Source organism: Oryctolagus cuniculus, chromosome X (assembly GCF_051225735.1).
Source record: "Oryctolagus cuniculus isolate XC-2025 breed Fujian yellow rabbit chromosome X, ASM5122573v1, whole genome shotgun sequence".
NCBI classification, from domain to species: domain Eukaryota; kingdom Metazoa; phylum Chordata; class Mammalia; order Lagomorpha; family Leporidae; genus Oryctolagus; species Oryctolagus cuniculus.
In genome coordinates this window covers 29,460,475-29,576,876 of record NC_142888.1, presented here as the reverse complement: position 1 = coordinate 29,576,876, position 116,402 = coordinate 29,460,475, and the positions used below count along the sequence as shown (strand labels likewise).

Here is a 116,402-nt window from a genome sequence, read left to right as displayed (position 1 = left end):
GCAGCAGTGATTGCTCAAGTAACTATATTCCTACTGCCTATGTGGGACACCCTGGCCCTACCCCAACTGTGCAGATATTTGGAGAGTGAGCCAGTGATTGGGAGCTCTCTTTCCCTCTCAAATAAAAAAAAAATTAAATGAATACATAGATATACTGAATAAAAAAAAAAACAGAAATAAAAGCCTATATACCACATGATTCCATTTCCACAAATTTCCGAAGAATGCTAACATTTTATACTGGCAGAAAGTAGATTATAAGTAGTGTTGTTTATTGTGTATCAATGAGACTTCAATAAAGCTGTAAAAATCCTTATAAAATTTATGGAATATGAATAAAGGTGTATTGAGAAATAAATTCATATTCTTAGAAGAGTATAAAGCATTTGTTTTGAAACAGACCAAAGGGTGCCAGCGCTGTGGTGTAGCGGGTAAAGCTGCTGCCTGCAGTGCCAGCTTCTCATATGGGCGCCGGTTTGAGACCCAGCTGCTCCACTTCCGATCCAGCTCTCTGCTTCAGTGTGGGAAAGCAATGGAAGATGGCCCAATTCCTTGGGCCCCTGCACCTGCATGGGAGACCCAGAAGAAGCTCCTGGCTCTTGGCTTCAGATCAGTCCAGCTTCTGCCATTGGGGCCATTTGGGGAGTGAACTAGTGGATGGAAGACCTCTCTCTCTCTCTCTCTGCCTCTCCTTCTCTCTCTGTGTAACTCTGACTTTCAAGTAATAAATAAATAAATCTTTAAAAAAAGAGAGACCAAAACCTGTCAAAAGCTGGAGAAATTAAAACATGATCTAAAATAAAAAATAAATCAGAAATAGCAATCAGTAGAACTTTGTAATAAAATTCATGAATCAATTCTAAAAATATTATTATATGTGAGCATCATTACACATAATAAAATGGAGACTCATTGTTGTAATAGAAGATAGAAGCAGGAACTCTATTAAATTATTAGAGAATATTAGGTCAAGTGTATGGTAAAACATTGGACAAATTTTTCTTTACATTTTTACTTATTTGACAAAAAGAGAGTAAGAGAGAGACAGAGAGAGATCTCCCATCCATTGGGTCAATCACCAAATGCCCACAAGGGCCAAGGCAGAGCCTTGAGAAGCCAAGAGCTAGGAACTCTATCCAAATCTCCCACATGGGTGGCAAGAACCTAACTACTTGAGCCATCACCACCGCATCCCAGGCTCTGTATTAACAGGAAGTTGGAGTCAGGAGCCACTGCCAAGAGTTGAACCCAGGGTACGCCAGTGTGGGGTGTGGGCATCTTAACTACTAGGCTAAATGCCTGCTGTCAGAAAAATCTTCTTTTTTTTAATGAAGAAATTCAGTGGGTCATATTTAAGGAGGAAAATGTAAAAGTTATTAAAATATTAAATAATATAGGCATCTACAGACAAGAATCCTTTTTAAAGATTTGTTTCTTTGAAAGGCAGAGAGAGAGAGAGAGAGAGAGAGAGAGAGAGAGAGAGAGAGAGTCTTCCATCCACTGGTTTATTCCCCAAATACCTGCAACAGCCAAATCTGGGCCAGGTTGAAGCCAGATGCCAGGGGCTCCATCAGGCCTCTCACATGGGTGACAGGGGCATAAGCACTGGGGCCATCTTCCACTGCCTTCCCAGGTGAATTAGCAGGGAGATAGATGAGAAGCAGAGCAGCTGGAACTCAAACTGGCATTCCAGTATGGAATGTGAGTGTCCTGAATGGTAGCTTAACCCATTGTTTCATAAGGCCTGCCCCCATGCAAACTTTCAAGAGAGATAATTTTATATCATTTTTTAAAGTTTCAGAACACAATAGATTTAAAAAAAAAAACCTAAGCAAAAACATAATCTTCTAGGTACTCTGCATCAGACAAGCATCATTCTAAACTTTTGCATATATTCACTCATTCAATCTTCAAAAACCCTTTTCATGTATGAAATGTATTACAGTTGAGACAACTAAGGCCTGGGAAGATTGAATAACTTGCCTGGCATCACCCAGCTTATAAAGTGGTGAATCTTGGATTCAAACACAGGCAATCTGGCTCTATAGCCTTTCCCCCTAACCACCACACCAAAAATGGAAAGCTGCTTTAGTTATTTTTGTAAAAGTCACATAACATTCATTTTAGAGTTGATAGAAATTATGTGAAAAGTAGAATGATATTCAATACCACTTATAAATATGCATGTAAATATCTTAAGATATAATTAATTTAAATTCAACAGTCTATTAAAAGAGAACTTGCTGTAACCCAATAGGTTACATCACAGCAATAAAAATAGTTAAATATTTAGAATCAATTAAGATGCCAGGGTACTTTTACAAGTTTGTGGAAATAGAATTAAAAGATAAGTTTATTTTGGTACAAAAAACTTTGAAGTTCAAGCACAGTGTTTTCATAATATGCATTTCATGTACTTTTTGAGGACCCCTCATATGCATAGATTTCAAAAATTTTTACACCAAAATGAACGCACCTTTTTTTTTTTTTTTTGACAGGCAGAGTGGACAGTGAGAGAGAGAGAGACAGAGAGAAAGGTCTTCCTTTGCCATTGCTTCACCCTCCAATGGCCGCCACGGCTGGTGCAGCCAGCGCACCGCGCTGATCCAAAGGCAGGAGCCAGGTGCTTCTCCTGGTCTCCCATGGGGTGCAGGGCCCAAACACTTGGGCCATCCTCCACTGCACTCCCGGGCCACAGCAGAGAGCTGGCCTGGAAGAGGGGCAACCGAGACAAAATCCGGCACCCCGACCGGGACTAGAACCCGGTGTGCCGACGCCACAAGGCGGAGGATTAGCCTATTGAGCCACGGCGCCGACCCGTGAATGCACCTTTTAAATCCATTTTCCATGAAGTTTTTTTGACGTACCCTTATATTGCATCCTTAGGTATGTGATCTTCACATTAGAAGTCAACAATACATTAGATAAACTCTACTCATTTCTTATGAAAGTACTTCAAAGGTTAGAAACATATGAACAGTTTCTTAGCAAGATAAAGAGGATTTATTTCAAATTAACAGTGGTCATTCTTAACAGTGAAAACTGAAAGGTATTCATGTTATATTTTAAATGAAGCAATGATTCTTAAGTGAAACCAGTGTACCCGTAGTTACTTGATATTATTTAGGGTGATTTATGGCAAAAATCACAAAACACATAAGAGAAATAAGAATTAGTACCAACAGGACCTGCAGTGTGGCCCAGCAGATTAAACTGCTGCTTGGGATGCCCCCATCCTATATTGGAACACTAGTTCAATTCCCAGCTGCTGCTTTTCTGATCCAACTCCCATTAATGCACCTAGGAGGCAGCCAATGATGGCCCAAGTGCTTGGGCCCCTGACACCCACATGGGAGATGTAGATGGCGCTCCTGGCTCCCAGCTCTCGCCTGCCCCAGCCCTGGTTGTTCCAGCCATTTGGAGAGTGAACCAGTGGATGGAGAATCATTCTCTGGCTTTCTTACCCTTTCTGTCACTCTGCCTTTCAAGTAAATAAATCTTAAAAAAAGAAAAGAGAAAAAGAATGAGTGTCATCAGATAGGATAAGATTACTGGATAGAATAATTCTTATTTTCAGATAATAATAGTCTACCTACAAAATCTAAGGGAATTCATGATTCCATTCAAAAAAGTTATGGGTGTAGGATAAGTATAGAGAAACTGATAAATCAGCAATGACTACTTGGGAAACATAATAGAAAAAATCACTTTCATAATAACAGTAAAATCTCTTGAAGGATGTTGGAATAACCTTAAATTGAAACATAGAGGGGCCGGTGCTGTGGCATAGTGGGTAAAGCCATCACCTGCAGTGTTGGCATCCCATATGGGCGCCAGTTCGAGTCCCAGCTGTTCCACTTCTGATACAGCTCTCTGCTGTAGCCTGGAAAGGCAGTAGAAGATGGCCCAAGTCCTTGGGCCCCTGCACCTGCATGGGAGACCCGGAAGAAGCTCCTAGCACCTGGCTTCGAATCAGCCCAGCTCTGGCCGTTGCAGCCATTTGGGGAGTGAACCAGTGGATGGAAGATGGAAGACCTCTTTCTCTCTGCCTCTCCTCTCTGTCTAACTCTGACTTTCAAATAAATAAATAAATAAATCTTTAAAAATAAGAAAGAGACATAGAGCAGCTACTTATAGAACATTACAGGGGCCCAGCATTGTGGTACAATGGGTTAAGGCACTGCTTGTGATGCCCGCGCCTTATGGGAGCACCAATTCAAGTCCCAGCTGTTCCAATTCTGATTCAGCTCCCTGCTAATACACTTGGGGAAGCAGTAGCAGATGGTCCAAGTGCTTGGGCCCCTGTCTCACATGTGGGAGACCCAGATGGAGTTCCAGGCTCCTGGCTTCCACCTGGCCCAGCCCTACCTGTTGCAGCCGTTCAAGGAGTGAACCAGTGGGTGAAAATTAACTTTCTCTCTCTCACTCTGCTTTTCAAACAAGTGAAAATAATTTTTTAAAAAGTCTTACAAAGTTAACAAGAAAGAAAAATGAAGATATGTGGAGAAAAATACTATGCTTTGGGGTAGGAAATTTGAATATGGTTAAGCTATCACTTCCTCCCCAAATCAAATTGCAGGCTTAACATAATATGAATAAAAGCCCAATTTTTATTCATATTTTTATTCAATTTGAAAGGAGAACTTAACAAAATGATTTTGAAGCATCTGGAAATGTAAAATGTAAAAATAGTTTTAAAATATTAAAAAAGTTAATGAGCAAACTCACCTTCCCCATATTTTAAAGTTATAATAATTGTAGCAGTGTGGTAATAACATAAAAAGAAATTGCAGATCCATGAAAGAAAGAACAGACTCGAGTGTGTATGGTTTGTGTGTGTGTGTGTGTGTGTGTGTATGTGTCTATAAAGGCAGCGTTAAAAGCTGGTTACGAGGACTGCAGATTTTTTTGATGATTATGGAGTAACAAGGTGCAGAATTACCCTCTTACCTTAAACAACTGAAAAACGAGAAAACAAACTGATGAAACAATAGCAATCAATTTTAGTATATGTGCTGCCGAAGTGAACACAATACAATAGCATTCAGATACTGATCAATAAACAAGCAGGACTATGATTCCTGTGGAAAAGGAAGAGAGAGCTGAGCGCCATGATTGTCCCAGATTACTGACTAGTAGTAGTTTCGATGCTTGAGAAGAGAGGGACTCTAAAGACAGTCTGATGGTCTCACAGTTGAAAAGACCAAGATTGAAGTTCAAGGAGGCTAACGAGTGTGGAGCAGCATCTTGAAGATAAGGGGATGCGCAAAGAGGGAGCTCTGATTTCCTGCAGAGGGGTCAACTTTAGTGTTTGGTTGAGTACTGATCTTCTAATGAGTGAGAAAAAATTAGTCAAATTTGGGGGAAGAATCATTGGAAATCAGAAGGCCAAATAATTCCCAGATATTATCAAGGACTGGAAATAATTTGTATTTCTTCCAGCCAGAGTGAAAAGCCCTTGTGACAGGAGGAGCGCATTGGGTAGAGACCTTAGGAGGGTATCGCTTTAGTAGTAAGGCTAAATTAACCCTAGACTAAACATTGTTCTAGATCTGCACTAACAAACTTAAAAACAGCTTCAAAAAGCTACAGATGACTCCAAGGAACTTAATGGTATGCCAGAACAAAATCTAATACTATTTAAAGGAATGCCAAACAAACCAAAAAATCCACCACTCAACAAAGTAAAATTCAAACTGTACAACATCCAATCAACACTTCTCAGGCATACATGGAAGCAAGAAAATAAGACCCATAACTAGGAGAAAAGTCACTCATTAGAAATGAAACCAGAAATGAGCAAAGATGATGGAATTAGGAAATAGTAATATTCTGTTTTTAAAGATATTTATTTATTTATTTGTAAGTCAGAGTTACAGAGAGAGACAGAAACATACACACACACACAGACAGAGAAAGAGAGAGAGAGAGAATCTTCTATTTGCTGGTTCACTCCCCAAATGGCCACAACCGCTGGAGCTAAGCTGATCCGAAGCCAGAAGCCAGGAGCTTCTTCTGGGTCTCCTACACGGGTGCAGGGGCCCAAGCATTTGGACTATCTTCCTCTGATTTCTCAGGGACATTGGCAGGGAGCTGGATCAGGAATGGGGCAGCCTGGACTTGAACTGCGGCACGCATATGGAATGCCAGCACCACAGACTGTGGCTTTACCAGCTACGCCACAAGACTGGCCCTGAAACAGTAATATTAAAACCACTAATATAAATATATCCATATGTTTAAGAAGGAAGAGGAAAACATTAACATGATAAGGAAAGAGGAAGATATTAAAAAGGCCAAAAAACATATTGAATAGAATTAATAAATTAGACATTGCAGAAGAAAACTTCAGTGAACACGAAACACATAAAAAATAGTTGAGTTCGCCGTGGCTCAATAGGCTAATCCTCCACCTGTGGCGCCGGCACACCAGGTTCTAGTCCCGGTCGGGGCGCCAGATTCTGTCCCGGTTTCCCCTCTTCCAGGCCAGCTCTCTGCTGTGGCCCAAGTGCTTGGGCCCTGCACCCTCGTGGGAGACCAGGAGAAGCACCTGGCTCCTGGCTTCAGATCAGCGTGGTGCACCGGCCACAGCGGCCATTGGAGGGTGAACCAACGGTAAATGAAGACCTTTCTCTCTGTCTCTCTCACTGTCCACTCTGCCTGTAAAAAAAAATAATAATTGATCTAATCAAAAGTTACAATTTTGTCCTTCAAAAAAGGTGGTTAAGAAAATTAAAAGACAGGGGTGAGTGTTTGGCAAAATTGTTACATAACAATATGTTTAACAATATTCATTCAATTACACCCTTAACATTATACTCTGTAAATTATACCTCAATTAAGCTAATTTTTTAAAAAATGAGGGACAGGTATTTAGCTTAGCAATTAATATGCCAGTTGGCACATCTGCATCCCACATCAGTACCTGGGTTTCAGTCACAGTTCCATTCCCAAGCCCAGCTTCCTGCTAACGCAGACCCTGGGAAGCAACAGATAATGTCTCCAGTGGTTGAGTCTCTGCCACCCACATGGAAAACCTAGAGTGGTTCCAGGCTCTCAGCTTCCACTTGGCCCAGCCCGTTATTGTGAGCATCTGGGGAGTCAACTAGTGGATGGGAGCTCTCTCTGCCTCTGAAATAAATAAATAAATAAATAAAATTTTAAATATATATTTAAAATTTAATGACAATCTATTCTTGAATAAACTCTCAAAGTAACCAAACTGCAGGGCATTCTATAAGACACTGATCTAAAATATTAAAAAACTGGGGTTGGCACTGTGGCATAGTGGGTGAAGCTGCTGCCTGCAGTGCCGGCATCCCGTATGGGTGCTGGTTTGAGTCCCAGCTGCTCCCCTTCTGATCCAGCACTCTGTTGTGGCCTGGGAAAGCAGTAGAAGATGTCCCAGGTCCTTGGGACCCTGCACCTGCATGGGAGACCCAGAAGAAATTCCTGGCTTCTGACTTCGGCTTGGCTCAGCTCTGGCTGTTGCAGCGATTTGGGGAGTAAACCAGCAGATGGAAGACTTCTCTCTCTCTCTGCCTCTGCCTCTACCTCTCTGTAACTCTGCCTTTCAGATAAATAGATAAATCTTAAATAAGTAAATAAATAAAATACTAAAAAACTGTCAGCATCATTAAAGACAAAAGAAAAGGTGACTAAAGGGCCATGATATCTAAATACAGTGTGTAATCCTTGATTTCATTCTATCTTGGGAAAAATAAAGCTACAGAAGACATAATGGGAACAATTGGGGAAATTTGAATATGGACTGGTTATTACATAACAGTGTTGTAGGAAGACAAGTATTTTGTTCACTCACAAAGAATGCCCTTGTTTTGGGGGGACACGATGTACAATTTTGGGTAATTTTTTTTTGATCCTTAACATTTGAGTCTTTAATTAAGCACATAAAACTGTACTACTTAATATATTTCTCCATAAACTTCTTGTGAAATTCAGATCGCAGTGTATCATTTACAAATCTTTTTGTCTTTCTTTTGATCATCTACACCTTTTGCACAGTTCTTGAAGACAACATCATCATCCCACCTTCTTTTAACTTTGAAGTTGGCCCGAGGCTGGGATGGGCCAGTGAGATTAAGCAGAGGATTTCCACTCAGAATGTTTTCCATTCGGATCCTCTCTTCTTCAGCTTTTTGTTCTTGTTCCTTCCTGGCCTGCTCTTCAGCTCGCTCTTTTTTAATTTTTTCCAGTTCTGCAAGAAGAGCTGCAGTGTCATCATCATCACTCTCCTCTTCAAAATCTTCATCTTCCTCGTCTGTTAGAGGATCATCTGCGTCAAGGTTGGCAGCAGGAATCTGGTCTAACCGAGGCTTCTTGGATACTGAAGAGGAAGTTGTATGTTCCCGGGTTGGACGATCCCTATTTTTCTCTCTGGCAGCAGCTCTCTCTCTCTCTTCCAGCTCTCTCCTGAAGTCCCGGTTACGAACCTCTTCAGGGGCATCCTGAGTAGTTTGCCTATATTTTATCTTTGTATGGGAAGGTAAGTCTCGGCTGGAATACTGCTTTGAGAGTTGGCTCAGATCACCTTCCCCTTTTCCTCTTCCACCTCTTGCAGGTTCAAAAGTTGGTCTGGCTGCTGTCATCATCTTTGACGCTAGGAAGACGTCTGATACTACACTCACGGAAAATCATACAGACGCCATTGTGCTTGATAGCTCCCAGAAACCTCCCAATTTTGGGTAATATTAAAAGTATCAAAATGAGGCCGGTGCCGTGGCTCAATAGGCTAATCCTCCACCTTGCGGCGCCGGCACACCGGGTTCTAGTCCCGGTCAGGGGGCCGGATTCTGTCCCGGTTGCCCCTCTTCCAGGCCAGCTCTCTGCTATGGCCAGGGAGTGCAGTGGAGGATGGCCCAGGTGCTTGGGCCCTGCACCCCATGGGAGACCAGGAAAAGCACCTGGCTCCTGGCTCCTGCCATCGGATCAGCGCGGTGTGCCGGCTGCAGCGGCGGCCATTGGAGGGTGAACCAACGGCAAAGGAAGACCTTTCTCTCTGTCTCTCTCTCTCACTGTCCACTCTGCCTGTCAAAAATAAAAAAAATAAAAAAATTAAAAAAAAAAATAAAAAAATAAAAATAAAAGTATCAAAATGACTATATCTATGATGTGGTTCAGGAAAACAAAACAAAGAAACATATAAATACACAGAGAATAAAATGTTAGAAGAAATATGCCAAAATATTAACAATTCATGAAGGGTAAATGGTGTGTTAAATCAAAACTCTTTTTTAAAGATTTTTTTTTAATTTTTAAAATTATATTGGAAAGGCAGAGAGACACAGAGAGACAGATGGTCAGACAGAGATCTTCCATCTGCTAGTTTACTTCCCACATGCCTGCACAACAGCTGGGTCCATCCAGGTACCCCCAGGTGGCTGGCAGGGACCCAAGTACTAGAACCATCACCTGCTGCTTCCCAGGATCTGTCAGGAGCCAGAGCTGGGAATCAAACCCAGGTACTCTGATATGAGTGCAGGCATCCCAAGTGGCATCTTAACCATGACAGCAAAAACCCACTCCCTAAACCAAAATTTTTGAGACAAAGAATCTCTGAAATGCAAGGGTTAATTGAGCCCTTACAGATGCTAACCAGGGAAAAAGAAAGGAACTGCAAGCTCAAGCAGTTACCAGTAGCAGGGCTAGGCAGAAGTTTGGAAGTGTGTGCCAGATCTAAAATGCCAGAAAGTTTGGGGGAAAGAATGCATAAATTAGATACATCCAACCTATATTGGCTATGGATAAGAGGGAGGAATTACATACAGTGGGGAAGGCTTAGGGTTAAGAGGGAAGTCTATAAGGAGAAGTAATTGTTGCCTCTGAGTTGATTGAAGCTGCAAGCAAATGCATGGCACCTTGACCTTGAATGTAACATATTCTTTTGTTCTCTTTAGCTCCTAGCTTGTTACTGATTAGCCTCCCCTCCAGCTCTTCTCCATTCTGTACCTCTGACTTTTTAAATCAAATTTAGGATAGCTCAGAATATTTTTCTTCTCAATGGGTGTTGTTTGTGTTATTCTTTTAATTGTTCTGTAATTTTGAATTTTTTTAAATGAAATATGGGAAGACAAGTATTAACATAAAGCAATCTTGGTTTAAGACTATAAGATGGCTTACTGTAAATTTCAAATGAGACATTTTAAAGAATAATGATGCATATTCAGTGATATTGCTTGTTATTTTTATTAGAAATATTAATCAACTTCTAGGGAGCAAAAATGTTTTTGTACCATTATCAAACAAATAAACAAAAAAAGAATTTTAGGGCCAGGCATTTGGTGCAGCTGTTAAGACAATGCTTAGGACACTTATATCCCATGTCCCAGTGCCTGGGTTCAATTCCCAGCTCCAGCTCCCAATTCCAGCTTCCTGCCAATGCAGATCCTGTGAGCCAGTAGGTGACAGCTCAAGTACATGGGTCTCTGCCACCCACGTGAGAGATTTGCTTTGAGTTCCAGGCTCCTGGCTTTAACCTGGCCCAACCCTGGTTGTTGTAAGCATTTAGAAGGAGTGGACCAGCAGATGGAAGATATTCTCTCTCTCTCTCTTTCTTTCTTTCTTTTTTTTTTTTTTTTTTTTGACGGGCAGAGTGGACAGTGAGAGAGAGAGAAACAGAGAGAAAGGTCTTCCTTTGCCGCTGGTTTACCCTCCAATGGCCGCCGCGGCCGGTGCACTGCGGCCAGCGCATCGCGCTGCCAGCACACCACGCTGATCCGATGGCAGGAGCCAGGTACTTATCCTGGTCTCCCATGGGGTGCAGGGCCCAAGCACTTGGGCCATCCTCCACTGCACTCCCTGGCCACAGCAGAGAGCTGGCCTGGAAGGGGGGCAACCGGGACAGAATCCAGCGCCCTGACCGGGACTAGAACCCGGTGTGCTGGCGCCGCAAGGCGGAGGATTAGCCTAGTGAGCCGCGGTGCCGGCCTCTCTCTCTCTCTCTCTCAAATGAATAAAATAAATTTTTAAATGTTTTAAATTTTAAATATGAAAAATTCAATGGAAGAAGACATGCATTATTCAATGTATTGAATAGGAAAACCACTAAACCTACACATCCTACCTGAATATTAATTATAAAAGCTCACCGTGAAAATTTAAACCATAAAAATGGAATATCAGTTGACCAAATATACTCTAAGTGGAGAACTTTCAAAGTATAAAGGAAATTGAAGACAGAAGAAAAAGATGAATAAATCTGATGAAGAAATTGAGAGTATTAAAGCCATAAAATTAGACAGCAACTATTTTTAAACAAATGTGACAAATGATGACTTGTCATATTCATCTCCAATATGTAAAAATGACATGTTTTATATGAAATATTCTATGATTAATGGAAAATAAGTTAAGAACACAGTTATAAAACAAGAATAAAAATTAACAACAAACATAAAACATAAGATTATATTTAACCTTGAATGTAATCAAAGAAATGTGAACAAAATACTATAATTCCTAGTTCCATGGAATCAACGTCATCAACTTTAAAAAGTAGGTAATTCCATTATTGCTGAGAAAAATGGGGAATCTGTACCTTCTATTTTGGTGGGAATGTAAATTGGTACAATCTTTCTGAATAACAACTGGGGAACATTTATTTAGAACCTTAAAACATCCATATTCTAGTATGGCAGTCTAAGGGATAATTAGAGAGGCTGACCAAGAATTTTGTGCTAAGTAAATCTTTGTTAATATCATGTAAAATAATGAATATATGGAAATAGCAAAAATGTTCTAAAATTAGGGACTGGTTAAATACATTCAAGGAAATAATATGATACAGCCATTAAAAATTACAATATGGTGCTTTTTTTAAAGACTGAGAATATATATATATTAGAGGAAAGAGATTGGAGTTAAAAATTCTATATCCAGAAAAAATTCAACTATTTAAAAGTATGTGTTTAGAGGCCGGCGCCGCGGCTCACTAGGCTAATCTTCCGCCTAGCGGCGCCGGCACACCGGGTTCTAGTCCCGGTCGGGGCACCGGATTCTGTCCCGGTTGCCCCTCTTCCAGGCCAGCTCTCTGCTGTGGCCAGGGAGTGCAGTGGAGGATGGCCCAGGTGCTTGGGCCCTGCACCCCATGGGAGACCAGGAAAAGCACCTGGCTCCTGGCTCCTGCCATCGGATCAGCGCGGTGCGCCGGCCGCAGCGCGCCGGCCGCGGCGGCCATTGGAGGGTGAACCAACGGCAAAGGAAGACCTTTCTCTCTGTCTCTCTCTCACTGTCCACTCTGCCTGTCAAAAAAAAAAATAAATAAATAAATAAATAAATAAATAAATAAATAAATAAAAGTATGTGTTTAGAAAAGGGCTTGGAACCACCACTTGGAATGCCTGTACCCCATATTACAGTGCCAGTCAAGTCTGATCCAGCTTCCTGCTAATGCACACGGCAAGCAATGGATAATGGCCCAAGTGCTTGAGTTCCTGCAATCACGTCCATGGATGGAACTCCAGGCTCCTGGCTTTGATTTTTCCCTGGCCTGGCTGTTGCAGCCATTTGGGAAGTGGACCAGCTGATGGAAAATTTTCTCTGTCTCTGTCTCTGTCTCTCTCTCTCTCTCTGTGTGTGTGTGTCTCCCTGTCACTTTGCCTTTTAAATAAATACATAAATAGACCTTTAAGAAATATGAAGAAAAGGGCTTAAAGGAAATCATTCACAGAGGTTATCTCTGGGTGAGCGCATTTTAATTGATACTCATTTTCCCCTTCCATCTTTATAAATTGATATTTCCTTCAGAATCCATATCTTACTTGACATCAGACTGCTCCTTTACCAGGTTTCCTCTTCTTGCTCCCAAATTCAAAAGCCTCTTGTTTTGTTTCCCCATTCCTTCTCTGAAAATTCCCCGCCTTATGCTTTAACAATGAGTGTGGTCATATATTTCAAGTTCCTGTTTTCTTAATAGAGGTGCTTAAAACTCAGTTGTGCAGGCACAGGGGGATCACAGAACAGAAAACTGCAAGTCATGCAACTTGGGCATGCGCAGAAGAAAATAAAAACCTAACCTGCAGAATCAAGGAAACAGGAACGCGACTAGAACTTAAATGCTGGAAAACTTTCAGAAGAGAGGGCTCCATCGACCCAGGGAGATATATGGGTGCTGGAACCCATCTTACTAAACTTTAATCATAAATGGCCTGGTTCAAAGCCCTTCCATCCACATCTTGTCTCAACAGTGGCTCCTGCATACCAGTTTCTCCCACTTAACTCACAGAAACCTGTCCCAGACCCCCAGTCAGAGAGACAGATTTGAACTCTGCCTCCTGTCTGCTTTGCTGGTCAGCCTCTCAGATAAAACCTATGTCTCACCCCCGCCAACAGACTGATGTCACAAATTGCTCTTAGTGTACATTGGCAGCAAACCTGCCTTGTTGCTTATATTTGGAACACTGACAACAAACATTACAGTAGTCACCCTACAGCCACAATTATATTGTTCTAATTCTTGTATCTTATTATCTGTAGTTAATCTCTTTGCCCAATTTATAGGTTGAACTTTATCATAGGCATGTCTGTATAGGAAAAGAAAATATATAGGGTTCAGTAGTATCTGTGGTTTCTGACTTCCACTGGGAGTCTTGGAATATATCCCCACCCCACCCCCCGCCCCCCGCAGATAAGGGAGCATTACTGCATTAATAAGGACGAAGGGTGGTCTCAGGTGGAGGAGGGAAGACCCGTTCTTAAATCGTGATTCTGGATTGACTCTAGGACCATCTTACCCAATTTGTCCCATTTAGGATTCCCTCCTGCAGTACCTGTGTCCAAGAGTCCCTCACCTACAGAACACTGCTAGGGCTGGGGGAACGGAGGCAGAGGATATATACAGATATTTTGAGGTAACCCATGCAATGTAGAGACAACTGTGATTATCTGAACTTCTTTCCTATTGAACTGAAATTGAAGTCTTCTAAATGCAATATTGCTTTCCCTCACCACTGTCAGGCCAGCTAAGAGTGGTTGTGTTCCTCGCCTACAAATACCTGAAGATAGCCGCATAGGTTCTCTCCCTCCTCCCTGTGTCTTCTCACCCCAACCATTCTTCCTGTGTCACAGTTTTCAGATCCTTCAAGATCATGGTCATCCTCGCTGTGCTACTCAAAACGTGGTCTGTGGACCGGCAGTATCGGTATCACCTGATACTTACAGCAATCTAGAATTTCAAACTCCACTCCATTTTCACATGCTCTTCAGACGGCTTGTTGAATGTTAAACATTAATGTTTAAGAAGTAACTGGATTCCAAGAAGATACATTTTTGTTTGTTAGCCTTTTATTTAACAAGTTCTCCCTAGATTGAAGGATAGTCCGATATTCTTGTGATACACTAAATGATTATTGGAGCTTCTGATATAGTCCCTCACCATGGAAACTAATATTTATGGAGTTGGTTGCTTTATGCAAGCCTCTGTTGTCAGTTACTGTTAAGCGGAAAACACATGTAATCACTGCAAAGGTCTAGGAGCTTCAGACTCCAGTGGAAGAGTTGTCATAAGATGTAAATGATAAACTGACAAAAGGACTATATAGGCAATGACATCTATTGAGGCTTAGAGGACAAAGAAATCATCTGAGAACAGGATGGCTTCTGAGGAGTGGGCTTGCATCTGGACTTGTAAGGATTAAGTGCTCAAAGTAGGAGCCAACTCATCTCTGCCTGGATATGATCATGGCAGGTTTGAGAGGCAATGTGCTCTGGGACAAGGGTTCTCAAACTGTAAGGAGTGTTAATGGGCCTAAGTATCTTAATCTTTATTCCAGGTTCTTGCCCCTATAAAGCCAAGAATTCAAAGCAGACGCATACATATAGTGCCCAAGTGAGGGCAAGGTTTATTTAAAAGTGAGAGAGTGAACATACATTCACAGATGAGTGTGGGCAACCCCATGTAGAGAGATACCAGTCATGAGTGGGCCAGAGAGCTGCCTATGGCAGGGGCAGGGGGGCAAGGAGGATCCCCAGGCAAGACCAAGGGCAAAAGGAAGGGCCTCTCCCATGTTACCAGTCTTTTTTGAGATAGGGCATGGAGTCTGGTTGCAGTTTCATGTGAGTGAGGCTTTCTGGGATTTTCAGGGCACCTCCACAGGGAGGTTAACTTCCATGTGGCCATACATACCATGGTGTCTCCTCCTTCTTGGTCTTGGATGAAACACAGGTGCATCATGGGAAAGTGGGAGTCTTAGATTGACAGGTAAGGGGATGGAGTTATGATGCAGAGCGGGTAGAAATTCCAGCTCATCTATCCCTCCCTATCCAACTCTGCCTGGTTTCCCCAGGAGAAGGAGCAGCAGCATCTCTGAGGTTTGTTAAAACACAAATCTGAGATTTCTGAGATTTCCTGAATTTCTCATCCAGTAGGTCTGACGCGTACCTGAGACTGCATTTCTAATAAGTTCCCTGGTTACGCTGATACTGCTGATCTGGGGACCACATTTTGAAGAAGCATTGCTTTTGAGGAAATGATACAGGTCTTGGAGCCAGTTTGGGTTGTATCACTTATTCAGACGGTTAGGAAATCTTTCTTCTTGAGATTTCTCTTTGAAAAATGGATGATTATATGAGGTTACTTAGAAAAGTTGGGGAAATGGGATTCAAAGATGAGCTTATTTTGGTACAATAATTATTTTGAAACCCATGCATATGAGAGGTCTTCAGAAAGTACATGGAAAATGCATATTAGGAAAAAGTTATGCATGGATTTCAAAATTTCTTGTCAACAAAATAACCTTATTTTTAAATTCCATTTTCAAGAACTTCTTGAAGTACCATTGTAATAGCTATCTTACATATTTTCTAGACTAATGAAATTAAGATCAATGAAAACCCCTTAGGGCATGGCCTGGTGCACTGATTGCTAGAGCTCCAAAGCTTAATTTAGCTTCCATTCTCTCTCTTAAAGTAATTCTACTTGACAACATGAATCGCAACATATTTGGGAGCAGTCTTTTGGTGTGAAGATCACATTGAAGTGGACACAGGGCCATTCTGGAGAACCTGGAGTGAACCTTCCACATACTGGCACATACTGCAAAGTGTCTTTTGTGTGACTGTGCTGGCCTGTCTTTGACTCTGATGACTATTCACGTTGCCTGGCAATGGGTCAAAACAAAGACATCTGAAGGCTTAGAGAGCCCAGTGCCATTCCAGGTACACTGCCTAAAGGAATGATTTGAGAAATGTAAACTAGAACTGACATTCTACCAAGGAAAGATAAAAATATATTTCTAATTTATTAGAACGGAAAATTCCAAGTTAACTCCTTCAAGCTTTTCATTTTTGAAGAAATTCAAGAAAATTTGTGTGAGAAAACTTCAAAGACTTTATGGAAAAATTGAATTAAAAGATAAGCACAGTTTGGTGCAAAAAGTTTTGAAATCTATGCATACTTTTCTTCATAATACATATTTTGTCCCAACTTATTTATTTATTTATTGACAGGCAGAGTTAGACAGTGAGAGAGAGAAAGAGGCAGAGAGAAAGGTCTTCCTTCCATTGGTTCACCCCCCAAGTGGCCGCTACGGCTGGTGTGCTGTGCCGATCCAAAGCCAGGAGCCAGGGGCTTCCTCCTGGTCTCCCATGCAGGTGCAGGGCCCAAGCACTTGGGTCATCCTCCACTGCACTCCCGGGCCACAGCAGAGAGCTGGACTGGAAGAGGAGCAACCGGGACAGAACCTGGCACCCCAACTGGGACTAGAACCCGGTGTGCCGGCGCCGCAGGCGGAGGATTAGCCTAGTGAGTCATGGTGCCGGCCCCTAACTTATTTTTTAAATATTTATTTATTTTATTTGAAAGGCAGAATTTCAGAGAGAGAGAGGGAGAGACATGGAGAGAGAAAGAGAGGTTTTCCATCCGCTGGTTCACTCCCCAGATGGCCGCAATGGCTGGAGCTGGGCTGATCCGAAGCCAGGAGCCAGGAGCTTCTTCTGGATCTCCCACGCAGGTGCAGGGGCCCAAGTGCTTGGATCATCTGCTGCTGCTTTCCCAGGCCATAGCAGAGAACTGGATCAGAAGGGGAGAAGACGAGCCTTGAACCAGCACCCATATGGGATAGCAGTACTGCAGGCAGTGGCTTTAGCTGCTATGCCACAGTGCCAGCTCCATGGCCAACTTATTGAAGATCCCCTCTATATTTGGAAGACTACAAATGCAGACTTTCCCCTTTCTCTAATAGGGGTTCTATAATTTAAACACAAAGTCCATCATATCTTCCTTTGTGATATCCAGATGAATAAAGGAAATTGATGGACTTACTTTATGCCACCATTAGGCCTTGACTCCACCATGGGAATGTGTTTATTAGATTCTAGCTGGTAGCTAATTGATCACACAGTAAACTTCTGATGGTTAAGGCACAGAGCAGGTGTGTTTTGGTTGATGTGGGGGAAAGAAAGGATCATTCTGGAACAGCCTGCATTGCCCAGTTGAGTTTGGGGTATTTAGGGACCATCTGCTGCATGGTGGGGATCTGGGGGAAGGACATCAAGCAGGAAAATGAGCTAGAAAAGGAGACAAATTTCTCCTACTCTGCAATTTGACTTGAGGTTTGTAAAGTAGACTTAGGGTCTGTCCGTGTTGTTTCTTTACCCTCAAAAAGTGAACTTTAACCGAGAAAACATGTCACCTCCCAGATTATGTGTCTTTACTGGCTCCACTGGTTGCCTGCTGGATCGAATTTAAACTGCCTGTTTCAAGAGCAGCCAGCATCCCTTCACTCCAGTGGTGCATTGTATAAATAGCCATCATGGGCAATTAGTGTCTCTGATTCTCTTCTTTCTAAATAATGTGGTTGAGGGTTGTTTAATATATTTCAGTTTTTCTCTCCCCAAATCATGTCAAGTAAATTATGTTTTCTTATGCCTTGCAAAGTTCATGCATATATCACTTCTCCCATGATTAAAAAGGATAAGATGATTAAAAAAAGGGGATATGAACTAACTACTCAGTAACATTTTATGAGCGTAAGACTGTTTGGGTCAGAAATTTCCTTTGGAAAATTTTTTCTATTTTTCTTTAAGAGAAGACATTTTCTTTTTATATGGTGAATTGTAAGTTACCATGTAACAGTAAATGGGAGTTTGGGTTGCTTATTATTCCTGCCTTTGTTGCCCACCCACACAACCAATGTCACACACATTTGCTGCTCTGAGTCCCTTGAAGATTCATAAACCCGCACTTGTATAAGTATAATAGCATAGCAAGAAGTCTGTCTGAAAATCAAGGGAGAGAACACACGCAACTTGTTGACGGGCCTAGCGCTCCAGCGCCATGGGTTCTCAAGGACTTTGCAATTTCTGAGGCTCAATGTCAGAGGCAAGGCTGACTGAGGAGGAAGAGGGCTCTATCAGCGTTCAGGGTGGGCGCACTTCACCTAAGTCCCAGGGTACCGTGGCAGTGACCGCCTCCCGGAGCTTGGCAGGGCACCTAGGAACCAGCTGTGCAGGCATGTGCAGGGTAGTTCACCACCACTGGTGGAAAGAAGGCAAAATGGCTCAAATGTTGCACCACATCAATGGTCTCAAAAGGCTGTGCTTGGAGACCCCTCAGTTGCTTAGTCAGCACGCCAAGCCACCACACACACTGCAGCTTCTTTCCCTAATGCCCATGGCCCTCTTGGGGCTGCTGTTTCAGCGCATCAGCTTCCCCCTGGACTCCTTGACTTGATCTGGTCACGTAAACATGGGTAGACCTCAACCAGTGCCTGGCAGGAACCGGCGGAGAACCCTCCTGGTCCCTTTCCCACTCCCTGAGGCGGAACACCTCTGAGATACACTCTCTGCAGTCTCCAGAGGCTTCCAAGAAGACTGGCCCTCCTTTGCCCGCATTCGCCATCTCATCAAACCCTGTACTGGTTTCTTCTCCTCCCCTGTCTCGCTTACTACTTTCTGTGCTGTTGCTTCCTGCCATTTCTCATCAAATCTTTGTCTCAGTGCTTGCTGCCGAGGGACTGCAATCTAAGTGCTAGAACGCGGGATGAACAGTGTTGTGGCTGCGCCCATCAGCTGAGACCCAAAATGCCATGTTGAGCTGAGGCTTTATTTCATGCTGGCTGATGGTGAGCATTTGATCAGAATCCTGTACTAGAGGAATACTCTGGAAACCGAGGAGAATGCATTAGCGCAGTGGTTCTCAAAGCGTGGCCTCCAGACCATGACTGTAAGAATTATCTGGGGCCGGCACCGCGGCTCACTAGGCTAATCCTCCGCCTTGCGGCGCCGGCACACCGGGTTCTAGTCCCGGTCAGGGCGCCGGATTCTGTCCCGGTTGCCCCTCTTCCAGTCCAGTTCTCTGCTGTGGCCCGGGAGTGCAGTGGAGGATGGCCCAAGTGCTTGGGCCCTGCACCCCATGGGAGACCAGGAGAAGCACCTGACTCCTGGCTTCGGATCAGTGCGGCGCACCGGCCGCATCGCACCGGCCATAGCGGCCACTTGAGGGGTGAACCAATAGAAGGAAGACCTTTCTCTCTGTCTCGCTCTCTCACTGTCTAAACTCTGCCTGTCAAAAAAAAAAAAAAAAAAAAAAAAAGAATTATCTGGGAACATTTTAGTAATGATAATTCTTCTCTTTACCCCAGACCTACTAAATCAAATAATGTGGGAGTGGAGCCCAGAAACCTGTGTTGTAACAAACATTCCAGGTGATTCTGATGCCCCCTCTAAAGTTTGAGAGCCACTGGATTAGAGGGTGCAGAAGAGCTGGCAGCATGGAGATGAGGTTATAAGAGGGGTCTTACAAAAGTTCATGGAGGCAGCAGGCATTTGGTGCAGTAGATAAGACGCCACTTGAAATACCCGCATCTTACATCAGAGTACCTGGATTCAAGGCCCAGCTGTGCTTCTGATTCCAGCTTCCTGCTGTATACGCTCTGGGAGCAGCGGGTGATGGCTCAAGCACCTGGGTCCCTGTCACACTGAAGAGTCCAGAATTGAGTTCAGGGCTCTTGGCTTTGGCCTGGTCCAGCCTTGGCCAGTGTGGGCATTTGGGAAGTGAATCAACAGATGAAAGATTGTTCTCTCTCTCTCTTCTCTCTCTCTCTCTGCCTCTCTATAGCTCTGCCTTTCAAATAAATAAAATAAATATTTTTTAAAGTTCGTGGAAAGTGTGTATTATGAAAAAGTTATGCACGCATTTCAAAACATTTCTGTACTCAAATAAACTTATCTTTTCATTCTATTTTCTATGACCTTTAAAAAAAGATTTATTTACTTACTTGAAAGGCAGAGTTACAGAGAGGCAGAGGCAGAAAATGGGGGGGGGGTGGTCTTCCATCTGCTGGTTCACTCCCCCAATGGACTCAATGGCTGGAGCTGCACCTATCCAAAGCCAGGAGCCAAGAGCCTCTTCCAAGAGCACTTGGGCCATCTCTACCATTTTCCCAGGCCATAGCAGAGAGTTGGATTGGAAGTGGAGCAGCGGGACTCGAACCAGCGCCCATAGGGGATGCTGTCACTGCAGGTGGCTTTACCGGCTATGCCATGGCGCTGGCTCCTCTATAAAATTTTATACGAGGAGCTGTGGTGAGAAACTGCAAAGTCCTGAGCTATCACTGCACATTTCCATTTTCTTCATTCTCTTAGCCTTGAGCTGTGCTCTGCAAGCGAAGTATACTTAATAAATATTCTGGCTTGTGGTCTTCCATCTCATTGTGAAGCAAGTGGAAGCAGTAGCTAGAGCGACAGGGATGGGGAGGAGTGGGGTGAGGAGGAACCCGCATGCTGAGATGATTTCATCCACAGGAAGTTCGGCCACCACTGACCACATCGTATTTCGAGCACTGTCCCTTTCCCCACACCAGGGACAAAGCCTCCTCCTAAGAAAGCAGAGCACGGACCCACTCTGATGCCTTCTTTTGAACAAACAACAGCTTACTCCTCTTTAGAAATCCAGATCTCGTGGCTTATGCCTAGAGAGCCTGAGAAACATTGTAAATCTGAGAATGAAATCTCCATAAAGCGGGCAATAAAAGTTTTTTGAGCAGAAATTACTTCCTGGGAAAAGGGAACATTTTGTGTGTGGACAGGGGACGGGGTAGAATATGGGAAGAGAGATAAGAGATCTCCTAAGAAGTGGCCTGCCATCCCAAATTAGTTTGAGAACTAATCCGTAGTATTATTATTTGCTGTTGTTTGACAACCTTTACTTTTTCTTTTTCTTTTTGCAGTCGGCTTGACCAGGGTCTTTCTAAATCATGAGTTTCAGAATCCCATAATTATGCCCCTCAATCTTGTCCAATAGCATCCCAGACTCTCAGCGCCTGCTTGTGGGACTGTGAGAACTCAAAGTCCCCCAAGAGTCCCCAGGGCTGGGGTGGGTGAGGGAGACGTGGTTGGCAGCAGTCTATCCCACTGGGGCACCAGCTCCAGGAACAACAAGGCCTTTGACTGAGGCCTTCACAGGAAACTGGATGACATTCTCTGGGCCAAAAGGAGCAATTGGAAAGGTAGTTTTGTGGGTTGCTTTCTGAGCCAGAGTTGAAACTAGGCTGCAGAAAATCTGAAAGAAACCTGGCAGAGGAGGAAAAGGCTCTCCCTGCGCCAGGAACTGCTCAAACCCACGACCAATCACACAGAGCTGGAGTGGTGAGGAAATATTCCTGACTGGCAAAGATGGTTCTGCCGTCTAGTGATTTACCATAAGTGATGGCAGCCAGCTCCCTGCTTGGTGGAATGTGGCCTGTTGGAGGAGAGCGTGGCTGGAATGATTGCTGTATTATTTACTTTTGAGCAGAAAAAAAAAAAAGTATGCCTTTTCAAGAGGAATTGCAGAAAAAAAAAATCTTTTATGATGGCAAAACCTTCAAAGGGCACTGAGTTATTTCTATGCCATAGAAGATTAATATGAAAATAAAGATGTACATGTACAAGAATTTCCTAGGCATATGGATAGTTTTCATCAACAAAGAAATAATTAGATAGAAGAGCAGGTTATGGTTGCCTACACCAAGGGACTTCTCAAGTCAACCAGTGTTGCTTTGTAGATTACATACAAAGCTGTAATAAAATGAGTAAGCGCAAAACCTCATGTCACACAGAAAGACTAATGGGAGCAGTGTGGGCCCTGGACTGGAGAGAACAATTCCATGGGGCCCGCTCGGTCCCTTGAAAGCTCCCTTAGCAGAGGAGCCTCTGGTCGTGTCCATTTGTCTCCACTGAATCCTTGGCTTTTGCAGCAATGTTTCTGGTTGTCATGACGACCAGCTGTGGGATGATAAATCTGGATACTGAGCAGCTTCTCCAGTTCAGTCATTAAAAGCTAACATATATTTTAGTGATTTTGATGAGTTTCCTGATTGATGTGGACAAATCTGGCAGTAATTAACTTGACCGCTTAGTTATCAACCTGAGGGTGATCAAAGAATCAGGAAAAAAGGTGCTAGAGGTGGGTTTGTCCAACTTCTTCTTTCTCCCAATCTCAGCCCCGAAGGGGAACGTGATGCACTAGCCACCTGGCTAGAATGTGATGAAACTGGGATGAGCCTCCCAAGCCACAGTTTGCCCCCTTTCTCTGCCACCTAGTCAACCCATTGCCTCAACTCTATTCACACAAATAAAACAAAGCCATTTAAAAAAGAAAAACTCTGGGTTTTTTTTTCCAACAGAAGTTAATTCCCCAAAGACATATCTTAATTAAGCTAGCATAAGAAAAATAGCAGCAATAACTATAAAAATGATGCAAGATAAATACGGGCATTCTTTGTAGCTTAATTTATTATGACTTTAAAAGGGTTGCTAAAGCTTGCCTTGCTTCTGTGAAACATAGTGCATTTTTGCAATTCCCCTCAGTTATAAATTAATATAGGCCATTAGGGATGAGGCTAATGGTGGATGAAGACTTTCTCATGGGGAATACTAGCACCTGAGAAAATGAACGGCTGTGGTCTACCGACCCCCAACCAGTCCTACGAATGACACACTTGTCACAAAACTGGTCCCCTAAGAGGTATATTCATTTCTAATAAATTAACCTGACCGTGGTTTTTTTTTTTCCTTTTCTCAGTAAGCATGTTCCTCGGGTTGCTTTACCCAGAGGAGTTTTGGTGTAGATATCAAGGAGTTGCGGTAGATCAAGCTTAAGCCAGTCTGTGGGAATTCCTTATACTGACACGTGGTCCTTCCTTTTTGGAAAGTCCAAGCTCATAGTCAAGAGATTATGTGTTAACAAGAAGAGAAGCAAACATATTTGCAGACTGGTAAGCTATTATCAGCATATCTGAAAGTTTTCCCTTCAGAAATGTAAGAACGCCTAAGAATCTTTTGAATTCTCAGTGTAGCAAAGTAAAATCTAGAGAGTTTTAGGAAAAGCAGGCATTCGATGGAACAATATATCAGAGCTCCCCCCCCACCCCCCAATAATCGAGGTTGCCCAGTGAAGCTTGAGGGAGCTCAGAGCTTAGTAACTCATTGGAGGAAGCCTTGGATAAAAGACAAACCATGTGCCCCTATAAATATCTGGTTAGAAATACAACCACTTTGAAAAACCAAGTCCAAGTCTCATATTTGTGATGACTTTGTGAACTCAGAAAAGCAAGACAGGATGCCTGAGGACTGAAGGCATGTGCTGTCTCCCTGCGTCGTCTCCAGCCAAGCCACACCTGTGTGAGCTGCTGGTTTCCAATCCCCCTTCTCACCCCCGCTCTTCCTCCCAAGTTGGGCGTCACTGTCCTTAGGACTTTTTGTTCAGGAGACTTAAATGTTTAATTTTGCCTTTCCTCACCTAGGAAAATAAACACGGCCTCTCCTCGTGTGAACGCTAGTACTCAATGCCTGCAATAAATTCACGTAGAAGGACGAGCGTGCATCTGGCATTAGGGAATGTGATTTATTGCAGCAGGCCTGGGCGCCCAAACACGCCTGCACACCCGCATGGGCGGAAGAGAAACCATAAATGATTGGAAGTGGAGTGGGTCCTTGGAGAACAGCGTGGTGACAGACAGGCAGCTGTGGGCAGCGTGTCACATGGAGTGATCATCTGGGCTGCCCAGAGTGATCCTGTGAGCACGAAGGAGCTGCCATTTGGAATATTTGCCAGCGACTGCAAGGTCAGTTGGATTTTTCTCACTTTGCTTCAGGGAAGGAGTAATGAGCACTAAGCAATGAACTTGGAAATCTCAGTAATGGCTCAGTGGACCCAAGCTCAGTCCACTCCAGAGGTGAGGCTGACGAAGACTGGAAAGAAAGCAGAAAATTGGTTTACCATAAATTTGATTTTTCCCCTAGAAAAGGACAATGGTTTCCCCGAAGGAATCTCCCTTTTACCAGAACAACTGATACAGCTTTCAGAAAGTGGCATTGGGGCATAAGGAAGCCGGCAGGTCACCGTTCATGACCCCGAGGAACACAGGCCTGGTATCTTTCAGGGGGAACTCAGTATGATTATTCCCAGGTGGGGCAGAGAACAGGTACAACGGTGCCCGTTCCTTCAAATTCATTGCAGCTTTTGTATTTGGTCATGCTGGAAGTTGGTTATTGCAGGAACAATGATTAAATAGGAAACAGCTTCAATATTACCTGAGAAGATATAAAGTGTGAAATTTAGTATATCTAGAATCATGACTACTAAGGTTAATACTTTTCTCCTCTGTATTCACAGTGTCTTTGAATGGATTCTTATATAGAAAAGAAGCTCAGGGGCAGCACTGTGGCACAGCAGGTAAAGCCAGCGCCTGTGGCACCAGCTTCCCATATGGGTGCCAGTTTGAGACCCGGCTGCTCCACTTCTGATCCAGCTCTCTGCTATGGCCTGGGAAAGCAGTAGAAGATGACCCAAGTCCTTGGGCCCCTGCACCCGCATGGGAGACCTGGAGGAAGCTCCTGGCTTCAGATTAGTCCAGCTGCAGCCATTGTGACCATCTGGGGAGTGAACCAGAGAGAGGAAGACCTCTCTCTCTCTCTCTCTCTCTCTCTCTCCCTTTTCCTCTACCTCTACCTCTCTTCGTAACTCTGCCTTTGAAATAAATAAAAATAAATCTTTTTTTTAAAGAAGAAAAACTAGAGCCTTGGAGGTAACTTCCTAAGTTAACTGCCCAAGTTCACCAAAAGTGGTAGAGCTGGACTTCAAGTGCAGGCAGTCTCACACTGAGGTCTAGGCAAGCTTAGCAGCAGAGACCACACAAGTTAGGGGACCCCAGAGGGCCCTGAGGTTTTTTTTAAGATTTAGTTAATTTTTTGAAAGGCAGAGAGAGAGAGTGTGTGTGTGTTACAGAGAGAGTGAGAAAATCTATCTTCCTATCTGCTGGTTCACTCCTCAAATGGTTGCAACAGCCAGGACTAGGCCAGGCTAAAGCCAGGAGCCTGGAACTGCATCCAGATCGCCCATGTGGGTGGCAGGGGCCCAAGCACTTGGGCCATCTTCCACTGCTTTCCGAGGTGCATTAGCAGGCAGCTGGATCAGAAGTGGAGTAGCCAGGACTTGAACCAGTGCCCCAAAATGGGATGCCCACATCACAAGTGGCAGCTTAATCTGCTGCAGCGCAACACCAGCCCTGTCCCTGAGGTTTAGAGTACTCAGAAAATGTCTTAAACAGCAAGTGGGATCCCAGTTGGTTCACAACATAGAAAAGCAGGGGGAAAGATACCACAGAAAGAAACCAAATGGGCTGAGGTAGGGCTGAGGGCCACTCAGGCACTATGCTTTCCCCCCTTGTCAGGTGCACGCTGGGCTGTTCTACGCACCATCTCTCTTAATCCCTCTCAGGAGCATGGGGATCATCTAGAGGTAAATTCTCAGCCTCCTTATTACTCGCTGGGCAGCATTTTCCCCAGAGGAGCCCTCGCTCCCTCTTGCAGCACTCTTCTTTCCAGTCAGAACCCTTGCCTTCTGGAGTTGCTTTCCCAGATCTGACCATTCCTTCTCACTCCTCCTTCTCAGCGCCGTGACTCCCAATTATTGGAGTATCACAGGCCTCAGTTCTTGGACTGTTTCTCTTCCTTCTAATTTTTTTAAAGATCCATTTATGTCTTTGAAAGGGAGAGAGAGAGAGAGAGAGAGAGAGAGAGAGAGAGAGAGAGGTCTTCTATCTGCTGGTTCACTCCCCCAAACGGCTGCAACGAAGTCAGGAGCCTGGGACTCCATCTGGGTCTCCCACACGGGTGCAGGGACCAAGAATTTGGACCATCTTCCACCACTTTCCCAGGGCTATCAACAGGGAGCTGGATCAGCAGCAGAGCATCCAGAACTCGAACCAGCGCTCTGTTAGAGGATGCTGGGGTCGCAGGGGCAGGCTTAACCTGCTGCACCAGAATGCCGGCCCCTCTCTTCTGTTTTCTATCTAAACCCTTCTTTGGTGATGATCTTATTCACACACACACACACACACACACACCTCTGAGCACTATCATGACCAGCCAGGATGTAGTAAGCGTGCTTAGTCTCTCTCTGCCACCAATTACATCTGAAAGCACAAGACAGAATATTCAAAGTGGGGCTGGCCCTGTGGCACATTAGGTTAAAGCCCTGGCCTACAGTGCTGGCATCCCAGATGGGCACCACTTCAAGTCCCAGCTGCTCCACTTCCGATCAAGCTCTCTGCTACGGCCTGGGAAAGCAGTAGAAGATGGCCCAAGTCCTTGGGCCCCTGTACTTGCTTGGGAGACCTGGAAGAAACTCCTGGCTTTGGATCAGCTCAGCTCTGGCTGTTGCGGTCATGTGGGGAGTGAACAAGCGCATGGAAGACCTCTGTCTCTCTCTTTCTCTGTCTCTCTTTCTCTCTGCCTCTACCTTTCTCTGTAACTTTTTCAAATAAATTTTTAAAAAATCTTTAAAAAAAAGAATACCCGAAGTAACTACCTAAGGATTCCAAGAAGTAAAAACTAGACGGGAAGCCACAACTTGAAGAAGGACCAGTCCCAATGGGACTGCTGTTTCTTTTATTCATCTTGTACCTCCTGCCTTGATGTGAATGTGGCCTGGTGGCCTGAGTCACAGAACTTTGACATAGGGACGGGCACCCAAAACTCCACTAGAAATCCCCACTTGTTCTGATAAGAGGACAGAGAGACACAGAGTTCAGGTGTATTCCCCTTTTTTTTCCTTTCTTCTTCTTTTTCTCTCCTGGTTTAGTCCTGAGGCCATTCTCAGTTGCAGATACACACTGCTGTGATGACCATGTCGGTGGTGGTTCTGGTGCATAAAACTTGTCTCTATGACTAGTCCAACTGGGAAAAGGAGTCCTGTGTGTGAAGAGTGTGGAGGAAAGCTCTATCATTTTATCTGTCTTTTCTATCCCCGATTTACCCTAAGGATGGCTCCAGTGATGCAGAACTATCTGATAGAACAGTCAAGGGGAAGGATTAAAACTGTGAGCAAAACCCATCTTTCTGGCCAAATGAATTGGAAGAGGGGGACCTTGGGAGCCAGAGTATGGAGAAAAATGTCAGAGAGGAAGGAGCTGGAAAGGGAATCCTCCTAATTCTGTGTATGCCCTGACACAAGTCCTGTGCTCACCACAAGTCAGATGTGTGGACCAGAGGAAGCACAGTGAAGTCTTAGAGAACTGAGCTATGACAGGAGTGGTTTACCCCAAGTCCCATACAAACTCTTGAGTACCATGTAGACTGGGACAATACAAACAATGGCATTCAATCCTGAAATGACATTTGAACCACTGCCCACAGCAAGTGAGACAAAATTTGTGGTCTTAACCTAACCATACTGATTTCCTGCTAAAACAAATAAATCTTCTGACTTTCTCAAGAGGATTTTACAGGACCTCATCTCACCACATAATAGTCAATACATCCAGAATGCAATCTAAAATGACTGACTAGCACAGCAAAGAAAATGATCAACAGAGGGAAGAGACAACCTACAGAGTGGGAGAAAATATTGCAAGCCATACATCCGACAAAGGGTTAATATCCAGACTATAAAAATGACTGAGTTCAATAGCATGCATGCATGCACACACACACACACACACACCAGGTAATCCAATTAAAAAAGGGGACATTTCTCAAAGGAAGACATACAGGTACATGAAAAACTGCTCAATATCACTAATCATCACAGAAGCACAAATCAAAACTACAATGAGCTACCACGTCACCCCAGTTAGATTGTCTACTATGGAAAAGACAAAAGAACAACTGTTGGTGAGGATGGGGGAAAAAAAGGAATACTTGCATATGACTGGTGATCCAACAATCCCACTACTGGATATAAATCTAAGGAAAATGAAATCAATCTGTCAAAGAGACATGTACACTCCCATGTCCAACTACACTCCCATGTCTACTGTAGCACTACTCACAACAGGCAGGAAGTGGAAATAACCCAATGATCCACTGATGAATGAGTAAAGAAAATGGGGTACATATGCACAATGGAATACTATTTAGTCATAAACATGAATGAAAACTTGTCATTCACAACAATGTGCATGGAACTAGAGAACGTTATGTTACATGAAAGAAGCCAAGCACAGAAAGACAAGCACTGCATGATCTCACTCATACATGCAGTCTGACAAAAAGGTGAACTCATAGAAATTAAAAGTATAATGGTGGTTACCAGTTGCTAGAAAGTGAAGGAGGAAGAGAGGGAGGGGAAATGTTAATGGGTGCTAAATTATAGATAGGAATAAGAAGTTCTACAGTTCTATTTTTTTTTAAATTATTTATTTATTTGAAAGTCAGAGTTACACAGAGAGAGAAGGAGAAGCAGAGAGAGAAGTCTTCCATCCACTGGTTTACTCCCCAATTGGCCACAATGGCTGGAGCTGCAACAATCCAAAGCCAGGAGCCAGGAGCTTCTTCCAGGTCTCCCACATGGGTGCAGGGGCCCAAGGACTTGGGCCATCTTCTACTGCTTTCGCAGGCCATAGCAGAGAGCTGGATCAAAAGTGGACAGCCAGAACTTGAACTTGTGCCCATATGGGATGCCAGTACCGCAGGTGGTGGCTTTATCTGCTACGCCACAGCACCAGCCCCTCTAGGGTTCTATTGTAAGTAAGGTGTCTATAATGTAAATATACTGTATGTTTCTCCATTTAAAAAAACCTAGAAGATAAAATCTTGAATGTTTTCACCATACAGAAATGTTAAAAGTTAAAGGAGATAGATATATTTAAGTATTAGTAGATGGATATGTTAACCTTGATTGGACGTTACACAATGTATATGTGTACCAAAACATCACATGGGGCAATCTTTAAATAAAAAAAGAAACATCACATAGTATCCCATAAATATTCATAATTATTACATATCTGTTAAAGTTTCTAAAGATGCATTTATTTATTTGAAAGGCAGAGAGAGAGAGAGAGAGAGAGAGAGAGAGAAGAATCTTCCATCTGTTGGTTCACTCCCCAAATGACTACAATGGCTAGAGCTGGGCCAAGCCAAATCCAGGAGCCAGAACTCCATCCAGGTCTCCCACATGGGCGCAGGGGCCCAAGCACTTCGGCTATCTTCCATTGCTTTCTCAGACACATTATTAGCAGGGATCTGGATAGGAAGTGGAACATCCAGGACTCAAACAAGTGCTCATATGGAATTCCTGCTTTATAGGTGGTGGGGTTAACCTGCTGTGCCACAATGCTGGCCCTCAAATTTTCAAAATTATTTATTTGAAAGTCAGAGAGAGAAAAATAGTGAGAGAGAGGGAGAGAAAGACTCACACACACACACACACACACACACCTTCCATCTGCTGTTTCATTCTCAAATACCTGCAACAGCCAGAGTTGGGCCAGGTTGAAGTCAGGAGCTCGTAACTCAATCCAGATCTCCCATAGGAGTGACAAGGACCCAACTACTTGAATCATCACATGTTGCCTGCCAGGATATGCATTTGCAAGAAGCTGGATGGCTGGCACCGCAGCTCAATAGGCTAATCCTCTGCTTGCGGCGCCGGCACACCGGGTTCTAGTCTCGGTCGGGGCGCCGGTTCTGTCCCGGTTGCCCCTCTTCCAGGCCAGCTCTCTGCTGGGCTCGGGAGTGCAGTGGAGGATGGCCCAAGTGCTTGGGCCCTGCACCCCATGGGAGACCAGGAGAAGCACCTGGCTCCTGGCTTCGGATCAGCGCGGTGCGCCGGCCACAGCGGCCACTGGGGGGTGAACCAACGGAAGGAAGACCTTTCTCTCTGTCTCTCTCTATCACTGTCCACTCTGCCTGTCAAAAAGAAGAAGAAGAAGAAGAAGAAGAAGAAGAAGAAGAAGAAGAAGAAGAAGAAGAAGAAGCAGTAGCAGCAGCAGCAGCTGGAATTAGGAGCAGAGCTGAGACTTGAACCCAGGTCTGCTGATGTGGAGTGCGGGCATCTCAAGTGACATCTTAACTACTGCACCACTCACTCTTGTAAGAAATTATTTTAAATGAAAACCAAAATAACCACACTAATAAAATTATCCACCAAATGGTGTACTAGGAAAATTGGGTCAGTTCTCAAAAGACAATAAATAGATGTAAACACTGTGATGATCGAGATGTTGGAATTAGCAAAAACTTTAAAACAGGTATCACAACCATGTTCCATGAGCTAAGGGTGAACTTTCTTGATTTTTTTTTTCGGTTTATGTATTTATTTGAAAGGCAGAATGACAGACAGAGAGAAATCTTGCATCTGCTGGTTCACTCCCCAAATACCTAAAACAGCCAGGGCTGGGCCAGGCCGAAGCCAGGAGCCAGGAATTCTTTCTGGGTCTCCCTCATGGGCAGCAGGCACTCAAGTACTTGGGCCATCATCTGCTTCTTTCCAGGCACATTTGCAGGGAGCTAGATTGGAAACATTGTAGCCAGTACTTGAACCAGCATTCCAATATGGGATGCAGATGTCTCACACAGTTACTTAACCTGCTGTGAACCAACGGTGGCCCACGAGTGAACATTTTTTAAATTAAAATTTCAAAATTGAAATTTAAAGCTTTAACTATAGTAATAGAAACTATCAAAAGAGCCAAATGGAATTTTCAGGGCTGAAAAGTAGAAATTAAAAAATGAAAACAACACAAAATGGGATCCGCAGCAGGATGGAGAGGATAGATAAAAAAGCACTTGAAAATAGATCAATAGAAATTTTCCAATTTGAAGAACTAAGAGAAAAGAAGTTTTTTAACAAAGAGAAAGAAAGCAGAGACTGAAAAAGGATAACTGAGCTTTAACAAGTGGTGCTGGAATAATTGGATACCCACTGTGACCTCAATGCCTGTGTCTCCCTGAAATTCCTATGCAGAAATGTAACCCTCAAGATGACAGCATCAGAAGATGGGGCCTTTGGGAGGTGGTGACTAGGTCATGAGGAGATCTGAAGAATGGGATTAGTGTCCTTATTAAAGATGCCAGCATCCCATATTGGAGTGCTGGTTTGAGTCCCAGCTGCTCTGCATCTGATCCAGCTCCCCGCTAACACATCTGGAAAGGCAGCAGAAGATGGCCCAAGTCCCTGGGCCCCTGCACCTGCGTGGGAGACCTAGAAGAAGCTCATGGCTCCTGGCTTTGGCCTGGCCCAGCCCTGATCATTTGGGGAGTGAACCAGGGGTGGAAGAATCTCTCTCTGTCTCTCTCTCTCTTCCTCTCTCTCTCTCTCTCTCTGTCTCTGTCTCTCTCTCTTGCACTCTCTCTGCCTTTCAAGTAAAAATAAAATAAATGCTTTTTTTAAAAAAATAAAAAGGTCTCAGAATGCTACTCGGTGTCCCTTCCACCATGTGGGGACACAGTAAGCAGGTGCTGCCTTTGAAGAACAAGGCCTCACCAGACACTGAATCAAGGCTAGCACCTTGATCTTGGACTTTCCAGCCTCCGGAGGGGTATTTTGTCATAGCAGCCTGAATGGACTAAGACAACACCTGTCGCTCCCCCTTTTCACGGAGGAACGACACTAAACCCTGCCTAGGCTTCATATCCGAGTCACGGCACCATTATGTCGCTCCCCCTCTTCGTGGAGGAATGACACAGGACCCTGCGCTGTTCTTTTGTCTGCTTGGCCCTTCCCGGGTTTGCTGCTGGTTCTTCCCGGGTTGGCTACCATCCCTTCCACCTCCGTGGAAGGGCGGTTCCCCCTGCCACTTTCCCCACTTCCGCGGGGGAGCGGCACACCGCCAGCCGGCTCTCTCGGGGGCTGCTCAGGTGTTCCTCTTAGATGTTCCTGGTGCATGTTGTCTCTCTCCTCCTTTATAGTCCTCTTCCACCAATCCCAACTCTGCTACCCACACGCCGAGTACGCTGCTCTCCTCCAATCAGGAGCAGGTCCTGCTGTTTATTGGTTGAACTGGAGGCAGCTGTGTAGAAGCTGTTTCCTCCTCTCCCAGCGCCATATTGTGGGAGAGCAGATGCATAGAATAAGTCTTAATTCCAGTAACTTAGTCTAGTCCGAGTTGCTCCCAGTTGCTCCCCACAAACACCCACATACAAAAAATTGTACCTAGATTATACCTTGTCTTACACAAAAATTAGCTCAAAATGGCTCACTGACCTAAGTGTAAAACCTAAATCTATAGACTTTTAAAATAAAATAAAGAAGATATTCGTGACCTTGAATTAAGCAACAATTTCTTGGCTACAATACCAAAAACATGATTTGTTAAAGAAAAAGAAAAACAAAACAAAGAGATAAACTGGGATTCATCAAAATTTAAAACACTGGCTCTGCCAAAAACACTTTTAAAAGAATAAAAAGGCAAGCTACAGGCTTGGAGAATGTATTTACAAATCACATATCTGACAAAGGACATTTAAGCAGACTCTATAAAGAATTTTCCATCATCAACAGAATAATAAAAGCAAATAACCCAATATAAAATGGGTAAGGATTTGAATGGGTACTTCACAAAAGAAGCTATTTGGATGGAAAATAAGCATATGAAAAGATGCTCAACATCATTAGTCATTAGGGCTAGACAAATGAAAACTACAGTCAGATACTCCTGTAAGTCTACAAGGGCAATTCACTAAGTTTATGGAAGAATGAAATGAAAAGCTAAATTTCGAGGCAGAACATTTTTAAACCCATGTTTACTTTTTCATCATATGCATTTCCATGCACTTTTTGAAGGCCCCTCATATAAAATAAATAAATATTTGACCTTGCTGGTGTAAACACAAAACCGTATGGCTACTTTGAAAGAGTATGGCATGGGGCCGGTGCTGTGGCATAGCTGGTAAAACCACCGCCTGCAGTGCCGGCATCCCATATGGATGCCGGCTCGAGTCTCGGCTGCTCTTCTTCCAATCCAACTCTCTGCTATGGGAAAGATGACCCAAGTTTTTGGGCCCCTGCACCTGCCTGGGAGACCCAATAGAAGCTCCTGGTTTCGGATCGGCGCAGCTCTGGCCACTGTGGTCATTTGGGGAGTGAACCAGTGGATGGAAGACCTCTCTCTCTCTCTCTCTCTGCCTCTGCCTCTGTAATTCTGCCTTTCAAATAAATAAATAAATAAATCTTTTTAAATAAAAAGAGTATGGCACACACTTATCAGCTGATTCAGCCCTCCCACTCTGAGATAGATAACCAAGAAAATTGAAAACTTTTGTTCACACAAGAACCTGCACATGGATGTTTATATCAGCTTTATCATAATTGCTAACGAGTGGAGACAACCCAGATGTTCTTCAGTGAGTGAATAGGCGAGCAGAGTGTGATACAGCCTTACAGTGGAATAGGACTCAGCCAAAAGAGTAATGAACTATTGATAAGCACAAGAAGATGATTTCATGTCAGATCTTTTATGCTGACTGAAAGAAGCCAGATTCCAAATGCTACAGACTATATGCTTTTATTTATATGACATTCTGGGAAAAGACAAAAACTTATGGACTGAAAATAGATTAGTGATTGCCAAGGGCTGGAGACGTGGAGACAGATGGATTACAAGAGGGAGTTTTTTCAGATGATGGAACAATTCTGTGTCATGATCGTTGTGGTTGTTACATGACTCTATGCATCTTCCAAATCTCATAAAACTATAAAATAAAAAGTGAATTTTGGGGCTGGCACTGTGGTGCAGTAGGTTAATCCTCTGCCTGCAGCGCCGGCATCCCATATGGGCACTGGTTCTAGTCCTGGCTGCTCCTCTTCCAATCCAGCTCTCTGCTGTGGCCTGGGAAAGCAGTAGAAGATGGCCCAAGTCCTTGGGCCCCTGCACCTGTGTGGGAGATGGGAAGAAGATCCTGGCTCCTGGCTTCAGATTGGCCCAACTCCGGCCATTGCGGCCATTTGGGGAGTGAACCAATGGACGGACAACCTTTCTCTCCCTCTCACTGTCTGTAACTCTACCTCTCAAATAAATAAATAAAATTTTTAAAGTAAATTTTGCTGTAAGCTTAAAATAAAATTTAGAAATTCTTCCAGATTTGCATCTCCAGAATCAGACATCTCCCCCTCAATCAGATATCTGCCCATCTGATATCTGTACTTGAGTGCTATTAAGGGTCTTAAACCTAACCTGTAGGAAACCAAACTCCTGATCTTTCTCCCAAACCTGCCACATTGATAGCCTTGCCCATCTCAGTTCACTGCAGCTCCATTTTTCTGCTTGCTCAGGCCATGATGCTTGGAATCATCCTTGACCGCCCTCTTTATCTTACATCCCAAATCTAGTCCATTGTAAATCCACTTGCCTCTGTGCCTTAGAAACATACTCAGAATCTCACCACTTCTACCTCCTGTCAGCCTGGCCCTAGCCATCATCATTTCAAAATAGCTTATTCATTTAGACACGTGGCTTGCATTAGACATGAAGATGCAGCCCCACCTGCCTGTTCCAGAAAGGGCTGAGTCTACTTGAGCTGCAGAAAGCCCATCATTCCCTCCCACCCAAATACACAGGCCTGCCTGCTCTTTCCCAAGCAGGAAGGCAAAAAAAAAAAAAAACATGCCTCAGGACCTTTGCATCTGCCATTGTCTCAACTTAACCCTCTTCCCTTAGACACCCTCCAAAGTGGTCTCCTAGGACTGCCATGGCAAATTCCCACAAGCTTTGTGGCTTAAAGCATGAGAAATTGACTCTCTCAGGGTTCTGGAGGCCAGAAATCCAGAAAGTCACACTCATGGGGTGTGCACATATCATGGAAGCATTATTCAACACGTGACAGCCTCTTAGCTCACTTCTTCCCTTCCTTCAGCTCTTTCCTTAGAAGATGCCACCTCACTGTGTGACTCACCCACCCCTTCCCCCTTATTATGGGGAATCTTTGGAGTGGGTGATCAGCCTAGTGGTTTAGAGGTCTGTGTTCCACATTGGAGTTACCTGGGTTCCGTCCTTGGCTCTGACTGCTCACTCCAGTTTTCTGCCAACACAGGCCCTGGAAAGTCACAATGATGGTCCAAGTAATTGGGCTCCTGCCACCCACTGGGGAGACCCAGATTGAGCTTCCAGCTACTAGCTCCATCCCTGGCTCAGTCCTGGTCATTTTGGGCATTTGCGGAGTGAACCAGCTGATGGGATCTCTCTGTCTCTCTTTATCTCTGAATATAGAATTAAAAAAATAAATAAATAAAATGAAATGGAAATTTCCTAGCCCATCCTGCCTCCCTGCTTAATTTGTCCCCATGGCATTTAGCGCTATCTGCCAAGCTGTACATTTTACTTATTTATTTTTATTATTGCACGAAGCCCGCCATTAGAGTTGGAAGTGTTTGTGTGTGTGTGTCTATGACACTCATGGATGTATCCTAGGATACTGCCCAGTGCAGAGGTCATGCAAAATGAGAGGTGAGCCCCATTTTATGGGTGCTTAAGCAATCATGGAGAGGGTAAGTAATTTGTCCAGGTGTGACATACAAACCAAGTTCTCTGTCATCAAATTCCATGCTCCTACGCTGTAACATGCCATCCTGGCTGGAGAACACACCTCTGTTGGACCAGGACACCCCTCCGCTGTGTACCTGACTTCTATGGATGCCTATTGTTTCAGGGTTGAAGAGACATCGAATGGACTTCCTCCCCTCAGACTTGGGACACATGAGACCCTTCTTGGATCTAAACGTTTTTCCTCTGCTCTTCATTTCACTCGATCACATTCCCTGTGAAAGTTGTTTTCCGTTGGAACTAGCTTAAACCTTCCCCCACGGCAGTGAAGGTTATTCCTCCTTGTGTCCAGAGTGGCGAGAGGGAGCAGCTGCTCTCCAATCCCCTTGTGTTTGGAGATTATTATCAAGTCACCCTGTGGGCATGGCTGGTCCAGACAAAACACGCCAGACAAGTTCCTTTAGCTTTCTCCAGAAATCTCATTTTATTGTCTCCCTCCTGCTCCCTTCTCCCCTTCCCTGCAATGGGTCTCTGATAAAATGTAAAATGCAGGATGAGATTTTTGGCTTGTAGCATGCACTGCCCCTAGGTGATATTCTATAAATAATGAATGGAACAGAACAGCATGTTTTAAAATGCATGTTTTGGCACAAACTCAATGGGTGGTGTTGGCACTTGCTAACCTAGCAAATAAATGCATTTTCCCTGGCAAGGCATGCCTGGCTCCAGCTCTTAATGCCTATTTTCTGGGCATCTTAGTCACAAACTGCACTTTCATAAACAAGCGACAGAGAACACTCAGCGCGACAAGGGAGAGGCAGGTAATTCTCCCACTTAATTCATGGGCAGGGAGACAGAGGCAGGGAGGGACTGCGCCCCTTCAGGAGGGACAGATAGCCGGGGACTTCTCATCCTGAGTCACACTGATTCATAGAACTGCAGAGCCAAAGGCATTTGCTCATTCCATCATGCTCTGCAAAGCAAGGCCAGATAAAAATCCAAGCTGATGTTTGGATGGACATTATTCTGCTCTCTGTGGGCCAGATTCTCAGCCTCTGAAGCTTTGTGGCGATGTGTGTGGAGCTCATCTCGTGCTACTTGATGGGATTTCTATAATAGGAGAAGCTTAAGCCAAATTCTCAACCAATATAACTGTGAATTCCCATAGAATTACGTAAGTTGAGAATCTGGCCTATGTGTATATGCATGTATATAACTCGCATTATTTTATGAGGTCAATTTAACTGTAGAGATGACCATAAAAGTCCCTCCATTACATTACTTTCTTTTGGAGGGATCATGATCTTAGACTAGGATCCCATAATGAAATAAATGGGAAAATACGTGTGTGTATGTGTAAACATATATGTGTATGTATGCACACACATGGAAAATGTGTGTTTTCATGGTTTTGAAAATTTATGCACCAAAGTAAATTTATTTTTCATTCTGGTTTTCCATAAACTATTTGAAGTATCCTTGTATCTATACAGGATTATGTACAAGAATAAAGAAAGTTCATGTTATTTGAATCCATTGGGTACAATTGTGGTTTTTGTTTTATTTTAATTTTCTTTCTGTCTGTCCAGAAAGTTTTGTTTTCTCCCATTATTTTGTTTGATTGAAATATGGTGACCCCATTTTTGGACAGTTCTAATCAATCCTGGACAGATGAGCTCTTCAAATTGTTGGGAAAGCGCTTGAGAATTCCATTCAGGAAGTTCCAAACACTAGAGCAATTTAGAGTTGGCTGTCGCTGCCTCCCCCAGCGCAGGTGGCTTTTATCTTTATTATGGATTGTTCAATGAAACATTTTGGTCATTTCAGTTTATTTTCAATGTAACGTCTAAACCTGTAAAGAATAAATGCCATATGTGCAAGAGGGAATAACAGCAGAAAGGGAGACATGGAAACTTTCACCTTCCCCTTCCAGCCATTGGTTCTGGGCCAGCCCAAGTCTGCATTGGCAGAACATACCAGCCTTTCAATGAATGCCATTTCTCATGTTCTGTAAAGAAGCTTGGTGGTCTTGGGCCGGTGGCTCTATGTGAGCAACCGTCTACTTCACTAGCCCGAGCTCCGCAGTGAGCACCAGACTCCATGGCACAAGTGCTACAGAGTGGTTGGACTCCAGCAGAGACCATCTTCCATGTCCCAGACTCAGGCTCCCGCTGCTGATGGTATTGGCCTGTCCAAGACATAATTGCCTCTTGTTATGCTTCCCTTTCTTTTCCTCAAAGTCTCCTCATTTTATGCTGTAACAGTGGCAGCGCACTTGCAGAAGGAACCCGGATGGAGGCTCGGGCATGGGCTGCAGCATATACCCCAAACAAGGAAGCAGAGTTGAGACATATTTCTCCTGCTTCCTTATTTGCAAATAATGTTAATGATAACGATAAGCCTTTTTCTCCTCAAAAGATCAGTTTCACATGGCCTGACAGGACGGCAGGCCAGGGGGACGTTTATCAGTGGCTCTTCACTGCCTCTTCTCTGGGTTTCCTCTGTAGAGAATGCGGATGATGTTGGTTCTCTGTGGTTTCAAGCTTCTCTCACATTCCAAAGGCATTTCATTCAGCCAATTACTGAGCAGATTCCACCTTCTCCAGTCCTTGCGTTGGGCACCAAGCTGACAGAAGAAATTCAGGTCTTCAGAAACTCACAAGTGAGTGAGATAGGGGGTAGGGGTGGAGAGGGGCGAGGCCACGCCCAGCTCCTGGCATATTGCTGGGCAGCAATGGGGAGGCAGTGAGAGACAGCTTGGGGCCAGGGCAGAGATCCAGCGGAGAGGAAGTAGCCAGGACTGAAAACCTTGGAAGCTGAGTAAGACTTTGTCAGGAAGTGGGGATGGGAAAGGGAGTGAATGTTCCAGGCTGAGGAAACCCCATGTACAAAAGCACAAAATCGTAAAGTAGGTACTTCCAGCACAAGGAAGGCACTTCACAAAGCTCATGGAAAATGGAATTCAAAGATAAGTTTATTTTGGTGTGAAAACGCTTTGAAATTCACACCTATGAGGTGGTCTTCAAGAATGTTCATGTAAATGTATATTATGGAAAAACTGCATAGGTTTCCAAAAATTTCACACCAAAATAAACTCATGTTTTGATTCCATTTTTCCATAAACTTTTTGAAGTGCCCTCATATGTGTATGGTTTCGGAGAACCCCCTCAGTGGCTCCTCTCAGCCATTCAACTAAAAGGCAAATTGTATCTACAAAGCCCATTAGTTAGCTGGTGTTTCTCAGCCATGAGATTCTTTCATTATTTCCCTTCTCCTTGACCTTCACCACAAACATTCTTAACCACAAGGGCCAGACTTCTCATATTCTTGTGTATTTGCATGTGCTAATTGAATCACCTTTTTCCTGCTCCTTTTTCTGGCCAACTTTCTCTCATTCTTAAGGACTTTCTCCCTGATAATTCTTTGTCTCCTCACTAGAGGTGGCATCTCCCTCGTGATTATTTTCATGGCCCCTTGTACCCAGATGCACAGTATTGTCACTGCTGAACACCTTTGAGAAGGAACTAGGCCCCTCAGCTCTGTATCTAAAGCACCTAGCAAGCTGTCTAATGCTGGGGAGGAAAAAAATTCTTCTATGCCCTTTTATGTTATTTTGTGGGGGCATGCAAATTGAACTGACAACAGATTAGCAAGAAAGAAAAATAGATTTAATTATACACAGATACTCACATGGGAGTTCCCAAAGAAATATGACTCAAAGAAGTGTCAGAGTTTGGGACTTATATACCATCTTAACCATCTTAATAAGGGGTGAGGAGGGATAGAGGGACACTTCTGGGAGAACAAGCAACTTAGGAAAAACAAATGGACTCTTGGGAGAATAGATGGGAGCTGTGATAGCTTTATAAGAAGGTCATTTCTTCTTCTGACTTGTGTTGACTTCTCCTCTTTGGTGAGGGGAGTCAATCTTCCCGGGTTGTAAAACTCTGCGGGGGTGGGGGGTGGGGGGGAGGGGGTGGGATTTATGACAGTTGAATTCTTCTGGGAGGTTCTGCTTTCAGAAAGATAAGGGAAGTTCAGAAAAAAAAAGCCTCTTCCTGCAGCTGGTGATTCTCAAATGTCTTGAGTTCAAATTAACCCGCATGCCCTTGTAGCATATTCCATATACGATTCACCAGCATGTAGTGGATGCTCCAAAAAACATTTGATGAACAAATAAAGCATTCTCAGATGTTGCAGGCATTTGGGGAATGAACCAGCAAATGGGGGATCTCTCTCTCTCTCTCTCTCTCTCTCTGTGTGTGTGTTTCAAATAAATAAAATAGCACTTTTTAAAAAAAAAAAGTTTAAAAGTATTCCAAACCTGCACCCCTTTCCATGAAAAGGATGGAAGACCTCTCTCGCTGCTTCCTCTTGAAGAAAAGCACTCTCATTGGATATTTGCCCAGAAGCTAAACTCAGGATTCAGCCTTGACTTCCCTCTTGTGCCGTCTCCAGCCCATTCGCTGTTCTGGTCAGCTGTGTCTCCAAGACGTAAGAGCCCATCCACTTCTCCTCTACCATCCCTTCATCTCAGGCATCTCCCAGCGGCATAACTGCAAGAGCCTTTTAATGTGTCTCTCCCAACTTCCACAGCCGTCTCTGCATGATCAACCACCCATCCAGAAGTCAGAGCGGTCTTCCTTCTGAGTAAATCTTCCCCCTCGGATTCCCCCAGAAAATAGAATCTGTGGTCAACCTTATTATTAGATTAGGATGTGCAATCTCAAGAAGTCGCAGTGAGGGACCAAGGAAGTGACACAAGGAGGTGAGCCAATGGGGGGCACATTGCTGAGCAAGTCACGAGTCAATGTCTCTCTCTCTCTCTCTTTTTTTTTTTCCACAGGCAGAGTGGACAGTGAGAGAGAGTGGCTGCTCCACTTCTGATCCAGCTCTCTGCTGTGGCCTGGGAAAGCAGTGGAGGATGGCCCAAGTCCTTGGGCCCCTGCACCTGCCTGGGAGACCCAATAGAAGCTCCTGGCTCCTAGCTTCAGATCAGCCCAGTTCCGGCCATTGTGGCCATTTGGGGAGTGAACCAGTGGATGGAAGACCTCTCTTTCTCTGTTTCGGCCTCTCTGTAACTATGCCTTTCAACTAAATACATAAATCTTTTTAAAAAAGATACATTTTGGCCCAGGTGCTTGGGCCTCTGCACCCATGTGGGAGGCCCAGATGAAGCTCCTGGCTCCCTGCTTCAGATTGGCTCAGCTCTGGTGGGTGGGGCCATCTGGGAACTGAACCAGCAGGTAGAAGATCTTTCTTTGTCTCTCCCTCTCAGTGTCTATAATTCTCTCTCTCAAATAAATAAATAAAATCTTTTTTAAAAAGATATGTTTATTTTGGTGCAAAAAAATTTGAAATAACACAGATGGGGGCCTTCAAAAGGTTCATGGAAAATGTGCATTATGAAAAATGATGCATGGATTTCAAACATTTTTTGGACCCAAGTAAAATTATGCTTTTTAAAATTTTTATTTTTAATTTGAAAGCCAGAGAGAGAAGGAGAGTGATCTTCCACCATTGGGCTCTCTTCCCGAATGCCCACAACAACCAGGGCTGGGCCAGACTGAAGCCAGGAACTGGGAACTCATTCCTGGTCCCCCACATGGATGGCAGGGAACAAAGGATGTGAGCTATCACCTTCTATCTCCCAGGGTGAGCATTAGCAGGGAGCTGAGATCGGGAGTAGAGCTAGGACTTGAACCTAGGCACTCCAGTATGGGCTGCAGGCATTCCCAGTGGCATCTTAAACACTATGCCAAACACTTACCCCAAACTTATGTTTGAATTACATTTTCCCTTGAACTTAAAAAAAAAGATTTATTTATTTATTTGAAAGGCAGAGAGTAAGAGACAGAGAGATCTTTTTATTTGCTGGTTCACTCCTCAAATGGCCCTAACAGACAGTGCTGGGCCAGGCCAAAGCCATGAGATCCATCAGGGTTTCCCACGTGTGTGGCAGGGACTAACATACTTCAGCCATCATCTGCAGCTTCTCAGGTGCATTAGCAGGAAGCTGGGTCTGAAACAGAATAGCTGGGACTCAACCTGGCATTCCAGTATGGGATGCTAGCATCCCAAGTGGTGGCTTAACCTGCTGTACCACAATGCCAGCCTCTCCATGGACTTTAAAAAAGAGAGAGATTTATTTATTTATTTGAAAGACAGAAAGGGACACACGCACAAACACACACACACACACACACACACACAGAGTACTTCCATCTTTCCATCTTCTGGTTCATTCTCCAAATGACCACAACAGCTGAGGACGTTATGCTCAGTGAAATTAGCCAGTCACAAAAGGACAAATATAGTAATGATTCCACTTGTGCGGGTGCCTAGAGTGGCCAGACTCATAAAGACAGAAAAACGCAATGGTAGTTGCTAGAGGTTGGGCGGGTGGGTGGAGGGGGTGAAGGGAAATGGGTGATTCGCATTCAATGACTGTAGAATTTCAGTCTTGTAAGATAAAGAGTTCTGGAGTTCGGTTGTACAACAATGTGAATGTACTTAACCCTACTGAACTGTACACTTTAAAATGGTTAAGATGGTAAATTGTATGTATAGGTATCTTACCAAAAACAAAATTTCTTTTAAAATGGCTGCAATAATATTTCTGGGCCCATGTTTGTATCCATGCCCCATCCTGAACATGAGCAGACCTGGGAAGTTTGGCTATCAGAAGCCACTATACCAAAGAGAACACATGAAGAGACCACATAGAGAAAGAGAGAAAGGCCCAAGGAGCTCCAGCTGTCCCAGATTCCAGCCCTTAAAGTCTTTCCATCACCAAACACCAGGCATATGAGTGAGTGAGCCTTGGGGGACTCCAGCCCCTAGTCTTTGAGCTGCCGCAGTTGATGATGGGTAGAACAGATGTAAATTGTCTCCTCTGACCCCTGCCCATGTTATAGATTTGCACACAAAACAAATGTTGTTCTTAGGGTGACCAATTTGTCCTGGTTTGCCTGGGTCTTTTCCTGGTTTAACACCAAAAATCTTACATCCAAGGAATTCTTTAAGTGCTAGGCAAGCAGGGTGGTTGGTATAGGGGTTGAATTGCATACCCCCAAAATTCATGTTGAATTCTTAACCCACAGTACCTCAAAGTATGACTGCATTTGGAGACAGGGACTTTAAAGAGGTAATGAAATTAAAAATGAGGTCATTGGGGTAGGCCCTAATCCAGTATGATGGGTGTCCTTATCATAAAAGGCTATTAGGAGAAAGACACAAACCAAGAGACAACTACACAGTGAGAAGGAAATGAGCTACAAGCCAAGAAGAGAAATTCTGAAGAAACCTATTCTGTCAATACTTTGATCTTGAACTTGCAGCCTCAATACCATGGGGAAATCAACTTCTGTTGTTTAAGCCATCCAGTCTGTGGTATCTGCTATGACAACCCAAACAGACTAATATATTTGGTCTCGGTTAAGGACTGAATGTGAGTATACCCCCAAAATTCATATGTTGAAGTCCTAACTCCAAATGTGATGGTATTTGAAGGTAGAGCCTCTGGCTTACAAGAGGCCATGAAAGTGGGACCCTCTTGATGGGATTCAGGCCTTTATAACAATCGCTCTGCAGGTACACCAAAGAAAGGTCATGTGAGGACACAGTGGAAACAGAGCCCTCACCAAGAACCAGATCTGCCAACATCCTTGTCTTAGACTTTCCAGCCTCAGAACTGCGAAAAATACATGTCTACTGTTCAAGCCTTTCAATCTATTGCATTTGTTATAGCAGCCCAAACTAAGATGGTTGTTCCTGTGTCAGGATGTTAAGTTCTGGGGTGGTTTATTATACAATAGTCAATAACAAGTCCAACTGATGGTGAACTCTCTGAGGGCAAGGGTCATCTGTTTCATTATCCTTTTCCCAGCACTTCACACATAAATATTCCTTTAAAAAAAAATAAGATGTCAAAATAACTGGCTGCACAACCGAGTGCATGGAGGAGGGGGCAGGATCTGTCCCAGGAGGGCAGCGTCTTAGGTGCACTATATAACTGGGTTTTCGGATGTCTGAGTACATAAAGCTGTGTGACAAAACAGATTGCTTTTAGCAGTTTAACCCTGTTCCTTGCCTTCTGGCAAGCCCAGGCAGTATGATGTCTTCTACCTCTCCGCAATTGCTCAGTGGCCCTAATGTGGTTACCAATCAAACCTTTCACTTATTTAATCTCCCACCCGGCAGGGGCCATCGGAACATATAAAAATCATCCTGGCTTACATCTGCTTCCCCAATCATTACTGGCTGAGATTTCAAACCATTATCTGTCTATAATGATGTCTCTCTTTTCTCTACACTGTCCAGATTTATTGACTTTGAAAGTCTTGGATCCTGCTTGCTAAGGATGAACCTCTGGGGTTTATAAGTCCTCACCCAGGTCTCAATTTGTAGTCATCAACAGCTGCTCAGCATACACTATTTGGGATGCAGGTGTACTTTGCTAGTAAAATAAACACCCCAACTCACTTTTGCGCATGATCTTGACTATTATCCAGATGTTGAGACGAATACAACGAGATCATCTGTGGGAAAAGTGCATTAGCTGCTGCGATGAGCGAAGGCTCTTGACAGGCATGATGTGCAGCTTTGTGTCAGATGGGCTGGGGCAGTGAATGCCAAAAGGCCACACCCGTAGATCCCACCCTTGAGCCACAGCCTGACTCTGTCACTGCTGTAAGGTTGCTGATTTCGGAGTAAACAGTCTAGATATAAAGAAAAAAATCCTACAGCTCTCTGCTCTGTTTGGAGCTGGACCCTGTGGTCTTAGAAAGGCAGTAGTCAGAGAAATTGTACTGGTCCCACCAAGCAGGCTGTGGGATACCCAAGTCCTGTTACTTTTGCATTGGTTGCTTCTAGCCTACACACCTGAACAGAGGCCTACAGTGACATGGCAGGGACAAGAGGGGCTTTCTGGAGCGTGACCACAACCTGATTCAGCAGCAACATGTCAGGGTCCCCAGTCTCCCCACTTGAGAGTGAAGATGCAGGTAATTTTAAAGTTTTGCATGTTTTATTAAAGTAAATGCACAAACAGGAAAGTACAGAAATTATAAATATGCAGTTGGGTCAACGGTCTCAAACTGAACCTGTCCACATACTTGGTACCCAGGTCAAGAAACAAAGCAGGACCTGCAGGTCCCAGAGGCCCCTTCAAACTCTCCACTCATTAGTCCCATTCTCCAGAGTCATGTCTAGCCCAGCATCTAAGAGTATCCATAACTTTTGCCTATTTGGAGACCTTACATAAAATTTTTAAAACGATTTATTTATTTATTTGAAAGGCAGAATTACAGAGAGGGAGAGGGAGAGACAGATAGAGGTCTTCCATCTGCTGGTTCACTCTCCAGATGGCTGCAATGGCTGGAGCTGAGCTGATCTGGAGCCAGGAGCCAGGAGCTTCTTCCGGGTCTCCCACATGGGTGCAGGGGCCCAAGGAGCTAGGCCATCTTCTACTGCTTTCCCAGGCCACAGCAGAGAGCTGGACTGGAAGTGGAGCAGCCAGGACTCGAATGGTGCCCATATATACTGGCACCACTGGTGGAGGCTTGACCTACTATACTGCAGCGCCAGCCCCCTACATAAATCTAATTGTTAATATATACCTTTTTTGGGGCTGGTGCCGTGACTCACTTAGTTGATTCTCCGCCTGCGGTGCCAGCATCCCATATGGCGCTGGGTTCTAGTCCCAGTTGCTCCTCTTTCGGTCCAGCTCTCTGCTGTGCCCTGGGAGGGCAGTGGAGGATGGCCCAAGTATACCTGCATGGGAGACCAGGAGGAGGTACCTGGCTCTTGGCTTCGGATTGGCATAGCTCCGGCTGTAGCGGCCATTTGGGGGGTGAACCAATGGAAGGAAGACCTTTCTCTCTGACTCTCTCTCTCTCTCTCACTGTCTAACTCTGTCAAATAAAATAAAATAAAATAAAATAAAATATATATATATATATACCTCTTTTTTGGTCTGCTTGATTCATCTGTTGGATTCATCAATATGTCATGTTTAGTTATACATCATTTATTCTCATGGTTGTATAGTATTCCTTTGTATCAATACATCACAACATATTTATATAAGAATATTTCAAAACATTGATGGAAAATAGAATGTGTTTGGTTCAAATAATTTGAAATCCACACAAAGTTTTTTCATATCATGCATTTTCTCTGAACTTTTTGAATATATCTCATATGCATGGATTTGACAATTTTTGCAATTCGGGTAGTTCCTGGTTTTAGAGGGTATGGCTGTGAACTTTCTAGTGCCTACGTTTGGTTAATGTAAGCAAACATTTCTGTTGAATGTAGAGTTAGGAGTAGACCAGACCAGAGGGTATGAACAGTAGATTGTGGTTGCTCTAATTAAGTCAAGAGAATTTGTATTTAAAAGGAGCTGAAGCAGGGATGCTCATTATTTCGGCCTATTGACATCCCAGGAATAGTCCCATGAAATTTCAAGAAGAGAAGTGGCAAGGATGTGGGCTTGTCCCCTTGCCCTTACTTCTCAGTGCTGTCTCCCCCACAAACGCCCAAGCATCACAGGCATGGCCTTTGCTCTCACAAGATGGCCTGCGGAGGAGAAGCTTTCTTCTTGGGGTGCTCTAAGGGACTGTCACAAAGACCCCTGCCCTCAAATATGTCCCTCATTGCCCTGATGTTGATATGTAAATTTCCTTGGGGAGAAATGATAAATGGGGGGCTGGTGGTGAGATGCAGGGGATTAAGCCGCTGTCTGCAGTGCAGGCATCCCATAGGGGCACGGGTTCAAGTCCCAGCTGCTCCACTTCTACTCCAGCTTCCTGCTAATGTGCATGGGAAAGCAGCAGAGGATGGCCCAAGTCCTTGGGCCCCTGTACCCATGTAGGAGACCTGGAAGAAGCTCCTGGCTTCGGCCTGGCACAGCTCTAGTCACTACAGCCACTTGGGGAGTGAACCAGCAGATGGAAGATCTCTCTCTCTCTCCCACTCTCTCTCTCTCTCCCTCCCTCTCTCTCTCTCCCTCTCTTTCTCTGTGTGTGTGTCTCCTTCTCTCTGTAACTCTACCTTTCAAATAAATAAATAAATAAATCTTAAAGAAAATCTGCATGGTTTCCATGTTTATCTCTAACATGAGTTTAAAATAAAATGATAAATAAATGACAAAATGACAAAATAGTTGTGGGCAAGGCAGTGTTCTGACTTGGAAGCCTCAAACAGGCTGATCAGTGGTCAGGTGCAGGCTACATGTGGGCTTGATGCCCACACACAGTGAATGCAGCTACGTGGATGCGACTGGGCTGGTTACCAGGTCAACACAGCATCAGACATTAAATCTGAGTGGGAGACCGAGTCAGAGGCAAAATTAGTGGGCAAATCTGAGATTCACCCTTGGGAAGAATTTACAAACCATGAAGCCCAGGCCACACCCAGACCAATCAAATCAATCTGTGGGGTGAGTCCAGGCAACTCATGTGGTTCCAACACTCAGCCAAGAGGCGATCTTGCTCTCCCAGGGGATAGTTGGCAATGTCTGGAGACGTCTTGGATTGTCACAACTGGGAACAAGTGCTACTAGCATTTAGTGGGGGAGAGGCCAGAGCTGCAGCTATACATCCTACAATGCACAGGGCAACCCCACAATAAAGAATTAATCCCACCAGCGCCGCGGCTCAATAGGCTAATCCTCCACCTTGCGGCGCAGGCACACCGGGTTCTAGTCCCGGTCGGGGCGCCAGATTCTGTCCCGGTTGCCCCTCTTCCAGGCCAGCTCTCTGCTGTGGCCAGGGAGTGCAGTGGAGGATGGCCCAAGTGCTTGAGCCCTGCACCCCATGGGAGACCAGGAGAAGCACCTGGCTCCTGGCTTCGGATCAGTGCGATGCACCGGCCGCGGCGGCCATTGGAGGGTGAACCAAGGGCAAAAGGAAGACCTTTCTCTCTCTCTCTCTCTCTCTCTCTCTCTCTCACTGTCCACTCTGCCTGTCAAAAAAAAAAAAAAAAAAAAGAATTAATCCCCTCCAAATGGCAATGGTGCTGAAGTTGAGAGATCCTACTCTGGGCACATTCTTACGGAAAGTGGGAACAGGCAGGATTTCTTTAGAAGTCCAAGGCTGAGGCCAGCCTTGGTGCAGCAGGTTGAGCCTCCGCTTGTAACACCAGCATCCCCTATCAGAGCACCAGTCTGAGCCCTGGCTGCTCTGCTTCCTATCCAGCTTTCTGCTGGTGTGCCTGGGAAAGCAGTAGAAGATGGCTGAGTTGTTGGGCCCTTCAGCCCTGATCATTGTGGCTTTATGGAATGAACCAGCATCTAGAAGATCTCTCTCTATTTCTGTCTCACTCTGCTTTAAAAAAAAATTTTTTTTTTAAAAGGAAGTTTGAGGTTTTGCTCTGGCAGTTTTCCTTGAATTGGATGCTGAATTATAATTTTGAAAAAAGGCGATTTCTCTTCTCTCCTACCTTCTGATAACATCTTCTTTTTCTCTTCACCTCCCAACATGAAAGAAGCCAGGAGAAATGAGATGGACAAATTCACTTTCCTGCCTGTCATAATATCCAGCCTGTGGCAGAAATGCTGGTGACATGTCACTGTCTTCATCCCTGAGTTGGAGCCAGGTCCCATGGTGTGAAGAATTAAGCCTTGAATCAAAAAAGCTCCTTTCCTAGGAAATTTGGGAGTTTCAGTAATTTTCTCACTGTATCCTTGGGCTCATTCACGGCCCGCTGTTGGACTCATGGATGCTTCTGTCCTAGGCTGGATGACTATGGGAGAGTTTTCCCATAGTACAATGAAATTCCTTGGAAATGATTTGTCCACATAAAATGTCCTGGACAGTTTGACTCCTCTGTCCTAGAACTTTATAACCCACATTCTGACTCACTCACCTAACTGAGTGATTGGTTTATAGCTGAGCGTTGGTTTCCGGTCACATTGAAAGATGCCATATATTGCTATTTCACACCTCAAGAGGAATGCCTAAGAGCAGGGATGCACAGGTGCCTCTCCCTGCCAACTCACATACGTACATTCGTGTCTAGCCGAGTGCCGTGAGTGCAGTGGGTGCTCAACACATGATTGTGGGACGGAAGGACGTTGTGGGCCCTGACATATCTGAATCATGTATGCAGTAATCTGTGCTGTAGATATTTTACAAGGTGTCTGAGCATCCCAGAAACAGAGGACAAATTTGTTATTAAGCAGTATGTTAGCTACATTTTGAAATAATACACTCAATGTCTTTTTCCCCAACCTCTAGTAATTACAGTCTTTTCTCTGTAATTCCCAATTTTGAGTACACCTTTAACATTTTAACATTTTTATTTATAAGCTAATGAGTATATTCATAAATGCTAATTTATAAATATACTTTTTTCCTCTGCTTATGGACATTGGAGACATTTTGCAACATAGTTATTGCCATACATTTGATACATTATATATAAAACCTTTTACAGATTAACTATTGGACTTGTTGTTTTAAATTTAGTTGTATTTGGAGGCTGGTGTTGTGGCACAGCAGGTTAAGCTGCCACTTGGGACACTGGCATTCCATATGGGAGTGCTGGTTTGAGTCCTAGTTGCTCTACTTCTGATCCAACTCCCTGCTAATGCATACTGAAAAGCAATGGCAGATGGGCCAAGTACTTCAGCCCCTGCCATCCATGCAGGAGACCCGGATGGAGCTCCTGGTTCCTGGCTTCAGCGTAACCCAGCCCTGGCTGTTGCAGGCATTAGGGCAATTGACCAGTGGATGGAAGATCGATCTCTCTCTTTCTCTTTCTTTCTCTCTCTGCCACTCTTCCTTTTAAATGAAGAAAGAAATAGATCTTTTAAAAGAATAAATAGGCCGGCGCCGCGGCTCACTAGGCTAATCCTCCACCTTGCGGCGCCGGCACACCAGGTTCTAGTCCCGGTTGGGGCGCCAGATTCTGTCCCGGTTGCCCCTCTTCCAGGCTAGCTCTCTGCTATGGCCAGGGAGTGCAGTGGAGGATGGCCCAGGTGCTTGGGCCCTGCACCCCATGGGAGACCAGGAAAAGCACCTGGCTCCTGGCTCCTGCCATCGGATCAGCGCGGTGCGCCGGCCACAGCGCGCCGGCCGCGGCGGCCATTGGAGGGTGAACCAACGGCAAAGGAAGACCTTTCTCTCTGTCTCTCTCTCTCACTGTCCACTCTGCCTGTCAAAAAAAAAAAATAAAATAAAAAAATAAATAAAAAAAATAAAAGAATAAATAGCAGCAGATATTGTGGCACAGCAGGTTAAGCCACCTCCTGTGATTAATATACCATAGCCCACATCATAGTGCCTGGGTTTGCTTCCTGGCTCTGGATCCTGACTTCAACTTCCTGCCAACGCAGACCCTGGGAGGCAGCAGTGATGGCTCAAGTAGTTGAGTCCTTGGCACCCAAGCAGGAGATGTGTATTCAGTTCCTGACTCCCAGCTTTGATCCTGGCCCAGCCCTGACAGATGCAGGGATTTGGGGAGTGAATCAGTGGGTGGGAGCGCTCTCTCTCTCTCTCTCTCTCTCCCTTTCAAATAAATAAGTAAAAATTTAAAAACAAAAAGAGTTGGAGTATATTATTTGAAATAAAAAGTAATATATTATCTCTATGTTTAACTTGTAGTACATGACTTTTTGGAACCCTGTGTTAAAGAATTCGGGAGAAAATCCATTTATTTGAGTAATGAAGTTGGGGGGGGGGGGGTTGTGTGTGCTTGCTTCCAGGAGAACATGTGCTGACACAGAGTTTCCAGGGAACCCTGCATTGGTGTGACCTGGGGAGGCTTATTAAAAGAACACGTTTCTAGGCCCCGCTCCAGACTGGCTAAAGCAGAGCCTTAACATCCATATTTGAAACAAGCTCCCTGGTCTTTCCTGCGCACCCAAGGTTCGCTGTGGTAAAAGTGACTGTTTTTATAAGTCTCCAATGCCACCACATGATGCATGCAGATGCATGGTGAGTAACAAATTCAATAAGTCCCCTGGTCACTGAGGCCAACAAATAAAGCCATCAAGTGGAGGCGACAGTTGGCTCAGAGCCAGGAGCGCCCTTTGGGGACTGCTTTTATAAGAAGGGAGGACTGGCAATTTGGTTTCTGGAGCAATTGCCTTATAATAATAAGAATACTTAATGGCAACAGCAGCAAAATATTTTAAAATATCCTATGTACATATATCTAATCTTCGAAGAACTTGAAGAGGTGGGTACAATTATTATTAGCTCCATTTTACAAATGAGCAAACAGGGGCACAGAAAAACAATTCACTCATCTAAGATCCCACGGCCACAATGAAGCAGAGCTGCGACTTCACATCCAGACAGCCAACTCCTACGCCTACAGCTTTGACCACTGCACCTTGCACCATGCAATGAGTGTTTCTCCTCTGAGAAGGAAGGAGGGAACCTGGACATATAAAGGCAGGCACTGAGAGAGGCTCTGCTTAGAGTGGCCTGTTATTTATAAGCAAGTCCTGTGAAATTGATGAGCTTCTACTGTCTGCCAGGCACGGTTTTAGACCCCCAGCATAGGAAAATGAAGAAAGCAGCATGTCTGTAACCTGAAGGAGCTCCATTGAGGAGAAATGAGGGACATGATCACTCAGGTCCGTGTCACTTTCAGCTCTGCTTGGTGCTGGCCTGAGTGTGTATGAAGCAGGGCACCTGGCCTGGAGAAGGAAGGCCAGAAGTCTGGACAATGCACCGTGGGGATGGCTCGTCTCTGCCCCATGATGTCTAGTGGCTTTACCTGCCACAGCGCCAGTCCCAGATCACCCTGTCTTATTCCTCCTAATCCATTGGCCTGGAAAATCATCATCCTGCCCAGATTCCAAAGGAGGAGACAGAGATCTCCCTCACTGATGAGCTGTGCTCCACAAATATGCATAGTTTAAAAGGAGGGTGTGTTATCCAAGGGGAATGACTTCTTAACCCCAGATATCTATTTGCTACAGTTGGTGGAAGAGAGACACTTTTTTTTCTGTTGGGAGTGGCTCAGGTCATACCTCTGGGCCACTTTCAGTTATTCAGTGAGTTTTACTGGTGGAGACCGAGAAAATATCTTGGGATCAGTATCACTTTGTCAGGTGAATCAGAACTTCAGGGATGAGACTCAGCAATATGTGTTTTGTTTTCTTATTCTATTTAAGAAATCTTTTCTAAAACATGTACAAATGCTTGTATATTTTAATGGGATACAGTACAACATTTTAACAAACATATACAGCATAAACCAATCAAACCAAATAGCCTTTCCTCATCAGTTCTCCGTATTTGGAGCCTACAAACGTCTCTCTATTCCATTTGTTTATCCATTACTGTGAACTATAGTTCCCTCATCCTGTGTGCTCTGGAACTCCAAAGCCTGTTACTTCTGTGTTTTGGTACCTGTTCTCCAACTCCCTTTATTCCCCCTTCTACCTGTCCTTTCTACTTTCTAGTAATCACTGTTCCAAGCTCTGACTGAGTAATTTCTTTATTAATTTGAAGGCAGAGAATGAGAGAGATAGACAGAGATCTTCCATCCATTGGTTCACTCCCCAAATGCCTGCAATAGACAAGGCTGGGCCAGGAAGAAGCCAGGAGCTGGCAACTCAATTTGAGTCTCCCACGATGCACATTAACAGGAAGCTGAAATCAGAAGCGGAGCTGGGACTGGAACCCAGGCTCTTCAATATGAGAGGCAGGCATCCCAAGGGGCATCTCAACTGCTCCCCCAAACACCTGCCATATTTTTTTAACTGCCATATATGAGAAAGAATCTGAAGTATTCACTTTTATTTTCTCTTTGTGATGTAGTTTAAATATTAAGTATGCATTGCATTATCTTTAATTTTTATTTCATCTTGATGGATACATAATATTTTTTTTATTTTTTATTTTTTTGACAGGCAGAGTGGACAGTGAGAGAGAGAGACAGAGAGAAAGGTCTTCCTTTGCCGTTAGTTCACCCTCCAATGGCCGCCGTGGCCGGCGCGCTGCGGCCGGCGCACTGCGCTGATCTGATGGCAGGAGCCAGGTGCTTCTCCTGGTCTCCCATGGGGTGCAGGCCCCAAGTACCTGGGCCATCCTCCACTGCACTCCCTGGCCACAGCAGAGAGCTGGCCTGGAAGAGGGGCAACCGGGACAGAATCCGGCGCTCCGACCAGGACTAGAACCTGGTGTGCCGGCACCACAAGGCAGAGGATTAGCCTAGTGAGCCTAGTGAGCTGCGGCGCCTGCCTGGATACATAATATTTATCCCTATGTATAAGGTACAATGTGATGTTTTGATTCACGTACATTTGGGGTAATATCCAACTTCCTTCTATCCTCTCTCCCCCTATCCTTCCAAACCTCTCGTAGTTTAATAAGCCCTCCAAGTACTTTTTATATGAGCTGAAGTTTGATAAAACATACGGTGTCCTACAGCATAGACCCCAGAAAGGCTGAGAAATGGACCTTCCTATGCTAAATCCGTGAGTGCCACCCACCAGGCTTACACTCCTCCATCCTTCTCCAAGCTTTTCACTACCTTTACTTTAAGGGCAGGATCCCAGAGAATCCTTTCTTGAGAAACTTGCCAATGCTACAACAAAGGCCTTTAGATTAGTGCTGCCTCCTTAACACAGTTTGGTTTCCATCAGTATCCCCTACAGCATAGGCCACCAGTTGATCCGTGCTGCCCTCACATACTGACCTGCCAGTCAGCTTTGTAGAGCTTCTCTCTCAAACATGAGTGGACAGCCAAGAACCAGTAGACTTTTGGGGAAAACCACTCCACGAAAGGTAGAGATGAAACAGATAAACTCACAAAACAAAGAAATAAAGGAGACACATAAAACAGGGAACAGAATAGATCTTTAATCATGATGATAAAGACAACAACAAAAATGTCCAATAACAATGAATGTTCCTAAATATGTCAGAAAAGGCCCTGGTTTCATGAAACAAAGATGTGACCTAATAAAATTACAAATGAGAGAAGTACAAGTTCTTGGAAGTTCAAATAGGCTGCTAAAAATTTTAGAAGGTTGCAAATAAAGTTAAAAATAAGTTCCCAGAAAATGTAATAAAAAGACTAAGAAGTGAAGTAGAGGGGAGGAAACCAGATAGAAGGCATATTTCACCAGACTCACTACTTCTCCCCCAAGGCAGGCCTGGTATTTAGCAAGTTCCTGCAATGCACTATGCCTGGAGTTTTACATAGTATGATTCTCACTGATGTAGGACTCCAGGGCAGTGAGCTGAGCCATTCAGAGATCCCTGAGGCTGAAGGAACTGTGTTTTCAGAGAAGAGCACATGGAAGAACTAGTGGGCTCTCAAGACCTGCACCCAAAGTAGGCTCCCCAAAGTGAGGTCAGAGCCAAGAGAGGATTAAACTGGCCTGAGTAAGGCCATTCAAAGGCATTCAGGTTTTGTTTCATTGCCCCTCTCCCACTCACCCAAAAAGAAAGGAAGAGAAAAACTGAGAGGAGAGAGAGAGAGAGAGAGAGAGAGAGAGAGCGCCATGGTTTGAATATGTTTTGCAAAAGCGCATATGCTGGGGGCCGGCGCTGTGGCTTAGCAGGTAAAGCCACGGCCTGCAGTATCGGCATCCCATATGGGCGCTGGTTCGAGTCTTGGCTGCTCCATTTTTGATCCAGATCTCTGTTATGGCCTGGGAAAGCAGTACAAGATGGCCCAAGTCTTTAGGCCTCTATACCGCATGGGAAACTAGGAAGAGGCTCCTGGCTTTGGATCGACACAGCTCCTGCCATTGCAGCCAACTGGGGAGTGACCCAGTGGATGAAAGACCTCTCTCTCTCTCTCTCTCTGCTGCTTCTTCTCTCTGTGTGTAACTATTTCAAATAAATAAATAAATCTTTTTTAAAAAAGTGCATATGTTGGAGCTTGGTCCCCAATGTAATGGTATTTTGGCAGTGGGCCCTTTACGAGATGATTGGAGGGAAGAACAGGGATGCACTACATTGCACAATGGAGAGATCCAAAAGAGAACTAACACAAGAGACGGTAGGGCAAACACCAATCTCCTCCATCCCTACTTCCCCACTCCCTCAAGTCCCCAGAGAGCTAGGAGTGATTTGAGATCCTCTACGCAGATTAGATGACATTTGAACAAATGCTGTTAGAAACTCAAAGGCAGGATTCTCTCAGCTGACATCATCACTACACGAATATGATTTCATTTAAATTCATGACGGATCTGCAAGTTAGTCCTCACCGTCCTGATGTGGCAGAGGAGGAAACTTAGAGTTTAAAATGGAGATCGGGACAGTGGGTTGAGTCTCCACCTACAATGCTGGCATCTCATATTGGAGAGCTGTTCGAGTCCCAGCTCTTCTGTTTCTGGTCCAGCTCCCTGCTAACGCACCTGGGAAATCAGCAGAAGACCTTGAGTCAGCCTGGCCCAACCCAGGCTACTGTGGCCATTTGGGTAGTGAACCAGTGGATGGAAATTTCTCTCTCTCTCTCTCTCTCTCTCTCTCTCTCTCTCTCTCATCTCTGTAACTCTGCCTTCCAAATAAATACAATAAAACTTTAAAACAAAATAAAAAGGAGGTTGGATAACTTATCTAGGGTACTCTAGATTTAAGTGTCAGAGCTGGGATTCAGAGACAGACCTCGCTGATTCCAAAGCTCATGCTTCCCCCATTATTCAAGGTCCCACAGCAAGGACATATGTACCAAGCTCAAGTCCTTCCACCTGTTGTTGAAGCTACTGCACTTCCCAGCTGCTGTGTTTTGTTTTTGCTTTTTTTTTTAATTTATTTGACAGGGAGAGAGAGAGAGAGAGAGAGAGAGAGAGATCTTCCATTGGGTGGTTTGCTTCCCAAATGGCCACAATGGCCAGAGGCGGGCCAGGCTGAAGCCAGGAGCTTGGAACTCCACCTGTATCTCCCACCTGAGTGGCAGGGACCCAAGTACTCAGGCCATTTTCCACCGCTTTCTCAAGCACACTAGCCCAGCTGCTGGGTTTTGATATGGCTGAATATTCTCTAGTGAGAAGTAGCTTTTGGTAGATGGTAGATGTTTATCTCTGTCTTTAATTTTTCCTGGTGGCACGAGGCTTTTTATTCTCCCCTCTTTCTCCTCCTCCTCCTCCTCTTCTTCCTCCTTTTCCTCCTCCTTTTTCTTCTTTATCCAAATCCTATTCTCTTTCCTTTCATAAGCAAGCAAGCATGAGACATAGACAGCCTCATTTATTTTAACTATAAAGGAAGAGCCCTGGGAAGTTAATCAGACTGCCAGGAATGTGGAATTTGCTGATGAATGGACATTTGGCTGAGCATAGTAAATTCTCAGCTAATTGAAAGCAGATAACAAGAGTAATGCATCTACCTTGAAAAACATCACACTCCTAATAAATAATTGGAAATGGCAATTTTTTGACATATGAACTGAGGGGGAAAAGTCTTAAATAAATTCTGGACTAATTCCTGTCACATATATTATACTGTATTTAGCAGTTGTGCTATATGAGAAGATTAAAAGCTATAAATCTCTTCACAATACCATCTACAGCAGTGTTTTAAATCCAAAATAAATAGGAGTAGGGTTCTTAGAATGCTTCACTGAATATTGACTTCCATGGTTTTAATGTTGTGTGGGGGGGGCAGTGGTGGTGGGTGGGTGTTATTTCCCTTTCTCCACCTGAGCTGAAAATCAAAAGAAATAGATATTTGAAGTAATCCCATGGATTATCCTGGTTACCTGACTGCTGTCACAAAGTGCATCTTCTAGGAGGTTCTTTCTAGCCCCAGTGTGATGTATGCATCAAAAAAGCATGTGTGTCACCTGGAAGCTTAGAAATGCAGCATTTTAGGTTTCACCTCGGACCTAACAAGTATTTGCATTTTAATAGGATCCCCAAGGGATTCATGTGTACATTAGTCTTGAAGAAGTGTTGCTCTAGTGTTCAATCCAGAACAAGTCTAGGTAACTTGAGTGACTGCAAGCCCAACCGTATTCATCCAGAGTTGATTTCATCCCAGGCCATGGGAGAAGTCTAATGCTCAGGCTACGTACTCAGAAAGACCTTTGGTCTCCTCCGGCCTCATATTAGGTGCTGGCCTCTACCTCCTGCCCAGACTCTGCCTTGACACTCAGTTCCAGAAACCAAGTATCTGTCTTGCCCCTTCACTCCTACTCCCCATTTCAGTTTCTCTCTGGGTCCCCAAAGAATTGGACAGGGAATTCCTAGCCAGTCATCTCCCCACCCCCTTAGCCTTTTGGGAGCTGCAGCCTTGCTTGAAGCTATCTCAAGTCTGTGCAACTACGGATCCTTGCCAGCCACCAGTTTCCCTGGACAGTATCTGCCTGCTTGCCTGGTGAGGCCTGATGGCTGCAGTGGTGGGAAGCCTACAAGCAGGCTACCGGAGGAGGGAGCTGATGATCTCTACGGGTTTCTTCCTGCTCTGGACTCTTCTTGGATTTCTGGATGATGTAGATGTATTAAGATAATTGAAGTCAGTCACTTTTTTTTAAAAAAAAATTATTTCTTTTATTTGAAAGGCAGAGAGAGAGAGAGAGAGAGAGAGACTCCCAACCTGACTGAATCCTCTTGGTTCACTCCCCCAAATACCTGAAATAGTTAAAGGGCTGGGACCAAAACCAAGATTGCAGTTCAGGGGCTGGCTTTGTGGTACAATGGGTTAAGCTACCGCCTATGATGTCAGCATCCCACCTGAGCACCAGTTCAAGTCCTGGCTGCTCCACTTCCACCACTTCCAATCCAGCTCCCTGCTGATGTGCTGTGAAAGCAACAGAAGATGGTCCAAGTGCTTGGTCCTCTGCTACCCATGAGGGAGACTGGATGGAATTCCTAGCTCCTGGCTTCTGGTTTCAGCCTGACCCAACCCCAGTTGTTGTGGCCATTTGGGGAGTGAACTAGTCTCAGTCTCTCTCTCTCTCTCTCTCTCTCTCTCTCTGTAACTTTGCCTTTCAAAAAAGAAAAACCACAGTCCAGGTCTCCCACATGGGTAGTAAGGACCCAACCACTGGAACATCATCACTGCCTTCTAAGGTCTACATTAGCAGGAAGTTGGAGTTAAGAGACAGAGATGGGTGTCCAACCCAGGTACCCCATGTGGGATGTGAGCATCTTAACCAGTGTCAGTCACTTTTAAGAAAGGTGCTTTAGCCATCATTTCTTGAATAGCTACAGTGTGTTTGGATCCTCCACTAGAACTTTACTTATATTATCTCATTCATTCCCCACAATGAGATATGTGTTATTGAAATTGTAATTGAGATATATATTGTCCAGCAAAATGCACAGATCTTAAGTGTAGAGTTAGATGAATTTTCATGCAAGTATACACTTGTGTAACCCACACTGCAGTCAAGACACAGGTCATTTTCACCACCACAGAGAGTTCCCTGGTCCCCCTTTCACTCAATCCTCCCACTTTAATAGCTACCACTCTTCTGACTTCTGTCCTGGTGGATTGTTTTTGGCTGTTCTAGAAGTACAAATAGATGCAGTCAAATGATATGATACTCTTTTGCATCTGGCTTCTTTCAATCAATCGGCATGTGGTCTGTGAGGGGCATCTGTGTTATTGTATGTATCCATAGTTCCTAGTGAGACACATTTATTAAAGATTTATCTATGTATTTGAAAGGTAGAGTTACCACAGGAGAGGGAGGGGGAGAGGGGAGAGGGGAGGGGGGAGGGGGGAGAGGGGAGAGGGGAGAGGGGAGAGGGGAGAGGGGAGAGGGGAGAGAGAGATCTTCCATTCACTGGTTCACTCCCCAAATGACTGCAATGGTTGGGGCTGGGCCAGGTCAAAGTCAAGAACCTGGAATTCTATTCAGGTCTCCCACGTGGGTGCAGGGGCCGAAGAACTTGGGCCTCTTCTATTGCTTTCCCAGGCATATCAGCAGGAAGCTGTATTGAAAGTGGAGCAGCCAGGAGTGGAAACTAGTGCTGACGTAGGATGCTGGCGCAGGCGGCAACTTAACCCTCTCTGCTACAACGCCGGCCCATGTTAGCAAGATATCCTAATCTTTGTGTTACCTGAGAGGGAATGGAGGACTGGAGAGATTGGAGAGACCAGCTGACTTGCCCTGGTCATGTGAAAAGGGCTGCACCTGGTGTTAGAATCCAGATTAAACTCTCCTTCAGGTTGCTCACACCAAGTATGTTCGATTGTCATTTTCTGAATGATCTCACTGTGTTGTGTCTGCATTTGGAGATTCTCTTTCCTTCTCAATGCTGCCTGCCCTGCCCCAGCTTGGGGTAAGGAGTATCTGTTTTTATCTGGATGGGTTTGTGGCGTCCAAAGTTAAATGGGACCCCCTCAGGTGCTGGGCCTCCTTGGGTGGAAGTGTTCTCATGTGGCAACCGCCTGAGTACGGTCTAGGACAGGGTAAAGGTGGAGCTCCCCTTCTTGGGTTCCCTCAGAAGTGGAAATAGTCCCCCTTCAGGTGAGATGAGGGAGGGTGATGATTAGCTTTAGATGTCAATGTGACTGGGTATCACAGGTGCTCAAATGATTGGTTACACACCATTTCTGTGAGCATGTTTCGACATGCAATTAGCATGTGAATTGATAGACTGGGTGAAACAGACTGCCCTCTCCATTGTGTGTGGACATCTGCCGATCTGTTGAGCGTCTGAATAGAACAAACTGGTGAAGCAGGAAAGGAGAATTGGCTCTATCTGCCCGATTGCTTGAGCTAGGCCCTGATCCTCCTCTTTCCCCCAGGCTTTCACTTATACAGTCAGCACACCTGGTTCTCGGGCCTTGGACTCAGACTGGAATCTACATCACCAGCTTTCTTGGTCTCCAATTTATACACAGCAGATCATGGAACTTCTCAGCCTCCATAATTACATGAGCCAACTCATTATAATGAATCTCTCTCTCTCTCTCTCTCTCTCTGTTCTGTTTTCCTGGAGAACCATGACCATATGTCCCCAGGGAACACATGAATGTCCTATTATTTTTGCCCCAACCATTTCACCAATATTTCCTGAGAAAAGAGGGCCTTTATTTGCCAGAAAAGAACCAAAATTCCCACAGTGTGTCCCTTACAGAATTCGCAGAATGATCTAATGGGAAAAGAATTTGTAAACTGTAAAGTGCTCTATAAAATTAAGCTGTTGTTGCAGTTCCTCACTCTTGGGTTCTGGGTTACTTCAAAGTGAAACTTCAGCCAAAAGGATAAATTTCCAATCCTGCATCTGGAAAGAACAATTTGACTACAATGCTGGTGCTGTGTGATTTTTTTTTCTTTTTTTACTCTTGAGGCTTCCTTTCATGAATATAAACGCATTTTATTTTATTACTTTTAACTCCTACAAGACTTTTTCTGCAAGATATCCTAGCCAATCAGTTTGTTTCAGTTTTCCTTTGAACATTTAAATTGAAGAAAATAGACATATAGAACAATTAAAATAATTATTAAAGAATTACTTGTACAAAACAGTTCTTTCTCATATCATTCCAGGGAGAGAAAAGAATAAGAAAAATGTGGAATTTGGGTTGAGTAGTAGAAAATTTTTCCTGACAGAGTTAATTATTTCATTAGAATGGATTAATATTAGGAGCATGCTTGGTAATTTTTAAAAATTCACAATAGCTGATCATCTCCAATAAGATTCAACCTATAATTAGAAACCATTATTATATTCTTCCTACTTTTCTTTTTGCCAATTGTAAAATTCCTAGTTTGTTTCATTTCATAGCTATTTATAGTTACATTGTTCAGTCATCCCTGTGAGTTTTTTTGCAGCCTTTCTGAATTTTGAACTGGTATAATTCAGAAGGGAATACTCCATAGTGAAAGAATTCTTTTAGATGCCGTGTGCATTATTCTTGCTTATATGGTTTCACTTGGACCTTGATTAAATGACACAATTATTTAGCTAACATGTTTAGAAGTTAAGTCTGCAGGTGTTTTGGTCATATAAGGGCACGGCTGTCTTGAGTTTTATTGTTTGGAATTTATTTTGTTGTACTGAATCCGAGCAATTATCGTGGCTAATCTCCTTCCCCTAGGTTTCTGTTTCCTCGGTTTTATTAGAGGATTTTGATAGCATAGTTCCAAGCTTCCAAGGTAGCTTCTTCCCTGACTTTCTCAATACCCAGAATGCCATTGTGTGTAAACATGTCAAGCAGACTTAGTGTTCCGTCCCCCAGATCACTGATGGGAAAGACCAAAATCATGAATTCAAAACTGATCTGCAAGGACATCATTCAAATATGAGGCAAATACTAAACCTTGCCAGTGTTGGTAGAGTATAGCTCTTTAGGGCATTGGTTGAGGTTTGGGAAGCTGGAGCTGGGTGATGAATAATTTAGACAAAAATGCTCTATAAATGGCATGCCCTTGTGCTGTTTCCAAAATGTCAAGAGCAGAATAATGTCACTTGGAAGACCCTTGGGCAAGTCACTCAGCTTCTTTGAGGCCTCAGTTTTCTCATCAATAAAATGGAGATAATAATGGCAACTTTACACAGTTGTCAGGATTAGTGGAGCTTGCCAAGTACTTGGCATGTCTGAAGAGACCACTATTCGGTGGCCGCTACATTTGGAATGAATCTCTGGATATGAGTTTTAAGCTTGTGCCCTTCCCAAAAATTGTGTGGTTTGGAGCACATGGATTTTTCCAGTTTACTAATGAATGTGTTCTTCCAAACAAAATTAAAGGCTCTTTAAAGTCAAGAGGATTACTCACACATTGTCGATACAATGATTTAAGTGAGTTAAGATGGGCGATTCCATTAATTCCTTACAAAGCTATGAAGGTTGTTTTTCTGTATCCAATTTCTTCTTAGAACTTAACAGTCTGTCTTGCTCCAATTTTATTTCCATATTTTCAATAAAACAGAAATGACATGTATAGTTCTGTAATTTCTGGGGCCATCTCCTTTCAGTTTGTGTTAAGTAATACTTACATAAGCACTTTTATTTATTGTTCCCACACACAGCTTTTTCACTTCAGACCTCCTTCCAAGTGGTGGACCAGTCACTTTCCTATATTTCCTGGAGTGAGGCAACAGATCCGTACCATTTCCAGACCAAGCTACAATGAGCTTGCCTACAATACCACAACATGTTTCTGTGGTCCTCTCCATTTCAGGCACGGCCTATCCTTGCTTCCAGTTCAGGGATCTCTCATTCATGAGTAGGTTAATCTACTTTATGTCATTAATAAAGATGTCAAATAAGGACTTAACTGACAGTAAAACCCCCACTCCCCACAGGTGGTTCTGGTAGGAAGCCCTGGAATGAGAAAAAGGCCACTGTGTGTCATCATGACAAACTTTTGGTGAATTGCAGAAATGATGGGCCCAGTGAATATGGAGCACATCACATGTTTAGTCTTTAATGATCAACTTACAACAAAGCCTAAGGGAATGTTTATATGCAGCAGGCTCAATTTGGCTTGGATTTGGACTTGGGGATTGTTCCAATGGATTCAAGCAAACTGAAAAGCCATGAAAAAAGGAATGGGAAAGTGGAAAGTATTCTGCTTAACCTCACCCGTTTGGGGCTTTCCAATTTGTGAAAGAGACATCCGATAGAGCCCCTGGCAGCGGCGGGGCATGGGGTGGGATGGGAGGGAACATCTTTAGATGAGCCCTTACTTGCCACTTTTGTTAATCCTAGAATATCAGTTTGCAACAGGAAACTAATGGATCTAAGCATTGAGCATCGATGATTGGCAGCACGACAAAAGGCAACCAGATATCATAAACTTCCAGATGGAAGACCACACCTTCATTTATGAAGGCATCCTTCCAAAAAGATCAAACCCAAATCTGATCAAACGTCTAGATTCTGTTACCAATGTACAGGAAATAATAAGACAAAGAACATGTCAAACAACACCATAGAGGTGCACTTAATAAAATTCGGATTGTACGGAATAAACGGGACAAACAATCCTGAATCTTCACAAATTGAAAGCAAAACAAAAGACATAGATGAGGCACCTATAAAACTAGAGATATTTAAGAGGCTAATTATTGAATCACAATAAATTGACTTCATCTCAATACTAACTCAAACAAATGAATGGTTAGAAAACGATCCATGAGATAAATGCAAATTTGAAAAAAAATGGAAATTTGAGTTGTAACTGGTTATTTGATGATCATAAGGAATTATGAAATTGTTATGGTATGATAAGAATCATATCTTGTGTTTATGCTCTTGTAAAGAAGCCTTCTCGCTTGGAGATGCCTACTGAAATATTTACAGGTAAGACAATCTGATGTAGGTGATTTACTGCAAAATAATATGGGAGAGGGAGAAGTGAGTAAGAGTAGAGATGAATGATGAAAGATGACAGGTAATTGCGTTTTTTATAGAGCTGAAATTCATTTTTATTTATTTTAAAAGTGGGGTGGGGGCCAGGCTGAAAACAGGAGCCAGGAACTGCATCTGGGTCTCCCACGTGGGTAGTAGGGACAGGAGTACTTCAGACATCACCTGCTGCCTCCTAGGCTGCACATTAGCAGGAAATAGGAGTTGAGAGCAGAGCTAGGACTGGAACTCCCAGCACTTTGATATGGATTTGCAGGTGTGCAAAGTGGTGTATTCAGCACTGCACCAAATGCCTGCACCGGTAACAGTTAAAGGGAGGTAACAGGGGCTCGCTGTACTATTTCTTTACTTTTGTATCTATTTAAAAATTTCCATAATACAAAATGTAAGCACTGTGAGAACCTAAATCTCAAGAGAGAAAGCAAGATCGAGAAACAGACACCATTAAGGATAAAGTGTAAGTACTGCGACAGGCACTGTATCTAAATTATGCTCTCTATTCTATATATGCCTAGACAAAGAGGTGGATTCACTTGCTATAAGAAGAGTTTCAACAAGTCTTGAGAGATCTTGCTCAAGTTCTGAAATTCATAATTGGCAGAATTTGGTTCAGAATCCAAGTCTGCCTTGAGATTTGTACTTTGAACCCCACACTACACATCTACTGTGTCCAAATATTGGAGAGACAGAGATGAAAAACAACAACAACAACAACAAAAAGCCCTGTTATTTATTACTTGGTGTCTTTCTGCCAGGCATTTTCCACACATATTATCTCCTTTTAATCCTAATGTTAAACTTGGAGGTAAGTGTTAGTATCCTTAGTGTACAGATGGTGAAACTAAGGATGAGAAAAAGGAAACACTTGCCTGGCGTTGCATAGCCGGCAAGTAAAGCATCAGGGATATTCGCCTACTTCAGTTCAATGTCAAAACATTCAGGACGGTGGAAAGACAAATATACACAAACAGCAAATAATGATTAGTGTGCCAATATCATAATTGGCATTTGTGTGGTTGTACTGTCTTTAAACTGTAAGAGAGGCTTATATCTAAGGATCTTCAAGCCTTTTGTTAAATTTTACTTATTTGGGGGCTGGCGCTGTGGTGCAGCAGGTTAAAGCCCTGGGCTGAAGTGCCAGCATCCCATATAGGTGCCGGTTCAAGTCCCAGATGCTCCTCTTCCAATCCAGCTCTCTGTTATGGCCTGGGAAAGCAGTGGAAGATAGCCCAAGTCCTTAGGCCCCTGTACCTGCATGGGAGACCCGGAGGAAGCTCCTGGCTCCTGGCTTCAGATTGGCACAGCTCTGGCCGTTGCAGCCTTCTGGGGAGTGAGCCAGCAGATGGAAGACCTCTCTCTCTGTCTCTACCTCTCTGTGTAACTCTGTCTTTCAAATAAATAAAATAAATCTTTAATTTTTTTTTTACTTATTTGAAAGGCAGAGTGACAATGAGAGGGAGGGAAAGACAGACCAGGAGAGAAAAGGGTGGAAGGGGGGTGGAATCTTCCATCCATTGGTTCACTGCCCAAGTGCCCATAATAGCCAGAGTTGGGCCAGGCTGAAACCAGGAGCTGGGAACTCCATCTGGGTCTCCCTATGGGTGGCAGGACCTCAAGCACTTGGGCCATCGCCTGCTATTTTCCCAAGTTTATTTGCAGAGAGCTGGATTAGAAGTGGAGCAGCAGAGACTTGAACTGGTGCTCCAATATGCAATGCTAGGATTGGAGGAAATGGTTGAATCCACTGTGTCACAATGCTGGCCCCTCCAACCCAAATGCTTTTGGTGTTTCACACCACATCCCTTGTGGAAGTTTCTTTCTTTTTTTTTTTTTTTAAGATGTTTATTTATTTACTTGAGAGGTAGAGTTACAGAGAGAAGGAGAGAGAGGTCTTCCATCTGTTGGTTCACTCCCCAGAAGGCTGCAATGGCCAGAGCTGCGCCAATCTGAAGCCAGAAGCCAGGAGCTTCTTCTGGGTCTCCCATGGGGGTACAGGGGCCCAAGCACTTGGGCCATCTTCCACTGCTTTCCCAGGCCATAGCAGAGAGCTAGATCGGAAGTGGAGCAGCCAGGATTTGAACTGGCGCCCATATGGGATGCCAGCACCGCAGGCGGAGGCTGAGCCCACTATGCCACAGCACCAGTCCCTCTTGTGGCAGTTTCTGTAACAGTGTGTACTGGGGTTTAGGCAACTAAACATGGTATAATAGGGTGTGGGTGACTAGGGGTACAATAAACCTTCCTAATTACAGACTTCAGGGGCAGTGGGCCTCATTCTGGTTAATGAAACACTAGGTTCTCCTAATACAATGCTTTCCCTCTTTCAGGTGCTAACCAAATACTGTTTTGCAGTGCTCACCCATGTATAACGTGCTATTATACTTCACCTATGTTAAGATCAAGCCATCCATTCTGCTTCAGCATGTTTCTTAAGAAACTGCACTGACAGCTGAGATTCATTAAAAAAAAAAAAATTCTATTATTGGACTCACGATCAATTTTGGTGTTTGGCTGTTTACTCCTAAGCCCCACCCCTAATTCCCAATGTGTTATTACGCATGTTCTCCCCAACACAGCCTCCCCTTTGAAACCCTTAAAAACCCTGAATCCAGCCGGCGCCGCGGCTCACTAGGCTAATCCTCCGCCTAGCGGCGCCAGCACACCGGGTTCTAGTCCCGGTTGGGGCACCGGATTCTGTCCCGGTTGCCCCTCTTCCAGGCCAGCTCTCTGCTGTGGCCAGGGAGTGCAGTGGAGGATGGCCCAGGTGCTTGGGCCCTGCACCCCATGGGAGACCAGGAGAAGCACCTGGCTCCTGGCTCCTGCCATCGGATCAGCACGGTGCGCCAGCCGCAACACGCCGGCCGCAGCGGCCATTGGAGGGTGAACCAATGGCAAAAGGAAGACCTTTCTCTCTGTCTCTTTCTCTCACTGTCCACTCTGCCTGTCAAAAAAAAAAAAAAAAAAACAAAACCCTGAACCCTCTTTGCGCAGGAGGATGGTAGCTCTTTAGATGTTTGTCTGCTACCTCCTCATTCTACCGATAGAATCAATTGTCCTTTTTCCTTAAACCTTGTCTTCAGTATTCGGATTCGGCCCTGTTGACAAGGACTGGACTGTCGGTAACATTTCCACATACATTGACAGTCTCTCTGCAACTCTTCAGCCAATTCTGTCTGCTTTTGGGAACTTGTCCCACACAGGGCAGGCTAGAGTGGAGATAACACTCCCGGGGGCAATCTTCCACCAGTGGGGAGTGGGAGTCAACAGATAAATGCTCCTGCTGCCCATCTTTTGAGAAAATAACCCAGGGGTCCAACTGGTGGTTCTTCAGAGGGTCCCTAGAGGCACTTCACCTCAGCTGCTCACAGAGGTAACATAGTCAACAGCATATTGGCTCTTCCTTCTTCCCTGCCTCCTGCCTCCTGTTCCTTCACTGTTGCACCTAGCTTCACCTGCCAGATTAAATCCCTGCACCCAGGTTTTTGCCTCAGCTCTGTTCTGGTAGAATTTGAACCTCTCTCGATAAAAAAAGAAATCCTGATATGTTTATTTATAAATTATAATATTTGTAAATCATATTTATGATTACTTCATTATATATACTATAAAATATACATTACAAAATTCTGAAAGGGTGAAATGGACATGAAATAAACAATAATTGTTTTTAAATTTCTATGTTCCATTGTTTTGCTTTAGTGTATGTAATGGTGTTGTATGATCCTACTTAATAATTACAAAACTTATAAAGGTAACTTTATCAAGGATACTTATTCTAAGTGTTTTACTGATAGGCCACACATTAAAAAGTTGAGAATTTACTTCCTTAGAACATCATGGCTATATTGCTCTTAAAAAACAGACTTGATCTTTTAGAGTAGTTTTAGGTTTACAGCAAAAACTCTGTGGGAAGTACAGAGAGTTCCCACATTGCCACCTGCTCCCACACACAGATAGCCTCCCCATTATCGATATCCTGCATAAAAGTGTTAATTTCTTAATAATCAATGAACCCACATTGCCACACCTTTATCATCTAAAGTCCATACTTCACATTGGGGTTCCCTTTTGATGCTGTACATTCTATGGATTTTTTTTTTTCACAAAAGATTTATTTGTTTATTTGGAAGACAGAGTTAGAGAGAGAGAGCTCTTTCATCCACTGTTTCACTACCCAAATGACCACAATGGCTAGGGCTGGGCCAGGAACCAGGAGCCTGGAACTCCACCCTGGTCTCCCACATGGGTACAGGGGCCCAGGTACTCAGGCCACCTTCCACTGTGTTCCTGAGTGCATTAACAGGGAGCTGATCAGAAACGGAGCAGCTGGGTTTCAAATCAGTGCTGGCATTTCTGGTATTGGATTAACCTGCTGTGCCACATCACTTGTCCCCATTCTGAGGACCTTGACAAATGTATAGCGACCTATAGTCACAGTTACTGTATCCTACAGAGTAGATTCATAGCTCTGAAAAATCGTCTGTGTTCCAGCCATTTATGCCTCTTTTCATCCTAACCCCTGGCAACCACAGGTCATTTTACTGGCTCTATAGTTCTGCCTTTTCCAAAAAGTCATATAGTTGAAATCATACAGCATATAGCCAATCAGGTTGGCTTTTTTTCACTCAATAATATACACTTAAGGGCTTTTCATTTTTTTATGGCTTCATTGCTCTTTTCTTTTTAGTGCTAGCTAATATTCCATTGTCTGGATGTACCACAACTGATTATCCATTCACCTACTAAAGGACATCTTGGTTGCTTCCAAGTTTTGACAATGATGAGTAAAGCTGCTATAAACATCTGTCTGCAAGTTTTGGTGTGGACCCAAGTTTCCAATTCATTTGTATAAGCCACCGGATTATGTGATAAGAGTCTCTTCAGTTTTATAAGAAAGTGCCAGACTATCTTCCAAAGCAGCTGTACCATCTTACATTCCCACCAGCAATGAATAAGTTCCTATTGCTCCATAGCTTCTCCAGCATTTGGTGTTGTGGTCAGTATTTTGTATTTTATATTTGCCATTCTTATAGGTAGACTATGGTATCTCATTACTGTCGCTCCCCGTCTTCGTGGAGGAACGACACAGGACCCTGCGCTGTTCTTTCGTCTGCTCGGCCCTCCCCGGGTTTGCTGCTGGTTCTTCCCGGGTTGGCTGCCATCCCTTCCACCTCCGTGGAAGGGCGGTTCCCCCTGCCACATTCCCCACTTCCGCGGGGGAGCGGCACACCGCCGGACTGCTCTCTCGGGGGCTGCACAGGTGTTCCCCTTAGATGTTCCTGGTGCATGTTGTCTCTCTCCTCCTTTATAGTCCTCTTCCACCAATCCCAACTCTGCTACCCACACGCCGAGTACGCTGCTCTCCTCCAATCAGGAGTAGGTCCTACAGTTTATTGGTTGAACTGGAGGCAGCTGTGTAGAAGCTGCTTCTCCCTTCTCAGCGCCATATTGTGGGAGAGCAGATGCATAGAATAAGTCTTAATTCCAGTAACTTAGTCTAGTCCGAGTTGCTCCCCACACATTACTGTTTCAACTTGCACTTCCCTAATGATGTATGATGTTGCCCATCCTTCGTGATGCTCATTTGCTGTCTGTATGTCTTCTTTGGTGAGATGTCTTTGTCTCCTTTCTAATCAGGTGGTTCATTTTCTTGTTGTTGAGTTCTAAGAGTTCTGTGCATGTTTTAGATGACAGTCTTTATCAAATATGTCATTTGAAAATGTTTCCCAATCTGTGGTTTGTCTTCTCATTTCCTTGACAAATGTCTTTTGCAAGCAGTTTTTAATTTTAATGAAAACTAAAATTATAAATTATTTCTTCATGGGCCATGCTTTTGGTGTAGTATATAAAAAGTTATCACTGAGGGGGTGGTGCTGCGGCGCAGTGGGTTAAAGCCCCAGCCTGCAGCACCACCATCCCACATGGGCCCCAGTTCTAGTCCAGGCTGCTCCACTTCTGATCCAGCTCTCTGCTATGGCCTGGGAAAGCAGTAGAAGATGATGGCCCAAGTCCTTGGGCCCCTGCACCCACATGGAAGACCTGGAAGAAGCTCCTGGCTCCTGGCTTCAGATCAGCTCAACTCTGGCCATTGTGGTCATCTTGGGAGTGAATCAGCAGATGGAAGACCTCTCTCTCTGGTTCTGTCTTTGTAACTCCGTCTTTCAAATAAATGAAATAAATCTTTAAAAAAAAAAAAGTTATCACTGAATTCAAGGTCTTTTAGCTCTTCTCCTATTTTAACTTCTGGGAGATTAATAATTTTACATTTAGATATATGACCCATTTTGAGTTAGTTTTTGTGAAAGGTATAAGGTCTGTGTCTACATTTTTTTTTTCTGGTGGATGACCAGTTATTACAGCATTGTTTACCAAGAAGACTATCTTTTTTCCATTGTATTGCTTTTATTCCTTTGTCCAAGACATAATGATTATATTTGGGTGGATATGTCTTCTGGGCTACTTCATTCCATTGATCCATTTAGCTATTCTTTCACCAATACTACACTGTCTTGATTACTATAGCTTTACACCACATCTTACAGTCTGGTGGTATCAGTCCCCCAGTGTTGTTCTTTTTTGTATTGTGTTGGCTATTCTGAGTCTTTTGCTTCTCCAAATAAACTTGAGGATCATTTTGACAATTGATATAATTGAATCTTCCTATCCATGAACATGGAATCTCCATTTAGTTAACTCTTCTTTGATTTCTTTTATCAGAGTTTTACAGTTTTCCTCACATAGATCTTGAACATATTTTGTTAGATTGTATCCAAGAATTTCACTTCTTGAAATGCTAATATAAATGATCTTGTACCTTTAATTTTAATTTCTTTTTGTTAGCAAAATATATTTTATATATTGACCTTTTATTCTGAAACCTTGCTACAGTAACTTCTTGGTTCCAGAAGGTTTTTGCCAATTCTTTTGAATTTCCTACATAGACAGACATGGCATCTGTGAACAAAGACAGTTTTATTTCTTCCTTCCAAGTCTGTATATCTTTTACTTCCTTTTTTTTGGCTTGTGCATTAGTTACAACTTCCAGTAATGTGTTAAAAAACAGTAATGGAGGGGACATTCTTGACTTATTCCTGATTTTAGTGACAAAGTTTCCACTTTCTCACTGTTAAGAAAATGTAATGTCTTAGTTGTTGGCTCTTTGTAGATCCTTCTGATGAAGTGGGGGAAGTTGTCCTCTATTCTTAGTTTGCTGAGACTTTTAAAATCATGAATGGATGTTGGATTTTTTTCAGATACTTTTTCATGATACTTGACATAATCATGTGGTTTTTCTTCCTTAGCTTGCTGATATGATGAATTATATTAATTGATTTTTTGAATGTTGCAAGCCTGGAATAAATCCCATTTGCTAAAAATAATTTTTCATTATTGACTAAAGGAACAAAATATCTTTTTAATCTTACTTTTTTATGTTTTAAATGAGAGAAATAAGATGGAATGTACTTTGTATTTTTGACAAATCACAGTTTAGCACTTTGTAAAATTGTATTTTGAAAGTCTGGTTCCAGTTCCAGCTTATTTTGATAAAACTTGGCTTGAGATGTCTGGCAAAGACACTGATAAAAATGTATGGACTCAAAAAGGAAGAAGAAGGTTATTGTCTGCACTGAGTAATCATAATAATATTTTTTTAAAAGCCACATATTAGTTGTATCAGGACTCTCCAGAAAGACAGAAGCAATAAGAGATATATCTCCTATTGTCTCTAAATAACAAGCTAGCTAAATAAATAAATTATGAAGGCCAAAAATTTACATGGTCTGCTGTCTGCAAGCTGGGGACCCAGGACTGTTGGTGGTATAATTCCTGTCCAAGTCTAAAGACCCAAGAACCAGAGGAGCTGATGGTCTAAGTCCCAGTCCAAGAGCAGGGGAAGAAGGTTAATGTCCCAGCTCAACCAGGCAATCAGAAAGGGGCCAAATTCTCCTTTCATTTTTTTGTTCTGTTTAGGCTCTCAACAGATTAGATGATGAGCACCCACATAGAGGAAGGCAATCTATGGGGTCCACTAATTCAAATGCTAATGTGAGGGGTCAGACAGGTTAATTGGCAGTTAGGTTGGTTATGTTGCAAAATGAGGAAACCAGAGTCCCTCTATAAGAGGGTGCAAAATGCTTTGCTTCCCCCAGAAGCTATCTTTAGCCAAATCAAAGTCCTGAATCCCACTTCCTTTAGCAAGACAAAAGTGCCTATCTCACTCTTCCTAGTTTCTAGTTTTATCGAGAGAATAGAAAGGTTACCTATCCCACCCTTCCAATGGCTCTTTGATTTTGATCATGAGCAAGCTAAACAGGGCAAACAAGATTACAAATCAGGTTTCCTAACTGATTGTTAGCTGATTGTCAGTTTTCTCCCAAAATTGTGCTTAAAAACTCCAGCACCAACAGCCTCTCAGGGCTGCCTCCTTTGGAGCTCCCCTCCAGGCCACTGCGGAAAAGAGGTTTCTGACATAAATAAATCTTGCTTTTCTCTCTGCCTTGTCTGCATGAAAATGCTTCTTTCGGGCCAGTGCCTTGGCGCAGTGGTTTAATCCTCCGCCTGTGGTGCCGGTTCTAGTCCCGGCTGCTCCTCCTCCGATCCAGCTCTCTGCTGTGGCCTGGGAAAGCAGTAGAAGATGGCCCAAGTGCTTGGGCCCCTGCACCTGTGTGGGAGACTCAAAGGAAGCTCCTGGCTACTGGCTTTGGATCAGCCCAGCTCTGGCTATTGTGACCATTTGGGGAGTGAACCAGCAGATGGAAGATCTTTCTCTGTCTCTCCCTCTCACTGTCTGTAACTCTACCTCTCAAATAAATAAATAAAATCTTAAAAAAAAATGAAAATGCTTCTTTCATGTGAGACAAAGAACCGAGGTAATCTGCCAATGTTTCACCCATAACACTAAAGTCATTCAGAAATAACCTCACATTCAGAAATAATTGTAATTCAGGCACCTTGTAGCCTAGTCAAGCTGAATACAATTCACCATCACATCAATTATACAAATATTTTGGGGAATAGGCTTTTAGGGTGGCAGTTAAGATCAGTGCCCCACATCAGGGTGCCTGGGTTTGATTCCTGGCTCCTGCTCCCCACTCCAGGTTCCTGCTAATGCAGACCCTGGGAGGTGGTAATGATGGTTCAAGCAATTGAGTCCCTGACACTCACATGGTAAACCTAGATTGTGTTCCTGGCTCCCAGCCCTAGACCATCCCTAGCCCAGTCCCAGCTGCTGTGAGCATTTGGGTAACAAACTAGCAAATAGTTCTCTCTTTCTCTCCCTCCCTCTTCCTTCCCTCATATAAATAAAGGATTTTAGTTTTAAAATGCAAAGATTTTTGTTGAAATCTGGCTAGTAGATTTCTGTCTTTTAATTTATCATTTGAAAGGCAGAGTGACAGAGACAGAGAGCTTTTATTTGCTGGTTCACTTCCTAAATTCCAGTAATGGCCCCATGCTAGGACTGCAACTAGCAGCCAGTAATCCAATTCAGCTGTGTGGCAGGGCCCCAACGACTTGAACTATCATCTGCTGCCTCCTAGGGTATGCATTGGCAGAAAGCTGGAATCAAGAGTGGAGCCGGCACTTGAAAACCCAGGCACTCCAACATGGGATACAGGGGTGCCAACCACTAGGCCAAACGCCCGTCCCAAATTTCTTTTAATACCAGGCTATTCTAGTAAAATAAGTAGAAGATGCAACATTTTGAAAATATCTTCATTTGGAGGATACTTGAACAGGATTGAAAATTTCATGTCTATGGTTTTTTATGTGTATAGATATGAAAGTTTTTATAATTGTCACCTATACACATCCTTTTTTTAACTAAAAATAACACAAGGAAGGAAATTTGCAAACATCTTTGTTCTCTGTATAAAATGTTTCTTTCAGAAACTAGTTACTTTCTCACTTGTTTAAAAAAATGACCTTCAACCTCAAAGGTAGAGATTATGTGCTTTTACAACAAGTTTCTACTAAATAACAATGGATTGAAATAGAACAATCCTCAGAACTGATTGGAGACATCACTATATAAACCCGCAAACTGTGTCCACTCACCTGTTGTGCAGAAAGCCAATCACAGACCCTGGTTTGGTGGAAGAAAGGAGGTGGTGATTGCAAACTACAGAGCCAGCAGCTCCCTCTTTATTCCCAGGCTCCTCAAGGTGATACTGGATTCATCAAGAAGATAGAATTAGGCTCATGGACTGGAGGCCACACCCCCCTGCCCCAAGCGTGATCTCACCTGTATCCACTCACCTGTCAATCAGACTACATAACCAGTAACCACGCCCCTTTTGGAAGTGGATAAGAGGCTAGAGTGCGCTGGGCCTGCCCCTGCTTTCCTGGGCACCTCTTGCACTGGGCCGTTTCCCAGCTTCTCGTGCCTGCTCTCCTGCACCTCTGCCAGCTACCGCACTCCCGCCCATGCGCACTCTCGCTTGCAGTCTCTGGGCTTCTCCCTGGAAAAGGCAGGTATGGAACTTCCCGTTTGCCCTTCCTGGGCCCGTCTCCCTTAATAAAGTCCTCACGTTCCTGTCTATTTCTCACACTTTCCAAACAAATCCTGAACCTTACCATGTTGCATGTCTTGTTTGAGCCAGTGCTTAGAATTCTTATCTAAGTAAACAGCAAGAACTCGAAATATTAAATTTTGGTTTATGTTCCCCAATACAAAAGAATTAAGGATTAAGGTTCTTAAGGATCTAAGTTGGAGTTGAGAGACGTGTATTCAGTTCATGTCCAAGTTCCTGGTTAGTCTGCAGTGCCTGCGGCCTTCCTTGGTTGATCCTCAATTCCGTGCTTTTTTTTGACAGGCAGAGTGGACAGTGAGAGAGAAACAGAGAGAAAGGGCTTCCTTTGCCGTTGGTTCATCCTCCAATGGCCACCGCGGCAGGCGCACTGCGGCCGGCGCACCGCGCTGATCCGATGGCAGGAGCCAGGAGCCAGGTGCTTCTCCTGGTCTCCCATGGGGTGCAGGACCCAAGCACTTGGGCCATCCTCCACTGCACTCCCTGGCCACAGCAGAGAGCTGGCCTGGAAGAGGGGCAACCGGGACAGAATCCGGCGCCCCGACTGGGACTAGAACCCGGTGTGCCGGCGCCGCAAGGTGGAGGATTAGCCTAGTGAGCCGTGGTGCTGGCCATCTGTGCTCTTTATGATGGAAAAGTAAGCTTCAGTTCGTCTGGGTGCTACATACAGGTGGTGGTAGCTGCACCACTCCCTCAATTCAGTGAGTTAATTTTAATAACAGGTTGATGTGCAACAATTAAAACAGGGCAAAGACAAGCTTGGGAAGGAAGACTGGAAGGCTGGGACCTGGACTATCCAGCATCTGCAGTCAAGGGGCTGCATAGAGGCTTGGTTTCAGATCACTTGTCATGCCAGGAAAAGTCAGCAGATTTGGAATTCTTATTTAACGTAAAAAAAAGATTAAGTTCCATTACTTTAAAAGTGCTTTCCCACAAGATCTCAGTATGGTACAAGCAATTTTCATGATTATTGCCCATCCCATCAAGAAGGTTAAAGACTCTGCTTTTTAAAATAATATAATCAGGGCCAGCGCTGTGGTATAGCGAGTGAAGCCACGACTTGCAGTGCTGGCAATCCCATGTGGGTGCCAGCTCAAGTCCCAGCTACTCCACTTCTGATCCAGCTCCCTACTCATGCACCTGGGAAAGCAGCAGAGAATGGCCTGAGTTCTTGGGCCCTTGCTGCCCACATGGAAGACCCAGAAGAGGCTCCTGGCTTCAGATCAGCCCACTTCTAGCCATTGTGGCCATTTAGGGAGTGAGCCAGCTGATGGAAGATCTCTCTACAAATAAATAAAATAACTCTTTTAAAAATAAAATAATCTAGAGGTCGGCATTTGGCACAGTGGTTAAGATGCAGTGTCTAAGGCCCACATGCCGTATCAGCATGTCTGGGGTTGAGTCAAGCTCAGCTTCTGATCCTAGCGTCCTGCTTCCTGCTGGTGTGCATGCTGGGAGTCAGTGGTGATGGCTCCAGTAACTGGATTCCTGCCAGCCATGTGGAAGACCCGGAGTGAGTGCCCAGCTCCCAGGTTTATCCCCAGTCCAGCCTCAGACATGATGGGCATTTGGGGAATGAAAAATGGCTGAAGCTGGGCTAGGATGAAGCCAGGAACCAAGAACCTCCTCCGGGTCTCCCATGTGGGTGCAGGGGCCCAAGCACTTGGGCCGTCTTCTACTGCTTTCCCAGGCCACAGCAGGGAACTGGATCGGAAGTAGAGCACCAGGGACTCGAACTTGAGTACACATGGGATGCTGGCACTACAGGTGGCTGCTTTACGCACTACATCACAGTTCTAGCCTGTGAGACCCTGTATGTTGTTAACCAGTCACTCTCAGAGTAACCTTTCCCCATCCCCTGAAAACCACCAATCTTATTCTTGTCCCCATTGTATCTTTTTTAAAAGATTTTTATTTATTTACTTATTTATTGAAAGGTAGAATTACAGAGAGAGGGAGAGACAGAGAGAAAGGTCTCCCATCCGCTGGTTCACTCCCCAAGTGGTCACAATAGCCAGAGCTGCACTGATCCGAAGCCAGGAGCCAAGAGTTTCTTCCGGGTCTCCCATGCAGGTATAGGTGCCCAAGCACTTGGGCCATCTTCTGCTGTCGCAGGCCATAACAGAGAGCTGGATTGGAAGAGGAACAGCCAGGACTAGAACCGGTGCCCATATGGGATGCCGACACCGAAGGTGGAAACTCCACCCACTAATCCACAGCCCCCCATTATATCTTGAAGCACCCTCTTTTCTCTCAGAATACAGTGCCCACTGTGAGTCACTAGTGACTTCTGGAAGTATGTCAATTTGACCAGCACAGTGAATATCATCAAAGCCTATTTAATTTCTTACTTTTTAAAAATTAGAAATAACATAGCAGTGATAATCATTTCTTTCTGAAGTCTGCAACCATTTGTCAGAGATGAAAGTTCCTAGCATGCTATAGATGTTACAGTACCATAATTAGGCCCACATTTCTCAACACTAACCTCAATAGAGAAACAAGAGTTGATGCAGGGAGACAGTAGTAGGAGTGACCACCTGGAGCAAGGGGGACTCCATGGCCCAAATATGCCCTTTCCCCATTTATAAGCTAGCAGGACGGATTTTAAAAGAGAAAGGGTTAAGGGGCAGTGCTGTGGCATGGTAGGTAAAGCAGCCACCTGCAGTGCCAGCATCCCATATGGATGCCGGTTCAAGTCCCAGCTGCTCCACTTCTGATCCAGCTCTCTGCTATGGCCTGGGAAAGCAGTAGAAGATGGCCCAAGTCCTTGGGGCCCTGCACCCACATGGGGGCCCTGGAAGAAGCTCCTGGCTTCGGATCGGCCCAGTTCTGGCCATTGAGGCTAATTTGGGAGTAAACAAGTGAGTAGAAGACCCCCCCACCCCCAACTCTGCCTTTCAGATAAATAAAAGTCAAGCCCCTGAGGCAGTTTCAGGGAGCACACCGTTATCTTAGGCCCTCAGGGATTAACAAATCACAACTGCAAGGTAGAATAGTTTTATATACAGGAATGAGTAAATCATAGCTTAAAGACAATTGCAGGAGCACACAACCATCTTTTCAAGTATGTGATTAGGCCTCTATGGCAGGTGGGGAACTGAATTGGTTTTTAAGTTAGTACTTGTTTGCTTAGACCCAGCTGGCACTTTGCTAACATGCAGGAGGGAGTCTGTGGCAGTCCCTTGCATTGGCTCCTTAATGGCAGTGGGAGGGGGTCTGTAACACAGTGAGTATATTCTTTTTGTTTCAGGAATGAAAATCAGTCCACCACTCTTAGATCCTTCTGATGGTCACCATCAAGCTCTCGAGGTATCCGCTACAAAGGATGCGGTGTTAGGATGAGGGTAGCTCTGAGTAGGAGCAGGGCCTGGGGTTGGGAAGGTAGTGCTTGGTCAGAATATGCAGAGAAGCTGCATCGATGATGGCACTTCAGAAGGCTTATGGAAAATGGAATAAAAATGTTTATTTTGGAGCCAATTTTTAAAAATCCATGCATATGAGGAGCTTCAGAAAGCTCACGAAAAATATGTATTAGGAAAAAACTATGCTTGGGTTTCCGAATTGTTTCACATTCAAAAACACTTATCTTTTAAATCTGTTTTCCATAGACTTTTTGAAGTCACCACAAACATTGGCGACACAGGTTTGAATCTGAGAATTCATGTTGAATAGCATACATCTGTCACTTCTACAGTAGACAGGAAGAAGAAAGCTCTAGACTGGTTTCCACCAAGTCTCCTCTCCTATACCACCAGGCAGTCAGAGACCTCACTTGTAGTCCTATCAACAAGAGATTTGTTTTTTCCTGGAGGATTTACACCTCCCTGTGGCTTGGAGAAGGTTCTTGCATGGGCAATTCTGGAATAATCTAGAACCCAACACTTTCAGACTGTCCCTGAGCTGTCGTAACTGAAAGCCCACTGAGGGCGTGCTTGGGTTTTGACCATTGTTTTCCCCCATGCCTTGTATAGTTCTTGGCATAGAGATGGTATATAAATATTGAATGAATAAAGAAAATAATGAGCAGCAAAAATGTGTTGACAAATGCAACAATCAAAAATCATTGCCACGCCCCTGGGATGCTGTTCGTCACCAATAATCCTCTTGCAGCAGGAACAGAGGATGCTGTGGTCCAGGGCTGGGCGACACCGCGGTCACGCGAGCACAGGAATTGGGACCCAGCATCTTCAGAGCAAGCAGCAGAGCAGTGCCGGGCTCAGTGGAGTCTCAGTTCAAAATCTCTGCCTCTTCCACATCCTGACAATCCTGGCTGATTTATTCCCCTTTGCTTTTATGATGTGAGGCTTCTCACATTGCTAATACATTACTCATGTTAGCTATATGGACAGCAGGGTCAAACAAGCGACCTATTGGCGCTCAGAAGTGACTGATGGTCACATAGACCTGGCTTCACTCAGAGGGGTCATCTTGCTGTCTTGAGTAAATTTATAACTTTGAAAATTCTAATTTCCACCTTACTACCCACCCCGCCCAACTACCACCTCCCCTGTCCCCACCCTGGGGGCTGGGTAAATTGTGTTGCCTACTAATTGTGCACGCTGCTCGTACAGCTCAGTAATGAGTCAGAGGGATTTGGCTGTGTCTGCTCCTTCAGCTTACCCCTCTCATAAACATTCAGTGTGACAAACTTTTTCTTTGGCTTGGGGTCATAAAAAGGAAAAAAAAAACCTCATTTTTTTCCAACTTAAGGCTTCATTGAAATATTTTCCACCATCCTCAGCAAGACATAATACTTCGTGTCATGAATAAGTTAATGAGAAAAATACGGATGCCCTCAGTCTCTCGGGGACCTGCAAGGCCTTTTGCCCCCCCTGAGGACAAGTCACTGTCTAAGTCTTTTGAGCTCTCTGAGAAGCTTCTGGTTTGGGTCTGATCCCAAGGTGCTGAGGATTAGCTCTCTCGTCCGCAATCCGCTGTTGCATTTACCTTGAACTTGGACACTCCTCCCCAACCATCCTAAGAACCATCTGAGGAGCTGTCAAGTGGGTGAATGGCTCACAGCAAGCTTTGCCAAGTGCCCACTACCAATTACTTCAATGTGGTCCTTTTCATTTTTTTTCATCTCTGGGTCAAAAATGTGCTTTTCCTAATGAAGAGCATCCAGACCCTTAGCTAGGCATTTAGCTGGTTCTCCACCATCTGGCCACAACCTGCCTTGGCAACCTTATTTTCCACAACCCTTTTCTAGCTCTAAGCAAACATTTCTACTGCTGTTGCCTGAATTCTCTTCCTCACTACAGTGTTCTAAACCCCTTCCCTTATGGTGAGGTGGTGGGGACACCAGACTAATAGCTTAGTACTTTTCCCCACTGATCTTCTTTAAACATTTACTCAATGTTAGTTGATGTATGTGATGGATGCCAAGTTAGTTTTTTTTTTTTCAATTAATAACAATAATATAAATAAACTACTCACTTTTTTTTTTAAATTTATTTGAAAGTCAGAGTTACACAGAGAGGAGAGGCAGACACAGAGACAGATCTTCCATCCGATGGCTCACTCCCTAACTGGCCACAATGGCCTGAGCTGCGCCAATCTGAAACCAGGAGCCAGGAGCTTCTTCTGGGTCTCCCACATGGTGCAGGGGCCCAAGGACTTGGGTCATCCTCCACTGCTTTCCCAGGCCACAGCAGAGAGCTGGATCGGAGGAGGAGCAGCTGGGACTAGAACCAGTGACCATATGGGATGCCAGCACTTCAGGCCAGGGCGTTAACCCACTGCGCCACAGCGCTGGTCCTAACCATTTACTTTCTAATTCCGTTCCAAGGACTGAACAAAATCAATGTTCCAAAGAAAGGCAACAAAACTACTGTGTTAAAGTAGTTTCTCTTCTTTAAGATTTATCTATTTGAAAGTATTACAGAGAAGGAGACAGAGAGAGAGCTTTCCTGTCTGCTGGTTCACTCTCCAGATGAGCACAACAGCCAGGGCTGGGCCACATCAAAGCCAGGAGCCAGGAACTGCTGCAGGTCTCCCACATGGGTGACAAGGGCCCAAGCACTTGGACCATCCTCTTCTGCCTTACCCAGGCCATTAGCAGGGAGCTGGATTGGAAGTGGAGCAGCCAGGACTCAAACCAGCACCCACATGGGATGTCAGCATCACAAGCAGAGGCTTTACTTGCTACACCAGCCCAGTTTGTTTTTAATATTACATAGATATTATTTTAATATTTATATTGAAATTTATATAATTGTATTTATATATTTTACTTAATATAAATATTATATATAATTTTTTATTATTAGAGAATGAGCTCCTATCTGCTGGTTCACTCCCCAAATGCCCAGAATGGCGAGGGTCAGGTGAGGCCAGAGCCAGGAGCTGGGAGTTCAATCCAAGTCTCCCACTTTGGGGCACAGGAACCCAACTACTTGAGCCATCATTGACTTTCAGGGTCTGCATCAGCAAGAAGCTGGCGTCAGGAGCCAGAGTCCAGAATCAAACTCAAGCATTCCAGTATGCAACAAAGGCATTTTAACTCTTGCCCTAACCACTAGGCCAAACAGTCACCTCTGGTTTTCTTTTATAATTTCTCAAGTCATATAACTTCTTGGGAAGCATATCATGAAGCTTTAAATAGAGCTTATTGCAGCTATCACTCTGTCCTGGTAGACAATCCCGGTCAAATATTTTGGTTTGGAAGTTCAATTGATCATAACTAGTCTTACATGAATAGTAAGGCTTACAGTGTTGTACTTCTATGTTTGTGTCATCAGACATTTAATGGAAATAAACCAGCAGCACACACACATAACTAGCCCTCTATCCCTAGATTCCACCAACCATAGAGTCAAAATATCCAGAAAAAAAAGTTATGCTGCTGCTAGCCTGTACTATGTAGTTAGGCCTACAATGATGGTGTCTGTACTGAACATGTACAGACTGTTTTTCTGTGTCATTATTATTTAAATCATACAGTATAATAACTATATAGCAATTATACTGCATTAGGTATTATAAGTAGTCTTGAGGAAATTTAAAGTATACAGGAGGATGTGTGTAGGTTCTATGCAAAATGCCATTTTCTATAAAGAACGTGAGCATCCCCAGATATGGGTGTCCATGGGAGAGTCCTTGAACCAGTCCCCCATGGATACTAAGGGACGATTGTGTGCATATGTGTGTATAAATTTTATATATATATATCTGATATCATGCCTACTATGATATAAATATAAGGTCACTTCAAAAAATTCATGTAAAATGGAATTAAAAGATTTTTTGATGTAAAAATTTTTGAAATCCATATAGTTTTTTCATAATATATAAACTTTTTGAAGACCTTTTGTATACACTAGGAGTCTGTCTGCTTAGGTGGGGGCAGAATCGATTTATATTTCATCAATTTGTAAGAATGTGTGCGGGCAAAACTGAGTTAAGGGGCAACATGTTTGTCATTCACTCCTGGGGACCCCCCACCATGGGTCCTTGGTCAGTGAGAATCCTTTGTGAGACTTTGGCGTGGCTGGATGCTTATTATCCCAGATCTGCATACTCCTTAACACTCTCACCTTTATTAACTCCCTCACTTTTACATTGCTACTCTGTTCCACAACTGGAACTTTGCTACCATAAGTGGGGACCACAGATTAATGGCAATAGTTTCATCTAGAAGCTTATTAGATATGTAGACTCTTGAGCCCCATCTCAGAACTCCTAAATCAGAGACTATTTGAAAATACATTAAAGTTTAAAAAGCTCTGGAGTAGAACACACTATATAGTCCGAATGTTCTTTTTGGTTGATTCCCATATTCGACTTGTAGATTCCCGAGAGCAGTCACCGTAGTTTTTAATCCTTTTGTCTCTCCTGTGGTACTTAACTGGGCACAAAAAGGCCCTTAGGGCACTTTTGTTGCAAAATTAGTCCACTTTTTAGTTGAATTTGGTCCTGGAATAAAAGAAAAGAGGAAATGTTTCTTTCATAGCTCTCACTGTGGCTCAACCTTTACAAGTTCAAATTTGACTTTTTTTTTTCCAGGAAGTAAAAGAGCTATTTTTCCTTCAAGGCCTATGATTTCTATAATTCTGTAATTGAGCTCCAAAGACTGTTTTTAATTTGACCTCAAGTGCAATTCATGAAGACAACTTTGACAATACCAGTTCCCCTTTGGGCAAAAATACTCCCATTGGAAATCCAAAAAGTATCCTATTGAGTAAAATACTTCTTAATTTACTGTAAAAAGTGTATTTAGAAAAGCAAATAATCTATGACAGAACAGAGAACTGTCCACTATTATGAAATCCAGTGAAGAAGAAAGGTAAGCTGAGCCCTTCAAATGTTTTTTTTTTTTTTTAATAAATCCAACAGCTCTCAATTTCTTTGGATCTGTTTGTAGCGTGTATCAAACATGATTAGGCAAGGAGCCTCAACTACTACCTACCTTCAGATATCTAGGCTTTTAGGACAAGACTTCAGTTCTAGTTACACGAAGGCCTCATGGCTTCCTGGGATTCTGGGATTAAGGATCAAAACAAAGAGGAAATAAAGCTACATAAATCCCTCTTTGGGGTATATGTGGGGAGGCAGGAGTTATTAGGAGCTCAATCTGGGGTGGGATGGAGCTGACAGGTGTGTGACTTTCAAAAAGTTGCTGATCATCACAGACATGAAATGCTCTCTGGATCTGCCTCCAAGAACTTGCTTCAAGCATCTTGATGGATGAAAATTTGATAGTGGAGAAAAAAGGATGACTTCTGAAGACTTAAAAAAAAAAGAGGTGTAGTTATGCCACCACATTGGCTGAAAGCTATCATTATTTGAAAGGAAAATACTTCCCTTCTTTGGGAGTAAAACAAAACAGACTTGCCCCTCAGAGTGGATGGGAAGGTGAGCTTTGGAGTAAGGACAGGGGCAGTCAATGAGGAGGTCTATGAGCTAATTATGGGAGGGTATGCTGCCTGGGCCAGGGGTCCCTGATGATACTTAGTGGGCTTATCATGAACTTTCAAGGCCTCAGTCACCCCAAATTCAGACTTCCCAGAAACTGATGAGGAATGATGATCTGAGAGTAATGAACATACATTCATTCATGAGAACATTCATTCATTCATGGGAACAAACATTCATGAGATACCCACTGTGTGCCAGACATTGTGTTAGGTGCTAGGGATTAGAAAAGAAATAAGACTCCATCTTTGCCTTTGAAAAACACCCAGTTCAAAGTGGAGCCCAGAAAAATGACATCCAGAAATTAGTGTGACAGGTGCTAGAGGCATATCGAAGGGACTAAGGCACTCTAAGAGATTTAGTATCTTCGGGCATCATCATGGAATGCTTTCTGGTTGTCAGTCCTTGCTCTTCACTCCTTTCCTATAGCTACACCTTTTGCTCTATGACATTGATGTTTCTCCCACAGAGCATAATTTCCACTACTTTGACTCTCAACTTGATCACATGAGATATTTTAACAATGGGATGTCAACACACAGAACTCTAGTAGGGTCTTGAAATGTGACTGCCTGGTTGAACTTGTACTCTTGTACATCAGACAAGACCATGACAAGAATGTGCCTCAACTAGCCATTGGTCCTAGGAAGAAGATGAGACACATTTGAAGCTATCTTGGACCAGTTAGATATTTTAAAAAGATTTATTTGAAAGGCAGAGTTAGAAGTCTTCCATCCACTGGTTCACTCCCACACAGGTGCAGGGGCCCAAGGACTAGGACCACCTTCTACTGCTTTCCCAGGCCATAGCAGAGAGCAGGATGGGAAGTAGACCAGCTGGGACTCGAACCAATGCCCTCCATCTAATATTTTTGAGAGACAGTTGACTTCTGGCTACTGAAACCATGGAAAGCAACACTGTGGCTAGAGACCTCTGTACATGCATGAACTAATATCATTGTCACTGGTAACCATAGACTGTTGCTATGTGCATTTGTGCTCTCACTTTGCCAGCTAGGGAGCCTCAATCATCTTACTGATCCCATCAGATGGTAATTGAGACCCTAATGTTTGGTGACCCTGCCTCCAGCAGAGGGAAGAGCACCGATCAGACAGACAGGGGCTCTGCTCTCACGGAGCAGTCTAGAGCAGTTTCGGCCAGCCCCCTTCCCTAAGCCTGACACCCATCTTTCTGGCTTGTCCATGTCTGCTCAGATATCATCACCACCCGTGCCTTGAGGACTCACCATCTTCCTGCTGCCCAGTTGGACACACCTACAGTTGCTGCACCCTTTTAGATTTAGAGATTTGCTTTGATGTACCCTCAAGAGAGGCGCCTTTGTTCACCCCAGAGGGTTTTGTCCACAGTTCCCATTTTAGCCCTTCTTGGCTTGCTCTTTCCTTATGACCAGGAGTTCCTGACATGCCCTGGGTTTGGGCCCTCTGTGGAGATGGTAGAAGCCTAGATCACTTTGAAAGCAGTATTGCTGGGTGGGCCATTCGGGATCACTTAGCACCTATGTGGGAAGAGATGTTTTCCCTTCATTGGGCCAACCCACACCCTAGCCACCAAGCCCACAGCAAAGGAAGCCAGTAGCCTCCACCACAATGCCATTTGGAGCACAAGATGTGGGGACATGGACGGTATTCTCAGAGGACTTGTCATTTATGTGATGTGCACTCTAGACCAAATTCCCTTCATGCAACTGGACTGCGAGGCATTTCTAATGGTGTCCCCTTTGAAAAGTGGCAGCCTGCCTCTGGTTCACAAGACTTTCCAGATTATTTACATGAGCGTGGGTTTTCTCAGAGTTCCTCCAAGGCAGGGCTCCTGGTCACATTAACAGAAAAATGTGGCCTGCACCACAGACTGCTGAATCTAGTTGTTTTCATGAAGAATAATTTAATATTAAAAGAAGCAGTCATTAAAGAGCAACTCTTCCTCCTGCTTTTTACCCCTTCCTTCCTGACCCATTCTCGCTGCAAGAGGCAAGCCGTGAATCCTGCGATTGTGAGACTGAAGGGCCAACTCCATGGCCAGCACAGTGAAGCCAGGCAGCAGAGAAGAAAGTACACTACGGCTCCCTGGGTCATCGTACCTCATAAATCACATGGACTTTTCCCATGGTCAAGTAGTCGTGCCATGCTCTGGTTTCCAGTTAGATTTACGAGTGTGTTCTCCACATGAGATGCTGACCACAATGGACTAATTGGCACAGAACATAAAGAGACACAGAGCACTTAGGAACCAAAATATCAGGATTCTGTTGACCCCCGTCAGACTGTCTTCCCTGGCAAGTTATTTGGATTCCCATTTGGGGACAGCACAGGTCACTAATAGCTTTGCAGTGTCTTGATGAAATCAAAGGAGGGAGAGGGCAACCCAATTTGTTGGAGCCATCTTCCATCTTTCTTGGAAAAGGATTTTGGCTGCCTCAGTAACACTTGCCCTGGCCTTCATTGAATGGCCTGGGCCAAAAAGAACAGAGGGGGTGAGACATGGCCTTTAAACATGAGCTGAGAACCACTGCTGTGGAGACCCTGTAGGCTAGGCCATGTCTTCCCCACCTCCAGGAGAGTCCCATTTTTGCTTTTTGCAAGTGCTGTAGGGAGCACCGAGGACAGCACCCCAGCTCTTCTGCCAGGCCAAATCAGTCCTAATCCTCATCCTATTAGAGTTCCAGGGAGTTTGTGAAGCCCAAGAATGCAGGGGGAGAGTAGAAAAGTACAGGCATATAAAGCAAGTCACATGAATTTTTTGCATTGCTGGTACACATTATAAGGGCCTTCAAGTAATTCATAGAAAATGCATATTATGAAGAAATTATTCATAGATTTCAAAATTCTTTTGTACCAAATATTTTTATTCCATTTTCCATGAACATTTTGAAGCACCCTCATAAAAATTATGTATATACCATGCTGTAGTCTATTTTTTCAAAGATTTATTGATTTATTTGAATGACATACAGAGAGAGAGATCTGATCTCCTATCTATTGATTCACTCCCCAGATGGCTGCAATGTCCAGGGCTGAATCAGGTTGAAGCCAAGAGCCTGCACTCCATCCTGGTCTCCACTGCTTTCCCAGGTGCATTAGCAGGGAGCTGGATTGGAAGCAGAGAAGCTGGGCCTTGAACCAACACTCTAATGTGGGATGCGGGTGACATAGGTGGTGTCTTAACCCAATGCAGTGCACCAGAATTATGTCTAAAAATGCAACCTATATACCTTAGTTAAAAAATATTTGAGGTGGGTGTTTGCAGTAAAGTCAAAAATTAGGATACCTATGTCCTGTATCAACCACTCTGCTCCTGATTTCAACTTTCTGATGCAGACCCTGGGAGGCAGCTATGATGGCTCAAGTGGTTGGATTCCTGTCTCCTGTGTGGGAAACTTGGATTGAGATCCTGGTTCCTGGCTTCAGCATGGCCCAACCCAAGATGCTGTAGACATTTGGTGAATGAACCAGCAAATGACAGCTTTCTCTGTATCTCTCTCTCTCACAGTTTGTCTCTGTTTCTCAAATAAATTAAGTAAATATTTTTAAATAAACACTTTATTCCTTTTTTTTTTTTGACAGGCAGAGTGGACAGTGAGAGAGAGAGAGACAGAGAGAAAGGTCTTCCTTTTGCCGTTGGTTCACCCTCCAATGGCCGCCACGGCTGGCGCGCTGCGGCCGGCGCACTGCGCTGATCCGAAGGCAGGAGCCAGGTTCTCCTGGTCTCCCATGGGGTGCAGGGCCCAAGCACTTGGGCCATCCTCCACTGCCTTCCCGGGCTACAGCAGAGAGCTGGCCTGGAAGAGGGGCAACCGGGACAGAATCCGGCGCCCCGACCGGGACTAGAACCCGGTGTGCCGGCGCTGCAAGGTGGAGGATTAGCCTATTGAGCCACGGTGCCGGCCAAAACCACTTTATTTCTAAACAACAAAAAAAACCACAATCACTAGAACTGTCAGAAATGGTGTCAATGGACTTGATGTTTCCCAAGGTTGCCCCAAATTTCAATTTTTAAAAACCACTGTGTCCATGAGTACAACAAGATGAGGTGTGCCTGTAATTAGAACAGCTGCTTTTCTCTTGGAGTTTCATGAGCATACATCCAATGCAATCACACAAAGTTTGGGACCTTTAAAACAAGAAGCAAAAGGAGGCTTAGACACATTGAGAGACATACGAGCATTTGCCCAGACTTTTATAGCCCTCTGTCTCATCCTGGATGAGTAGGTTTCACTGAACAACTTTTGCTTTGATATTTTGGCTTTGATAAAAAATAAAAAATAAACAGAATGCCTGGTTTACCCCCCACTGGAAAGCAATTAATAATGCATCGTAGAATTATGACAAACTCTGGACTTGTGACAAGGCTGCCATCATTCCTATGGCTGTACATTCTGCAGAAGGCTTTTGTAGAGTGAGGCATTCTCATTTAACCAATTTATTGCTCCAAATTTACTACATTTTGGTCAGTCACGTAACTGCCCGTGCAACATTTGCACAGGGCGTGAGAGCTGAAGCCCTGCTGATGATGTGATTTGCAATCCGTGATAGAATGTGACCTTAAAATATAAAGACGAGTCAGGGTGTTTTTAAAGCCTGGACAAAGCATGCAGTTCTTCCCTCCTTTCTCTCCCTACCTCCTGACCACAGCACTTTATTAACTTAAAATGAGGTTAAAATAAGCCTCAGACAGCCTTGAAGTAGATTAAAACCACACAAGGCCTGTAACTTAGAGGGATGTGCCTGGGGGGAAGGGACAGTACCACCAACCTGGCCTTGGAGATGAGTCATGAGGAGATGGTACAATTCCCTATGTCTCCAGATATTTTTAGCCCCAGCTGATAGAGCCACCTCCTTCTGCTCCCCTCTCATGCTCCCTGACTCACTCCAGCGTGAGGGCCCACAGGCCGTTGTCCTCAACGCTGTGTCCGGGCTTCTGTCAAGATCAGAGAAAGTTTCCTTAACATCTCTTTCAAAATAAGATGTTCTGCTAGTGGAATCTATCTTTCAAGAGTGATTTATGCACCAGGAACAGACTCGTGTGGCCCCAGTGCCTTTATAGAGATTAATCACTTGACACACACTCTTGCTGTTTGCATGTGTAGGGAATATACAACAGGAACAATCTGGAAGAGCCCAACTGTTTTCCTCCATTTCTGATTTCTGCACGGCCACTCGAACGACAAGATCTATCTGGATTGTAACTTTTACGGAGCCCACATGACCCCAACTGGGTTGAACATTTTCCAGAGACATACAATAGAAAGAACGATATGTTCACCGAGAAGATTAACAGCTCTGTTTATGCAGTGTTTCTGTGAGAAGGGAGCATGTTTGCTCCGCTGCATCACTGTAAATTACCGTCACGTCACAGAAAATAAGCAAATGTTCATGGAGTTGGGCACAGACTTTTTTCCTTGTTGTTACATAATCTAGAAAATGCAGAACACTGCAATACAGGGATGCTGTAGACAGTGTAGACAAGTGAAAGGAATTTGACAGAATCCTTTAGGGGCTTGTGTATACCCCCCTCAAACAACAGGATGAAGAGTTGTATTTTTTTTTCCATTAGAACCAGGGTCTGTGCTCATTGGCCCCCGGAGATGTTTGGCTGCCTGGCTGATCCATATCTCCAATGTTTACTTCTTCTAAACTGGAATGCTTCTATAAGCCAAGATGCGCCCACAACTTTTCATTGGTGGGTGGGATTCTCGGAACCCTCACACATGCATTTTAACTGAGAAAGGAGGATTTAAGGAACATCCTTTTGCTGAACTAAAATTGGCTTGCTTTCGGACTTGTTTATAAGAGCCTCCAGAAAGTCACTTCTCTCTCACTCCTACCACTAGAAAAGAACCTCCCTGAAGCTTTTTTCCATCATGCAAGGTCAGACTATCCTGTCCTTGGTAAGGGAAGTCCAGGGTCAAATGCTGCTAGTTCTCAACAGCTGGATCTGGCTACCCTGTCAGTCCCTCAAAGGGCAGTTTCTGGAACCCAGGGCCCTCTCTGAATTAGCTGTGCTCCCTAGGTCAAGTGCAGGTTGTGGATTTAGGCAGGGGGCTACACAGACTCTTGATTTTCCCTCTTGGCTCAGCCACCACATCCTGGCTCTGCCAGGGCAAGTCATTCAAATGTTCTGCTCCCCTGGCCCTCCATGATCATAAAATGATAACCATCATAGGGATGAGTACATAGGCAGATAAGTCTTTCTTGATCCTAACATGAAGCCAACCATCGTGAGTACAAAGCCATATAAAGTCACCGAGACTTTTTTTTTTTAAGATTTATTTTATTTATTTGAAACACAGAGTTACAGAGAGAGGTAGAGACAGAGAGAGAGGTCTTCCATCCACTGGTTCACTCCCCAGATGGCCACAACGGCCAGAGCTGTGCTGGTCTGAAGCCAGGAGCCAGGAGCTTCTTCTGGGTCTCCCACATGGATTCAGGGGCCCAAGAATTTAGGCCATCTTCCACTGCTTTCCCAGGCCACAGCAGAGATCTGGATCAGAAGAGGAGCAGCCAGGACTAGAACCGGCACCCATATGGGATGCTGGCATTTCAGGCCAGGGCTTTAACCCACTGCACCACAGCGCCGGCCCCTCTACACCATTCTTGCAACTTCATCATTTTCCCATTTCAAGAAACAAGACTGTCACTGAGGTTACCTAGAATAGTCTTTTCTGCCAGAGTAGCCTGCTTTGGATGGAGGACATTTGGGCAGGAGAAGGCTACTGCAATAGCCAACGTGGTCAGTCCTATCTTCATGAGTGAGAACTCCCAAAAGGTGCCAAAAGGAGGCGCAGGTCTAAATGGAAAGTGGTATTGTTCAGCCGCAATGGAAACAGTATGGAGGCTCCGCAAAAAGTTCAAAATAGAATTACCTAAGAGCCAGCAACTCTACTTCCAGATATATAACCAAAAGAACTGAGTGCAGAGTCCCATAGGCATGTTTGCAGCATTATTCATAATGGCCAAGATGCAACCCAAGTGTCCATCAGTGGATGATTGGGTAAACAAAATTTGATATACACATGCAATGGAATATCATTCTGCCTTAAAGTGGAAGGCGATTCTGACAGTGTACAACATGGTTGAACCTTGAGGACATCATGCTTAGTGTATTGTTACCACACACAAAAGGATAGACACTGCATGATTGTGCCTGAATGAGATATCTAGAGTAGTCACACTTGTAGGGACAAAAAATAGAGCAGTGATTGTCAGGAGCTGGCAGAGGAGGAGATGAGGAGCTGTTGTTGAATGGATACAGAGCTTTGGTTTTGCAAGATGAAAAGCGTCCTGGAGACTGGCTGCACAACAGTATGAATGTACTTCATTTCATTGAACAGTGTACTTACAATGGTTCAGATGGCACGTTTTATCTTGTGTGGATTTCACCACAATGAAATAGTTTTTAAATTTTAAAAATGGAAAAAAATTATAAAATAGGGATGAGTGTTTGGCCTAGCAATTACAACACAGGGTGGGATGCATGCATCCCTTTTGGAGTGCTTAGTCCTAGCTCCACTCTTGATTTCAGCTTTCTGCTAATGCAAACCCTGGGATGCAGTAGGTGATAGTTCCAGGCTACCCACCTGGGAGACTTGGATTGAGTTTCCAGCTCCTGGCTTTGGTCCCTCCTGGCTTCTGGTCACTTGGGAAAGGAACTAGCAGGTGGGAGTTCTCTATCTTTCTACCTCTCAAATAAATAAATAAAAATGATAAATAAAAATAAGCAGAAAGTATTGGTATACTGGGGGAGCTTTCTTTGGGAGTTCTCCAGACCATGGAGTGCCATAAGCATGCATTCAGGACAGCCTAAGCCATTGTGCTTTCTCTGGGGTCAGAGCAACATGCTAACCATTAAAGGCAGCTCTTACTGACATCAGGGGACCACAGAAGGTGTTTTTAGAGAGACAACCAATCCAACTTCATCTCTGAAATCCCTGAACATTCTTCAGTGCCATTGCACATGACAGCCCAGAACTATCTTCTGGTGGAGAGGAGACTTAGGCAAGTCCTCCCTCCAAGGACTAAAGGTTCAGCAGCGGGCTCTGCTCACTTGCTTGCCAACTGCATGATGATTTCAGGCCCTGCTGGAAGCATCCACAGTGACAGAAGGGCAGTTTTTTTTTTTTTTCACAAATTTGTGAAGAGAAAGCACCCCAACAGATGGCTCCCAGGTTGATTGCTAGAGTGAGCTCCTGATTTTCCTTTTGAGAGGCTGAGATGAAAGTTGCCTTATTATGGAATTCTTGGAAACTCCTGGAACATAGCAGAAAATAATATTTTATCACTTTCTTTTCTGGATCATTTCCCTTGTTCCCCCACAATGAGAATCAACTATGGGGTTGGTTGGACGGTCCTCAGCGTCTCTCCCACAAAATTACAAAAAGAAATTCTGTTAACTTCTAACTAAAAGGAAAATTGAAACAGAAGATACCCAAATAAGCTGAACTCTTTAAGGCCCTCTGGGAGACAGGGGTGAAGCTGGGCAATTCTAATTTCTTCCATTACCACCATTCTGACCCTGGAGGTAGATGACTCTGTAATGGTATGACCCACACATCACACTAAACCTTTCCCATGGTTCCTCTAAACAGTCAAGACAGACCAGAGCTTTTGGAAAAACTTTATACAGTTCTAAGGAAAAACAAAGAGATACAAACACAGATAGTGGTACAAGGTTTACAAAACAGGCTTTTGAACCCAGTTTGAATAGAGTGTTTTCAAGGCTTTTAGGGCCATCTTCTACTTCATGTGCTGTGTTGAGATTTGCTCAAATTGTCAAGCTCTCACCTGACTTTTTCATTTCCTTTCTTCATGAAGCTTGCCTTAGAGGGCTTTGGCTAACCTGTAAGACATCTCCATGTGAACTTGACAAAAGTGCCCTCTCTGGGAAGATGCAGGGTCTTGTCTTAGGAAGCAGAAGACATCCTAGATTTCAGTTTCTACTTAATCCCCACCCCCACCCACCCTGGCAGGCACTACTGTACACAAAGCAACCTGCCCAACTATATTTTAGTGGCCCTGCCCATCACTCAAGGAGTTTCAAGCTAAATTGAGATTTGTATATTCAGGAACACACACACACACACACACTGAGTTTCTTCTACCTGTCTAGGACCTTAGCTTTCAGGTCTGACTTCTGGTCTAAAGAAATGCCTCTCCAAATAACTGCCATGGAGAATGACGTCCCAGGATTTCATGCCTTATAAAGCCTTTCTTGGAATGGCATTTGGCCTAGCAATAAAGACACTGGTTAAGATGCCCACATCCTTTATTGGCACAGAGTAACCTTGGTTTGAGTTCTGGTTCCTGATCCTATCTTCCTGCTAATGCAGACCCTGGGATACAGTAGGTGATGGCTCAAGAGGTTGCATCCCTACAACCCATGTGGGAGACCTCAACTGAGTTCTTGGCTCCCAGTTTTAGTCTGGCCATTGTGTGCATTTAGGGAGTGAACCAGCAGATGGAAGCTCTCTGCTTCCTTCTCTCTGCCTTTCTGCCTCTCAAATAATAAGGAGGAAGGAAGGAAGGAAGGAAGGAAGGAAGGAAGGAAGGAAGGAAGGAAGGAAGGAAGGAAGGAAGGAAGGAAGGAAGGAAGGAGGGAGGGAGGGAGGGAGGGAAGGAAGGGAAGGAAGGGAAGGAAGGGAAGGAAGGGAAGGAAAGGAGGAGGGAGGGAGGGAGGGAGGAAGGAAGGAAGGAAGGAAGAGAGGGAGACAGGGATGGAGGGAGGGAAGGAGGAAGGGAGGGAGGGAGGGAAGGAGGGAGGGAAAGACTTTTCTTGCCAACCTACCAGGATTTCTTAATGTGCTTTATTGACTATATCATTTTACAATCACAATATATTTGGAGTCAAAAGAAGGTGAATCTGCACTAAGAGGAGTTTTTTTTGTTTGTTTTTTTTTTTTTTTTTTTTTTTTTTAAGTTTAAAGGCCACTGGATAAGAAATAGTTGAACTCAGCTGGGACTTCTAAAGGGCAGGTCCCCTTCCAAGGACCTGGCTCTTCAACTAAACAGCATCACGGTGAGCCTACATGCAGTCCTCATGTTGATTGTCATCCAATTCTACAAAGCCCAGAAATATGTTATTCTTGAGCAAAGCAGATAAGCTCTGTGTCTAGGATCAACATGCTGATTTTCAGCAAAACACACATCCTGCTGGGTTCTGCTGTACATAGTCTGCACACAACTTCAAGTAGGCTACATTATGTAAGCAAAGGGTGGTTTCCTTGCACAACAACACGTGCCCCTTGAAGGGGCTGGGCTTTAAGTGTGTATTTATTTATGTGTATGTGGTGTTGGGGTTAATCTCTCCTTGCCCAAGCTCCCCTACAGCTAAAAAGAGCATTGAGGGACAAAATTTAACTACTTGATCAACAACACGGATGATGAGTTCTAAACTTGCAAACGGGCTGGGCTGGAAAATATTCTCAATATGATCGGGTTACTCGGGTTTCCAGGCTAGTCTGCATCTCCCATGCCAAAAATGACATCCATAATATACATTTTAGTTGGAATTATGTTGGAATGTTTTTAGCGGAAACTTTTAGTGGGGATATTATTAGCAGAAATCACATACCTTTAGTTGGAAACAAAGCTTTTGCAAAGTGAGTTGCTAAGGAAAACAATTTTAAATACATGCTTTGTTTTTAATGATGCTGAATGCTAGGGTTTGGGGTAAAAACATGCTTAGAAACATTTGAAAAGGTCAAGGGTGATTAAGGGGTCTTCCAGGCTTATTTAAAGGGGCCTAGAGGTTAATTATAATGATTTTCTGTTTCACTTTATTTCCCTTTCTGTCTCCTCTGGTGAAGACATGATTGGTGTGAAGGCAGTATTTGAGGCTCACAAATGAGAGAGAGAAAAAAGCAGGAGCGGAGTGGGTGAATGGACAGAGATTGTGTGGAGTACCAGAAGGAGGCACAACAAAGAGGAACAAAGAGGCTGAGCAGGATGGCCCCATGTGGAATTAACTGAAATATACATAATCTCAAAGGCAAGAAAGGAGGTGGGGGGGCCTGGGTTGTGGCAAAGCAGATAAAGCCACTGCCTGTGACTCTAGCATCCCATATGGGTGTTGGTTCAAGCCCTGGCTGCTCCACTTCCGATCCAGCTCCCTGCAAATGCACTAGGGAACGCAGCAGAAAGATGTCCCAAGTGCTTGGGCCGCTGCACCCACGTTGGGAGACCTGGAAGAAGCTCCTGGCTCCTGGCTTTGGATCGGCGCAGCTCTGGCCATTGCAACCATCTGGGGAGTGAACCAGTGGATGGAAGCTCACTCGCTCTCTCTCTCTCTCTCTCTAACTCTGTCTTTAAAATAAATAAAATCTTTTTAAAAATGTATTTATTTAGCTAAGAGGCAGAGAGAGAGAGAGAGAGCGAGTGAGCTCCCATCTGCTGATTCACTCCCGAAATGCCTGCAACAGGTAATACTGGTCTGTGGGCAGGTGCCAGAGCTGGAAACTGGCAATTCAATCCAGCACTCCACATGGGCCACAAGAACCCACTTAATTGAGCCATCACCACTGGATTCCAGGTCCTGCCTGAGCAGGAAGCTGAAGTCAGGAGCCAGAGCCAGGTATTGAACCCAGGTACTCGTATGTGGGATATGGGCATCTTAACCAGAGTCTCCAAAACTAGTCCCAACACGCACTCCAGCTTATCTCTGAACTTCAGTTTTCCACCGCCTTTTTGAAGTGTCCTCTTATGGTCTTCCTGGAAATGCTAGATAGCTAATAAATGATTTGCAATTAAAGTGATAAAATGAATGGGTACGTTTCAAACAGCCACAGTGTCTGGGGGATGATATTTAAGGTGCAGCCTTCACTGTTTCTCTCCCTTCTGCCTTGCTTCAACCAATATGTAAGCATTTACTGACCCTTATTGTGCTAAACAACAGGGATATAATGGTGATGGAGATCTGGCCCCGCCCTCCAGGACAAAGCAATAGGCAGATTCTTCGAATGTTTCTTTTAGGCAGGAACCCCAGAGTTATAGGAAGGAATCTCCCCTGGCTTTGGGGTTAGGGACTGACCTGATGGATGAGTGGGGCTTAGCATCATGAAGATGAATGGGGCAAGTGTATGAGCTAGAGGAGCCGGTGTGCACAAAGCCCTAGAGGACCCATGTGTTCTTTCGCTTTGGAAACAGAAGCCAGTCAGTTTCCTAACTCTCAGTAGCACGCCCCATTCAAGTGGAGCCCTTGGGGCTGGAGGAGGGAACCGTCACGCTCAATGGCGCGCTGGAGTCGGCTTGATGCTCAATGAGGTCAATTTAGGAGCTTGAAACAGACTAAGGAGGGAGCATTTCTACCACGGAAATTGGCAGCTGCAACCCGTCAGGGTTTTTGCATTTCCTGGAAAGCTGGTTGCTTAACATTTACCAACACACTGCTGGCCCCTCGTTCCAGAGACTCTCCTAACGCACGCACTCGTCTTGTGATGTGGCTTTAATTCTGCTTCTCACCTGGAGCTGAACACACTGTGCCTGCCTGGTCGTCTACATCCCCCACTAGCAGCTGCTCCTGAGCAGGAAGTAGGCTGGAGATGGGAGATGAGCAAGGGACTGCCGCTGCCATTGTTTCCTCTCCCTAGTCTCCTTTGACTGCGAATCTTACCACGTTCACACGTGCTAGCATCCTGTGAGTTTTCCCACTTTTGCAGCTTTTAAAGTCAAACATATGTTGAAAAATCCACCGACTGTTTTCCTCAGGCATTACTGCTCATTAACATGCACCTAGCCTCCCATAGCTCCATTTTCACACCTGAAATTTGATTTACATGAATAAATCTTTGCATATTCCTACTTAAAGCCGTCCGGAAGAAACCAATATTTCTCTTTCCAAAGCGGATTCCTGCTACACAGCAACCTGCTTGAAATCGCATCAGAGATGAACACCACATTCAACATCCGCCTTGCCACAATGACCCAGTTTCCATGGCAGAGGTGATGGGCTATGAGCTTATAAGAAATAAGGCCTGGACCAGGGGTAAGCTGGCTTTAGCATGTGGCACTTTGTCATTTTCAATCATTGGCCTCCCTTTCCCCCCTCCTTTCTCCTTATTGATCTGGCACAGATTTATACACCCAGTGCACACTGGGCAATTTCCCTGGTGCCCCGTGAACGCTATCTCCCTTTGTCACTGGAGGGGAAGAAGGGAAGGCAGCAAAGAGAAATGAAGTCCTATCCTCATGGTGAATGGGGCAGATTTGGACAGGACTGGCTCCATCTGCGTGGTAGAGGAGAAAATTCTTCACAGCTCACAGCATGCTGGGAGTTTATTTGTTTTTGACATTCACTGCAAATTAGTATCTTCAAATTTTGTCCATATGTTTTTACAGCAAGAATAATTCTTGGTCTAGAATTCATGCAGAATTCATACCAAATGTTTTGGAAATTGCATGAATATCTAAACCTTTTTTTTCCTATATATTTAGATGCGGATGCCTTAATGCACAAGCACTAAAACCACTTCTCAGAATGAATTGAAATGAAGCAAAGCTGTGCCCTTCTAAGATCCTATCAAGGAAATAAAAGATGCAACAGAGAAAAGTGTTGGATTACTCAACTAATCTGATGGGACAAGACTCCCTCCCCTGAATCGGCTGTTTTTATTCCTAATTAAATTTTTTGTCTGTGGTCAACAAGCCAATATTAAAACTAATACAGATTCGGTGTCTATATCAGTACATAAAATAGTAGGATTTCTTTTGAAAGAGGAAATGTTTTAAAGTCTATATAAATCAACTTTCTAAAAATGCTAATTACTTGACTCTCCCCATCATTCCCCACACTTTGTTTCCCCATATTTCCAATTTCAAAGTCAATGCAAAGTCGAAAAAGCATGCACTTGGGCTGAAACCCCAGCCTTGCTGCTTTCTGATCATGTGACAGCGTTTCACTGAGTCCCTCTAAGGCCTTAGTTTCCCTATTTGTAGAATTTGGAATAATAGTATCTATCACTTAGTATTGTTGCAAGAATTCAGAAAGATAATGTATGTACAGTATCTGCTCTGAGCAATAAAGATTTGAAGTTTTGTTGCCTATGTTTAGGTAAGAAGTTCTAATTCATAATATAGAAATATTTTTAAAAATCACAATTCAAGGGGCCAGTGTTGTAGCACATAGCATTAAGTTGTCACTTGTAATGCCAGTATCCCGTATTGGAGGTCTGGTTCAAGTTCCTTCTGCTCCACTTCTGATCCAGCTCCCTAAGGCCTGGAAAAGCAGCAGAAATGGCCCAAATGATTGAGCCCCTGCTATCCACATGGGAGACCTAGATGGATTCCTGTCTCTGTCACTCTGCCTTTCAAATAAGTAAATAAATCTTTAACAATATATTTTCAGGGGCCAGCGCTGTGGCGCAGTAGGTTAATGCCCTGGGCTGAAGCACCAGCATCCCATATGGGCGCCGGTTTGAGACCAGCTGCTCCACTTCTGATCCCGCTCTCTGCTGTGGCCTGGGAAAGCAGTAGAAGATGGCCCAAGTCCCTGGGCCCCTGTGCCCACGTGGGAGACCCCGAAGAAGCTCCTGGCTCCTGGCTTTGGATTGGCACAGCTCCAGCCATTGTGGCCATCTGGGAAGTGAACCAGCAGATGGGAGACCTCTCTCTCTGCCTCTCCTCTCTCTATGTAACTCTGACTTTCAAATAAATAAATAAATCTTAAAAAATATATATTTTTAAATAAATCACTTTATAGAAGGGGTTGTGGGATGACAGAGGTAGTGGAAGTGCAGTCCTCATACCAGATATTCAAGTCCATGTTTTTTTGCTATAAAGCACACAAGGAGAGTGAGGCCATGATTCTAGAAGCATGTTTTTGGAGACCTTTCTATTCAAATAAGTATTCTGTGTTTTTCTAGCAGCTTCTCCCTTCCTTTTTTTACTCTTTCTTAATTCCTTCTCTCCCCTCCCCTCCCCTCCCCTCCATTTCCTTCCCTTCCCTTTCCTTCTTCCTTCCTTCCACTCTTCCTACCTTGAGAGTGAGAAATATATCAGAAGTATTACTCTGAGTAATCCCAATTTTAACCATTTCAAATTGTCTATCCTGTGATTCCATGTATTAAACATGAAAGTCATAGCAAAAAACAACCTCCAGAAATTGAACTTCCCTTTCTCCCATTGACCACCCATGGCTAGACATGACTCTATCTTTGATCACAACTGAGTTTTATCATTTCTACTTTCCATTCTAGATTGGCTTGTGGCTTGCAGAAGATATTGTAGGTGATTCACACTATGTATTTGTAGAATCTTGTTTTATGTATAGACATTTTTACATAAAATCATGAACATTTCCATAGCTGGAAACATGGCCAGTATAAAGCAGTTCTCCAAAATCCACCCCGAAGCTCTCAAGAATTCAGTCCCAGCACATCTTTCTCAAAATCAAATCTAAAGTGACTTAAGAGCCAGATGGGCAGGGGGCCCAGCATGTTCTATTCATGTCAATTGTCCCCCACACCCCATCAGTTGCTCACAGTCTGCCCTCTTGGACACCTGAAGGCTATTAATTGGCTGCCATCCCTCCTAACAAACCCGGCAGGCTCTGGCCCTCCCGTCTGCCTTCTGTGGCCCCCCAGCCAGATGGGATCAGACATCCACCCAAACAGAAATGCAAACACCACTCTGCTTCCCGTCCTGGAAGTTTCATCTCAGGGACAGAGGCATGTCCTTTTAATCCCTAAAAGTGCAAATAAGTAGTTATTTTGCCCCTTCTAATTTATGACGCTCCTTTGTTTCGGACTAGAATGATGCCAACTCAGCAAGGGAGCTCTTTGCTTTATGTAGGAAAGAGAATTTTATTAATAGTCATGCATAAGCCGGCGCCGTGGCTCAATAGGCTAATCCTCCACCTTGCGGCGCCGGCACACCGGGTTCTAGTCCCGGTTGGGGCGCCGGATTCTGTCCCGGTTGCCCCTCTTCCAGGCCAGCTCTCTGCTATGGCCAGGGAGTGCAGTGGAGGATGGCCCAGGTGCTTGGGCCCTGCACCCCATGGGAGACCAGGAAAAGCACCTGGATCCTGGATCCTGCCATCGGATCAGCACGGTGCGCCGGCTGCAGCGGCGGCCATTGGAGGGTGATCCAACGGCAAAGGAAGACCTTTCTCTCTCTGTCTCTCTCTCTCACTGTCCACTCTGCCTGTCAAAAAAAAAAAAAAAAAAAATAGTCATGCATGTCTCTAATGAGTAAAAATATTAAATTATTTTTTAAAAAGTGCAATTTGTTTGTTACATAACATCTTTATCAGTCAGGGTCCTTCAGGAAACAAAGAGTATACTCAAAGGGTGACTGAAGAAAAAACACCCATTATAGAGTTGTGCATGGTGGGGCCAGCGCTGTGGCGCAGCTGGTTAAAGCCCTGGCCTGCAGTGCCGTCATCCCATATGGGCGCTGATTCTAGTCCCAGCTGCTCCACTTCTGATCCAGCTCTCTGCTATGGCCTGGGAAAGCAGTGGAAGATGGCACAAGTCTTTGGGCCCCTGCACCCGTGTAGGAGACCCGAAAGAAGCTCCTGGCTCCTGGCTTCGGATCAGCGCAGCTTCCGCCATTGCAGCCATCTGGGGAGTGAACCAGTGGATGGAAGACCTCTCTCTCTGTCTGTAACTCTTTCAAATAAATCTTAAAAAAAAAAAAAAAAAAGAATTGTGCATGGGGCTAAGGGAACCTGCAAAGTTGCTAATGCACCTCAGGGAATAACAAAAGTAGGGCACCATTACCAGACAAGGTTTAAAGGGCAGGAGAGGGGCGCTGTTGCCAGAACCCAGAGAGCTACAGCTGTGGGAGAGGGGCTACGTGTTGGAAAAGGAAACGGTGGCTTGCAAGGGGCTAGGGTGGGGATGGCATACATTTCCAGACTTCTGTCCTGCAAACCCTTAATTTCCTTCAGTGCCTGACACTGGCCCAACCCAAGCAACAGCCAGAGATCCGGTAAGTTCAGGCAATGCATTGCTGTAGAGGTCAGCCCCAGGGCACAAGGAAGGAAAGAGAAAGGGGGAACATGAGTGCAGAAGAGCAAACTGAGACAGCAGCCAGAGCATCTTTTAACATAACTGAAAATACAAAACTGATGAAAAGATTGACCGAGGAGGATTAAGGAAAATAAAGGATGGGTCTGGTCAGTAGAAAAGGTAAGGAATGAAGGGAAGAATTGAAGGACAAGGAATTCTGTCTAAGTCTTGGCTGCTTTCCAGAGTGGAATCCAAGACATTACAGGGAACTTTTCATTATACCTCTGTAAGAAAAGACCCTCCCCCAAATGACCCCCACCTTCCAAGCCACACTTCAAAACACCGAGGTCAATTACTGGCTGAGACCGCATGCTTGGACGGTCAGGCCTTCGGGCCTCGTGCAAGCAGGCAATCAACCCTCAGATAGACCTGCTTCGCTGCTGAAGAAGGGAAGGAAGAGGATGTCAGTTATTTTTGGCTACATAATAAGTCACTCCAAAACCTGGTATAAAACAACTATTTTATTATTTTTCATGTTTCTTTGGGTTGATGGAAGTTGGGATAGGGCTGCCTTATGTACCCTGTCATATAGTCCCATGTCATGGGGCTGTCTTATGTACCATGTAGTCATGCCCATGACTGTGTTCACTTGGAAATTTGGTTGGGCTAGGAACATCCAAGCTGGCCTCTCAGCCTCCAGGGTTTCTTCTAGAGCCAACATAAGCTTCCTTACTGAGTGGCAATGGGTTACCAAAGAATGTTCTAAGAAGACATATCCTAGTGTGCCTGCATTTAGCAAGTCTTTGCTTGTATTTTGCTTGCTAATGTTCCATTGTCCAAAGCAGGTCACATGGCACGTGGGAGAGGCCTACATGAGGTCATAAATACCAGAAGATAGTACAACTCATTAAGCACAGAGGTCTAACATGGGGAGCAAGTGCACAGTGACTCCTGTTGTTGCTTTAACAATTGACACTCTTATTTATGACATCAGCTCTTGACATGTGCTGCCAAGGTTATGGAAACCTTTCTGTGTCTGTGTGGGTGCAAATAGTTGAAATCTGTACCTAGTGTGGAGTTGGTCTTCTGTATCTAGTCAATTAAAAATGAATCTTAAAGGAAAATGGAATGGGAGAGGGAGTGGGAGGTGGGATGGGAGTGCAGATGGGAGGGCGGGAATGGGGGGAAGAAACACTATATCCCTAAAAGCTGTGCATATGAAAATTTGTATTCATTAAATAAAAAACTTCAAAAAATACAAGATATAGTCCCTTAGGAACTACCAATGTGACAGTCTACCACTAACAAGTGAGAGGACATCAGTAAAGTGGAACAGTACACAAAAGAATCTAGAAATCAAAATTTGCTGAGGGTCCTGTTACTTTAGTTTTACGAAGACCTGTACATGTTGGGTTCAGATAACTTGCTGTGAGCATGAGCAGTGCTGCTACCATGCTGGATGAGGGCTTCTGTTTTTGTTGTCAACTTGTGTTTTTATTTCATTATTTGAAATGAAGGGAGGGGAATGAGAAAGATCTCCCATCCTTTGCATTATTCCCCAAATGCCTACAATAGCCATGTCTGAGCCAGACCGAAGTCAGGAGCTAGAAACTCAACCTGGGCCTCCCACATGGGTAGCAGAGACCCAACTACTTGAGTCCTCACCAGCTGCCTCCCAGGTGCTCATTAGCAGGAAGCTGGAGTCAGAAGCAGAGTCCAAACACTCTGATATGTGTTGGCAGCATCCCAAGCAGAGGCCAAATGCCTGTGCCTATGAGGGTTTCTTTAACATGGAGTAATAATGTAATTCTGTATCCAGGAGGGTCACTAAGAGAGGTATTAGGGTAGCAGGCTGGCTGTTTAGGTTTGAGAAAAGGGCATAAGTATGGAGAGGACTGGCCAGATGGAACAGGAGGATGGAGCTCCAGGTCATTTGCACAGACTAAGATGTTAGCACAGAGCTCATGGCCAGATGTTCATCTTGGACCCAGGAAAATGGAGCTCAATGGATCAGGATTACCTAAGTTTGACAAAATCAGAGACATTGATCTACCAAGCAGAAAACATTCTGTTCACAGATAGTTTGTAATCCTAAAGCTTATGAGTGGGAGGATCTCCAGAAAATGACTCCCTTGCTTTGTGATGTAATGTTACTCCTCCCAACCAGATTGAGCTTAGTGGCTGTGGGTTATTCCCAGATTTCTCTGAGCTCTGAAGGGACCCCGGTGTGTAGCTGTGGCACACCTTAGATGAACACATGTAAGTCCATACTGCTGTGACAACATAGGCTATTTGTGAGGGAGGTGTGCTCTGGTGCCCACCTGGGGGACTTTGGGTTTCCCCAGTGTCCACTTCAGCCTCAACATGTCCTAACAAGACCTATACTTTCTATTTGCCCTGGAACATCATATGCAGAGGGAAAAGTATAAACACATAAGCCATGGTGATGAAGGATGCAGACTGAGAATATGCAGATGAATTCCAGACTTCAAGCTTCCAAATGAAGATTAGATCAAAGAAACCCTTTTCGGGCACTGCTTTCTAGGCCAATTTATGAGTCATGTAAAGAAACTGGTCTTTTTAGTTCATGTCTACTAAAACTGAGACTAAGAACAGCATTACCAGCCTTGATCACCAAACTCACATAACTGATTGACTTTTTAAAAAAGATTTATTTGAAAATCAGAGGTACAGAGAGAAGGAGAGGGAGAGGCAGAGAGAGAGAGAGAGAGAGAGAAAGAGAGAGAGAGAGATCTCCCATCCACTGGTTCACCACCCAAATGGCCTCAATGGCTAGGGATTGGCCATGCCAAAGCCAGGAGCCAGAAGTAAGGCGCTTCATCCAGGTCTCCATCTGGGTGGCAGGGACCCAAACACGTGGCCCATCTTCCACTGGTTTTCCCAAGGCACTAGCAAGGAGGTGGATTGGAAGAGGAGCAACCAAGACTCAAACTGGCACCCATGTGGGATGCTGGCATCACAGTTGGCAGCTTTACCCACTATGCCACAATGGCAGCCCCTCTGATTGACTCTTTTTTTATAGAAAACTTTTATTTAATAAATATAAATTTCCAAAGTACAACTTTTGGATTATAGCGGTTCTTCCCCCCATAACCACCCTCCTACCTGCAAACCATCCCGTCTCCAACTCCCTCTTCCATCCCATTCTTCATTAAGATTCATTTTTAGTTACCTTTAACTGATTGACTCTTAACTTGTCTCATTATTCAAGTCTACCTGCAAAGAAAAGGAGATGGCCATGCCTTTGGGCTGAGGTGAAGTTAGGAGAGTACAGAGAATGTGCCAAAGGCACTAAAAGTTACTATGAAAAAGAATTTTAGAAATTGGTTGGAAAAATATTTTTGAGTGTTTATGTTTCAATTTCTAGTATGTTTATCTAATTTTCTTTTTAACCTCAAGCTATATTTTATTGAATAGCTAAAAGATCTGTGTCAATCAGCCTCTAAAATGCCCCCACAATTGTCTCTGCCTCTTAGTAACCACATCCTTTGATTAGGGTGGATTTAGCAACTTTCTTTTAATAAATAGAAGATAGCAAGGATGATGGGATATCACTTCTCAGAATAGGTTACAAAAAGGCTGACTTCCATTTTGCTTGTGATCTTTTACACATTCTCTCAGAGTCTTTACTCTTGGGGAAGCAAGCTTCCATGTTGTAAGCTGCCTTCTGGAGATGCCCACTGGACAAGGAACTGCGAGAGGCATTCAGCTAACAGCCAGTGATTACTGGTGACCCTCAAACCCAAAACTTCAGAGGCCCTGAATGTTAACAATCGTGTGAGTGAGCTTGGAAGCTGACTTTCTCTAATCTGGCTGTTTTGGAAAATCTTGACATATGAAAACTAGCAGCTAAAGATGGGAGATACTGTGAGACTGAAAAAAAGGGAAAAATCCAGTATTACATAGAGTGTAATTGACTAGGGGCAACTTGTAGACAGAAGTGTGGTCTCAGGGCTGGCATGGTGGCACAGTGGGTTAAGTCTCCACCTGCAACACTGGCATCCCATATGAATGCCAGTTCAAATCCTGGCTTTTCCACTTCCAATCCAGCTCCGTGTTAATGCACCTGGAAATACAGAGGAAGATAGCCCAAGTATTTGGACCCCTGTACCCACGTGGGAGACCCAGGCCAAGTTCTAGGCTCCTAACTTCAGCCTGGCCCAGCTCTGGCTGTTGTGGCCATTTGGAGAAGTGAACCAGCAAATGGAGTCTCTCTCTCTCCCTGTCTCTTTGCCTCTCCCTCCCTCTCTGTAACTCTGCCTTTCAAATAAATAAGTTAACCTTGAAAAAAAAAACCCACAGAATTGTGGTCTCAGGTGGCCACAAAACATGTGGATTTCTGTGCTCCCAGTCAGTAATAAGGGGTTTATATGTTAAGCTAGACAAAGGTGCTTTGCAAATAACCTAAGTATACCAGGATTTTCTCAAGATATATTAACATTTGACACATTAGAAATGGGACATTGCAGGGTCCACTTGACATCAAGTCTATTTGGTTATCTTAATGACTTTGTTTATTACATAAGGTGGTAGTCAAGACCAAAATGGCTGTGGTTCATGGCAAGCTGAATTTCTACACATTCCTTCACATGAAACCACAGCCTTGACCAACACCTTGATTGCTGCTTTGTTAGACACTTGAGTCAGAGAATCCAATTAAACTGTGCCCAGAGTTCTGACCCACAGAAAGTGGGAGATAATAAATGTTGTTTGAAGCCACCAAGTTTTGAGATAATTTGTTAGTAGTAGATAATTAATACAAGATGGCTAGGATGGTATAATCAAAAAAAGAAACATTTTTTCCTACTGCCTGTGATGAACATTTATTACCATATACCCATATAAAATTTAAAATATGATTTTATTAAAGATTTTTAAATGTGAATCTATAAGTCAAAGAGGCTGATCAATCAGCATGAATAATTCCTCCACAATGTCCAACTGTTATTATGAGAGAATGTTAGCATTCATATTTGAGTCAAAAACTGACTTTGATTATTTATTTCTCTCTTTTTAAAACTTTGCTTTTATTTATATGAGAGGCAGAAACAGGAGAAGGTGGGGGAGAGAAAAAGAGAGAGAGAGAAAGAGAGAGAGACCAACACAGAGTGTTTCTACCTGTCGGTTCACCCCCTAAATACCCATAATGGCTAAAGCTTGGTTGCGGTCAGATCCAGGAATCAGGAGCTCAATCCAGGTCTCTTATGTGAGTGATAGGACCCCAGTTACTTCATCTATTACTGCTGCCTCCCAGGGTCTGCATTAGCAGGAAGTTGGAATCAGAAGCTGGAGCCAAGTATTGAACCAAAGCACTCCAATATGAAATGAATGCATCTTAACCACTGGGCCAAATGCCCCCCCCCCATTTATTTTGTAAATATTATATATATATATATATAAAATCTTCATTTTCTCTTGAAAGGTAACGCTATTTTCACCACCTTCATCTTATAACACCTTAAAAAAAACCTGTTTTAATCAATAGAACATACTGGAATGGCTTCCAGAGAGGATATTGATTAAAGCAATCTCATAAACAGAAACACCTCTCTACAAGTCCTTTTTCATGCTTGAGTTCGTTTTATATCCTTTGGAGACAGTGTTATTTCCAGGAGTAGCTCTAAACCTGTATCACTATTGGGAGACAACCAGGTTGGCCTGTGGCCAGGAGCTTGTTTGTAGGCACTTCCCCCATCCCCCATCCCCCATCCCCCATCCCTTACCCTCACCCCCTCCCCCATCCCTACCCCACCCCTCTGGCCAGCAAATTTATCCAACTGAAGCTGTCTGGTCTAACAGTGAGGCAGCTGGATGAAGTCACAGCTGCAATTTAGCCTGGAAACAGCCCATGCTGGTTTCTCACAGGTTTGGTGAATGACAGTCCAAGGAAGGGAGGTTTTGCCATCTGAAGGAGGGTGAATTTCATGGGTTGAAGCTTGGGAGAAAGATACATATTGAGCTTCTTCTCCCACTCCCTTTCTTTCACCAGTGGTTCATTATTAAACTGAGTTGTTAATGACAGAGTGATTTCCCTGCAGATCTTAGAGTTTGCCAAAACACCCAATCTATAAATGCAAACCAAGTGAGTTTACATTATGGGTATATGTGCTGGCAGATCACATGTAAAAAAATAAAAATGATGGACATGAGACTCCCCTGTATAATCCACAGCTAGAGTACAGCTCATGCCAACATTTCCATTACAATCCATAATTCTGGGGGTCCAAATGAGAACAAGGAAGGGAATATCCCACAGGGGTCTGGCCATCTCGGAGAAGGGATAGCTTGGTAATTTTCCTGACTCAAACTTGGATGCTCATCTTCACGCTAGTAAGAATGAAGATCGGATTTCCAGAAGATTCAGTAGATTTTGAGTGAGCGATGAAATTCCTGATTTCTGTTGATCTAAGTCTGGTGATTTGCATTTCTGGCAGTCAATAGCCTTGCCAAGCCTTCTGGGCCTGCCACTGTGGGAAACTTCCAGTTATCTATTGAATCTCTTGTATGAGAACTTTTGAGAGGAACTCCGAGATCTATTTTACTGGGGAACTTAAAGACTATTGTGAAATCATTCGAGGCTGTATCAGGGTAATAAAATCTCTCTGGGACCAAGAGACAGCTCTCTGCTGTCCTGTTTGTGGCTGCGGATGGGCCCTCAATAAGCCCCACCCAATTCAGACCTCTGATGCCAACTCAGCTTTGTTGTGGGGTGGCTGGCCAGTGTGACTCCTCTCAGGCAGCCAGGCGCCCCTTCTCAAAGAGTTGGGATTCTGCTTGGATAGTAAAGTTCACCGATGATGTGTGACTTTTCTGACATACCTGAGGGCATGCCAATCACAGTGGAAGGGTTTAAATATCATAGGCGTTGCCCAATGGCCAGTGGGAAGGTAGCTTGGGTTTATGTTCCTAATTATTTAAAAAAAAAAAACTTTTTTTTGCCTTTTTATTAAAGAGGTAGACAGAGAGCTGCTACCTGCTGATTCACTCCCCAAATGCCCACATCAGCCAAGGCTGGGCCAGGCCAAAGAAAAGGAGCCTAGAATTCAGTCTGTGTCTCCCACCTGGGTGGCAGGGACCCAAGTAATTCAGTCATCACATCACCTGCTGCCTCTCAGGGTTCATATTAGCACAGAGCCGGAGGTGAGAGGGGAGCTAGGACTTCACACAAGCACTTCAATATGGGATTTGGGCACCCAATTGGCATCTTAACTGCTAGGCCGAATGCTCATCCCTATGTTCCTAATTCTTAATTCCCTTCTTATAATGATATTATACATCCACAGCCTTTGCCATGTGACTTGGCAATGTCTCTGAAGAGAGTAAACAGATTTTAGTCTCCGGTCTCATTGACTTTGATCTTAGCCATGTGACTTGCTTCAGCCAAGGGAACGTAGATAGGAGTGAAAGGGTGCCAGTTTCTCACTGAGGTCTTAGAAACTATTATGTGCACTCACTCCTTTATGTGTATTTCTTTTTTTTTAATTTATTTTTTATTTTTGACAGGCAGAGTGGACAGTGAGAGAGAGACAGAGAGAAAGGTCTTCCTTTTGCCGTTGGTTCACCCTCCAATGGCCACCGCGGCTGGCGCGTTGCGACCGGCGCATCGCGCTGATCCGAAGCCAGGAGCCGAGTGCTTCTCCTGGTCTTCCATGCGGGTGCAGGGCCCAAGGACTTGGGCCATCCTCCACTGCACTCCCGGGCCACAGCAGAGAGCTGGCCTGGAAGAGGGACAACCGGGACAGAATCCGGCGCCCCAACCGGGACTAGAACCCGGTGTGCCGGCGCCACAAGGTGGAGGATTAGCCTAGTGAGCCGCGGTGCCGGCCTTTATGTGTATTTCTGCCATCAGCCATGAGAGGAACAAGCCTGGTAACTGCTGATCGCAGAATGAAGAGCCAAGTGGAACAAGCCTGAACCCAGTTTGAAGTTTGGTGCTAAGGTCAGCTGAGCCCAATTGAGCTCTAGCTAATTCTCAGATCCCTGAGCTAGAGATAAATGACAATTGGTATAAGCCACTGAGTTTTGGACTTTTCTATTATAGAGAATCCTAATATTCCTGGGAGCCTCCAACTTCCCACATTCAAATAAAATGTCCTATAAAGAACATGAGTTATTATTCCACTCTATCCCTTCATAATGGCACGAAAGTTCTGGCAGTGAGTGCAAGAGTTAGGTGGCAGAGTCAGGGCCTAACCCCAGGCCTCTAGATTCCCATGTCATGATGAAATAAAATCTTGATTTTTACTTAGAAAGCATTTCCCAGTAAAGCAATCATGTTCCATTTCTGTACAAACACTGGACATACAATGTAGTAAAACTTAACCTAGATGACCTATGGACAGATCAAGCAAAGAGGCACCATAATGTCTGAGGACTAGTATCAGAAATTCTGTCACTAGCCTAGACTAAAGGGAGAGGGAGACAGAGAAAGAGAGACAGAGTGAAATAAACAGAATGACTGCGAATGTGTGCTCCCATTCCCTGGTTCACTCTCTAAATGCTTGCATAGTCCAGGGCCAAAGCTGGAGGCCAAGAATGCTATCCAGGTCTCCCATGCTGGGGGCAGGGACCCATTTACTTGATCCATCACCACTGCCTCCCAGGGTCTGCATTAGTAGGAAGCTGGATTCCAGAACCAGACCCAGGAACTGAACTCAAATATTCAGACATGGGATTTGGGTGTCTTAACTCCTAGGCTAAAATGTCTGTTCCCTTTATTTACACACACACATACACATACACAAACATAAGACAGGTGTATAGTTCCTAAATTCCAATGGTGAATGGCTGAGACAGGAATAAAACCATTCTATCAGAGATTGAATGTTGATCTGGCTCTATCCCACTGTCACCACATAAATAGCTCAGTTACAATAATTAACTGTTCGCTCTTCATTTCTGTTTCGATGTAGACTTCAATAATAAGTGCTAAAGACTACTATCTCAGCAATTCCCTAAAGATCTAGAGGAGGCAGAGTTCTATGAAATAAGTATGTTCCTACCTAGAGGTGACAGGTTGACCTAGGTGGTCTTTTGCAATTCTTTATTGCAAAGTCATTAAGAAAACAACTGATAATGTTAGCAAACTTGAGAATTTCTTCTCATGCATAAATATATGGGCAAAATTCCTAAGAGTGTTTAAATACTATCGCCTTATCATAAACCTATCATCCTATAACTTTTCATAACCTGACTTTCTCCTATAGAGTTTAAAAGATCTGGATAAAATCATTCTAAAGGATATGCACTTCTTAATTATTAAGTTGGCTTAAGTTAACCTTCAGAAGGTGCTCAGAGAGGGGCCTTACAAGCTCAGGTCATAGTTTCCTGGAAGGGGTGTGAGGTGGGAAACTGCAGTTCCTTTTTCTTGGCTCCATGTCCCATAGATTCTCTTCACCTGCCCATGGAGCAGTTGATAAGGACAATATGATGGAGGTCAATTATAAAATTATGAAAATTTTATAAATGATAAAAATTTAACTATCTCTCCCTGCTGCTCCCTACTAGCACCCCCTAACCTAGAACTCAGCCCCAAAACTTCACATTGATCTTGGGAGTGATTAACCCCCCAACCCACCCCACTACCACCATCACCACTTTCTCCTGTATGCACTACTTTCTAGATGTTCTTTCAGAGGCCCTGAAAAATTCAATCTATTCTATGGGTGTTTCATTCAGGGTTACCTATGGTTTGGATATAGTTTAAGTGTGTTCCTCCTCTCTCTCTCCCTAAGTTTCATGTGTTGGAGGCTTGGAGGTGGCAGTATTGGGAAATAATGGGGCCTTTAAGAGGCAGAGTCTAGTCAATCATTGGGGGCATTCTTGAAACAGACAGACCAGGATGCGATGCATGTTAGAGATGTAGTCTTTTCTACCTCAGAAATAGACGATCCACGTGAGTTAACTAAGCCAAGAAAAGGCATTGCAAGCAGTGGATATTGATGAACATGATGCACCTGGATACAAAGTGGCGGTGAGAAAATGTGTGTGTGTGTGTGTGTGTGCGCGCGTGCGTGTCTTGTCTGCATTGTCTAAAGACTAGGAACTAATAGAATGTCCTGAGAGCCATCTCTTTCCCATTATTCTTCAGTGTTTCCTTACAGTTCTTTCAAATAGGCAATTGTAGTCCCACACCCCTCATGCAAAAGGAAACTGAGTATAACAGGAATGATGAAGGGCATCTTTGTTGTTGCTGTTTTAAAGGTTTCAGATGGCTATACTCTTTCCTTAATGCAAGCCAAGGGAACATTTCTGAACACTCATTCCAACCACAGTCCTAAGTCTGATTTTCCTTAGAATCCAATTTTTAAAAGAGCATATAAAATATTACTCAGAGAATACCACCAAGGTGGCTGATTGACAGACCTGCAGCTTCTCGTGTCCTTTCGTGACTCATAAGTAGGCCCTGAAGCAAGTAGGAATCTAGGTGGTTTTCATTTGAAAAGCAAATGCAACTGATAATGCTATTATATAGTTTGAAAGCTGGAAATGGATGACTAAGGTAGATATATATTGCTTTGATAGATAAGAGATTCTAAATCAAAGTTAACACTTAAAGAGAAATTGTTGCCATTTATATATGATGCTGATGAATTCTGGGTTTTTCTTTAATCTGAATTAGTCTGAGGGTTGGAAATTTGGGGATATAAAATAAACAATCCAGGGCAGTGTAACTAGACCCATGTGTAGAGTCTTTTATTACACATGAGAATTTTTTCTATGGTTTTTTTTTTTTTTTTTTTTTGACAGGCAGAGTGGACAGTGAGAGAGAGAGACAGAGAGAAAGGTCTTCCTTTACAGTTGGTTCACCCTCCAATGGCCGCCGCAGCCGCCGCGCACCATGCCGATCCGAAGCCAGGAGCCAGGTGCTTCTCCTGGTCTCCCATGGGGTGCAGGGCCCAAGCACCTGGGCCATCCTCCACTGCACTCCCTGGCCACAGCAGAGAGCTGGCCTGGAAGAGGGGCAACCGGGACAGAATCCGGCGCCCTGACCAGGACTAGAACCCAGTGTGCAGGTGCCTCAGGCGGAGGATTAGCCTAGTGAGCCGTGGCGTCAGCCTTCTATGTGTTTTTAAAATATACTTATTTATTTTACCTTATTTGAAAAACAGAGAGACAGAGACAAAGAGAAATCTTTCATCTGCTGTTTCTCTCCCCCACATGCCTGCAACAGCCAGGGCTGGGCCAGGCCGAGGCCAGAGCTCCATGCTGACCTCTCACATGCGTGGCAAGCACCCAACCTCCTGAGCCATCACTTGCAATGTCCCAAGTTGTACATCAGAGGAAGCTGGAATAGGGAGTGGAGTCGACACTCAAAAATCCAGACACTTCAATATGGGGATGCAGGACTCCCAAGCAGTGTCTTAACGACTCTACCAAACACCCACCTCAGTCGTTTCATGATCAGTTTCCCCTGATAGCTGAACCCTCCAGATCACAAAGCAACTTCACTGGTCATGGGGGAGGAGAAGTACTCAGTATCCCAGAGAATTCTTACACAGGGAACTCAGAGAAAGACAAAACGGCGGGCCTGGACTTGTGTATTATTTGTAATGTTTGTATCACGTTGTGAATGACTGTTTCTAGATGGCAACCTTCTTGCTGGAATCTCACATGAGGCAAAGAGGACCATAGAGCTCTCTGTGGCCTCTTTGATAAGGACAAATTGTATTCATGGTGTCTCCACCCTCATTACCTTAGCACCTCCCAGAGGCTCCTCCTTCCAATACCGTCGCAGTAGGAGTTAGGGCTTCAACTTAGAAATCTGAGGGGGACACAAACACTCACATAATAGCAGATGGGAAATGAGAGGAAAGAAATGCAAACTGAATTACTCTGCTTAACAACACCTTGTTTATTACAAAAATATTTTTTCCCCTAGAAATTTGATGGCTTTGACTGATTGTGCTTTCTGACATTATTGAGACAGAGCTTCTAAAGTTAAGACAACAAATGAGTGCCTTTGGTGATCCAGAACTGGCATGGGGACAAGATTAGAGGTAGGTATGCATTTGTAAACATATAATCAGATAGGAAGCAGATAACATGTTTCCTTCATTCCGAGGCACACATTCCTAGGAGGAATTAGGGCACCACATCCCATGTGTACCTCAGAGAAATGGCTGTGATCATTAAGAGCAAGCCTGGCAGAAACACACTGGGTGAGGACTCAGCGCCCAGCAAAAGCTAGAGACCGCCATCGCTCCATTCCGTGCCCTGGTTGGTTCTTTGGCCCTATCTAGCCTCTGATGATTCTAGAAAAATAAGTCTTCAATAATTATTTCACAGAATTTGGCAAAGCAGCCATAAGGTTGGTTGGGAAGGCGAGAAGATGAAGTACATTTGTACTCAAAATCATGTCACGATAACACTCGGTTTATAGACCACTTCAGTGTTCCCATTTCTACCTTATTTTTCTGAAATGAATATTTTGCCCAGCAATCTCAGAGTTGGACCGTGTGGGTCTCCTTGAGGTATTTCTCTCACAGACTTGAAGCTCTTGACAGAAAGTGCTTTTTTGAAAACTTGGTTCTGGGAGGTGTTCTGGGAGGTACTCAAGAAATGCGCTTCAGGTACTATTCGGAGGAAGTTTCTGGAAAGTGTCGTGGGCTACAGCACTTGCCCTCAGACTTCCACATTTTACAGCTCTGCGTTATTCAGAAAAGAAGAGGAAGCTTGAGCTGCAGGTATGGAAAGGTGGCCTCCCTCCCAGCAGCCCCCTGCCACATCTCCTGAAGCCGGAACATGGGCTGTACAAGCAGCCTCCACCCACTCGTTCATTTGGAAAGTTTGGAATTCTTTATAAGTAAGTAATGTGCTTTTCTTGGATGAGGAATCAACTAATTGCTTGTTTTCCTTGGTGCTTTGTGAATCTGACTAATGTTGACTCAGGTAGAATATTATACAATTATTTATGCTGTGGGTGATAATTACTTGCAAATACATTTATAGTTAGAGTGAAGCTTCAACAAGTTTGCACAATTCAATTACCCAGCCCCAAGTAATGATTTCTCCCCTCCTTTAAAAAAAAAAAAACTCTTATTAATTGTTCTTCATTTACTGTTAATGAAGCAGGTTTTCTGAGTCCTACCTCCACAGCTCATTACACAGATCATCAGTGCAGAAAACAAAGCTAATTTATATTTCTTTCTGAAATATAAGCCTGTGATGATTTGAATCTCTTCTTTGCAAAAATGTGTGTGTAGAATATATCGACTAGCACTAGGTTTTGTAGTGAAGTAATTAAGGATAATAGTCATTATCTCACCAAGCTCAATGGCCACTGCTACTTGCCTTAGATATTTTCAGAGAACTTTTAAAATCTGGTAATTCTTTTTTATTTATTTATTTATTTTATTTTATTTTCATCTCGTTGAAAGGCAGAGTGACACATACCAAAGAGAGAGAGAGAGAGAGAGAGAGAGAGAGAGAGAGAATCTTCTGCCTACTGGTTCACTCTCCAAATTGCAGCATCAGCACATCAGCCAGGGCTGGGCCATGCTGAAGACAGAAGCCTATAATTCCATCCCAGTCTCCCACGTATGTAGCAGGGGCTGATGCAACTGAGCCATCACCCGCTGCCGCCTAGGGTGTGCACTAGTAGGAAGCTAGATCTGAGTGGAGCAGCCAGAACTGGAACCAGTACTCTGATATGGGATGGGATACAGGCATCCTATACAGTGGCTTAACCACTGTACCACAATGCCTGCTCTCTGGTAATTCTTAAAACAAAACAAACACTAAAATTCTAGGAGGAGAAAGCTGTTTACAATTGGTGACTGAATTTATTAGCAATTTCTTGTCCATATAACCTGGCTACTAATGATCATACTGCAAACTATTTTGAGAAGATAGAGATTTTAAATGTATCTTTTAAAATGTGAGTAGTAAATAATCGACTTTTCTTTGTATAATAGCAAATTATACTTCCACAGTTTATTTTATTTTTATTTATTTATTTTTAAAGATTTACTTTATTCATTTGAAAGACAGAGTTACAGAGAGAGGTAGAGACAGAGAGAGAGGTCTTCCATCTGCTAGTTCACTCCCCAGATGGCCACAACAGCCGGAGCTGCGCCGATCCAAAGCCAGGAGCCAGGAGCTTCCTCTGGGTCTCCCATGCAGGTGCAGGGTCCAAGGACTTGGGCCATCTTCTACTGCTTTCCCAGGCCATAGCAAAGAGCTGGATCGGAAGAGGGGCAGCCAGGACTAGAACCGGCGGCCATCGGGATGCTGGTGCTGCAGGCCAGGGCTTTAACCCACTGCGCCACAGCACCGGCCCCCCTCCCTTCCCCAGTTTAAAACTGAACTTTAGCACGTGTCACAATTTCCACAGGAAAGTACTTCTCTGGTAAAATAACTGAGAACACACAATTTTCGTATGGCACTAGCCATCAGTATTGATTTCCATTAAACTTTTTTTTTTCTCTTAACAGAGAACTTGAAATAGTATTTCCTTAGGAATGTGTGTGAACAATGATACCAGTGGTATTTTTAAGTTTTATGAAATCTAAACTCACATGCATTAGACAGAAACTTTAAGGAATTTAAAGTTAATGTTGCACTAGATTCCCTTAGTGTAAAACAAAAAGAAAAATATCACTGGAATTTCAAAATACAGTGTGGGGGCTGGCATTGTGGTGCAGCAGCTATGATACTGGCATCCCATATGGGCGCCGGTTCGAGTCCCGGCTGCTCTACTTCTGATTCTGCTCCCTGCTACTGCACCTGGAATAGCAGTAGAAGATGGCCTTAGTCCTTGGGCCCCAGCACCCTCGGGGGGACCCAGAAGAAGCTCCTGGCTCCTGGCCTGGTTCAACCCCAGCCATTGTGGCCATTTGGGGACCAAACCAGTGGATGGAAGATTTCTCTCTCTCTCTCTCTCTCTCTCTTTCTCTCATCTCTGTCACTCTGCCTTAAAAAAAAATAGATCTTTTAAAAAAGGAGAAAAGAAAGGAAATGTTATCCAAAAGTATGGCATCTTGCTGTGCTGTCTGTTTTGCACTAAAGAATAAACAAGGCCTCCACTGCCTCCTCCCCATCTCTTGTCCCCTTTCTCTTTGGCAGTGCAGGAAGGGGATTTCTCTGTGGTTCCCTTGTCCACCTAAAGGCTAGGTCCTCCAGAGGATTAACTGGCAAGAAAGAAGACTAGAGCTGACAGCACATCCAGAGCCCAGGAGAACGTTGACCCTGCTTTTCAGGCCCATTCATCTCCACTAAAAATCTCAACTCTCCCTCCAAACTGCCTACCCCTCCCCCATCTCCCTCTCCCTTATGCAGAGGCATATAAGCTTCTAAATCTCATTGAATTATGGGATATTCACTTTCCTGTGAGGCCCCCAAGCATGTAATAAACACGTATGCCTTTTCCCCTGTGAACCTATTGTCTATTTATCAAACTTCCAGAAGGTTCAAGGGAAGTTCCCTTTGCCCCTACAGGACAATGTCCCCTCCATTTGAAACTAAGTGTGCTTTTGCAACTATTCAGCCAATACAGTATCACAGAAGTAAACGCTACGAAGCTTCTGAGGCCTGGTCACAGAAGACCATTCAGCTTCCACTTTGCTCACCACAGCACTAACGCCTGGTGTCCTGGGTCTCCCCAGAAGCAGTAGGGACACCGAGACCCAAAAGTCCTCAGGTTTTTAGGAAGCTGCACCTCCTCCACCTTCTCCTCCTCCTCAAACCACTAATTCACTTGTTCCCAAATAGAGAATTCTCTTTAGAATCTACAGCACATTTCAGAGATGGCAATTTAATGCAAACAATTATCAAAATAGCTTTAGTGCAACAAATAGTCACTACTCAGCTGAGATGAGCTCATTTCTGAAATATTTTTTTATCTCCTCCCTCCCCACAGGCAGCCCTGTTTCTCTGCACAGACAACAATAGGTTGTTGTTGAAGTGAATTAAACTTAGGTGTAACTGGTATATCTGTAGAATTCCATGGCTCCTTAACCATAAAACACAAGAATCTGATGATGAAAATAAGATTTGAGTTTTTGCAACTTAGCTTACCTGAGAAGGAAAGGCAACGTATATGGTGGATGATGGTAGGGAGAACGGGAGAAAAAGTGTTTAGAATATCAAAATAGATTCCCAATTTGGGGGCTAAAAAAGTTTAATACAAATCAGGCCTTTTCCTGCTAAACTTTGTTTGCACTGGGGAAAGTGCAACTTCCTGTTTTGAAGAAAAAGTTGTAGTAGGTTCATAAGGTCTCCTGGGGACTCACTCATCTCTTACCAACGTAACATTTGAACCATTTTAAATGTAAATTAGGGGAAATATGGATTGGGTTTCATTTGCAACACAACGTAAATAAGAGAATGGAAAAAAATAGATTTGGAAATTATTGCAACCAGTTGAGAGCTCCAGACCCTGGTCAATTTCCATATCCTGTCACAGCAGGAGGTCTGCCAGGCCCAGCAGCTGAAGCTTCATTCCTGGGTCAGGACAATGGGCATCAGTTTGGCCTCCCAGCATCACTATAAACAAATACTCAGTTACGGCTCATGTCCCTTAATCCAGACCCTGTGAAATAGTGAAAGAATTGAAGAACAGAATACTCACAAAGACAGACAATTCTCTTTCTTCTGGGTGTAATTAAGAATTCTCACACATCTAGCAAACAACTATTTTCTTGTGCAGTGTTCTCACACTAGAGCTCTCATTAGAACTCCCAAAGGGCTTGTTAAACCACAGTCTCACTGCCCCACCGCCAGCATCCAATTCCGTAAGCTTTAGGTGAGGCCTGAAAATTAGCATTTCTAACAAATTCCTGGGTGACTCCGATGCTGGTTTGGGGGCCTTCTTTGATGGGTAGAAAAGCTTACAGACTTTATACTCATGTCTTCACCGACCGATTGAACAAACAGAGCGCGTAGCTACTCTCAACCCACATAATGTGTTGGATACAATTGGTTTACAACAAATGTGCCAAGGTTCCTTAAGACAATTTTTGCTTATGCAAGATGAAAATGCTTTCACTCATTCTGGCTTACATTATAGTCGTTTCCTTAGACTTTCAGAGAA

The 116,402-nt window shown here is 44.1% G+C and overlaps 2 long non-coding RNA genes and 1 pseudogene across 4 annotated transcripts; 1 reads left to right on the top strand and 2 right to left on the bottom strand.

Moving 5' to 3' along the window:
* Window positions 1–7,869: 7,869 nt before the first annotated feature.
* Window positions 7,870–8,695, bottom strand: LOC138847605 (spliceosome-associated protein CWC15 homolog pseudogene; annotated as a pseudogene).
* An 8,135-nt stretch (window positions 8,696–16,830) lies between these two features.
* Window positions 16,831–73,342, bottom strand: LOC149119588 (uncharacterized). 2 transcript variants are annotated; one of them, XR_016227638.1, is made up of 3 exons: window positions 73,205–73,342; window positions 73,004–73,116; window positions 16,831–17,026 (listed from the first exon to the last, which is right to left on the bottom strand). It is a non-coding gene; the product is annotated as an uncharacterized LOC149119588 (long non-coding RNA). The 2 variants fall into 2 exon arrangements; XR_016227637.1 differs by lacking the exon at window positions 16,831–17,026 and adding an exon at window positions 37,707–38,328.
* LOC127484789 (uncharacterized) lies at window positions 73,233–85,909 on the top strand. 2 transcript variants are annotated; one of them, XR_016227635.1, is made up of 3 exons: window positions 73,233–73,420; window positions 85,405–85,481; window positions 85,728–85,909. It is a non-coding gene; the product is annotated as an uncharacterized LOC127484789 (long non-coding RNA). The 2 variants fall into 2 exon arrangements; XR_016227636.1 differs by having other exon boundaries at window positions 73,283–73,420; window positions 85,405–85,553.
* Window positions 85,910–116,402: the final 30,493 nt, after the last annotated feature.